The 144179-nt window shown below is 47.8% G+C and overlaps 1 protein-coding gene and 1 pseudogene across 1 annotated transcript; one reads left to right on the top strand and one right to left on the bottom strand.

Moving 5' to 3' along the window:
* The first annotated feature begins 55387 nt into the window (after positions 1–55387).
* On the top strand, positions 55388–126688 carry LOC119404030 (uncharacterized). Its single transcript, XM_037670655.2, has 32 exons — positions 55388–55627; positions 73092–73133; positions 74034–74194; positions 74706–74954; positions 75458–75604; positions 77840–78035; positions 80748–80988; positions 81787–81952; positions 82852–83019; positions 83530–83679; positions 84126–84270; positions 86702–86985; positions 88198–88317; positions 90824–91155; positions 91839–92021; positions 93424–93694; positions 94219–94360; positions 95945–96051; positions 97156–97315; positions 99145–99503; positions 101149–107187; positions 107522–107842; positions 110101–110266; positions 110664–110839; positions 112486–112769; positions 113568–113908; positions 114926–115161; positions 117109–117475; positions 120052–120819; positions 121687–122132; positions 123912–124349; positions 126308–126688. Exons 1-32 carry the CDS (start codon positions 55582–55584, stop codon positions 126401–126403), a joined length of 13347 nt encoding a protein of 4448 aa, XP_037526583.1. The 5' UTR covers positions 55388–55581; the 3' UTR covers positions 126404–126688.
* Positions 126689–134946: 8258 nt separating this feature from the next.
* LOC119404029 (uncharacterized) overlaps positions 134947–144179 on the bottom strand; it is a 43209-nt pseudogene continuing 33976 nt past the window's right edge.

Here is a 144179-nt window from a genome sequence, read left to right as displayed (position 1 = left end):
TTGGGAGCACGGCTCAGCGCCCTCGCGGGCGAGGGCGCGTTCTCGTTCCTTGCGAGCTGGTAGTTCAGCGTTCATTGCAGAAAGAGCGTTTCAATAGTCAACGCGTGCCGTTCGCTCTCTCTCGCCACACGGCGAGCGCTGAGGCGGTAGTGCCCTCTCTTGCGCTCAAGCAAATGGACCGTCCCGACAGCAAACGACGATGCACAATGCATGCCGACGCACCGAGACCCTAATGTGCTTCGCCCCTAAAATTAGGATCCCAGCAGGAAACGGACCCAAGCATTGCGCGTGGCAGTCAGGTATTCTACCATAGAGCCACGCCAGATCTAGAAACTGCTTTGGAAAAACACCCTATGCCGGCGTAACGTCGGCGCAATGTCAATTGTGGATATAGTGCTGGCTATCTAATTTATAACAAAGCAATAAACACTACATATATACTTCACGATATAGGCGTCATGTCAGGTTAACGTGAATTGGGGTTCCAGTGTCGGCTCCACTTTTATAGCAGTCTAATAAACATTACACTTGTATTCCCATGGAGGAAGGAAAGAACTGAGGAGTGTCCTTCGCTCGCCGAGCTGCATTGCCAAAAGTGTGGTGGAAGTGACGTGCTTTCGGCAAGAGCTACTAGCATTCCTTGGTCACGCCGTTGACGCCGTGGTCTCGTGGACGATCGCGTAGTCCGCGCCACCACCCATATGACCGCGTTGTTGACAGAGCCGGCTGGAGCAGCGAATTCGCATTTTTATGCAGTCGTTGCACTTCGCAGATGATGCAACTGTGTTGGAGGCCTACTGTGACCGTTGGTCGTAACGCTTGCGTGTTTACTGCATTTTGCTTGCCGTCGAAAGCGGTTGTTTTCGAAGGCCGCGACAGCTTCTCCAAAAATGATTAGCGCCTCAACTTCGCTGTTCTCCTTCAGCACTGTGATATTGCGCACATCAGCGCTGGAAGGCTAGAATTCCAATACGATAACGACAGCGCCGACAGCTCTTAATGCTAGAGGCGGCGGTGACCCATTCCCGTCTAAGGGTCACAATAAACGATTGAAAAGCAGTGGCCCGGTGTGCTAGCTGACCGAAGCTTCCGGTGTCAAGAATTAAAGACGTGCCTAACGCAATAGTGTTTGAAGGCGATTTGCGAAGCTGTTTGAATTGTTCGCCTCCTGTTTACGGTTGTGCTCGGGAACTTTATCTGCGGCCAAGTTTTCTTTGATGTAGTCGCAGTCGACCGACCCGTGCTGCGGTAGCTTGGCTCGAGTGCCATGTACGACGTTCGTGCGAACGTGTAATGACACACACGATCAAAGGATAATGCGGAGGCGCATCATCTTCCTGCATAGCAAGACTAATTCAGATGTCACCGCTGCATTATGTTGCGTACCCAGAACTTATCGTTTCTGCAGAAAAAAGCGAACTGTCCGTGGCGATTATCCTGCCGAGTTGCACGGTTGCTTTCTTGCATTCTGCTGATTAAACACGAAGTGCAAAGATGGAAATTTCATTGGAGAACCACAATATGGGCCGTAATGAGGCTGCGAGTGGCACGCAGGCACGCTACAAGCGAGCATCGCAGCACGTTTGTTATTGGTCGGCACAGAAGTTTCGCTTTCGAGGCTCGTCTGTCAGCTGGCAGCGGCCCGGCGCGGCCGAGATCGTCAGCTCGACGCTCGCCTCGCTCACTTACCGCGGCGCCAGTTGCGCATGCGCAAGCGAGCCGAAGCGTGACCAACCTTGCGAGGAGGAGCATCTGCCCTCACCACTTCCAGCTTCAAAAAATGTGACGTAACGGCCTCTCCTTAGTATTCCTTCCTCCACTGTGTATTCCTATGATTCAGCAAGCTATATTCAAGCATTGCTCTACCCTGGAGGAATACGCCAACGAAAGTTACGTATGACATTCACATCATGGCACCGAAAACTGCACTTTGTTTCAATAATACTGACGTATCTGCTCTAACGTGAGTGCTGACGTTACGTCATACCGTAATTAAGTTCCCCTTGAAATGCCAGTGTTGTCGACGTGGCTGGTAAGTCCGCAATGTGCACACAACTGCTACATTTACAAAAACCCGTCGATCCACCTAGTAACGCATGGCTTAAAGCTAAAAATGGCTGCGGCTTAGCTCGGCTAGGTCCGGTTACGCAAGCGAATGCTTGCTTGCTTGGTTATGCTTGTTTACCATCCTAGCTGAAGCACAGCTTACCAACCGAACGATATGGCTAGTCAAGAGCCGTTGGCTAGTCGAACGCTCCCTACTGCGTGCACCCACTACCGTCAGTTTCCGAAGCCGTCGCCGGAGTCGACGCGAGAAACCACCAACAGACTCGCGTGCTCCTCTGCTAGCAGATGCGCGCACTCCTTGCGTTTTCACCTCGGACGCTGAGGAAGGGTATCCGCAGAGGTAGACCAGGGTAGACAGACGAGCCGACGAGCGCGTTCGCTGTAGGCTCGTGCACAACTGCAACGCGAAATTTCGCGCGGCTTGTCACGGGGTAATCGTTCTTGCCTTCAAGGCCACGCGGAGATACACAGCGAAACTCGCTCGACTAGGCCAGCAAAGCTCTCGCTTTAATTGCAGCATAGAACTACTCGCTGACTGCTTCGAATGAACCCGATTCCCACAAGGCGTGGGATCTTGCCATGTTTTTTAAACTATGGTTCCAAACTGGCACACCAGCAGCCAACCCCACACCTACCTGTCCCCCTACCTACCTCCTACCTGTCCCCCGCGGCCTTAACACACAGAGGTCATAGCAAAACCCTGTCTGGGATAACGTGTCACCTATCATTTGGCCCTTATTAAAGCTCTACAAATTAAACACTTCAGAAGCTGACGCCTTATGGGTGGATGTGGCTTACACATGCGAAGACGCCGCAGTTTCGCTGCACTCCAAGCCATCACAACTCTCCCCGTTCCTGGTGCAACCATGGACTCTGCAATCCTCGGAAGAAGCAGCGATCACACTTGTCCTTCACTCTCACTAATACGTTCATACGACTAAAGAACTGCATTCCGAAATTTCGCATAATGAAGAGTCCACGAGAGCGGTGTCCACGTTCTCAGCTCGCCCCTCACAAACCCGCCGTGTGGAGCACTGGCAACGATCTCGCCAATGACATCACCTGAGCCCTTTCCGCATCCACTCGTTCTCAGAGCGGACCCAGGTATGTACATCGGGGCGAACGCCCCACCCACACGGTCGGTGCCAGGATCTCTTTACCTGAGGGCACTCACGACAAGTGAGTTCCTTAGCTGTGAGGGGGGGGGGGGGGCAGGGAGGTGGACAACCGATGCGTTATGTTTTGAATATGTTTCCTTTTTGGGGGGGGGGGGGGGCGCCGTCCCTGCCCAACACTGAAATGAATGCGCCCTTCCGCTACTGCAAAAGTCGCGAAACGCCTTTTGATCTCGGAGTCTTTCGTTCTGGCGATACTGGTCCTCCCGGCCCCTACAAAAACGGCAAAGGGCAGCACAGGCAAATAAAAAAAAAGCGGATTGTTACCAAATGTTGTAGATCCATCTACAGATCTGCCCCGTTGCGTCGTCCTTTCGCGCATGCACCCGGAAGCACGCAGCGACTTTTCTGCTCCATACGTCACACCCACGATGCCCTTCCGGTGTCTGGAGCTCCTGCTTACTTGGGAAAAATGGGAGACCCTGCTGCGCGCGACGGACCCGGCCAGGCCGAAGATCGCCGCTGACCGGCCGCTCACATCGTGTAACTCTATGAAAACACAAATGTGTTTCAGGCGGGGTCAGGCGGAGACCCTGGTACCTACGTGGGATTTTGGTCAAATAATGTTTCTTTCCTCGGTAATAGACCACAATGCTCTGCAGCTTCCGCACATATGGGTTCCGAGGCCATGTTCTACGCCAAGCAAATTTCGACATTTGTGATCAAGCCTGCCATCGCGCGACGACCAACGAAGGGCAAACTATCCACGGCTAATGTAGATAGGACTCCTGAGCTACGTTGATAGTAAGTTTAGTTTGCTCGTCCAATCAAGTAAAGTCCGTCTTCGCCATATCTTCCAACCCATCGTGTCTTCATTAGCAAATGAAGTGAATGCGCGCCACTTTGCCTCTTTTCTGAGCTTTCTTATTTCGTAACACGCAACAGAAATAGTTTCGACCTTTCAGGCTGCTGTTTTCAGGAGATGCTACATACATAGGCGGACACCCCAGTAGCAGCGGCGGTGGATTCGCCCGGCTGCATGGTGTGGCGCTCATTGGGACGTGCTCCAGCGCACATTAGAAAAAAACGACACATATAACACGTTTGCTGCCGGTGAATGCATGAGATGATATTCCGTATAATCTTATCCCGACACTCCATGCTTTGTGTAGAAAGAAATATGAGCATGCTAGCCTTGTCATTCGTTCTGTTCGCGAACACTTCGTTGAGAGTGTGGTCCTTGTCTTTGATGCGCGCTTCCGCAAGCTATAATGTACCAACTAACCCACCATTACGTCTCGATCAAGTACATACTAAGGTTCTAACCGAAGTTGCGAGTTTTCCATGCCATACCTTTAAATGTAATATGTGTGACGCGCAAATATTTTTCCTCCCTTTTGGAACCGCCTATAGCTGGTACATGGGAGTCGCGCAAGATTACTATAGGTGGCCTTGCGACCAGCCGGAACTCGACACGAAAAATCTCCGGCCTACGTCGAGTACCGCTTACGAGATGAACCACTGAGGAGACGTGCGGTGTGGCCCGCGTACGCCGCAAGACGGCTACGGATGGCGCAACATGCGGGTTCGGCTGGCTAAATGAACGTGTTGACAGGCGTTACAATTTTTGTCTCGTTTTACGCTGTACGCATGGCATGATTACATCATTACGCATGGCATGGTTAAATCAATTCCTACAATGCGCGGCATCTGCTTCGCATCCATCGTCATTTTTCTCCGCTGCTGCTTTCCACTACGTCATTCATAGACGTCTTTCTCAATCGAGTAATTAAGATACCTGTTTCGGTCACACTGCTGCACCCGGAAAGCCTTCACCTCTTTTTGCGTCCTGGCGTGGTTTTCAATTCCATGTTTACAATGTTAGGCCCCTCTAGGAAAGCAACAAGCGGCCATGATCGGATTCCGAGTCAGCTAATCATAATGTCTGAAGTTTTACGTGTCAAAACCAAGATAGGGATACGAGGCACGCCACAGTGGAGGGCTCCGGAAATTCTGCCTACCTCGGATTCTTTAACGTGAGCCTAAATCGAAGTACACGGGTCTCTGACATATTGCTTCCATCGAAGTGCGATCGCCACGGCCGGGCTTGAACTCTCGACTTTCGGATCAGCAGCCACCACCGTAACCAGTGTACCACCGTGGCTGCTTATTCAGAGTCAGCTCTTCTGGCAGGAAACGAAATACAGGTACCGCGCGTGCTCGTGCGTGCATTGAAGAGGGTGAAATTGAGGGATATCTGTGCAAACAACACGACCGCTTCCTGGTGCGTGCTAAGGTCCGATGTTTTCCAGGAAAGAAGTAGCCTTGGCGAAGCACGTTCGACGCAACAGCCCCATCGCGTGATGATAACATGAGCGAAAATAAACAAATAAAACGTACACTCACACTTAGAATGCGTTTCTTGGCAAGTATGCGCTACTTGAGCAGGCGAGAAATGCGAATCACGTGCAAGTAATCTGTAGGCCCTTTTGACAAGCAATGCTTGCTGATAGACCCCTCCACTTCGTGCTTTTCCGCAGAACCAGGTGGAAAGAAACAATTTTTTCTCCGCATGACATTTTCGTGGGGCATAGTTTACTGCGACGGCATTTTTACCCGATCCCTAGACAATGCGATTGGCTACACGGTAGCTTTTTGATTCGATGCATGGTTATTTACCATGACGTATTGAGCGACAGTACAGTGCCACTGATACACCTTTGTCCTCCGTACCCAAGAAGGCATATTATAGGGGTTGCTGTACGCATGATCATCTAATAGAACAGGACACGTTTTTAAATAACCTTTTTTCCCTTTTATATTTCTAGGCAGTGCACCAGCGTTGCCCTGAACTTGGCCGAACTTCGGCAAACATTGCCAGAAATATTTGCCCTACATTAGATTTGGCGTCCGTCATACCCCCAAACTTGCATTGACGCAATGTTGGTAACCACTTACGTCCCAATGTTGGGAAAACAGCTCTAGCCAACATTGTCCCAATTGTGTGCAGTAGACGTCGTGGAGAGCTTCCGCGGAGCACCACTTGGAGAGTGTAAGGAAACGATGTTCTCGCGACTAGGCTTACTGCCGTCTAGGGGATCGAAAAGCCATTCAAAAGCGAGTGAAAGAATGGCTGTATTATGGCAATCACAGCAAGATTAAGTGAGTAGTCGTTTGATTTGTGAATGTTCATTAGTGAACATAAAGCATATGATGATACATCAAATAAATGAGTACTGTGCTAATTAGTGAAAGTTAATTAGGGAACGTTGGACGTTTATACAAAAGGCATGATACAAAAGCTACACCAGATGGCTGTCACCTTGGAGTCGCCTTAGACGAATGCATAAGGGGCCCTGTGGGCTTTTACTGTGGGTATTACGACGCATTTTCTTTGATTTGTTAGTTTGTTAATACAGATGTGTCTAGTGATGCAGAACTATCAGTAAATTGACTGTCGATAGCATCGATAGCTTTTTGAAACTATCGATAGCGTAAACAAACTACCGATAATACTATTATCGACAAACTATCGATAGTGCAATTGGTAGTACCATCGTTAATATTACTAGCGATATTACTGCCACGCGTGTTTATTGTTTTGTTTTGATGTATTCGGGTTTCACCCACAAAGACTGTTAGCAACGTTTGACGCAGACGGCATCGTAATGTTTGAGAAGCTTCACGATTGTTTGAAATCATTCTGTTAAGATTACGCGCCAGAGCTTACGCGAGCAGCAGCATTAACGCTGGGAGATTCAATGACTGATGCATAAGAGACGACGCGTTCCACCGATGATCAGATTACTCGACGGCCGACTACTGCTCTCGCCGCTGTCACTGCGCAGCGTGTATCGCTTGTATTAAATGCGAAGCATTTCTTAGCGAACTTCTGCGACATTGAGCGTATCTATCTATCTATCTATCTATCTATCTATCTATCTATCTATCTATCTATCTATCTATCTATCTATCTATCTATCTATCTATCTATCTATCTATCTATCTATCTATCTATCTATCTATCTATCTATCTAGCCGCCTGCTTGTTTGAGCTCTCCTGGCCGTTTCGTTAAAGGGATGTATACCAAAATTGGTATGACATAACATGACCGTATTACGAACATAAATGACAGGTCAACACATGAAAATCATGATATGCATGTCATGAACAGAATGATTTACTTGCCACGGCCTTGGGGCTCTTGCGGCCGTTTCGTTAATTTGATATATACCAAAATTGGTAGGCGTGACAATAGTGCATGACGAACACAACTGGCAGGTCCTAATGTGCAAATCATGATAACCATGCCATGTACAGCATGATTTACATTACATGGTCTCGGGGCGCTCATGGCCGTTTAAATGAATGGACACCTACCAAAACTGGTATGATGAGACATTTCTCTATGAAGAACATGCTGACACATCGTAACACGAAAATCGTGACATGCAAGTCATGTAAGACATGATTTACATACCACGCCCATGGTGCCCTCGCGGCCATTTCGCTTCCTTGACATACACCAGAATTGGTATTGAGCGACGGGACTGTATGATGAACGTAAATCAGAGGTGGTAACGTGAAAACCAGTACATGCAAGTCATGTACGACAGGATTTACATGCCACGCTCATGCTGCCCTCGCGGCCATTTCGCTCGCTTGATATACGTCAAAATTGGTATTACGCAACAAGACGGTATGATGAACGTAAATCAGAGGTGGTAACGTGAAAATCATGACATGCAAGTCATGTGCGACATGATTTACATGCCACGCTCACGGTGCCCTCGCGGTCATTTCGCTCGCTTGATATACGTCAAAACTGGTATTGCGTGATGAGACTGTATGATGAACGTTAATCAGAGGTGGTAACGTGAACATCGTGGCATGCAAGTCATGTACGACATGATTTACATGCCGCGCTCATTGTCCGAACGCTGCCGTTTCGCTCGTGTGATATACACCAAAATTGGTATTGCGCGACGAGACTGTACGATGAACGTAAATCAGAGGTGGTAACGTGAAAATTATGACATGTAAGTCATAGATGACATAATTTACATACCACGCTCATGATGCCCTCGCGGCCATTTCGCTCGCTTGATATATGCCAAGATTGGTTTGCGCGATGAGACTGTATGGTGAACGTTAACCAGAGGTGATTACGTGAAAATCGTGGCATGCAAGTCATGTACGACATGACTTACATCCACGCTCATTGTTCGATCGCTGCCGTTTCGCTCGCGTGATATGCATCAAAATTGGTATTGCGAAACGCGACTGCATGATGAACGTGAATGAGAGGTGGAAACTTGAAAATCATGAATGCAAGTCATGTACGACATGATTTACATGCTACGCTCATGGTGCCCTGTGGGCCATTTCGCTCGCTTGATATACACCAAAATTGGTATGTCGCGACGGGACTGTATGGCCAACATAAATGAGAGGTGGTGACATGAATATTTTCCTTTCTTTCTTTCTTTCTTTCTTTCTATCTATCTATCTATCTATCTATCTATCTATCTATCTATCTATCTATCTATCTATCTATCTATCTATCTATCTATCTATCTATCTATCTATCTATCTATCTATCTATCTATCTATCTATCTATCTATCTATCCGCCTACGTCCGGGTGCTCTTATGATCGCCTCCTTAACTTGGTTTAGACCAAAATTCGCATGGGAGGGTAAGATTTTTTTCTTACGGTAGAATAGCGCAAATACCAAGACGAGAGAAGATGGGAGACGAACAAGCGCAAACTATCAACTGATTTTATTCGTAAAGCACACACATATATAAACGAGCAAGGTGGCAGAGGGGTAGTATATCAGATACCGTTATCGTGTGCTAAATGCTATGTCGGCCATACGGGACGATGTGTGAACAACAGACTGTTAGATCATAAAGATTCGTTGAGGGGAACACCTTGTTCTAATCTGTCTCTACATTGCAGGGAGTGCGGCTGCGCACCTTTGCTATCAGAGGCTAAGGTGCTCTCAAGACTAAAAGAGAAGGTTGCGCGAGAAATTGAGGAGGCTTTCTTCATTAACAGATCGGGTGAGGCATGCGTAGCGAGGCCTTCTATCACGTTGCATGCCACAGAGGTAGATTACTTGAACGCCTGCCACTAATCGAGTTTATGGTTTGCTAAGGTGACTCGTGACTATGACCTTGCTCGTTTATATATGTGTGTGCTTTACGAATAAAATCAGTTGATAGTTTGCGTTTGTTCGTCTCCCATCTTCTCTCGTCTTGGTATTTGCGCTATTCTACCGTAAGAATGAACCAACTCGCCCAACAAGTCACCTTACTGAGGGTAAGATGATTCGATGAATATGACTGTCGGGTCATGGCATGAATAACTTGAAAATCCTGTCGCGTACATCGTCAAACCCTTTTCTCCAGACACGTATGGCACACACCCGTTTACCACGGGCCGCGGAGCACGGGTATGCGCAACAGGTGATTGACAGCTTATATCTACTTAGGAACGGCGATAACAGACATTGGTAACTTAAATGTGGGAGCTTTAAGAAAAACCGACATCAGTAGCGTTGACCCGACAAATGGAATGAATGAATAAATAAACTTTATTAAAAGTCCGGGCGAGGCGGGGGGGAAGAGGGGGTTAAACCCTGTCCCGTTCCACTCCCCGAATGGAAAAAATAAAGATTAGGAGCCCAGCACGAATCAAACCCAAGCATTCTACGTGGCAACCAGGTATTCTACAACAGAGGAAGTCCTGGTCTATAAACTGGTTTGTAAAAACAGCCTTTGCAGGCGTAATGTCGGTGCAACGTCAATTGTGGTTGTGGTGCTGGTTATCTAATTTTACAAAAAAGCAGTAACACTACATGTGTACTCCTATGATACAGGCGTTATATCAGATTAACGTCTATGGTTCCAGTGTTGGATCAGCTTTGATAGCTACCTAATAAACATTACATTTGTATTCCTATGATTCAGCGAACTATGTTGAATCATTCCTTAACGAAAGTTACGTATGGTATTAACATGATTGCGCCGTAAAGTTCACTTAGTTTCGATAATACTGACGTGTGTACTCTAACGGCTGGCGTTACGTCGCACAATAAGGTACCCATTAAACGGCAGTGTTGTCGACGTACCTGGTAAGCCCACGATGTGCACACAGCTACTACACTTAGAAAAACACGTCGATCCACCTCGTATCGCTTGGCTCAAAGCCATAAAATACAGCATAGAAGTACTCGCTGACTGCTTCGCATGAAACGGATTCCCACAATGCGTGGGATCCACCGAATTTTTCTTGTCCTTAACTGCATCATCGTGCAGGTAAGAAGACAATACGATTACTGTATCCGTTCTAGTGACCCATTCTTGCTGGTGCTGCCGTGCCCGCGGCTTTGTTGTGCATTTACGAATGTGACGCTGTTTTTAAGAAAGTTTCTTTTACTAGCAGGAGATATTGAAAGCAATCCAGGACCTGATCTAGCACAAATTGCAAAGTAGTTGAAGGAAGTTGCCGCCGATATCAAAGAAATTAAAGAGGGGCGTCTTGCTGATATGGATAGAAAACTAGATGCTCTGTCGCGCCTTGAACCGAAGATAACGTCATGCGTAAACCAAATAGAAGACATGCATCTGATTACCAAAACTCTGGAAAAAAGAATGGATGACTTGGAAATTTACCAGAGTAGAAGGCCAAACCTTATAGTATACGGCTTAGCGGAAACAGAACGTGAGAACAGTGAAAAGTTAGAACAAGCTGTCAATAAAGCCATTATCCAGGACATCCTCGGCTTGCAGCCAGTCGCCATAGAGCGAATTCATCGTCTTGGCAAACCGGCCCAGAACAAAACGGGACCAGTAATTTTAAGGCTTCTCGACTTTAGACAGAAATCAATAATATTGCGGGAGGGACGCAAGCTGAAAAACACGGATCTATCTATTGGGGAAGATTACTGTAAGAGAACACGGGAGATAAGAAGATTGCTGTGGAATAGCGCAAAGGCAAACCGAGAGCAACATGACAAAGTTTCCTTGTCATTAGACAAGCTTTACATAAATGACCAAGTATGCACTTGGGACGAGAGCAAGGGGGAGAGGGTCCCGCTGAGAAAAAACGCAGAAGGAAAACGCCCAAACACGCGAAGCAAAACACAGCTGAGGAACTAACGCTACTAAATGTAAACGCCAGAAGCATTTTAAATAAGACTGAAGCGCTTGAAAATTTGCTTCTTTCACATAATCCTGACATAGTGGCGATAACTGAGACGTGGCTTTCCCCGGCTATCACAGATCACGAAGTAGTGCCCCCAAATTATTGCATCATTCGAAAAGACAGACAGTCACGTGGTGGTGGTGTGGCGCTGTTGATAAAGAAATCCCTTCCATTCGTACCATTACCAGATGTGAGGGACGCTGAGGCGGTGTTCTGCAGAATCATCTGCAACAACGCTGCCATAATTGCAGGCTGCGTTTATCGAAGTCCAGACTCGAACGAAGATTGTATCAGGAACGTACAGGAGTTTCTGCAGAGCCACGCCCCCAGCCTCAGAATTATCATCATGGGAGACTTTAACTTGCCAGACATTAAATGGAACACAAAGGAATATGCATCACATGCTTCCGAAGCACTGATTGATCTGATGCTAAATTTTAATCTAGAACAAGTAGTTAGTCAAACAACGCGCTCGCAAGGCCCTGCAAACAACATACTTGACCTAATACTCCTCAGTGATCACTTCCCAATAAACGCAATGCAAACTAGTATTGTCGAAGGAATATCCGACCACGATATACCGATATGCCACCTACCCTTGTCATTTTCTATTCCAAAAAAATCTTTTGAAAGCAAAATCATTGAGTTTGAGAAATCGAACGACGCTGGCGTTTTGACATACCTGGGACACGAATTCACATCATTTTCAGATATTGCTTCCGATCCATCAGCAGACGTAAATGCCCTCTGGATAAAGTTTAAGAGGATAATACATGAGTGTATTACCAAATTTATACCGCTAAAAACTAGGAAACCAAGAAAATACAGTCCATGGGTAACGCGCGAGGTAATTCATGCCAAAAGAAAAGTTAAAAGGTTACGTAGCTCATTGAAGAAGACAGAAAGTCAATCAGTCCAGAATTCTAAGCTGATCAGCGCCAAGCAAGAGCTGAAACTAAAGCTGAACCAGTCACGTAAACAATACTTCAATAATATCCTACCGGATTTCCTAAAAAATAATCCACAGAGATTTTGGAATCACTTTCGTGCACGTAATACTTGGAGGCTAGAACGATCTCATGATGAAAATGTTGTCCAAGCTGATGCATTCAACCAGTATTTTCAATCTGTATTCACTACAGATAACGGGTTCCTTCCCTTAATTGTTTCAACAGGTTCCAGCATTGGCCCACTTGCGATATCTGACTCGGGAATCTTTAACCTTCTTCTTGGATTAGACGCGAAAAAATCTAGTGGCCCTGACAATATTCCAAACCGATTTCTAAAGCGATACGCAGAATGGTGCAGCAGATACCTTGGCATTATATATCGCATTTCACTTTCAACTGCACGTGTGCCAAACGACTGGAGGCAAGCAAAGGTGATACCAATTCATAAATCAGGCGACACAAACTCTCCTTCAAACTACCGACCCATTTCTCTTACCAGTACATCATGCAAGATCCTAGAGCATATAATTTTAAAACACCTGACAGTATATCTGGAAGAAAATCGCATACTATCACCTAGCCAGCACGGTTTTAGACGCGGGATGTCAACAGTAACGCAATTAACGGAAGTTGTTCACGACCTCGCACGGACGATTGACAATCGCGGCCAAACAGATATTATATTCCTAGACTTCAGCAAAGCGTTTGATCGCGTGTGTCACAACAAGTTAATTGCAAAACTGGAGGCAATAATTGGCGCTGGAAACATTTCAGCTTGGATCGGCGATTTTTTATCCCAGCGTTCGCAATTTGTTTATCTCGATGAAGCGTCATCCGATATTATTCCCATCTCATCTGGTGTACCACAGGGCTCGGTCTTAGGGCCCTTACTGTTTTTAATTTATATTAATGACATCGTCACTAACACTTAATGCAACATAAAACATTTCGCGGATGACTGCATTATCTATAAAGAAATAATGTGTTACGAAGACCACCTCACCCTAAACAGACAACTTAACATGATAAATACCTGGTGTGAACAATGGCAAATGTCTATCAACACTAGCAAATCTGTGTCAGTGACGGTGACAAGAAAGAACCCATCAGAATTTACTTACTCACTTAGTGACACTAAACTAGCTAAAGTTCATCAACACAAATACCTCGGACTGACTCTTACATCCGACCTCAGGTGGAACATACACATTGCCAACATCTCCTCAAAAGCCACCCGTAAGTTGTTCTTTCTTAAAAGGTCCCTGAAGTCTGCTCCCACCCATATCAAACTCCTCAGCTATACAACCTTTGTGCGGCCAGTACTAGAATACGCTAACACTGTTTGGTTCCCTCACAATATCACTAACATAAATCAACTAAAAAAAGTTCAAAGAAAAGCGATACGGTTTATTCGTAACAAATACAAACGTACTGACTCGCCCACTGAACTTCTGGCATCATCCGGTGTAGACACACTGACAGTTAGGGCAAAACAAGCTCGTTTAAAATTTATGCATATCCTTCTGCACAACCGCTTCAACATAAATTCTTCAAATTACATCAACTTCTCTAGGTCCCGGATATCACGTAATAAACACGATAAAACGTTAGATGAATACTTTTGCAACTCCAACACATTTAAATGCTCATTTTTTCTTACTGCAGTTAGGGAGTGGAACCGCCTTGACCCAACAATAGCAAGCATTGAATCACCGTCAACCTTTTGTTACGCGATAGAAAATAAGCTCTAACCATGAAAAAAAATGTTTTATGTTTATGCAATGTGTTCTTTTGTTGTCTGCATGACTTTTTTATGTTGCATTAGATTGTATTAAGTTTCAATGTTGAGTTGTAAATATTAATGTTGTATTAGAGATAACAACATTTCTGTGTATGAAACGCAATTGTATTCTGCAATATGTGTAATATGTTCATGCTCACGTTGTTATTTGTATGCCCACCTGCCTTGGTCTCCAAGTGAGACTGGCAGTATTGAAAATAAATAAAAATAAATAAAACTTCCTGTCTACTTCGTCTCGGTTCTTGAGCTCTTTTTTAAAGATGACTCAGGTGTAGGCCAGTACATACAGACGGAAATTCGAAACTCTTTATTAGTTATCGTCTCTAGTAATTACGATCCTCAGAATGTAAGATATTGGAGACATCACACCAACACATACTTGTATTTATTTACGATTACAATGTGCTATAAGCTACAACGCGACCTTAGGAAAGGTTTTGCTATGTTTACCAAGTTAAAGAATTGTACATGGCTTTGTGAATTCAATAATGTACAAAGCCACGTAGTATTATGGTCTTCTGAGAAGGATTTCGACAAAATATCGATGAAAAGCTAGTGTTTAAACTAAATGAAGTTTAAAGTAAAACGATGTAAAATTGTTCACTCAGTTGTCCCTTAGTTAAGTGATCGACATGAGTATTTATTTCCACGCCGTCGCTCTAACGTCTATCGGGACTCCGTCTTAGGCAGCACCCGCGCCCTTTGTGTTTTCTGTGCGTCCTGTCGCTGCTGCGCTGTGCCTATAGTCATCATTCATTCATTCATTCATTCATTCATTCATTCATTCATTCATTCATTCATTCATTCATTCATTCATTCATTCATTCATTTCCAATGCTGTCAGCCCCTTTGGACTGCTACAGTAGAATGGGCAATATTGAGGAGAAGTATATAAAGATATGTTGCACTGGCTTATAGCTCGGCTATGCCAGGATAACGTATGGTTAGCAAAGGTTCAGCTAATAATTCTTAGCTTTCCTGATTGTCTAGAATTAGCTTGATTAGCATGCTTACTGCTGCTCCAATGACACACACACACACACGGTATACGCATTATGTGGGACATGTATATTTATTTTGCCAGGCAACTACTTCGGGATCCGATGAGTTAAGCTTCCCCGCTCTTCTGCGCCGTTGAGCAGCATTTGCGCTCTCCTTCTCCATAGCTCCACTCCTCACTCCCTGGTAATGAGGCCGCCCACCGACAGGCTCGAGCTTTCGCCTCCCGAGCCCATGGCCCAACCCAGGTCGGAACGGGGAATGAGATAGAGGAAATTGGGTGGTCGACACGCGACCGTATGGTGACGTATCACGAAATTACGCAGTATTATCGATTGGCCAGAGTTCAGTATCCCCCAGGGAACGAATCACTAACCAAACGACAGGAGCTTCTATGGAGGCAACTCCAGACGGGCTCGTTTCCGACGCCAGTTCTCTACTCATGTATTTCTCCTACTATATTTACACCTGAGTGCAAGCTGTGCCGGGCCCCCCGGGCCGACCTTTTTCACATGCTTTGGGGCTGTCCCAGTAAACCTGTGCATCGTGGCCCACAGGGCTTGCAAATTACCACTACGCAGCAGTGGGAGGCCACACTGCTTAGCTCCGACCCTGCCGTGCAGGTCTGGATCACGGGGCGGGCAGAGGCAGCCGCCAAGGAGCAGGGGCTCCTGGCCGACTAACCGTCATCGCCTCCCACAATGGAGGGAACCATTGGTTTTCATTGAAAAAGTTTTGTTCTCTCTCTCTCTCCATGGCTATACCACACTGGCAAACGCCAGTCAGAGGCGCTATCAAGCGGCTCCAGCGCAGTGTGAGATGGCGACTGCACAGCGAAGGCGAATAGCTGCGCCCGGCGCCAATACGTCTGCCAAGGTTACGACGTCACTCCTCTGGAAAGCGCAGACCGGCGGCGGCGGAGTGCGCGAGACTCGCCGCCGCCGGTGCGTGACAACACTGGTCCTCGCCATGCGCAGCACAGCTCTTGAGGATCCACGCGAAACTGGCTCGGCTAGGCCAGTGTAGCTAACGCTACAAAACGTCAAAGTTGCGCCGCAAGGGAGAAGCAATGAATGCGACAGCAGCAATTTCGAATATTAAGCAAATTAAGGCTAGCACCTAATGCCTGTAGCATCCAACGTGGCGTAACTCAAGAAAACACTGGCGCAAGGGAACACGGTCGCTGCAGCAGTGAGCGAAGCGACCCGGCTATTGCTTCAAGGTAAAATAAGCGGTGTGCGAACAGCACGTTTGAGCCGCCTGCCGATCTCCGTCGAGAATGGGCGCCCGTTGGATGAAAGTTTGTGCCGGAGCAGCCCGTTCTCCGAAGTCCCTCCACGAGCCTTCGCGCGACCTGGCGACAGTGATCGGGAAGGTCGTCGGGTAGTCCACAGCGCTCTTGCGTGGTAGTCGGCGTGGTCGTTCACCTCGCTGTGGACGCGGCGCCTTAACGGCGAAACCACGCAATCCCACCTCGCGGTACTGGCAGCGGCGGTAGGTGTGCCCGGCTTCCCCGCAGTGGTAGCAGAGAGGGCGATGATCAGGGGCACGCCGAACATCGGTCTTCCTTGGCGTGTAGTGCTGGTCAAGAGGCGAGTTAGATGGCGTCGACGGTGGCTGGCGACGGAACTGAGGTAGTGCGGCGTCTCGGCGCTGCCGCAGGGTTGCAGTGCGTCGGCGGACAGCAGCAGCGTAGATCATGGCTGCACGCTGAGACCGCGCTGGCTCAGGAACTCCAAGGGACTGCTGAATTTCTTCTCTTACAATTTCCGCCATCGAGTTCACTTGAGGCTGTGGTGAAGGTAACAGCCAGCGCAGCTCCTCCCGCATGATCGCTTGGATGGTCTGCCGTAGGTCGTAGGTTGTGAGCGAGCGCACTTCGGGATAGTTGTAGACAGCACAGAGCGGCTGTTTTCCTTCGTCCACATCGCCAGAGTCTTCACAATCGATGTCGCTTGAGAGACAAATTCTGAGACACTGTTGGATGGGTTCCGCATCAGTCCCGCAAGGAGACCTACTTGACTTCACTTGAAGAAGCGAGCTTTCTTCTCTTCGGCCATGAGAGGGTCTGCGTGGCGGAAAAGCCTCTTCATCTCTTCCTTGATGAGTGCCACGTTTTCATCTGGAAGCTGCACGCGCGTTTGGAGCATAGCTTCGGCCCTCTCCTTGTGGACGACGTTTGCGAAGGTGGCCAAGAACCTGGAGCGGGAAATATCCACACGTTGCCATCGTTCACTCTTGATTCTCGAACCAAGGCCTCACAGCTCCTTCCATTGTGAAATAGGCATAGTGTAACTTGTATTCGCTGCTCCAATTATAGAAAACGGCTACCCGATCGTACACTTCAAGCCACTTTTCCTTGTCATCGAGTGATGATGCGCGGAATCTCCCTGTGTTGCTGGAGCAAGATTGATGTAGGAGGCATAGCGGCTGTCATCGTCGCTGCAGCCGAGGTCGAGTGCTGCCTGGTGTTTTGGGAAGGAGACCATACAGCCAGACCTTGCTGCTTGCGGCTATTTCTACTATTCGGGATGTTTCTGCCCCTTCTTCACGGCTTAGGTTTGGTTCACGGATTTTCGTGGGTGTCCGGATAATGAACGGACCAGCCCCTTCACCAAATGTCACGTGGTCGTGACGGTAAAGGAGGGGCAAGTCGGACTGCAAAAGATGAAACTCTTTATTGGGGGAACTTGTCCCCAAGAAATGAAAAGTCTAATTACAAGCAATGCACGCGGTACCCTGAGAGCGGCGTTCCCAGTTGTAGGCAGTCGGTAATCTGATGGTCGTCGGTACACATCGTCATTTATACATGAGTGATCGAAATTTTCAGCGTTTGTTCGCGTCAGCCGTACAAAAAACTCGGCTACTCGTGTCTCACGCGCATTCTAACCGAAACGGTATAAAGCGAAGTTTCTCAAACACTGCGGCGCGGTAACACTTTTAATAGCGAAGCTGTTTAGCAAATCATTCCTTGTGAGTCGATCGCAGAAAACCATCATCATCTCATTTCGGAGTACATGGGGACCATTACGCATCTTTAACATGACAGAATGAGACTTACCTCGAGGTATACCTCCTACACGGTGTAATCGCGACTTGGGAAATGCATTTCGCTTTGAGTCGGGCGTCGTTGTCGTCAATCGCCTGCTTTTCACCGTAAACGTGATTGACGAGCCTTTCTCCTTTTATCAAGTTCGCTTTTCGGAAGTGCTTGTCCAGCTCCGAGATCTTTCTCAACCCGCACTGCAGGCGGTACATTGTGAGGCGCCGCGAGAGCTCTGCACGTGCACAGAAGCGAGCTGCAACGCGGTGGAGAGAAGGGAAAACGCGCGCTGCTGACACCCCAGTTTCTATTTTTATGCCAGAGATGACGCTACCTGTAAAGAGCATCAGCGCCATTAAGAGATGCTTGGGAAGCCTGCAAAGCTCCCACCGTGGCAGTGGCAGCTTATAGACTGTGACGTTTCATTCGTAGGAGACAGAAAGCACGCCTCTATTGCACATATCAGTATGCACTTGTTAGAACTACAGTATAAGTAATCTTGCCCCGAATTCTATACTGATGCGTCAAAATCTCATTCTGGAGTCTTGTACGAAGTGGTTGGCCGAACATTTTCGGATGCCGGCTTGCTGCATCCTCAAACAAGAGTATTCACGGCGGAGACTCACGCGATATTGTCAGCCGCTAAGAGCATCAAAGGGAAACCGAAGCATTAGAAAATACTATGTAGGGATAATCAGAGCTTGATCTCTGCTGAATTCGAAAACCGATGTGAGAGTTCTCAAAAGTGAACGCAATTTTTTTTTTTTGGGGGGGGGGGGGTAAAAACAGCTGCTGCAGCCGCAGGGCTTCTTGAGATGCTGATCAAACGCAATGACGTTCTCTTCGGTGTGTTGCATAATCTCCAACAGCACCACTATTAAAGCGTGGCCACCGCAATTAGCACTGGCAACGCGCAGCCGGAGATAATCATTTCTAAAGCAGGCGTAACAGCTTGGAAAAACCTCGATGTACGTTACGTCATCATCCAGCCACGATTCCGTCCCAAGCATAGCGCTTGGTTTTATCATGCATACTAGGTTATGGAAATCTTCCACTTCGTTTTGACAAGGAGAAAAGTTACATCTGCTATGGATCTGGGCATGCGTCATGTTGTTTGCACAACTTGGCCGCTACTTTCATCGTATACATATATTTGCCCGTTTAAAAACATCTTACCGCATTACCGATTTACATGAGCACCGTAAGAAGCATTCCTTTTGCCGAATTCTCAAAGAAACTTTCTTTTCCTGCGCACTGGCACTGAGAAATTTCCTTATATACTAATGTTGGAGTACTTTAACTACTAAGCGCTGGCTACAATCGCCTGTTTATCTTTATACGTTGAAAACATTGCAGTAAGCGGCCGAGGTTTATTGTTCTGGTACGGCCCAAGCCTGCGTGCCCGGTCAACCATCACTGGCAATAGTCCCAAACCGGATATGATTTCTTGTACTTCTTCTCAGAGGCAGTGCGCAGTTCACGACTTTCACTGTCAGCGGCACCATAAAATATCACGTTACATCGCCTGCTGCGGTTTTCGAGGTTATCCACTTCAGCGGATAAATCTTTCACCATACTATGCGTATCTTCAGTTTTCTTTCCATATGCTGTCACAGCTTCTTTTAAGTTTGCGAATTGTGCTATTGTGCTTTCCATTGAATCTATTTCCATTGAATCTTCGAATACGCGCTTAAACCGCGGGGCGTAACTGGCACCATGAACACATAAAATCTGAAACTATCATTCGAACAATCACCAACCGGCGTTAGGAGAAGAAAATGCGTGAGTGGCACGGTCATGTTGGTGCCGGCCTTGTTGTCACTTGCTTACGAACACTTTTTGTTAGGGTTTGGTTCTTGTTTTCTTTAATGTCTGGTTTAAGCTGTTTTAGTCAGTTTGTACCGACTGCCAAGTCATGGTCCTTTTTGCCTTTTTGTTTCTTGTCGTTGCGATTTCATGAAATATGCTTTTGGCTGCATCTTGTGCACCCTTATCCAAATTGACAATAATGCCGAGTTATTCGATAGCGTTTGTGCTATTTTTTCTCGTTTGTCATTGCTCGCCTGCCTATACGGGTGCCCCAGCTACCTTAAGACAATAGTTTAAAAATATGCCGACACGCTCAATGACGACGCGACCAAAATGCATGTTGCTGACTGTTGCCTGGAGTACGTCAGACTATTTTTTGTGTTCTAATTATTTGCTTAATCTCTAACTAACTTTTGAAGCGACAAAGCTGGGCAAAAAATTACAGTGAGAAAGTTGAACATCGGTTTGCAATACGTCCGAGTAGACTGCTTGTAACTATCTATCCTTTGAGTATTACTGCTTACTAGAGATGCTCGCGAAATACAAAAAGAAAAATTGGCCGCGTATCTGCGTGCTTCGCTGCAAATGTCGTGTAAAGACGATAGAAGAGGCGCTGTGTGAGATATGGACGCCATCTGGCGTCCATATCTCACATGGTGCCGCTGACAGTGAAAGTCGTGAGCTGGCGTCGGGAAACATGAGAGCTGTGTTGCGTGCTGGTAGTCCCGGCGCAGCAGCAGGCGAAGACCGGCGGTGACCAACACGACCGGCGGGGACGCCAGCCAGCCCGAAAACGCGGTTTGGCGCGAAGCGCTGAAGCAGAGAAACGTCCGCCAAGGTCGTCCGCACTCAACGAGTACTCTCCACACACTCTTTTATTTACACGTCGCCTGGGTAAAACAGGAACGCCAGAGCGGCGCCCACAACCGGCAGCCTGAAGGCCGCCCACAACGCTGCTTTTTCATTTTTTAAATATTTTTTTTTCACCTTCTTGGCCTTCTCAAAGCTAAAGTTTTTCAACACCAACCCATGGCATTCGTACAGTGCAATAGAACCGAAACCGAAACACAACAATGAGCTCGTGCGAAGGGCACGGAGGAAGGCAAATTTCAGCGCAGTCGCATTTTCAGCTTTGTTGAAACAGCGCTCACTAGACGACGACGAAGTAAAAGAAGGCACACGACAGGCAGCGCCTGTCCTGTGCCTTCTTTTACTTCGTCGTCGTCTAGTGAGCGCTGTTTCAACAAAGATGAACGCATACCAACTCGCTCAAGCTTCCATTCTTATGCATTTTCAGCGCAGCTTAAGAAACTAGGGTCCTTAAAATTACGTATGTATGCATTTTCTATTAAAGGAACACGCCACCTAATACTTACCTAGTGATGTTGCACCTCAGATATGCATGATATTTACTTTTTGATCGACAACGTTCACAAGTATGAACAGCCGTACCAGTTCAAGACGGCTGGCCCTTGGGCAAGTTGTTCACCTTTGGCCGAGTGGCTGAATCGAGGGACGTGCCGACAAACAGAAAGACAGACAGAAAGACAGAGAGACCAAAATTTCTGCGTTTAAGTTCCCCAAGAAAGACTGTCGTCTTAAAAAAAAAATTGGCCGCGTATCTGCGTGCTTCGCTGCAAATGTCGTGTAAAGACGATAGAAGAGGCGCTGTGTGAGATATGGACGCCATCTGGCAATACGTCGGGAAACATGAGTGGTGTGTTGCGTGCTGGTAGTCCCGGCGCAGCAGCAGGCGAAGACCGGCGGTGACCAACGCGACCGGCGGGGACGCCAGCCAGCCCGAACACGCGGTTTGGCGCGAAGCGCTGAAGCAGAAGAAACGTCCGCACTCAACGAGTACTCTCCACACACTCTTTTATTTACACGTCGCCTGGGTAAAACAGGAACGCCAGAGCGGCGCCCACAACCGGCAGCCTGAAGGCCGCCCACAACGCTGCTTTTTCATTTTTTAAATATTTTTTTTCACCTTCTTGGCCTTCTCAAAGCTAAAGTTTTTCAACACCAACCCATGGCATTCGTACAGTGCAATAGAACCGAAACCGAAACAAAACAATGAGCTCGTGCGAAGGGCACGGAGGAAGGCAAATTTCAGCGCAGTCGCATTTTCAGCTTTGTTGAAACAGCGCTCACTAGACGACGACGAAGTAAAAGAAGGCACAGGACAGGCAGCGCCTGTCCTGTGCCTTCTTTTACTTCGTCGTCGTCTAGTGAGCGCTGTTTCAACAAAGATGAACGCATACCAACTCGCTCAAGCTTCCATTCTTATGCATTTTCAGCGCAGCTTAAGAAACTAGGGTCCTTAAAATTACGTATGTATGCATTTTCTATTAAAGGAACACGCCACCTAATACTTACCTAGTGATGTTGCACCTCAGATATGCATGATATTTACTTTTTGATCGACAACGTTCACAAGTATGAACAGCCGTACCAGTTCAAGACGGCTGGCCCTTGGGCAAGTGGTTCAACTTTGGCCGAGTGGCTGAATCGAGGGACGTGCCGACAAACAGAAAGACAGAAAGACAGACCAAAATTTCTGCGTTTAAGTTCCCCAAGAAAGACTATCGTCTTTAAAAACGCCAGGCCTGCGCTGAAACCGCAGCACATTCACAGCGAAAGCTGGAAGAGCGGCGTTTCTGGAGCCCGTTGTAAGCTCTCTTGGGGCTACTAATACAAGTACCCACTACGCCATAAATTCAAGCAAGGTACCAACTACGCCATAAATCACAATTTTTGTGAAGTTTGGAAGCACCTAATAGACGTCAGACTCTGCCCAGGCGGCGCTGCGAAAAACACCGCCACCAGCGCCCTCATCGTAGCCCTGGCACTAACTGGGTAGTGCAAAGAGAGCCGCCCGCAAGCGAATGTGCATAGGCCGCAATATAACCCTCCTCTTTCGTTGGTGTCGAGGCGCGGTTTCCTGAAAATCAAGAACCTGGAAAGCTTCTTCCGCCAATCCACGCTTCAGAAACAACGGAAGCTGATCAAAGCGAACCGCGAGTACAATGCAAAATAAGTTTTACTTATTCCCGCGCGCTGCAACTCGCAAGTACAAGCGAGCATCACACGACACCGAGTTCGAGGCAAGCCCTCCGACATCCGTTCTCTAGAGCCTAAATGCATTAAAATCGGGTATATACGTATGCCACAGCGATAAAGTACCTACATACACGAACAATTTACTTAGCTATGCATCTTACGATCAGTGGTACAAAACTCGGTTCATCAGGGGCGAATGGCTCCGGCGATTTTCGCCTTTTCAGTTGCGTTCTCCCTTAATTCATCTCTCGCTTCCTGTGCATTGGAGTGTTTTATTACGCATCCTCAACTGGTCTCTTGATGGTAGTCTTCCGTTTGTATGTACTGCAAATGGGAATACGTGCGTGTCCACTTTCGCGGGGTACAACCAAAGGCAAAACCATGGCCTCCGAGATAGCTACGGAAACCGCGGAGGACACGGGCGAAACAAACCTGGAGGGGGTCACGACCAACATTCTGCGATTTACTTGTATGACGCACGTGGTGTTAGCTAGTTAGAACCAGAACTCTGAGCCTTCAAAACGTACATACGTCCGCGATGCTGTGTTGTGACGAACTCGTCGCGGTGTGCGTATCACGCGTCTCCAGTCTGCCTCTAGCTGCTCACTTCGTGTTACACGACAAGCACCGCGTTCAGAGCCTCTGCTGAGCTCCATAGTCAAGGTTACCACGGTTTTGCATCAGGGCTACGCAAAACAACAGCAGAGCCACACATTCATGCCACCGGCTGTGGAGAACGTGGGTACTTCGCTTACCCAACACGCTTGCAACGGCCCGTATCCAGCGCTCTCGCCTTTCTTCTTCGTACGACAACTATGGAAATCGGTAAAACTGAACGTTGCTATTCCGTCTTTTACGTCCGTGGCAATTCACAACGCAACAGTACGTCTTTAGCGGAGTTTCTTCGTAGCGTGCGGAGCGGCTCTCGTCTGCTGCTGTTTTCGCCGTCGTTCAGGCGAGTGATCCAGCAAGCACTTCACGACGGCTCGGTGGCGCGTCCGACTAGCGGAGAGCAATTCACAGCTCTCGTTCTGAGTGCTAAATGCGCAAACACACGCGATATTAAGCTCAATCGTTGTTTAGCACTCGCTAGTTGCACCTGGTCCCATAGCAAACTGTGTGAGAGAGTCGGTCTATGCACTACTCAATACTTCTCCGACAGGTGGCGCCACCAATCTTGGAAACTCCAGAGTCTGACGTCTATAAGCCATTATTCGTCATTCTGCGGAGAAGCGAGGCACCAGCTACACGTCTGTAAGGCATTATGTGCACTTTTGACGCGACGACTGATGACAATGAAGAATTATGGCTCAGCACATTGTAATGGGTTGGAACCTTTGAACGGCTCACCAGTTATGCAATTTGCATTGGGTGACGCCCGGTCCTTATTTCCCCCTCCCGTCATGCTGTATAACATACGTTGACGTGGGAGCGCGAGGGGGGGAGGGGCGAAGAACTTTACTGAGACCCCGAGGAAATGGATCATGCACTTATGGGCTTCCTTGGCAACCAATACAAGTGCACTTGCGAGGAGCCCACTACGCTATAAATCAATATAATTTTTGAAAAGTAGGGAAGCAGGCACTATGCCATTTTTCGTCATTCCACGAAGAGCCGTGCTGCCTGCTAAACGCATGTAAGGCATTACGCGCTTCGTTGATGCTGTGCCTGATGACGATGAAGCATTATGACGGCGCCCTTTGTAATGGGATGGAAGCATTCAACAAGCTACTCGTTGCTCAATTCGCATTGTGCGACGCCTGGTTACAGAATTCGCGTTGTGCGACGCTTGGTGCTTATTTTACTCTTCTACCACGCTATATACCATACCTTAATGTGGTTCCTTCCCGACATGAAGCCTGTATAGGACCTGTTTGCAAATCAGTTTCAAGCAACGGCATGGCTCAGAGCTTGAATATGGGCTCCCACGCAGAGGACACAGGTTCGAACCTCGTTCCATCCTGGAATTTCTTTCTTATTTCGTTTCTTTTTCTTATTTCGAGCGATAGTGGTTACGGACACAGGCGGCGGCGGCGGACAACTTTGGCGCCAAAAACGGCCTCTGAAATGATCTCATAACAGCTTTCGCTGTAAAAAAAAATACCACGTGTCATGCCCGCTTGCGCGCCTATGCGCGCCGTGATTCTAGTGTTCCCCAACGTTCCGCGCACAAACGATATGCTTCGCTCGCGTTGTTCGTGACAGCGATAAGCAGGCGCAGCAGTTATCGCTTGTGTCGCCGCTAGCAAAACGTGTTCGTCGCACAGCCACCACCATCGTCGCTGCCCTGTTGAGGCAGCACAACCGGGCAATTGCTATTGTCGTTTGCATGCGGAACGTTAGGGAGCACTAGAATCATCGCGCGCACTGGCGCGCAAGCGGGCATGTCGCTGGTATTTTTTTTCTATATCGCGGCCATTTGTAGTAAGCAGAAAAACACCAATACTTCATAGAAATGAGGTTAGAAACTCTCTAATCGGACGTTTTGCAAACCGACCTACAACTTTCTCATTAGAATTTTTTGACCGTCTTCGTTGCTTCAAAAGTTAGCTAATTAAAGTGGCCCAATTAGGCAATTAATCGGAACACAAGAAATAGTGTGACTAACTTCATGCAATAGGCAGCAACATGCATTTGGTCGCGTCGTCATTGAGTGCGTTGCCATATTTCTCAACTCAGGCTAAAGATAGCTGCGGCACCCTGTATATTATCTGCCTTTCCAATAAAGAAACCAGTTGATAGCGCTGTGTTCTGTACGATCTTCCTCCCGTTTCCTGCGCTGCTCTGCCACAATGTCCATGAACCAACTAGCCCACCTAAGAACACTTGTGCCTTAAATACCGCTAGAATTCTCCAAAATCTTGTGTTTGTTACGCTGTACTCTGTCTCGTGTGCCATTTATGCGTCCGAGCTGCACGTCGTGGTATGCTGGATGCCAGGGCACCGCGATAAAAGGGTAATGTGCTGGCTGACCAGCTTGCCACATCTGTTCATGCAGACGCTGCCAACACATCCATGGTATTTCCTGTAATGGACCTCAATCTCCTTCTGAGGAAAACGACCAGTGCTTACTGGCGGCACTTGTGGGACAGGGAAAGTCAAAATAAATGACACGTTATGAAGCTGCACCTTGGTAATTGACCACCGATTTCAAGGTCACGCCGTACAGAAGTCACACTCTGCAGGCTTAGTGTAGGTCACACATACAGTACACACACACAAACACACATCATGTGTCCGGTGGTGATCCTCCCATGCGTGAGAAATGTGGTGGCTCGCTTAGTGCGTCTCACATCTCGATCCAATGCACTGAACTAGACGAAAAAATAAAGCATATCCCCTTAGCATACCTTACGCGCATTCCTCAGTAAGACAGTTCTTTTTAAATATCAGTCATTAGTCGCATTTTTGAGAGATGTACACAGTTTTCATGCTATATTACCAGGTGAGCCGTAGCACGACCTATTTACAGAGGCTGCTGCTGCGGCAGTCGCACTAGAAAGCACTTGCCTCCCGGCTTTTGGGGCTCAAAGGCCTCGAGGAGGCATACATGCTATTTCCCCGTTCTGACATTTTAGTATCACGATCACTCTCTGTTCATTGAACAGCCGTAGATCTCTCCCCACGTCACTGTCATAAATTTAAACTATACATATACACATAATTTACGCTTCCTTACAATGCATGTTTTAGGCCAATTTACAGCCATCCTAAATGATTTGTCATCGTAGACACTACGCTATCAGTTACGGTGATCTTTGGCTATGCTTGGTCCTTGCGCCATTAAAAACCACATATCGTGATCAATTCCTCCCTGCTTTCCCTCGCATCTCAAGGATACTAACGATTTTTTTTTACTGATATTCTTGACCTCCATGTACCTGACAGCTCGATACCTGTCCTATTGAACGTAGTTTCTCTCTAAGCTAACATTCCACACTACCACGGCATCCGGTCGGTAAAAGTCTTGGACGAAGCCTGAGCTTCGCCCAAAAGAGTAGAACGCGATAGCGTAGTCGGGCACCGTGCGCATCGCCTTCTCAATTGCTAGCCTAGCTTCGGTTCTGTGTGGAGACCTCAACTGTGCCGCAAGGAAACGAACTTCTGTGCGCGTAACATTCGCCGTTTCAAGCTATCTTAGAATGCCTACTGCAAGTACAATCGCGAAGTGCCCACTACGTAACAATTCCTCCTTTTGAGAATCGGCGAAGTACCCACTAGGTGTCCGTGATCTGCCACGGACACCTGCGCAGCTGCACACTTTTTTGATGCTGTTGCTGATAATGATGATTAGTTATGTCTGAGCGCTTTGTAATGGGTGGGCAGCTTTAAACCACCCACTCGTTGCCAAATTCACATGTTTTGACGCCTGCCGCGATTCTACGCTTCTGCAACGCCATATTACATGCATTAGGGAGACTCCTCTAACTACTTGACATTCATATAATCTTTCTCTCCGAAGCAGTTTCAAGCAATGGCGTGGCTCTGTCGTAGAACACCTGCTTGCCGCATGATCTTTTTGTTTTATTATCGCTAGACGCTTACTACCAGTATGTAGTCACTAGGGTTTTAGACGATTTTAATCAACTCGGACACGGTCTTGTTTTTAATGCGAAGCATTTAGCGAACTTCTGCGACTTTGAGCTTATCTATCTATCTATCTATCTATCTATCTATCTATCTATCTATCTATCTATCTATCTATCTATCTATCTATCTATCTATCTATCTATCTATCTATCTATCTATCTATCTATCTATCTATCTATCTATCTAGCCGCCTACGACTTTGTGCTCTCCTGGTCGCTTGGTTCATCGAATGTGCACCAAAATTGGTATGGCGTAACATGACTGTATGGCGAACATAAATGACAAGTCACAACGTGAAAATCATGACACGCATGTCATGTACAGCATGATATACATGCTACTCTCATGGTGCGCTGGCGGCCGTTTCGCTAGCTTTATATACATGAAAATTGGTATCTTGTGACGTGACTGTGTAACGAACATAAATAACACGAGTTAACATGAAAATCATGACACGCATGTCACGTACTGCATGACATGTGCCACGCTCATGGGGCGCTGGCGGCCGTTTCGCTAGCTTTATATACACCAAAATTGGTATCTTGCGACGTGACTGTGTAACGAACATAAATAACGCAAGTTAACATGAAAATCATGACACGCTTGTCATGTACAGCATGACTTACGTGCCACGCTCATGGGGCGCTGGCGGCGGTTTCGCTCGCTTGATCTACCCCGAAATTGGTATTGCGCGACGTGACCGTGTGGCGAACATAAAAACACGAGTTAACATGAAAATCATGACACGCATGTCACGTACAGCATGACTTACCTGCCACGCTCATGGGGCGCTGGCGGCCGTTTCGCTAGCTTGATCTACCCCGAAATTGGTATTGCGCGACGTGACTATGTGACGAACATAAATAACACAAGTTAACATGAAAATCATGACACGCATGTCATGTACAGCATGACTTACGTGCCACGATCATGGCGCGCTGGCGGCCGTTTCGCTAGCTTGATCTACCCCGGAATCGGTTTTGCGCGACGTGACCGTGTGAGGAACATAAATAACACGAGTTAACATGAAAGTCATGACACGTATGTCATGTACAGCATGACTTACGTGCCGCGCTCATGGGGCGCTGGCGGCCGTTCTCTAGCTTGATCGACCCCGAAGTTGGTATTGCGCGACGTTACTGTGTGAAGAACGTAAATAATAGGACTTAACATGAAAAACATGACACGCATTTTCCTCAATGACATACAAGACGATGTACGCAGCTCTTTGCTGGCTGCTTCGCATTACTTCGATTTCCACAATGCGTGAAATCTGCCGGCTTTTTTACTTTTGAGCTTCCTCGAGAAGGCATGTTGCAGTGTTTAGAACTTAAACTTCAATTCTGTGTACGACGTGTGTGTTGGTCTTTTCAGCCATGAGCTAAGAAGGATCTTTTGCCTTCTAAGTCAGCGCACTCAAAAATTTCTAACGAGAGGAATTGCGACGTCTGCCATGAATTCAGCTCTCCGAAAATCGTGATCTCTCAAGATGCGAGAAAACTTCACTAATCAGATAAGCCGACTTGTTGTAGCAGGTTTCCCAGGTCGCTTCTGACTGCAGTTCTCTGATTCAGAAAATTGGCCGCGTATCTGCGTGCTTCGCTGCAAATGTCGTCGAAAGACGATAGTCGTCTGCCGGCCACTACATGAGTCCTCCTCCTCTATGTTCAATCGCCGCATCTGGCTCATAGCGTCGCATTTGCAGTGCAGCCCAAAAAACACTAGCATTTTCCACGCAGCCTAAGAAACACTAGGATCTTTAGAGTTACGTATCTAGGTTTTTTTAGTACAGGAACACACTACCTAATACTTATGTATTGATGTTGTGCCTCAGATATGCGTAACATTTGCTTTTTTGATCAACAATGTTCACAAGTATGAACGTCGGTACCAGTTCAAGATGGCTGGGCGTTCCGCAAGTGGTTAAATTTTGGCCGCGTGGCTGAATCGGGTGACATACAGACAAACAGAAAGACAGACAGACAGACAGACAGACCAAAATTTCTGCGCTTAAGTTCCCCAAGAAAGACTATCGCCTTTAAAAAAGAAAAACCACTCAGAGGGCGGCTGCCGTACGTGAAAAGTTGAGGCCAGTGGTGGTCCCTTATCTGCATAGGGTCACCCATCAGCTCAAGAAGGTGGCTGGCAGACATGGTGCCCCTGTGGCGTTGTGTGAGCTGAACAAGCTTTCGAAGCTGTGCTCCCGCATCTGCGGTGTGAGCAGAGGAGGATGCCAGATCCGACACGGTGTTTCCTACGTCCCGTGTGTCAACGAGCGGCTCAGGAGGTTAACAAGAACGCTGACAAAGAGCCCATTTTGTGGCCCATATTAATTCTTGCAGCAATTGTGAAGCGCGATTTGAAGGGACGTTGATCCTAGGCAGAAGCGAGAATGAGCATGCGCCGCTGGCTTTAGAAGCTCCTTTCCCCCGTGCCATCCCTCTCTGTGCAGCTTCTGGAGCGGTTCTCGGGGCGAAAGAACAGAGAGGAAGCTCTTAAACAGCATGACAAATCCATGTAGCTTCTCTGGTGCTTCACGGATTCGAAAAATTTCTGCGGCGATCGATTCTTGAGGCAAGAAACTTCGATACGGAGGTCAATCGCCGATTACTTGGCGAAGTGGTTGAGGACCCCTTTGAAGAACACAAGGCGTGCGGTGCACACGCAGCACAGTCACAGCGCAAGCTGGAGTATATAGCAGCCTTTATGGAGCCCGTTGTAATCTGTCTTAGGGTGCCCACTGCTAGTACAGCACTCACGGATTGAAATAGGGCACTCGGAGCGCGCGGCCACCGGCACATGCAGCGCCGCTCGTGGGTGCTCATAGAACCAAGGTGTTGCATTGTGGTATAGAGCGAGGGAGAGAACATCTGCGGAGCCATGTGCGGAGCAGAATTTCTCCTTCCGGTCGCCGACGAGCCGGCCTGTAGTTCACCACATTGCCCGCGGGGCGCTGCAAAGCTTTCGCGCTTTCGTATGCCGACCGTGGTGGCTCGCCGACGCACACCTCCTATATTGCGGCGCGAGCAGAGGACGGTCTCGTTTCATGCGCTTTGGCGATGCGGCACGCATGAAGTGGAATTAAGACGCAGGATTAAGCTAATAGATTGCGCCTTACAGCGGGCATGTAAGCAGTGCATTCTGCCAACATTCAAGTGCAGGGCCTGCTATCGTCGCGGTTATCAATCAGTGGCAAATCGCGGTGAAGTAAGGAAATGTCTTTGTTCTTCGCGCTTCCTTCGCCCACGTTTGACGCGCCCAGTCTGCGTCGTGTTGCAAGCGGCAGTTGATGAAGCGTCAACGAATGCATGTAATGCGCAATATCATAGCTGAATCTTGTGTCTTACTTGCACAGCATGCGTGCCGCGTCACCAAAGCTCGTGTAACGAAAGCGTCTTTACCTCACGCCGCATTGCAGGAGGTGCGCACCGGCGAGCCACTTCGGTCGGCATACGAAAGCGCGCAAGCGTCCCAGCGCCACGCTGGCAGTGTGCTGAACTGCAGGCCGGCTTGTTGGCGACCGGAAGGAGCAATCCTGCTCTGCAGATGTGCTCTCCCTCGGTCTGTACCACATTGCAACACCTTGGTTTCATGACCACCCACGAGGGGCGCAGCAAGTACCGGCGGCCTAGAGTTACTGCATATACAGTAACTCTAGGCCGCCGGTACTTGCTGTACCGTAGAGTCACTGTATATGCTGTACAGTAGAGTTACTGGTACTTGCTGTACAGTAGAGTTACTGTATATGCTACCTTTAGGTAGCATATACAGTAGCTCTACGGCGGTCACGCGTTCCGAGTGTGCTTTAGCAGATTTGAGGTGATAGAGCATACTTGGTGAAAATTAAGCGCAATCGACGGGACAAAAGAAAGAGAACCCCGGACAAAGCGCTTCGTCCTGTGTGCTGCTTCTTTTGTCCCGTCCATTGCGCTTAATTTTCGCAAAGTATGCTCCGAGTGTGCTGTTTCAATCCGTGAGTACTGTAGAGTTGCGAGGTGCCCACTATGCCATAATTAATTTTGCGCAATAGCGAAGCACACATTACGCGTCTGTAAATACGTGTACCTACGTGGCGGCACACTTTGTTGATGCTTAACCAAGGGTTCGACGGAAGCCCATATGACGAGGAAAGAAAATGGTGAAAACAAAAACCAACACTCGCCACGAACTAAAGTGTTTAGTTCACTTCATGTTCTCTTGCTTCGTGGCGAGTGTTGGTTTTATTTTCACTATGTTGATTCTGTGGCTGAAATATGATAAATAATTATGGCTGAGTGCTTTTTATTGGGTTCGAAGATTGAAAGCACCCATTCATTACGCGATTCACATGACGTGACGCCTGGTACGATTGTAATGTTGTGCCTCGCAATACTGCATCTTATAACGCGATTCCTTTTCCAACATGGCACCTGTGTAGCGTATTTTTCCTCAGGAGTTTAAAGCACTGGAATGGCGGCGTGGTAGATTAATTGACTGCCAAGCCGAATTACTGGGTTCGAGTCTGGCTCGAACTCTGATTTCTGCCTCATTGAGTGCGATAGCTCCAACGTACACCGGTGGCGGCGGCAGCGGCGCTCAACGTTGCCACCTAAATCAGCTGTTGCTGTGAGGTCATAGCAGCTTACGTTATAAATAAGGCTCAGTGGTTTCAAATAAATCCAAAAGAAATCCGAAAAACGCTAGCCAATAAAATTTTGCCAAATCGGATTTGTCCGATAAATTCCGATTTTGACGACCAATATGACCCTGTTCCGTTCTTTATCGAAAGGGCATGTTCTAAGCGGTCACTGATACATCCGCCGGTTTGGCCGGTATAAGCTTTACCTCACGCCAACGGTATCTCGAAAACCGCACCCACCGCACATTTAACAAAGAGCTTGTCGCGTGCGGATCGAGAGACGTTAACGTATGTAGGCTCCCCGGGAGCGCGAGACGATATCAACTGCTATACGGTCCCCTGTCAGCACTGGGGTGCGCCAGGTAACATCGAATATACGATTCCGGAAAGTATGCTTAAGTCTATTACAAGCTTGAAGGTTGTAATACGCACAAACGTAGGTGTTTTGTATTTGAAGTATTTGTGCGTGTGTGTATATGTGTTCGTGCGTTCAAACCTTCCAGAAAACTAACACACGCTTCGTCTGTCCTGATGTTTTCATGTTCAGATTTCATTTCAGCTGTAGCGAAGCTGTCGTGCGCCGTCGCCGAGTGCCCGTTAATAAACGTCTTGACAATTTGGTGGAGAGTGCTGTGCCCTTTAAACAACTACGGTCCGCATTCGATGCCCTTGGAGCTTCGATCCCGTACCGTGCCTGCTACCATGACTCAAGACGCCGCCCAGCAAACGCCTCCTCTTGCACCGACGCCATGTCCAGGTGTCCTCCGCATCCGGGACCCTCCTGTCTTCACCGGCGCGGATGGCACTGACGTCGAGGACTGGCTCACCATTTACGAGCGTGTGAGCGTCCCCAATAAATAGGACGAGGCAGGCAAACTGAACAACCTCATTTTCTACCTCGCGGGTGTGGCAAGTCTATGGTACAACAACCACGCATCCGATTTCGCTACGTGGTCCGCTTTCAAGACCTCCATCATCGACGTGTTTGGCCGCCCTGCCGTCCGCAAGCTGCAAGCCGAACAGCGTTTACGTGAACGAGCCCAGCAGTCCGGCGAGTCTTTCACGAGCTACATTGAAGACGTGCTCGACTTGTGCAAGAAAGCCAACGCGACCATGTCTGAAGCCGACAAGATCTGGAACGTCATGAAAGGCATCGACGATGATGCCTTCACTATGCTACTCGCCAAAAACCCTCGCACTGTGGCAGAGGTTATCACACTGTGCCAAACCTACGAGGAGCTGCGCCGGTAGCGGCTGATGACGCGTCGACCTCCATCACGCGACGCCGATCTCGCTGGCTTGTCGGCCGTGTCGGACCACTCCGTCTTGCTCGCCGAGATCAAGTCATTCGTGCGCGAGGAAATTGCCCACCAGTTCTCCCTACTGGCCTTCTCTCACCCGCAGGATGTTGTACAGCCGTCGACCACACTGCTGCCTCCCCTACGCCGGGCTATATTGAGCAGGAAATCGCGGAGGTCATGCCGGAATATCACCAGCCCCCTCCGGCGTCTGCGCCGCTCAGTTACGCGCAAGTTGTAGACAGGCCACCCCCAGCGCTCCCTGTGGTGCCCCCGCTAACATACGCCGGTGCCGTCGCCAGGCCTCAGGCCTTCCAAGCGAGTGTGCCGGCTGCGTACGCCGACATCATCCATACGCCCTGCCTGCAGCCCACCATGCAGTCGTCATATCAGCAGCCGCTCCGTCCCTCGCGTCCTGCGACGTGGATGGGACTTAGCCCGGCAAACCGATGGCGCACTTCCGACAACCGCCCAATCTGCTTTGCGTGCGGTTGCGCCGGTCACGTCGCCCACTATTGCAACCGCGTGCAGCCGCCTCGAGTCGGATCAGCCGTCACCAACCAGTCCAGCGGCCCGTATTACGACACGCCGCCGCCTATGTCACCGACGTCGCGCCCAGGTCCATCTACCCGTCGTTCACCGTCCCCACGACACCGCTCACTGTCACCGATGCGGCCTCGTCCGGTTGCACGAGACCAGGAAAACTAGTCGTCGCAGTCCAAGAGGCAAGGGCTGCGACGCTATCGAACAGCCAAAGCCCTCAGCAAAGCCCATCAAACGTAGTAGACGTGTTTGTAGATGGTGTGCGCACATCGGCCCTTGTAGACACTGGAGCTGCCGTTTCCGTTATGGACGCTAAATTTAGCCGAGTACTAAAAAAGGGACGACACCCCTTTCCGGGCTCTCCCTCCGTACAGCCAGCGCCCACAGTATTCACCCGACAGCGGTGTGCACAGCCCGTGTCATAATTCAGGACGCTCTGTACGCTGTCGAATTCATCATCATTTCTTCATGCTCTCACGACGTCATCCTGGGATGGGATTTTCTCGCCCGTCACGCCGCCGTAAGTCGTTGCGCAACAGCCAAAAAAATTACACCATTTCCCGCTAAAGGGGACCAGGAGGTGATGCGAAGCCGGAGCACTTGCACGATCGCGTTCCGTTGGCGTTCTTTGGGCATGCTACCGACCATAGAGTTTCCTACAATACTTACTAGAGGGAACTCTAGCGCTAGTGTCTATGGGAGCTGCAACGCATGACGCTTCAGCCAGCATGGGAATGATGGGTAGTACACAAATTTGTCTAAACTTCGTACTTTCGGCTCCGTTTGGCTCTGCGTCGGCTGCATCCGCTTTGTCGCAAAACAAATTTCAGTAAAAGTCAGCAGTTTCACTTCGCCACTTTATCTTCTTTAGTCTCACCGATTCAAATCTGGTCACGAAGTTCACAACGATCTATTCTTTTATCCGAAAGAAAACCAAAACATAGCAATAAACAAAGCCACAAGTACATTAGAAGCCGTAAGCACGAAGACTAGGCAAATTTGTGTACTACCCATCATTCCCATGGTAGCTGAACGATCGCAGCGCCAGAGTCCCCTCTAGTTAATTTTAGGAAACTCTATGCTACCGACCTCGCGTCGTGGAACGCGAAGAGGAACGCTATGCGCGTCTTGTCTTCCCTCTAGCCTGGCCGTTAATTCTGACAGGGCGAGCGGGGAACTCAGTCGGCAGGCGTGCGAGCGGGGGGCAGCGTAGGAGAGGAGAGAGAGGGGGAGGGGACGCGCATGCGCTGGTGCTCATCGCGGCGTTGCGTAGGAGAGAATTTCGGCATGTCTAGCCCGCGTTTCAGAGGAAGAGTGGAAAGAGGGAGGGGAGAGGGAAAGTGGAGAGGGGGAGGGGTGAGGAAAAGTGGAGAGGGGAAAGGGGTATGGGAGAGGGGAAGTGGAGGGGGTAGGGGAGTGGGTGAGTGGTGAGGGTATGCGCAAGCGCAGTAAGGGTGGTCACGCCGCACACCACCACCACCACCACCACCACCACCGGATTGAACTCCGCCATAAGATACTTCGCATCTAAAATAGAGCTCTCACCATTCTCAGATTTGACGCCGGTAGACAGTCCGCCGGCTGCGACCAAGGTACTCGTCAAAGACAACACCACAGTTCCTGCACACTTGTCAACGGCTGTGTCAGTCTGTTGCACCAGTCTCGCCGACACCGTTGCACTCCTTTCTCCATCTGACCGCGTCTTCACTAGAAAAGGCTTGTTGGTGCCACTTGCGACCGTGCAAGTCATTCAGGGCGACACCGATATTTTTGTTACGAACCCATCCCCGTACATTGTTAGGTTGGTGCGAGGGGAATGTCTCGGCAGAGCGGAAGCCCTCGAAGGCGCACAAGTTATGGACGCACCAGGTGACACGCACTGCGCCAGCTCCCGTTCGCTCAGTGCTGTTTCCACATCTGATTCGTCACCCGTTGATGTATTTGGTTCGTCGATTGCTGAACACCTTACGTCGGTCGAGCGTTCCCAGCTTCTATGCCTGTTGGAAGAATTTCGTTCTTCGTTCGATGTCGCGCAAACTTCTCTCGGCCGCACGTCTGCTGTCACGCATCGCATCTACACTGGCGCCCAACCACCACTGCGGCAACGTCCATATCGCGTGCCGCCAACAGAGCGTCTGTAATTACCGAGCAAGTCGAAGACATGCTTCGCCGCGATGTAATTCGACCCTCAAACAGCCCGTGGGCGTCTCCTGTCGTTCTCGTTGCGAAGAAGGACGGCTCTGTGCGGTTCTGTGTGGACTACCGACGACTCAATCACATCACCCGTAAGGACGTTTATCCCCTACCGTGAATAGACGATGCCATTGACAGCCTGCAAGGAGCAGGCTGTCAATGGCATCGCTCGATTTGCGCTCAGGGTACTGGCAAATCCCCATGGCTGATGACGGTCGACCGAAGACAGCGTTTCTCACACCCGACGGCTAGTGCGAATTCAACGTCATGCCGTTTGGGCTGTGCAATGCGCCCGCGACCTTTGAGCGCATGATGGATACCGTTCTGCGCAACTTGAAATGGCATACGTGCCTGTGCTATCTCGACGACGTCGTCGTTTTCGCCCCGGACTTCTCAACACACCTTCAACGCCTGCGGCAGGTTTTGACGCGCTTGAGCGACGCCGGGCTACAGGGCTACTCATGTGAAACACAACTCTTTGAGTTTACCACAGACCTTCACCTTAACCTTGATTCCCGTTTTCAAACTGATGTTATTTATCTTGACTTCTCAAAGGCGTTCGATCGGGTCGCCCATCGTCGTCTAACTTCAAAACTTGCTTGCCTCAACCTTGATACCCATGTACTATCCTGGATTGAGTGCTTTCTCACGAACCGCTCACAACACACTGTCATCGATAACATTCAGTCATCAAGTAGCTCTGTCTTGTCAGGTGTACCACAAGGTTCAGTGCTCGGACCTCTCCTGTTCCTGATCTTTATAAATGACATCTCTGCCAACATTTCTTCATCCATTCGACTATTCGCTGATGACTGCGTCCTCTATCGGCGCATATCCTCCACCAATGACCAGCTTATCCTCCAGGAAGACTTAAATAAAATTGTAAATTGGTGTTCTGTCTGGCTTATGTCCCTCAACGTTTCCAAATGCAAGTACATGTGTGTTACCCGCAAGCACACAACCTTAAATTACCAGTACTCTCTCAAATCTTCGACGCTCACCCAAGTCGACTGTTACCGTTACCTCAGAGTTACAATCACGGATCAACTCACATGGACTGCGCATATAAATAACCTTATAAAAGACTGCTCCAAATCGCTTGGCCTCCTCAAGCGATCACTCTTTCTATCCCCAATCCCTGTCCGCAAACTCGCTTACGAAACGTTCATTCGGACAAAACTTGAGTATGCCTCGGCGATTTGGAACCCTCACCAGACTTGTCTTATTGACTCACTCGAAGCAGTACAGAATCGTGCGGTACGTTTTATAGCTTCAAACTATGATTGGCACACTAGTATCACTTCCATCAAATCTTCCCTCAGCATACCTAGTCTATCTCTTCGCCGTAAGATTTCACAACTTTCCCTTTTCCACAAACTGTATTATAAATTCCCTCACCTCAGAGACACCATTTTTCTTCCGCCCAACCGCACTTCACACCGTCTGTTTAATAAACTCAGTGTTCAACGCTTACATGGTACCACTAAAGCTTTCAACAAATCCTTCCTACCAACTGCTATTGAGCTATGGAACGCATTGCCCGAACAAATAGTAAATGAGCAAGACCCCAATAAATTTAGGCACATACTTTCATGTTTTCTCAACTCTTAATCTGCCACCATCACAGTGTTATTTCATGTACTATTCTTTTTGTAAAGGCATTTGTACCACTTGTTCTGCCTATTGCACTGTATTTGCTTCGATTTTGAGGTTGTAATCATGTATTCTGTATTTTGCAAACATATTTTTATTTTTTATTTTCTAGCATTGCATAATAATGATCATGCTGTTATTGATGCGCTTGTCCCCCCTTATGTAATAATGACCATGCTGTTATTGATGCTTTTGTCCCCCCCTTATGTAATACCCTGAAAAGGGCCTTTAAGGGTAAATAAATGATGATGATGATGATGATGAATCTCAAGAAGTGCCGATTTGCAGCACGGCGCCTGACGATACTAGGATACGTCGTGTCCAACGACGGCATCCTCCCCGATCCAGCCAAGCTTCGGGCCGTGACATAGTTCCCCAAATCTACGTCCGTCAAAGAACTGTGCAGTTTTTTAGGACTATGCTCCTCCGTTCGGCGCTTCATCCGAAACTGCGCGACTATGACATTACCGCTGATGAAGTTCCTTGGAAGTAACGGGCCCCTCAACTCGTGGTCGTCAGAATGCGACGACGCTTTCGCAATGCTCCGTCGTTTGCTGACGTCTCCTCCCATTCTACGCCACTACGACCCTACGGCTCCTACAGAGGTACGCACGGACGCCAGCGGCGTTGGCCTCGGTGCTGTCCTTGCGCAGCGCAAGCATGGGTTCCCGGAATATGTCGTCGCATATGCAATTCGTACGCTTACTAAAGCCGAGACCAACTACACCGTCACGGAGAAAAAATGCCTGGCAATCATTTGGGCCCTTACGAAGTTCCGACCTTATTTGTATGGTCGCCCATTTGATGTCGTCACCGACCATCATGCACTGTGCTGGTTGTCGGCATTGAAGGATCCCTCAGGCCGTCTCGCCCGTTGGGCACTTCGCCTGCAAGACTACGACATCCGCGTGATGTACCGCAACGGACGTCGGCATGCTGACGCCGACGCCCTGTCGCGCCCTGCCTTGCCTGACGACAATGACCATACGAGTAGCTCAGCGTCTCACTTTGTCGTTTCTTCCATCGACATTCACACCATCGCTACCGAGCAGCGCAAGGATCAATGCATTGCCTCACTGATAGACTTGCTGACTGATACATCGGCCACACCATTCACTCGCTCGTTGCGTCGTCAAGCCCCCCATTTCGCCGTTCGCGATGACCTGCTCCACCGACGCAATTACAACGACGACGGCCGCCAGTGGCTACTCGTAATACCCTGCAGTCTGCGTTCTGACATATGCGAGTCGTTCCACTCTGATCCGCAGTGTGCACACTCTGGGGTATCGAAAACCTACCACCGCATTCACCAAGGGTACTTTTGGCGAGGGATGTACCGCTACGTGCAGAAGTTCGTTCGCTCCTGCATCGATTGTCAGCGCCGCAAAACTTCAACGCACCTGTCGCCGGCAGGTCTGCAACCTCTACCTTGCCCTGACTGACCGTTTGGGCGCGTTGGCATCGATTTGTATGGGCCACTTCCCCTGACGTCCGCTGGTAACCGCTGGGCCATCGTCGCTGTAGAACACCTCACGCGATACGCTGAAACTGCCGCCCTCCCTGCGGCTACAGCGAGCGATGTGGCCTCCTTCCTGCTCCACCGATTCATGCTGCGTCACGGTCCACCCCAGGAGCTGCTCAGTGATCGAGGCCGTGTCTTCTTGTCGGAAGTCGTCGAAGCCATGCTCAAAGAGTGCAACGTTGTTCACCGCAAAACTACTGCTTACCACCCGCAGACGAATGGCCTCACCGAACGCTTCAACCGCACGCTCGGCGACATGCTCTCGATGTACGTCGTCACCGACCACACGAATTGGGATGTCATTCTGGCCTTCGTCACGTACGCCTACAATACCGCTCCTCAGAGCACTACTGGTTTCTCACCATTTTTCTTATTGTATGGCAGGCACCCGTCGCACACCATCGACACAATCCTTCCCTACAAGCCGGATCGATCTGAATGTGCGCCTATTTCTGCCACAGCCAGACTTGCTGAGGAGTGTCATGAGCTCTCCAAGGCCTTTACTACGCATAACCATGAGCGACAGAAGAGCATCCGCGGTGAGACCACCAGTTCTGTGCCCACGTTCCTTCCTGGAGCGCTCGTGTGGCTCTCGGTCCCTACCACTGCACCTGGCCTCTCTTCCAAACTACTGCCCGAATACGAAGGCCCCTACCGTGTCGTCGAACGCACGTCCCCGATCAACTACCTGATCGAACCCATCGACCCATCTTCGGACATGCGGCGTCGAGGGCGCGACATTTTCAACGTGGCGCGCCTGAAGCCCTACCATGACCCGCTCATAGTGACAAGCTGCTAGGTCGCTAGGCGGCTCCCTCTTCGTAGTCGGGGTAATTGTAGCGAAGCGTTCCTACTCAGTCATGGGTCGTCCTATCGAGCGCCTTCTAGTGGGTCATCCTCTTCTCTGAGAGCACGCCCCTCGTGCAGAGAGTCGGCCCCGCTTTGACTGTCGCTGTCGTGCGCCCTCGCCGAGTGGCCGTTAATAAACGTCTTGACACAGCTAATATATTGGAGTATTGAGAATAATGTAAAATTAAGCTCCGAGTTTCGGAGAATCGGGAATTTACGAAAATTAAACTCCGATAAACGCCAAATTTTCGCCAGAAAATGAATCCAAAAAACACCCTCCGAATTTCAAGCAAAAGAAACTCCGGAAACAAGGAGAAGTAGTTATAAAATATTCTTTTCAGTAACCGTATAACATCTTTCGACGCATCTACAACTGGGGAGAATTTGAGAATTCATCCTTTTGAAAGGGGTACCCTTCTTGCGTTTATCAGGCCCGTATCACATTCCGCTAACGCGTGTCCAGTTTCGAGCGGTTGCACGACGGAGATTTTACGCCGCGTGCGCGGACTCGAAGTGACACGAGCAGATAAAAGACCCGTAACGAAAAACACGCAACTTGCACGGAGACTCAGAAAGAACACAGGACAGAGCGCTGACTGGCAACGAAATTTTTTTGGGGAAAGAACGCTCTTATATACACATCACATGAATGCACGTCACCGTGCACAAACCATCGCTATTATCTAAAAAACAGTATGAATCAACGAAATACAACAAGAATGAACCATTGCATACAACAGGAATGCACTTGTGAAACAGCTGAATAGAAAGAAAATCACACGTTTGTGTTACAAAAAAAATTATAAAAAAGGCACAGGTCTTACTTATTCTGGGAATCGATGTCATGCGAAGCAGTAGGCAAGTAATGGCTTATACCAAAATTTTTGTTGCTTTCATTCAAGCGATGTGAGTTGGACAGACGTTTTTTGTGCATTTTGACTAGTTATGAGTCTATCCTGGGCAGGCCCGTGGCGAGGATTTTTTTTTTTTTTTGGTGGTGGCTTGGGGAGCACTTGCTGAAGACCTTGCCATTTGAAGAAAGTACTTATATGAGGAAGCAACTATTTGGCGGGAAGGGCCTCCTAAGGCTGAAGCTTATAGCGCACGAAAAAATACGGACAAAGAAAGACGCGACACATACAGGCGCTAACTAGCAACAGTGTTTATTTCGAAAGAAGGGAACCACATATGTAGGAAACATCGCTTTTGCACCATCATCATTACAAGCACTTTACAAATACTACTATCTTTACGTAGATAGGCTAACTCCATACAGTAGAGGGTGCTGGACGGTTTCGAAATACACTTATCTTCCAGCCTATCAATCCACACAGCCTCGATAATTTCGCGTGTTAGATGACCTTTGCTGGTACTTACAATTGAACACTCCTGAAAAATGGGCATGCACGTGGTATGAACATCACAAGCACTGGCACCTGAATTACTGCAGTGCCTGCTGTGGGCATCGAGGCACCCACACCTGTTTTCCTTCACGTTGTAGTGGTGTTCCTTTAAAGGCTCGTTAACGCACCGTGCCCTTTGACAAATATAATTTTTGCTACATCTCAATGGAAGCTTGTACACTACTTCATCAGAACATTCTATAAACCTATTTTTATGCTTCTTTTTGCACCCCTCCTTCTCCAATGCGGCTGGTCTGGTTAGTCTGCACAAACACCGCAATTCTGCGGGAGCCGAAAACACTACTTTTAGGTTCGCACGTTGTCCTATCTTCTTTAGTCGGTGTGATAACCCGTGGTTATACAGAATGACCGTAACTTTCCTCGTGTCAACCAGAACCTGGCTGGCGGGAGTCTTTCATTACGAGTTAAACTTGAGGAGGGCTTCAGCAACGCTGACAAGCACATGCATTGGGTAACCCGCGGACCGAAGACGACCAATTGGTTCATTTAAACTTTCGCTCATGCGCTCAGGTCATGACTTGAGTAGGTCTCTGAGCAAGCATGTTTTCGCTATTCCCCTCTTCACCAACTTGGAGTGTGCCGACTGATACGGAAGCAGTGGCTTGTTGGCGCGAGGGTCGTACTTCCAGTGTATGTGTTCGTCATGGAATAAAAGCCTGGTGTCCAGAAAGCGAATACTACCGCCAGTCGGCAACTCGTGCGTTACGACTAGAGGGGATAAGCCCTCGCGTACGAAAGAAAGAGCGTTAGTGGCTAAAGATTCAAAACAGTCAGCGCTACAGTGAGGAAAAATTTTAAAAATCATCAACATATCCAAACATTCTCTTAATCTTAAAACCTGGGAGCCGACCGCACATGTTTTTGTCAAGTTCCGCTAATAATAAATCGCCGAGAATGAGTGCAATACAGGAGCCGATGCAAATTCCCGGCTTCTGTATGTAAGGCTGCCCTTGATCCCATAGAATAAAAGTACACCGTAGATAAGGAGTTCTAAAAATTCCCCGTTTTTCATCCTGGTAGCGTTCATTAGGGCGACATTTCCAAACCGGTCAATACAAGACTGAATGCAAGAGAGCAGACTAGTGTATGACAGGGAATGGAAGAGTTCTGCAACGTCTATAGAAAAAACATTGAGGTGCTCATGCGATGACGATCTAAGATAGTCCAAAACAGCATCAGAGTTTTCAACAAGGAATATATCCTCAACTGGTAACATGTTGAGCATTTTTTGGAGAAACAAAGCAATACCCCTTTGCCAGGTGCCCTTTTCCGACACAATGGCACGGAAAGGTGCGTCTACCTTATGGGTTTTTTACGTTAACGAACACGTCAAGGCAATCACATTTACTACCACTTGTACCCTTAAGAACACTATCTAATCGTAACCGTTTAGAGAGCTTCTTAGCTTTTGCTTTTTCGTCTGAAATCGACAAATCTCCAATGTGGCATACCTGCCTCATTGGAGAAGCAGGGGTGCAAAAAGGTGCATAAAAATAGGTTTATCTAATATACTGATGACGTAGTGTACAAGCTTTCATTGACATGTGGCAAGAATTATGTGGGTCAAAGGGGACGGCGCGCTAACGAGCGTTTAAAGGAACACCACTAAAACGTGAAGGGAAAAAACGCCAGGCCTGCGCTGAAACCGCAGCACAGTCACAGCGAAAGCAGGAAGAGCGGCGTTTCTAGATCCCATTGTAAGCTCTCTTGGGGCTACAATACAAGTACACTAGAAAGGTACCCACTACGCCATAAATCACAGTTTTTGTGAAGTTGGGAAGCACCTACTAAGCCATTATTCGTCATTCTGCGGAGAAGCGAGGCACCAGCTACACGTCTGTAAGGCATTATGTGCACTTTGTTGACGCGACGACTGACGACGATGAAGAATTATGGCTCAGACCTTTGTAATGGGTTGGAAGTTTTAAACGGCCCAGCAGTTATGTAATTTGCATTGGGTGACGCCCGGTCGCTATTTCCCTCTCCCGTCATGCTGTATAACATACGTTGACGTGGGAGAGAGACGGGGGTGAGGGGGAGGCGAAGAACTTTACTGAGACCCCGAGGAAATGGATCATGCGCTTATGGGCTTCCTTGGCAACCATTACAAGTGCACTTGCGAGGAACCCACTACGCTACAAATCATTCTAATTTTACTGAGACCCCGAGGAAATGGATCATGCGCTTATGGGCTTCCTTGGCAACCAATACAAGTGCACTTGCGAGGAACCCACTACGCTCTAAATCATTGTAATTTTACTGAGACCCCGAGTAAATGGATCATGCGCTTATGGTCTTCCTTGGCAAACAATACAAGTGCACTTGCGAGGAACCCACTAGGCTATAAATAATTGTAATTTTAGAGAAGTAGGGCAGCAGGCACTGTGTCATTTTTCGTCATTCTACGGAGAGCCGTGGTACCTGCTAAACGCATGTAAGGCATTATGCGCACTTTGTTGATGCTGTGCCTGATGACGGCGAAGAACTATGGCAGATCCCTTTGTAATGGGTTGGAAGCATTCAACAACCTACTCGTTGCGCAACTCGCATTGTTCTGGTTACAGAATTCGCGTTGTCTGACGCTTGGTGCTTATTTTACTCTTCTACCACGCTATATTGCATATGCTAATGTGGTTCCTTCCCGACATGAAGCCTGTATAGGACCTTTTTGCAAAGCAGTTTCAAGCACCGGCATGGCTCATAGGTTGAACACTGGGCTCCCACGCAGAGGACCCAGGTTCGAACCTCGTTCCATCCTGGAATTTTTTTCTTATTTCGTTTTTTTTCTTATTTCGAGCGATACTGGTTACGGACACCGGCGGCGGCGGCGGACAACTACGGCGCCAAAAACGGCCGGTGAAATGATCTCATAACAGCTTTCGCTGTAAAAGGGAATGGGTTCCTCGATGCCCACTGCAGGCACAGTAGTAAGTCAGGTGACAGTGCAAGTGACGAGGTTCATAACACGTGCATGCGCATTTTTCAGGAGTGTTCAATTGTCAGTACCAGCACAGGTCAGCTAACCCGCAAAATTATCGAGGCTGAGTTGATTTATAGGCTGGAAGACAGGTGTACTTTTAAACTGTCGATCCTGTAAGGAGTTAGCCTATATATGTAAAGATAGTGGAACTCGCAAAGTGCGTGTAATGATGATGGTGGGAAAGCGGTGTTGCCTATATATGTGGTTCCCTGTTTTCGAAATAAACATCATAAGAAGCGGTTTTTGCCGTATTCCTCCGCATTGAGCAATGGTTGAGCATAGCGTGGCGAGTCGTAGGAGCTAATATGTAATGTTTATTATTCTTACAAATGGCGATAGCGAGCACTGCGACCACAGCTAACGTTGCCAGAATGTGAAGCCATTATAGGGTCTTTTTCGTAAGCAGTTTCAAGCACTGGCGTAGCTCTGTGGATGAATACCTGACTGCTACGCAGAATGCCTACGCAGATTGCGGCTCTAACCATGATTTTCAAACGGTTCCGCTCACCGAGAACGTTGCCGAAGCCAGTCCCGCATTTTCTGCAACACAAGCTCCATAACGCGATCGCGTGAAGATTTTTGAAAGTCTGTTATCGCCGTTCCTGGGTTGATGCAAACTGTGAATCACCTGTGGCTCATACCCGCATTCCATGGGCCGTGCTATACGGGTATGTGCCACACGTGACTGATGGAAATGAACTTACTTCATATGTACTCATGGGATAGTTGGTGAGCCATGATATTTGATGAAGCAGCGCACAAAAGGACAAATTCACGCACACATAAAATGACCCAAACACAAGCGCTCTGTTTGTGTCATTTTATGCGTGCGTGTCTTTCTATGCCAGACCAGAGCGCACACGTTTGAACTTGAGATGGATAGCACATCTACGTTCCACGTTCCCCGGCATTCCTATTCTCGTAAGTGGAGATTTCAATGCTTCACATACAGATTGGGGATACAAGTACAACTCCCGAACAGGATGCCAAGTAAAAAACATAATGACTGATGCCACATTTACACTGTTGAACCATCAGGCTGTGTCTACCTGTTCTGTACGCACAGTATCTAGAACGCACGCTCCAGATCTCACGTGGTGGTTGGGTCCTGGGACGCCGCATTGGCGGGTGGAGCCGGATACATGGGGCAGTGATCATATGCCAATCATAATTGGTTTACAAAGAAGATGCATAAAAAAAATTCGACGACGAGTAGCAATCACGCATTGGGATAAATTTCGGGAATCATCGATTGATAAAGTACCCACAGAGCCATCGGAAATTCTTCCCGCTTTACAAGAACTGCTCCGCAGTAACACAATCATGACCACCGTTGACGAAGGACAACCTCAACCAGACCTCACTCTTTTGCAACTTTGAGCAAAGCGACGTCAGGCAGAAGTGTATGCGTCGAGGAATCCAGATGTACCAGGTAGCCGTGCTCGTGCTAACCATATAGCAGCAAAGGCGCGTCGGCACGAAAAGCAGCTTTCGCGACGACGGTGGCATGAGTGGTGTGAGAAACTTGGATCTGGCATGGGAAACAGAGCACTTTGGCGTACGTTCCGGTCGATGGAACGTGGTCCCAAGCAACCTGTCCCTGCAGCAAGCGTTAGGTTAGCGATGCAAAGTACGCCACAAGAATTTGCAGAACAGGCTGCTAGAGCATTTTTCCCGAAGTATGACAGCGCACCATCTATAAACTGCTCCGAAATCGACGAGTCTGACCATAGTGCCACATCGGATATATCCAGTCCTTTCAGCATGGCCCAACTAATAGTGGCGATTGAAACTTCGCACAAAGGAACAACACCTGGTCCAGACGGTATTCCTTACGAAGTTTTCAAGAATATGGAAGGCTCTTGGCGCACTTCTGCAGGCTACTAATAAAGTATGGGAGACTGGGGACGTCCCATCTGATTGGAAACATTCAGTTGTTGTCCCGATTCCAAAACCAGGAAAGTCTCCAAATAACCTGCAAGCTTTACGCCCAATTTCACTGACTGCGACCGTCTGCAAGCTCGTTGAAAAGATGCTGGCCACACGTATTTCCTGGTGGCTTGAACAAGAGAATAAATACCATCCGTCTCAAATTGGATTCCGTTCTCATTTGGGAACTGAAGATGGGCTTTCTATCTTGTCGGACGACATTTTACAGGTTTCACCACACAGCCACGCAGTACGCACGGTTGTAGCAACCGACATAACGAAAGCTTATGACAATATAGACCATGAAGTCATTATTTCCAACCTCATCGAGCTGGGAATTCCGCCGCGGGTCGTAAGATTTATTTACTCTTTTCTTCACAACCGAACATTTGCTATAAGAGTAGATGGAAAGCCAGAAGGTTGCTTCACGTCCAACAGTGGTGTCCCACAAGGTTCCGTTTTGGCTCCTCTTCTGTTCAACGTTGCACTAATACCTCTAGCTTGGCAACTACGGATTCCAGACGTGAAGTTTCTAATATATGCTGATGATGTGACTTTGTGGTCTGTGCATAAAGACGTCTCAAGACAAGCTCAACAGCTTCAGCAAGCCCTTGATGTACTTGAGAACTACACTCGGAACGCAGGGTTAGACATTTCCGCCCAAAAATCAAGCTATGTTGTAGTGGCTAACAAGGCAGGACGCAGAAAGATCACGCAGTGCCCCTTTTCATTTACACTTGGTACAGTAACAATTCCTGAGGCTTCGGAGGTCCGCATACTGGGTCTTGACATTCACCGGTCCGGCAGTGGTGCGCACTGGCTCCGCAAAGTCAGGCAGAGTTCCACAAAAACGCTTCATCTGATTCGCCGCATTGCATCAAAAGTAGCTGGAGCTCGTACTGATGTAGCTCGACGGCTCGTGCGCACAGTTCTACATCCAAGAATTGTATATCAGGCGCAATTTCAACGTTTAACTTTGGCACAGCTGGCACAATTGGAGACCATTAACCGTGATGCCATGCGCACAATAACAGCGTTACACCGCATCACCCCGATACCAACTTTACAGGAGCACGCCCAGCTTAACACAACAGCAGGGCTAATTTCGCAAAAGGAAAAAGCGCGTGAAAAGAAAAAGCAACTTGTTCCGGTTGTTGCTGCGTTGCATGCCCACTTTCAACGCGGGTCTCCCATTGACCACCAGTCCGATACAATGCCTCCCTGGGAATTCACCACCATCACATCTAATAAGACAACCAAGTTACGGCGCAGCGCTACATCAGGTATTATTGACGAACGATCTGTCATCGAAGCACCATGCGCTAACGCCTGCAAAGTCTATACAGATGCTGCCATCCTACAAGACGGCGGAAGGACATCATTACTAAGTACCACGTATAATTTCATCAGTGGTCACCAGCGTTATCTATCTACGGAAGCCTGTCCTCTTGTAATGGAACTTCAAGCCATTCATGACGCAGTGCGGGATGTCACCTCTAAACTGTCTACAATTAGGCAACTTGACGTATTCACCGATTCTTTAGCGGCTGTCCAGGAACTCAAGAAAGTTCACAAGGTGATGGAAATCTGTGAGGTGATACATAATATGAACCGTAATACAGCCATGCTGCGAACCCTCACAATATTGCTGCTGGCCAACAGGCACACTGCCCTCCTAATACAGACCTCCCATCTATTCCCCTTCCACCTCAACCCCTAAATACACTCCGTGCCCGTAAAAATGTTCTCCGGCAGGATACACGCGCTCTCATCCCACCGTGTGTCTGCTCTCTCCCCCTTCACTTTACTAGGGCGGAGGAAGTCGTGCTTAGGAGGCTTCGGGCAGGGGTGGCCCTTACACCAGCTGCTGGTGGTGGTGGTATCTTTATTGCTCCCAGAACAAACAAAAAAATAATAAAGAGGGGACCAGTACGAAGACTGGTTGCGCTATTTCAGAGGAGGTCGGCTGTTCTCTCAACATGGAACTGGTCGCATTTACCAGTTGGTGATACATGCCCGTACTGTTCTGTTCCGGTGATGCAAGCAGATGCATACCACCTTATATGGACATGCCAAGGATTACAGTCGGAACGCTCCCGTCATCTCCTGCTAGCTGGTCTTCGCTACAGTGACACAAACAGTTATGACCGATGGATACATGACAACACATTCCACAAAACACTTCAGTTCATACACAACACCGGCCTAACGGCGCACATTTAACACAAATATACCCAACAAATATTATGCCTTAAGGGCAAGTCTATAGCGTAAATAAAACAAAAAGTATTTGCCCTTTTGTGCGCTGCTTCATCAAATATGAAGGAAAGGATTTCATGACGTACGCGATAAGCATCTAACACCATTGATGTAATGAGCTGTTCATCGTGTTCGTCATACACTGATTCCCTCCCATGCAAATTTTGGTATGTATCACGTTAAAGAGAAGACCACGAGAGCGTCCAGACGTAGGCGGCTAGATAGATAGATAGATAGATAGATAGATAGATAGATAGATAGATAGATAGATAGATAGATAGATAGATAGATAGATAGATAGATAGATAGATAGATAGATAGATAGATAGATAGATAGAAACGGCCAAAGTGTTTGCAGTTCGCCAAGAAATGCTTCGCATTTAAAAAATTAGCGCATCTTTCACAAAGTCGCGCAGGGCTGGGTCACAGGCTTGCGCACTGGTGCACTGGAAGCAGAAGAGGAAGATGATGACGAAGATAACGAAGACAGCGCGTGCTGGTTCAAGAAGATTATAGTTTTTCTGCGCCACACGACAAACTATACTTGCTATACTGTACTATACATAGCTACAGTTTATCTTTTTTTATTTTTTTGTAACTTCTTTGTTATGTATGGGGCTTCATGTCTCTTTCTTTCTCTGTCTTTTTCTCTTCCCTTTCTTTCCCTTTTCCTCTTTTCCTTTCTTTCTCTGTCTTTGTTTCTCTAGCTATCCCTCTCTGTGTAGTCGGTTCCTCGCATTCTATCTTGTTATCTTTTCTTCCATTTCTTATCTTTATCTCTATCTCTCTGTAGTCGGTCTCTCTATGTTTTTATCTGTTCTAACTCTTTCTCTCTGTGTCTATTTCTTCCTCTCTCTTTCTTCCCTTTATTTCTCTCTTTTTTCTATTTCTTTCTACGTCTTTGTTTCCCTATTTCTCTCTGTGTAGTCGGTCTTTCGCCTTCTAGCTGTCTATCTCTCTGTACTCGTTCTCCCATCCTCATTTCCCTTCTTTCTCTCTCTTTCTCTATCTTTATTTCTCTCTGTCTCTCTCTTTCTCTCTCTCTGTACTCGTTCTCTTGCCCATCAAGTTATTGCATGCCTTGCCAGACAGATCCGCACATATCTTCTGGTAGCGAAGCCGAAGAGGAAGACGACGAAAAAAATCACAGCATATCCACGGAGTGAATGATGATGAGTGGGCGAAGCTGCGGAGGTTCATCGGTAAACCGTGAATCTTCCGTGAATTCTGCCCAGTACATCATCACCGACGTGATATCGGGCGCGTTTATACTAAAGGTTCGATGAGTTATGACGACTTGCAGCTCACTTTAATTTTACATGTACGCTGTGAATTTTCATTGTTTAGAAAACCATTGCTTTAGAAAACATCTGGCGTCTTTCGTTAAGCAGCTGGCGTCTTTTCCTTTTGCTTTAGAAACATCTGGCGTTTTTCCGTTTTGCTTTTACAAAACATCTGGCGTCTTTCGTTGGTTTATTTCATCAATCAACGGCGTTTTGAACAAAATTTTTATTGTTTAATCACGCACAGGAGAAATCTCACCAGGCACTACCTTGGAGGTAAAGAATGGCTGCTAATGGGAATGAGAGACAGAAGAAGTCGGCTTTTAGCTACCGCTGCGAATTTTTTATTGTTCAACAACGCACAGGAAAAATCTCCCACCGGCACCACCTTGGAGGTCAAAGCGTAAGACTGGTTACGGACTACGACTACGACTACGAGGGACGAACGGGTGCCGCCTTAAGGAGCTTCGCCCCTAAAAGAGGACGAAGATTTTGGTACCACGTGCGCGCTACGCGCGCTCTTTAGACGGTTTTACGCATGTTGTCACCTCTTAATCGATGCGCTTGCTTTCGAGAAGCTCTTGAGCGGCGCCGCACCGAGTACGGTCTATTTTTAAACCATATGCACGCTATGCTCGCTCTGTAGACGGTTTACGCACAGCTGTCTTGCACCTGCGCTTCGACTGTAGACAACGGCGGACGGACGGACATTGTGAGGTCTTAAGGTGCTTCGCCCCTAAAATCAAATTCAAAATCTGACAGCAGTACAGACGCCTGGCTGGCGCACCGATCTCCTCCCTTCTTAATGCGAGAGGCTTGAATCATTTTCGGTGTTATTCGTTCCTCATGCTTGTCAATGATGAATGTATCACAAAGCTGTGGCTGGCACGTGCACTCCTTGCAGTGCACCACTAAGTGCGAGTACGGTGCCCCTTTTAGCGAACTCTGATGTTCGCGCGGGCGCGTGTTTAGTCTGGCTGATGTATCCCTCTTACGAATGCCATACACGACATCTGTTTTGCACTGAACGAATCCTCTGCCATGTTTTATGTCCCAGCCATCTTTTTCTTCTGTGCTTTTCTTTACGGCCAACCTTTGCACTGCCGGGATAATCTTTGCCAATTTGTTTCGGGCTGAAAACACAACCCGCACCTCATATCTTGACGCAACTTTTTTTAATCGATGTGAAACGTTATGCAGGCAAGGGGCAACCGCTATCCGGTTGGACCCGCCCTCAACATTAATGCGTGCTTTTCTTTATATTCAGCGGTTCCACACGTGCATTCCTGTTGTATGCAGTCGTTCATTCTTGCTGTATTTCGTTGACTCATAGGTCTGTGGTGACGTGCATTCATGTGATGCGTATATAAGAACGTTCTTTCCCAAATAGAGATGTTCACTTGCTGGTAAGCGCTCCGTCCTGTGTTCTTTCTGAGTCTCCGTGCCAGTTGCGTGCTTTTCATTATGAACCTATGCCAACATGCGCAATTGGCAGTTATCCTAGATTGAAGACCAGCACATTTCTCAAGAAGCAGCTTCGCCGATGCAAAAGCTAGCATCTTCAATAAAAAAATCCCAGGGTCAATAAGCATTCTCCTAGGACGACTCGGAAGCGAAAGCCATCTTCTTTTTCTGCTCCGCCACCCACCGAAAGCTTTGCGCACCTAACGTGGTTCTGCACTGCCTCCAGGATCGGAGGCGTCGCAAGCTCTCTGCACCTCACCTGATTTTGCACTGCCTCAGTGATCGGCCCACCTTTGCGACGATGTCATGTGACAACGTCATTCACGTCATAGTGACTTCATGATGACGTCATAAATTTTGACGATCTCTTACGTCATGATGACGTCATATGGTGCCGTCTTCACGTGATGATGATTTTTTGCGTCATTCGGGTTGGCGTCGACACGGGACGCCGGTCAATTTTCGCGTTTGCTGAGGCATCTAAGGCTTTCGCCTTAAAAAGCAGTTATGGGAAACTTGAGAAAAGGGCGATGGCGTAAATGGCGGGCGAGATGCACCTGCACGGAATTTCTCTAACACGCCCTCTCTAAATAAAAAATACCGGGAATGTGCAAGGCGTTTATAACAAAATCAACTGAGAGAAAGAAACGAAGGGAACATGCAGGCACGTTTGCCAAGAACTTGCTCTGAAGGCATGATATGGAGAGAATGGGAATTGATAAATTCATAAGAGAAGAGTGAGTGAGTAAGTGAAACAACTTTAATCGGTCCACAATAGACGCGAGTAAACTCAAGGTCAGCTGGCTAGGCCCACTCGGGGACCATCAGGTTAAACCTGACGGCCCTCGCGCGGGCCCTCTGGACGGCCAGGATTCGAGAGGTCTGGTCCTGGGCCTTAATGAGCCTCTTCATTTCTGCTTGGGTGAAAGGGGGACCGGCAGAGGCGCAGCCCCACAGGACATGCTCGAAGTCCGCATAACCACCACACAGGGGGCAGTCCGTGCTTGGGAACCGTTCAGGCTACATTGTGTGCAGTGCCGCAGGGCTCGGGTAAGTGCTTGTTTGTAGCAGTCTGAGTGTAACAGCTTGGGCCCTGCATAGCGAGGAGTGCGGTAGAGGCAACACTCTTCTTGAGAGATAGTGGTGCTTGCATATCTCGCTGTACGAGCAGAGAGGCTAGGGTCGCCCAGGAGATGACGCGTTACCCGGTACACGCTCAGTCAAACCTCGTGCAGCCGAGTGCGCCTCCTCGTTGGGATTGAGGGAGGCACCCTCAATGGTTCCACGTTGCGCAGGAAACCAGACCAATTAGTGATTTTTGAGGTCTTTGACTTTGCGAATGATCTGTAGGACCTGGGGAGCCGCCACGCCCATCCGAAAAGCCTTGATAGCGGCCTTGGAGTCTGAATAAATTGTGTCATGCACACCGTCTGTCAACGCAAGAGCAATGGCAACCTGCTCTGCAACGCTGGAACTAGAAGTGCGGATGGTAGCGCAGCTGATCATTTTGCAATCACAGTCGACGACCACTGAGGAGAAGTCTTCTTCTTGAGTGTACGAAGCAGCATCTACAAAGCAGGCTCGATACTTCTCCAAGTGGGCACTGGGGAGCAAAGATTTACCCCTAGCTCGTCTACGTGCTTCGTTGTAGATTGGATGCATATTGCGCGGCATCCGGGGTATGGAAATCTTGGATCTTACGTCGTTGGGCAGCTTCACAGCGTCAGGACCGACAACCGCGGGGTTGCGTCCCAGCATGCCGAGTATGGCTCTAAGAGAGCGAAAATTTTTAAAGACTACGAAAGCTCACTGTAATGACACAGAACACGCGCTAACAGTTCACCAGCTTTCTTAACGTCCAGTCATCCTTAGGCGGCGCAATGGAACTTTCATGGTTCTTTGCATGTACGAACGTGCACGCCATTGTCCCAGGATCTTTCCCACTCAAAATGGCCGTCCATCTTGTAGGCGATATTCAGCTACTACAGCACATCTTCGATGAATAGGCAGTGGCACAGAATGTGTCTACTTGTCTCGTCAAAGCCGCAGAGGTTGCATTCCGAACCGCTGGTCTGAAATGACAAAAAAAGATCATTGTTTTTATGAGCAGTCTTAGTTTGTGCCTGATCCTTTTGCCCGCTTTCGAACCAACAAAGAAAAAAAGAGCACCGTGTCGATATTTTGTCGCACCTAATCCTTTTAATGTCTTCCACAGCGCCGTTTTCCCCACAAAAAATAAATAAAAATGCAGGACTAACTCTTCTCTGTTTTTATCAAGGAGATAACGGAGCAGCATAAAAGCTTTCATGCACATCACATTCACCGTGGGAATATGCGTAAACCAGCAAGTCGTAACAGCTCAAAGCAATAAGTAATCACGAGCAGTACTACGCCTTGGAAACAGCAGTGATCAGCACATGCAGAATGACGACATGCACACTGGGTGGTGTTCGCGTTTTTCGTCCTCTGTGCCGTGTGTGCCACCTTTTCTTTCTGATTCAAGGCCAATTAGTCCTCCAATTTGCTACACGTATTTTCCTTTTCGTTTTGCGAACAGTACGTTCCCGTTAAGGCAGCAGATAGAACGTTACAAAATGGTATCGTCGACTACAACGCCTGAACCTACAGGATCCATAAAAAAAGCACATTCCTTTCAATCGCAACTTTTGCCCGCACTGTGCTGTAAGTAGGGTATGGTTAGTGAATGCCTGCACGGTGGCACCTGAAATTTCTTTGTTCCTCGTGAGCAAGCTGAGTGACCGAATCTCTGCTGAGCCGCATGGTGCAGACCGACGACGATACGCGAAGCGGCTGCGAGGTCAGCAAAAAAAGGTCTAGCGTTTCATTTCTTTCTTTGCCGCCTGTGTCTGTTGCGCTTTGCGCTGCACGTAGCATTTCGCGAAGTAAGGTCGTCAATGTACTGTTCTCACAGAACGCTTCCTTCGTCAACTACGCGTTCATTGCAAGGACTTTCGAAGAGCGCTGCCCGCAGCTGTCAATAGTCAGAAGATAAAGGGAGGCCAAACCACCGTGCCCGATTCGCGGAGCGTGTGCAACGGCAATGCAAGACAACCATGCCCAAACCAACATAACCAAGGGAAGGACCCCGGCAATTACGAAAGCGCAGCGAAGAAGGTCTTGCAAATGGAGAGCTTCGCCATCGACCAAGCGAAGAAGCACAGTGGCGGACTCAGGCGCTGCCCGTGCATGCTAGCGGCCGAAGCTGCGGCGACGCGCGCACGATAAGCCGCAAAACACTCGAGCAGCCGCCACTCCACAAAGATCGGCTGATACGCGACTCCTATGCCAAGCGCCCGGTGACAGAAATCCAAGGGACCCTCTGGGCGTTCTTCTGTCTCGAAGGAGAGAACGGCGAACGACAGATCGCAAAAGTATCACACAATGAAACCGATTTAACTGTTTCCTAGGAGGCCCGTGTGCTTCGAGCAACTGTCTGGTCCCTCTCTCGCACTTCCACGTCTTCCTTCGCCCGAATGAAACATTCCTCCTTTCCCAAGTGTCCATAAGCCTTTATCTAAAATTTCTTCCATCAAAGCCATCCTTTCGGCCTTGTCGATTCTCTTCTAGAACCCTCCACGGCTCAACTCGCATCCGCGTGAGCCTCCTATCACCTCCAAGACCCTCCTCGATCCCTCAGCCTCCTCGGTGGAGAGAGGGCGAAGGCGGCATATAAGGTCCCGTTTTGGCGCCAGCGCAGACCATACGCGAACTGTTGTGGCATCGCCACCGTCGCGTCTCACCAACAATCTCTCATTCTCCTCGCGTAACCATCATTGGCTCAGCAAGAAGAGAACCACCGCCAGCTTTGGGTGTCATCAGGGGGGACTCATTCTTGTGGTGTTCGGAACTGACGGATGTGACCACCAGTGCTGGAGGCAACACCGTCGACATTCACCATGAAGCCCGTCATCGTGCTGCTCTGCGCAGCCGCTGCGCTAGCAGGTAGGATGTCCTCGGTGAAGGCCATCGCCCTAGCATGTGGGAAGCATCTAAAGACTGCCAAATCTAGAATGTTGATATTATTAGCAGCAGCTGAGTGTAACGTCTCATTAGCAGAACAGGTGCTTTCCATTAAACTTGAAGATCCTCTTTTACAGGACCGATCCGAAAACTAGCATCGACGATGCTGTCTGGTTATGTACTCTGCCCGCCTTCTAACGTGTCTGACTAAAAAAAGAAATTGTTAACTTTTAGTGACTTTTTTAATTAGCTTGCATATGGGTATTTGCATCACAGAAAATAGTGAGGAATTAGGCTGGAAAGAAATTAGTTTTCGTGAAATATAGCAGCATGCCCATTCTCAGAACATACTGCACTTTCGGCAATATGTGCAGAAATCCAAAAAAACTGTGTTGATCCAAAAGACTTCACCACTCATTTGTCGATGATGCGATAGACGTTAAGTTCGTGTGAAACTAAATGCCTCGTTTTCACTAATCTATCGCAGGTACACTCTGAAAGCATATCCGTGGTTTGGTTTTTAGTTTTGTCCTGCTTCCTATATTCAGCACGGACACTAGATTATTTAGACCAGCTAACTAGAGCAAACACCCCACAGTGAGGTGTAATTACGTACTCGCAGAGGAAGTGAAACTTATATGCCAGGTGTTCCCTCTGTACGCCTGAAATAACCCAGAAATGCCTGACATTTCGCCTTAGGCATAAAGTCACTTGTGCGTAGCTCATCGCTCTATTAGAAATATTTTGTGTGCTAATGATGCCCCTATCCTTGTATAAATTTTCTTTAGCTGAGAGCTTACTATTCAGTACTATTCTAGCAAGTTCTATTAACGTCAGCGTGTTGTTTATAAAAAGAAAACACAAACTAAAACACAGATATATTGTTCTCAACACTAAAAAATAATATGATATCTGGCTATAAAACACGGTTTTAATAAACGGCGTCGTTTCACTTCAGTCTATACAGTCCAAAGGCGAACCGTTAGCATGACGTAAACTTGGCATATTTCACTCGCTGTTCAGAGAACACCCTACGCTACATGGATGGCAATGTCTAAGTATTGTTAGCAGCACAAGAGAGCTGCAATGGCTGTAATTAAACAAGATTATCGCGGTTTCACAAAACCTGAACATCCGTTACTTAATTAAAGCTGTCATGCACTGCCGTTTCTAGAGTTCCAGCTACAGTTTGCGGCCTTGATCCAGTGTTATGGTGAATAACCCGACAGTTTTCCTCAGTACGAGCTGTTCCTCAGACCTGCGTAAGCGAGAGTCATATAAAGGAATTCTGATAATAAGTACTTTAGAAACAGCTTCTGTATAGGTTCTGTGAAAATATACTCGTTTGGCTGAGTATTTAACAACAGTGGCCAACGACGTTTCTTCATTGGAAACACTGAACCTGCAGAACAGCAACTCTCACTACATCCTCTGGGCTACTTCCATGAGCGATGCATTACAGGCGTCTCGTGTAAGCCGTACTTGTGGATACTGTATACTGGTGGGACGACCATGGCGAGCACGAATTCGCTTTTAATCTAGCGTCACCTTAAGCCCAGTGCACATATCACGACGTTCGAGTAAGGGGCGTACTGCACGTGTTGCGGCATTACCATAGCAAAGAACGTTTCATAGCATGTGTTGTTATAGCATGTGTTGTCATGTGTTGCACGCGTAGCATGTGTTGTCATAGCATGTGTTGAACAAGAAGAGGAAGTAACAAAGCACGACAAAAAAATGCAAGTCGAAAACACCCATTACGCTGTTCAATATACTCGATAAAAAGTAAAATACAAGCACTGAGCAGGCCACATTCAATGGCTGCGCACTTTGGACACTAGTTAGTAGAAGTATGCGAGTGTCATTGCAAACAGTGGAGACGGCATCCAAGTTCACGCATTTGCCATCGCCAGAAATTGGCGCTTATTTTGTTTGTTTCTCTAACATGGCACAAAATGATCTGTAACACGCTTACCATTGAACGGCATCATGCATGACGACGCCTTCACGAGGCGATTGGTCAGGAGAACAGAGTGAAGAGCTTCCTATTTGTAGCAGGATAAGGGCTTACGTCGACCTTTGGAGCACCATGTCACGTTCCAAGGCCAGTCCGTTTCAACGCACGTCATCTTAAAGCCTCTATCTCAAATACTCGATAATGAATACAATTTGTTCTTAACTTTACATAAGCAGTTTTATTCATGCGTGTTGACCACAGACCGAGAAATGAAGTTAATTGACGTGAATGGTCCTCGGCGCCGTTCATGGTCAACGTCTTACAACGCTATGCACTCGATTTCAATCGAAGTCGCCGTTTCCAGGGCTAATACTGCGTGGGTTCGCGTTACGCCCTCATTCAGTGGCGTCTGTTTAGAACGAATAATTGTCTAATAAATAAATTACCTACTGTACAGGACACATATTTGGGTTATTCATGAACAACGGACCACAAACTAGGAGACACTGACGAGTCGATTAGCAACCATGGGCACGTTTGAGCGGTGTTGCGGGTGTTGTGCGACCTACTCGCAACTGCAGAATATTCTTCGTGTGCTGGCAACACTGTTCAAATAAACAAAGATTTGCCACGATATCCAGGGTCACAGCGGCACTTAGCGCTGTACTAACTTTTCTGCATTGCAGCAGGGTCTGCATTGCGTTGTCGAATCGCGATGTTTCGTAAAAGGCGAAAGGGTGTTCGCTAGCGATCACCCTTTTTAAAATCTCGAAGGAATTAGTGAGCAAGCGGCGTAAATAGTTGCTACGTATTAGAAGAACAGATACTTGGGCAAGTTTGTAAGGTTCGATGACGGTACTCTGAAGCGCAAAAGAACAAAACACACACACACAAAAAAAAGAAGGACCAGACAGGACGAGCGCCCTCTGTGCGTAGCCTCTTCGGGCAGTTGCATCAGATTCTTTTTTACATGACAGTGTTTGATGCCGGAGTCTACCAAAACCTCAGTGACATCAGTTCTTTCAAGGAAAACGACGTCAGTAAAATCGAATGCGAACAGGTCAGAACAGAAAATCAGAACATTTGTGGCGTTGCTCTCCACCTACAAATCTAACCCACAAGTTTCCGATACGCGAAGACAGGTGCCGAGCTCTCTAACCGCTGCGCCATGAACGCATAGTGGCAGGCCATAGAAACTTTCTTAGGGCCTACTTCCTCTGTATGGCTGCACAAGCACAAGCGCAGAAAAGGAGCAGGGAAGGGTGGGGTGGGGACAACCGTTTTACCTAGTCATCTGAGGGCGGCGCCATGTCAACCACTACATTTCCTATCCCGCCATTCTTTAAAATACAGGGTAATGACCACGCAGGTTTTTTGGCGATTTTGGCGGCCTGTTGCATTCCAGGAACTTTTTACTTGCCACATTTACCCCCGGGAAAACTGGAGACCAAAGGCAGTCCACTTCGAGAAGCACGTCCTCGCTTCATTTGTCGTGTTGCATTCATTACGAAGCTGTTTTCTTTGGAGCTCGGCTATCAGGAAAAAGAGAGGCGGAGGGGGGGAGGGGGCTGAGGGGCGGCTGTGGTGAAACTGGCTCCACCTAATGGACAACCCTGCGCACGCCTATGGCTCTTGCTAGGGTGGTGGCGCCATCTAAGAGCTGTGAAGCCAAGTACCGCATATCATGACACGAGGGCCGACAATGAGCGCTTCAGTAATCTCAGCGCAGAAGAGGCTCTAACGCGTGGAGTATTTCTGCTTTAGTGACCGCACCATCTCCACACGTGGCTTTTCCATTGCGCTGGACTAGCCCATGGCGCCATTGTGGCGACCCGTAACCTACAGAGTGCAGCTTCAACAAGTATAGGCAGTGCTTACATGCCGCCAACTGCTTCGTTTGCGACGGAACCAAATAAAAATAATAGTCCTTCCTCTATGGGGAAAATGGGGGTTAGGCGAAGCTTCGCGCGTGCATGCCTGACCTACTATTTTTCTTTCTTTCTATCGCATTGCGCAACGCTCACTCTTAACATTCTCCTCCCTTCATGCCGCGAATCGGACCTTCACCCACGTGCTTTGCAGCGCGATAGTTCTGTTGCGATAGGCAACGACGATCATGTGTGAAACAATGAAATGCAACAGTGAAAAGCAACAAGGAAATGTGGCAGCGTGAAAGGAACAGTGACTCCGATAAAGGATCACACTTCCGTATCAGAAACGGCTGATCGCCGAGTAAGCCCACAGTGGAGAGAGCGTCAGTCAGCGGAAACAGCGCATGTGACCGGCGCACATTCGAGGGCCTATTTGTGTTACACCCGCATTTCCGTACACTCGCCGGCGCCGGATTTTTCGCGAGTTATCATTCAAATCTATAACTCATAGAAGCTTCGTTTAAAGTGCTGCGGGCATTTATTAATGTATTAATCTAACTGTTGGGGTGTAACGTCCCCAAACCACGATTTGATTATGAGAGACGCCGTAGTGGAGGGCTCCGGAAATTTTTACCTTCTGTTTTTCTTTAACGTGCACCTAATTCTAAGTACACCGGCCTCAAGTATATTCGCCTCCATCGAAAACGCCGCCGCCAAGGCCGGGATTCGATCCCGCTTCCTGATGGGCGTTTATGATGATGATGATTTCCTTTATGCATGGCTCACACCCACTCTTGGGGATTGGCCAAGAAACGATTAATTTTAGGTAGAAGTGGCCACATATGATATCTATGACTAATGAATTATAGAGTAGTTAGAAAAAATGCATAATGCTAATTTAAAATTCGGAGTTAAAACCGCCCTGATTCAATTAAGAATTTTTGTACAGCGGAACAGACATCCCGATGACAATGACCTAATGAGGAGGCTCCCAAGGATAGAATATTAGATGTAATGAAATCCAATCTAATTCGATTAAACGCTGCTTTGAGAATGTTTTTCCTTAGTAAATTGAAACGGTTACATGATAAGAAATTATTCTTCGTTCTTCATACATATTCATCATCATGTCGTGTTCTTCTTCGTCATCGGTTGTGGGGACTCGGGTGGACTGTGGACTGTGTCTTGGCGTGTGGTCGCTTCGCCGTGTCTCCGGGGACTAATAAAGGTAGCATTAACTGTTGCGTCGCAAAAGGCGACGACTGCGACGCGTGAATCTTGAGAGAATAGGGAGATTTAGTGCAGTGTATGCAAACATAACGGTCGTCGCATACGTCCACTATTTCCATCACTTAACGGGGGCACGCAAGAGGATAGCGTACGACGCATGCACAGTGGCGACAAACGCTAACGCGAAGCTTTGCGTTCGCTATTCTAAAACCCCCTAATGAACGCTTTGGTCCAGTGAGAGGCACTCCAGCGAAACCAGAAGGTCATCACACGTTCACGGCGCACATCACGATATCTGCCTTTAGCACTAGTAAAGCTGAGCATGGCGCAATTCAACTTGCTACCAAAGACGACGAAGCTGAACCGAGATGTTTTTACCTTTGCCGAACTCGCCAGTTGGATCCATGCCGCGTGCCCAGCAAGACCAGCGTCGACGCGTAAACCACGGATCTTTCGCTGCAGCGGAGCAGGGTGTTATGTGAATTACATTAGCAACCGCAAAGAGGTTGTAACGACGCGACCGTCGCGTTAAGCGTGCCTCGTAGAAGAAGGGGAAGAAGCAGCGTGGCGCGCAGGGTCTATAGAACGCTCGACCTGGAGCAACGACGGCACGGCATAGTTGGCCGCCGTTACGTCGCCCTTCCCTACAGGGTTAATTATGGTCCTGATCCTAAGTCGTGGGGAAGGCAATATGCCACAGGAATGGGCGCATCCACGTTAAACGGTGCAATGGCGGCTAAAAATTTAGACCGCGTGTTTCTACTAACAAGACATGCTCAAATTTTGCAGCTATAAAAAATGCTCAAACTGCTTAGTTACGGGAAAAAATATTTGCACACATGCACAAGTATCTTTCCGTTGAACCGGCATAATTGCACAAAAACGGGTGTTTATGTGAGCGTGTTCAATGTCAGCCTCGTTCGCTCAGAAATTCAGTAACTAGAAACGCATACCAACCGTTGCGGATAGAAAAGAACAAATATCATTTTGAAAATAAGGACAACTTCCTAATAACTACAACTTGCTGTAGAGTCTAAACAACAGTTGCATTTGCAAGATGTCCAATCCTTGCCTCGCTTTTTAATGAATACGTCCGCACCTACGCTAAATAGACGCTAGACGTACTCCTCTTGTCAACGCCTGGCGGGCCGGCAGCAGTCCGCCGCTGCGACAAAAGAACGTCGGGTCGCGCTTTGGGAAAGTGGCGCCTATGAGACGGAGTTTTGTGTAGAACTCCCGGTATGGTTGGAATAAAAACGTGACACCTTACGTTACTGAAAAATGTTAACGTAAGTACGCTACTCGTTAGGCTTCCGAAATAACAATGAGCACGTCACTGAGTTGCCGACAAGAGTAACGCGTCTTTATGACATCTTCGTGACAATATTTTATGACGAACATAAATGACAGGTTGCAACATGAAAATCGAACATGCATGCCATGAACGGCATGATTTACATGCCACGCTCTTGGTGCTCTCGCGGCAGTTTCGTTGAAAGGATACGTATGAAAATCGGTGTCGTGCGACGTGAGTGTATGGCGAGCATACATGAGAGGTCGTAATGTGCAAATAATGACATGCATGTCATGTACGGCATGATTCATATGACACGGCCTTGGGGCGCTCGCGGCCGTTTCATGAAGTGGATATATACCGAAATTGGTATGGCGTGACGAGAACGTATGAAGAACAGAAATAGCAGCTCGTAACATGAAACTCATGAAATGCATGACACGTACGGCATGATTTGGATGCCACGCTGACGGTGCGCTTGCGGCCGTTTCGCTCGCTTGATTTATACCAAAATTCGTACGGCGCGACATCATTGAGTGATGAACATAAATGACAGGTCGTTACATGAAAACCATGAAATGCATGTCCTGCACGCCATGATTTACACGCCACGAATATGTCGCGCTCGCGGCCGTTTGGCTAACTTGATTTATATCAAGATTGGCAAGGCGTGACAGGAGCCTATGACGAATATAAATAGCAGGTCGTATCTTGACAATTGTGAAATGCATCTCATGTTGGGCATGATTTACGTGCCACGCTCACGGTGAGCTTGCACTCGTTTGGCTAGTTTGTTATATATCCAAAGTGGCATGGCATGACAGGAGTGTGTGATGAACATTAATGACTGGTGGCAACATTAAATAATGAATTGCATCTCATGTACGGCATGATTTATATGCCCCGCTCATAGTGCGGTCACGGCTGTTTCCCTAGCTTGACCTATACGAAAATCGGTATGGCGTGATATGACTGTATAACGAGCATAAATTACAGGTAGTAACGTGAAAATCATAAAATGCATATTATGTACGGCATGATATACATGGCACAGTGTTGGGGCGCTCGCGGCCGCTTCAATAAATTGATATGTACCAAAATTGGGATGGCATGCCATGAATGCGTGACGAACATAAATGACAGGTGGTAACATGAAAATCATGATATGCATATCATGTACGGCATGATTTTTATAAAAGTCCTGGCGCGCTTGCGGGCGTTTCATTCACTGCATATATACCAAAACTGGTATGGTGTGACACGAGTGCGTCTCGAACATAAATGACAGGTCATTTTTTCTATATACCAGAATATACGTTACATCAGCATGGTATATAGTAGATTGTACATGCATGCATGCATGGCAAACATGTGACAGGGACCGATATGTCATGACATGGATGTCTTGATTTGCCTCAATGCCAAACAATGCGGTGTATGTAGCCCCTCACTGTATGGCTGCTTCGTATTACATCGATTCCCACTGTGCGAGGGATCTGCTGGATTAAAGGGCATATTCCGTTGAATGCGATGTCAGGAGACATCAGGCTGACTTTTATGTAACCATTAGGCGATTGTATGGTTGCTTAGTGATGCCATTTTCGTAACTCGAAATTGCTAAGGCTATTTGCCGGTAGCAGAGAAACTTTATCGGCGTGACTTGACCTATTAGCCTACATGTTCCATTTGTCCGTTACTGATTAGAAGCGATAATTTAACAACGAATTTAGTTAATTTGTTTGCTCACACACACCGATGACACGAAGTGGAAGCTGATCGCAAATGGTCGAAAGGAGTCAGTCATTCGCTGCTGTATTCTTCTGTCGCCCAACACGGTAAGGTAAGGTAGACGCAAGGCTTGTTTATTAATTGCCTGTAAAGGGAGAGTACGTCTGCTTATTTTACTAAGGCACGCTGCCGGGCTAGCTGGCTGGGAATCATAATTCAAATGGCGTAGCCCACCACGACAGGGACAGAGAAGAAGAAGGACGCACACACACTTATTAGTTACTCAGGACGCGATGTGTCTGTGCGTCCTTCTCTGTCCCTGTCGTGGTGCGCTACACCATATGAATTATGCTCATTTTAGTTGGCGAAGCGAGCCGTCGTGGAAGGCACCAATAGCGAGTCACCTATCGTGGCGACAGCCGGTGTAAGCATCAGCTGCTGCGAGTCGTTTGTCGGCCGCCAGTGGCAAGCGTTCGCACGCGACCTCCGCGAATCGCCAGTGAGAATGAACTCTTATATTGGACACCCGCTGGTAAATTCCGATTTGTTTCTCCGATGATCCGTCTCGCTGGGATTACCCATTACAGTGTGGCAATTATAGCACACCTAAAAGCCGTTCACGGTGTCGCATGCAATCAGTAGGACGGAGAAAGTTACTCAGTGACGCCCAGCCATTGGTCACCGTCCTCCGGGCGTTGACCTTCCCAGGCGCTTTCTCCCTGGAGCTGCTGCGCAGCCTTGTTATCAGCAGCTGTTTGTGACGGCATCGTGTTTCAAAACAGTCGCGAAGCCTTTGAGCCTGACTTTGAAGCCATCGTCTCATTTTCACTCGGCCGCACTCACATTTCGCTGACGCAGAGAAGCGGAAAGCAGCCACAAGTTTTGATCTTATCTGTCCTTCAGATTTGCGTAGCACCTCGGCTGCTGCCGATTAACCACTCCTATTAGGAAAATTCCACTAAGGCTCTCCAAGGCGTTTCAAAAATTTCTCATTCTAGCAAGAACAGGAAACGCTCAACGAGAATGCTGAAAAGTATAAAATAGATGCAGGTCGGTGCAAATTTTCCATTACGCGTGCGAAGATTCAAACGAATGTGGCACCTTCTTTGTGCGTTGTGATTGGGCCTCCGGTGGCGGCGCTCATTGCCATGGAGCATCCCGTATAAGCTCAGACAGATGAACTGTCGTAAGACGACTCGAAGACTTCAATTCCTCGGAGTGATGCCTGAAAGCAAACGTAAACGCCAGGAGGAACGAGACATCATTCACGTGCTTTGTTTTAAAGGTGGTTTACATGGACGTCACATGTCTGCATGAGTCGGCGCAGTGTCAATGCCTGAGGGGGGCGCGGGGGGGGGGCAGCATCCCCCCTCCCCAATATAACTTCCGCCTGCCCTCCCTTTGCCCCCAAGAGCAAACATTTTCAAAACACAGCGCCTAAGTTTCCAGCCTCCTTGCCCCTCTGAAGGAACTCATTTGTGCCCCCCCCCCCTCCCCAGTAAACAAAGTCTGGCGCCGCCCCTGGAGTCCGGTGTGGACAGCCCATCGCTGGGCTGTCCTCAACAGCTTCTACTTGAGATTGTGATGAGCTCTAGAAACAAACAAAGCGCGAGTGCCGCTGCACGCTTTTCATTGGCTCAGCTTGTGGTCACGTGGATAGGTCCTCAAGTCACGTGGAGTAGTGGCAGCGAAAAGCGTGCGTCACCTAATCTCCCCATCTGATCACCTACTCGCACGGCCGCCCGTGCAACCACATCCGCGCCAGCGTTTCGCGTATCGGTGCTGCGCTTGCGCAAGGCTCTTATCTATCGCTCTTGCGCGTGCGACAGCGCTTCTTGCTCTTGAGCACAGAATCCGTACATGCATGGTCTTCGTTTGACTCGCAAACGACACTTGATTGCATAAGATTCCAAATCTATTCTACAAGCACGAAAGCTTGCTGTTGTAATCGAGGCGGCCGCGTGAAAGTCTCGGTGCGCCGAGCAGCGATAACAGAACTGCTCGCTGGTGTCCAATGTGCTTACTGCGCAACCAAGTTGAAAGACGACACTTCTCGATGCGGAGACATGAGGCTTGGTCAGGTTGTCCACAAGACAGCTCTTCCCGCGTCCCTCTCCTTATCATTGCAATGCAGTTACGTGAAAATAAGCATTGTTGTCACTGTCATGTGGGCGCTGAGATGATCATTGTCTGTTGGCTGCATCAGGATGTGTTTAACGGAGAAACGAGCTCCTTTAACAGAGACTCCTTTCCTTTCGTTAAGTTGGTGGCTCTTCTTTTAAGGTCCTCGATTACAAAATAAAAGTGAGATAACTTCTTGATACTAGCCACGTAACACAAACTAATGTAAGGACGCCTAATCTTTAATAAAAATGTCCATGTGAGCTCTCTAGAACCGCTATGACGACGTCCTTTTCTCAAAATAATGATTACCTCGTAAAACCCTTTAACTGGTGAGTACCTGGAGAGTAACACCAAGAGTGCATATACTTTATCTTGTCCTGCTTTTCACACTTACCTTGCATAGGGATGAAAACTTATGGGGCGCAGTGAAAACCACTTTCACACCAACCCGTCAACATGTCTTCTCCAGACGATGGGAAACATCACGGAAGTACGGTATCAGAGCTGTGCTGCGACACCTGGCACTCTATCTCTATGGGCACTCTGTGCGGCTCAAGCCCCATGGCGGCTCGCGGTAAAGAGCCTGCCACCGGTACGGTCTGGGTATCCTGCCTGTTGAAGCCGGTAAACCAAAGCCTGAAAGATTTCTACCAAGTGACGGCATTCCTGAGGCACCTATTTGCCATACCCCTCTCTGCACGCTTCGAGTGGTTCGAAGAAACGGTTTACTAGCGCGAGGCTTACACTTCCAACACGTGCGTGAACTAGAGGAAATTAGCCGCAAGCCCAGAAACTGAAAGTTCCTTCGTCCGCTATCTCATTCGTCAGAGTGAGGAAACTCAGGCATAACGTCAAGGCCTCCAGCACGTATGCAGCATTATTTGAAACGTGAGAAGTAACTCCTGGCATGATCACCCACGCGCTCTATCCGAACTTACGAGATATCTATCATGTTGTGCCAGCAATAGGTATCTCTTACGTATATCTTTCATAGATTCCGGGAAAGCATGTGATTCAGTCGAAACATCTGCAGTTATGCAGGCATTACGGTATCAAGACATATTATGTAGGGTGCTTTTTAGACGATAAGACAAAACAACGTTAACGTATTCCAAAGTAGATATGACAAAAGTTTCCTACGCTAATATCTTTGTGCTTCGGGGTGGTAGTCTTAGGCGCCTGTTAAAAAAAAACGCATTGTGGGAATGTGAAGCAGTCAGCGAAGCAGCATCGTATGCCCAATTTTTGGCTTCGAGCGAAGCGTTACGAGGTGGATCGACGTCTTAGTGTAAATTTAATAGTTGTACGAATATCGTGGGCTTGCAAGGCATGTCGACTGCATTGGCGCGTAAACGGTAGCTCATGGTCCGACGTAATGCCGACACTGACGTTGAAACAGAGATGGCAATTTCATCGCAACGAAGTGCACACTACGGTGATGTGCTACGCATGATGTACGTATCATACGTAGAGGTCGTCGGAGCATTTGAGCAACACTTGATTACGGCTTGTGCGGTCAGTGCTTATTACACTGTTATAAAAGCGGATAGCCAGCACTGAAAGCACAACTGGCACTGTCCCGATATGTATGGGGTCTCTATCCTAAGCAGTTTGAACGTGGCTCTGTGAAAGTATAGTTGACTGTCATGCAGAATGCCTAGGTTCGATTCCGGCTCGAGCCGTGATCTTTATTCTTCGCTTGCATCAAGACTTTCTGTTAATTGACAACGCTGGCACCATATGTTCGGCGACACGAGCTCCCTAACCTTTCACGTAAAGATTTTCAGTCTGTTCTTGATGTCCCTGGCTTGATATAGACTGTGAACCACTGTGGCACATAACCGTATACCAAGGACAGTGTTATGCGGGTATGTGCCACATGTGACTAGTAGAAATGGTTTCATGACAGGCAGTCGCGTTATCCGTGTCATGACCCGTGAATCGTGTCCATCATGCACTCTTGTCCTCCTGTGGCAAATTTGGTGTATACCAAGTTAAGGAGACGACCACGAGAGCGTACAGACATAGATAGATAGATAGATAGATAGATAGATAGATAGATAGATAGATAGATAGATAGATAGATAGATAGATAGATAGATAGATAGATAGATAGATAGATAGATAGATAGATAGATAGATAGATAGATAGATAGATAGATAGATAGATAGATAGATAGATAGATAGATAGATAGATAGATAGATAGATAGATAGATAGATAGATAGATAGTACTTCTTCCTTTCCAAGATGTTTGGTTATGTGTTTTAATATAACCTGCTCCAAAAGTTTAGAGACTGTGCATGTTAGTGAGATTGGTCCATAGTAAGAGGGGTCGGTTTTAATTCCTGGTTTATGAATTGATGTTAGTTTAGCTGTTTTCCAGTCTTTAGGGCGACTTCCTGAGGACCGTGATTTAATGAATATTATTAACAAGTACTTCATCATCCACCCAGCTTATCTGCGAAGGAATGCATTTGATATACCATCAAGTCTCGATGGTTTCTTTGAGTATAAATTCAGCAGGAGGTACGCCTGCTTTCGTTATTGAAAGCGGCTTAGAGGGGCCTGTTTGTGACATTGTGACGCCATCCTCCGTGCGTGAAGACTGATCATAAGTAGTCGTTAAGCAAGTTAACAGTGCTTCAGTTACATTCGTTTATGCTTCCATCGTCGTTGCGATTTTTTGGACTGATGTAGTTCCAGTCTTCCGGAACTTCGTTGTGGCTGATTTCAAAACGTTTTTCGATGCAATAGTAAAGTAAAACTGTTTAGCTTTCTTAATTTTTGATTTCATGCATTGTATTACAGCGCTGAGATTGTGATGCGTGAAATTTAATGCGTTAGTTTTTCAGCAGTTTTCTAATCCCCTAGACGTTTGTCGTGTATAACTTCATGCGTTATCTATTAATTACGCTTACCAAGTTTCTTCTTTCTAAATGGTGCGTAATTATTTATACACTGAGATATAATTGCTCTTAACGCGAGCCACAATGCATTGATGTCCGTGCTGCTGTTATGAGAATGTTTCCACAGACTATTCATGCTGATCAATTAGGTAGTCAAGCATACTAGTGTCGTTAGCTTTAAAGTAGTCAGGGTAAGCGACTATTTACTGACGAGCAACAGTGTCATGAAGGGTGTGAAATGCGATATTGTGATTAGAAATACCATCTAGTAAACATAACGTGGTCTCTTCGCTTATGAAGTGAAGGTTCAGGAATGTTAAATCCAATATGGAACAGCTGGGTACACGTGAAGGTTCAGTTACTACTTGTGTAAGGTTGAGCGATAACATAAAGTCAAGTAACACATCCGCACAGGGTGAACGACGCTGCGTTGTCTGCCAGTTCACTTCGGGAGCGTTAAATCTCCTGCGATTATTAACCTGGATGACGATGCATGTTGCTCCGTGTACTCATGCAACCTGTGCGTGGTGTCGAGGTCGGACGAGGGGCAGCGAGATACGCAGCCTACGACTACAGCGCGCGATTCATAACTCAGCCAACAAAAGATAGCCTCAACGCCCGCAACATCATGTAACACTAAAAACGGAATACCTTTTTAAACTAGAATGGCCGCACCTCCGCCTCGTGCCGACCGGTCTTTCCGGTTGACAACATATACTTGAGAGCGGCTATCTAATGATCTTTAATATCTGCCGTTATCCAAGTTTCCGTTGGTGTTATAAAATCTGGTTCAAACGTAAGAAGCCGGGCTTATGAGTATTTTTTTTTTCAAAATATTACGGGCATTTCTGTTCAAAGAGGAGAAGTGGCATATCAAGTGGGACATGTAGGATAAAATGACCAGAGGGATATCTCCCTGTATCAGACGTGCGTCGGATATAGCAAGAGTAACAGTTTGGGCGAGTTAGTGTCTTATCACGGTCTGGGTGTTATCTTTTTTTTTTGTTTTTCCCCCTTGTTTGACAGTCACGTGTGTCACATGGTTCGCTGAATGTCATCGGAATACGGTAAAAATAAAAACAGTCGGAAGTTAGCGCTCATGCTGTCGTCTTTTCCTCCCTTCTGCCCCTACCTCTTTTTTTGTTACTAGGTTTGAGTTGCGCTAATTTCACAGAATGTGACGGATATAGCGATGTTTATGATCTACCGATAAACGCTATTACTGCGGAGTAGAATCGCCCCTACTAAGACGAGAGCGTTGTCTCCAAGCTGGACGGCGCTCAGACTGTGCACGCGCCAGCAAACACTCCAAAAGTATCAGCACGTGGCCGATTGTCGGCGGAAAGTGTTCACTGACGAGAAGGACCGGGCGACCCCGAAGCAACGATAATCTCTGGTGCTAAAGGTCACCCAGGACGGCAGTCAACAGCAAACAACAAAAGATGCCCACGGGCGAAAGTACGTGGTAAACAGTCGCTTATCGATGACGCCAGTTAGCGCTGTGCTGGGGCGAAATCTTGAGGGCGTCTTGTCCACTCGGTCAAGCTGCAAGCTTTAAGGTTCGGATGAACTTTGAAAGATACATTTTCCAGTTCGTAAACGAAGGTGTTGTGTTACAGCGGAGAACGAACGACAGGACACGTAGCAGGATGGGGCTTTCGGCTCGTCGGTAACCAATGATGCGAGAGTCGTCAAAACACGGGCTCCGGTCGTTTGTACACTCTCGCTCGCGTTGGCCTCTTCTTCGCGCTTTACCCTTAAAGGGACCCGCACACAAATTTTACCCGCTGATTCTTACATTGCAACGCGTTAATCTTATCGTGCTAAGATGAATGCAAAAAGAAGTTTGGAGATAGACGTACGCAAACAAAAGTTACTGAACTTACAAATTTAAATAAAAGCAGACGACAGAAAAAAAAACAAAAGAGAGCGCATGACCCTTCGTGTAAACCTGGTTCCCATCAAAGTGCGGCTTGCATTTTGCCGTACCGGAACCTTGCATCACATTGTGGCCTTCCTTCCGCCAGCGGCCGCCTAACTTTTTCGCGGCTTCGGTGCCGCACAAGTAGGCGGACGACTCTATGTTGACAAATGAGAGTTCAGAACCGGTCATACTCCGACCGGACCGACCTTGAACGCGAGCGCCTACGAAAACGCAACGCGCTATGCGTCGTTCGGCACGGGGATACGCCGCCAGAAGTTCCAGAATCGCCACCGAGACCGACGCCACACCGACGACTGTCATGCAGAAAGAGCGCCGTCTGAGGAAGATCTCGTAGATGGCGACGAGGCAAATTTTAAGTCGATCATCCGCACTGGCAGAAGTCCCTCGTTTTCGCTACTGTTTGCGCATGCCGGTTACCGCGCACCTATATCGAACAATGAGGGACGTGCACACGCTCATGTCGACTTAACAAAATAACGCTGGCAGGTGAAAACTATAACGACACCAGCAGTTGACGATACAAGGAAACTCGATGGTTTGCCATAGATGACTGAATGGTTTTGCCCTGATGAAGAAATGCAAACTACGGTGCAGTGATGAGGGCTCCGCTTTGCGTAGACCGTTCGAGAGCGCCACCTGTGTCAGTAGCGCAAAAATTGAAATTGTGATCGATAAATTGAAGTCGTTTTCGCAGCTCTAAAAGTATTAAACACATGACAAATTTTAGGTTCCTCCCACTGAGTGCCTCGCAAGTGAGCCCAATATATTCTTTATTTCCAACCAATCAAAACGCCCAGCATATGCCTCAATACCAGCAGGAGAAATTTTGGTGTACCGCGCTGCAGTCTGCGCGGAAACCCACATATTGGGCAAATTAATAAGCCCTCGCTCTCGCCACTTTCACTGGTGCCACAGCAGTCACCCATAGCACGCAAACGGCCAATAAAAACAACATTTGTAATCTGAGGTGCAGGGACCCCTTAAAGCAGTACTGACACAAATTTTAAATATTTTCGAATTGTTGCTCTAAGTAAAGGCACTGGTGTCGAGGATCCCGAAAAATGTATCGTGGTGCCTTGGAGCGCATTGAGTATACTTTTAATACCGCTATGGTAAAGAAAAAGACACCTTCGGTTTCAATATCGAGGGGGCGGTTTCGCAGTGACGTGTAAACACAGTATGACGTCACGCTGAGTCAGCGACTCGCGTAGTACTAGCAGCAGTTCTGTCATATATGCCTTCTGTCGCACGTGGTGCACGTAAACAACGACGAGTAAATTGTCATACAGCGACGCCGACAGCGATTTCTGCGATTTAGGCTGCATACAGAGCGCAGAGTTCGCAAACCCACTGAACTGTGCTGACTCGTCGTGATATGTCCATTGCCAAGGGCTTGGCTTGGGCGACGAAAACATTAAACTCAGAGTGATATATTTTGATACGTGTGGTTGGTAGCGGTGTGTGTAGTGTGTTAAGAGTGCATATCAAGGAAATGATGCATGTTCCTTTTGAGATGTCTCAAAATCGTGGCAGTGCTCCTTTGAGCATGAGAGACAGGCCGGACGCTGCTATACCCGAGGCTCTAACCCAGTGGTTACGATGCTCGGCTCTTACCTGAAAGACGCAGCTGTGATTCTGGCATTGGCGGTTGCACTTTGATGAAGGCTAGATGTTCGACGCCCGTGTAATGTGCCACGTAAAGACACGTTAATTAAACCCTGGTTGTCAAAATTATCCGGAGCCTTCCACTACGGCGTTTCTCATAGCCCGAGTCCCTTTGGGACGTGAAACCCCGTACGCCAACTAACCAGAACATTGGTTTTCAAAGGTACTGTGGGTTCGGAAAAGACTAGGCATCGTGTTAAATGCGCATGCGTGCACGAGAGCCTGTAAAAACAGCAGTGTGGATGACAGGGCTGGTGTGTGAGTGTGTGTGTGTGAGGGGGGGGGGGGGGGGGGGGGCTACAAGGAATATTGCTTGTATTTCGTCTTTGTAGCTCTTACGTTGAAAGACAACTTTTACTAATACGAATGTACACCCCTCGATGCTCAGTGAGCTTTAATAGGTCTTACAGAACTCTTGCTAGGCTCCTTATGAGTCTAAACGACGTGCCAAGTTCGCTTAGCAATACACGTTATTTCCATCTGTATTGCGTCATATCTGCATACGAAATAGGTGGGTCCTGTGTACTCGTTGCACTGAATGCGCAAACCGACAAATGCGATATTGTTTTTTCTAGTGGAAAAACTTTTTTTTTTTTTGCATATAGCAGTTTTAGGCACACCACTTTCAGTGGGACCTCATTTTCCTTACAAATGTGATGTTCTGTACGCTGTGCTGTATATGAATGCATCTTGAGTAAACCCGTGGTTTCATTTTATTTTCAGGTCCTGTAGAGCGCAGCAAAACCTGCTCAAGGCATTGCACTGGTAAGAATTATGTGCTTGGCTTCACAACGTTTGTGCGCGAAGGTCATTAATACGAATTCTCTGAAGCACTGTGCTACAATATTTAGCGTATTCGAAAGCATTATCTCTATTTACTAACAAAACTAAGTCCATGACATGATATGAAATGAGTGCAACAATGTCTCCGGGTTTTGTTGCAGATTTTGATAATTTGAAGATTACCACAATAAGGACTCTCATATTCCTTGTTTTTGAACCCTTGTCTGTGATAGTGCAAACAAAATTAGTCTTACCACTAAAGAAATTTGGCTATGATAACGATACTGCATAATGCGTAATTTGAATGTTTAATTGCCTGTATACGAGGCAAACAATTTGAGAGAAACACGCGGGCACACATGTCTGTCTCGGCCATGACATTCCGCTTCGCGCACATCATTTCGCGGCGGGGGCAGACTTGTAGCGTTTGCACCGCTCATTATTCAGAAATAACAGGCTGAGAAGCGGAGAACGCTGTGATGGCGGACAATGTGTTGTGCGGCAGAGTGCATCGATTCATCTCAGAGAGCTCACCGCAGAAATACCTTCGCTCGTGTAGCGCTCTGTTTCCAGCGAACGGTGTCAGTGGGCACGCTGAGCGAACACATTACCGGTGAAGTCATCGGCGAGCGCACTGCTTTGGCGCTCATGCAGTGATGTGCTTCCGCTGATGTGCTTCCCGATGCTTCCGCTTCTCTCTCCCTCTCGTTCGTCCTCCATTGTGATATTTCGCCTGAACGCGAAACGCACGAACGAGCGCTTAAGATCCGCGCTCTCAAAGAGTCTGTTTATGAAAGAAAAGAGAGACGACATGCGCAGTGTTATAATGCAGTGCATATATACGACTATCGTAACGCTGCTGGCATTTCCTCAACACCGCAGACGGCCGCAAATTTTCCTACCAACCGGGCACGACCTACGTTTACGACTATGCGTCTACGACCGAGACAGCAGTGCAAGGCACCACTTCTCAGAAGGTGGCCGTTCACATAAATGGCCAGGTCGAAATCGAACCACTTGGATCGTGCGACTTCTTGCTACAGGTGAGCAACATTATCACACACATTTGCCAGTAGAAGCAGAATTGGGCCTATTTTTTCTAAGAGGAGCCAGAGATGTCAATATAAGGTTATTACGAAAGCTGCGGAAAAGCTTTCTCATTTATGCTTCGATCTCGTCTTGTATGCATAAAGGAAGACCTCTCAATAGAATTCTTCGTAAGAGAAAATTCTACTCACTCCAGGGCGTATTTCAGAAAGCATCGCAAGACAAGCGTAAATAATACTTCCGAGTGCAAATCAATGCCAATTTCAGCAGTTACGCTAGTCCGCACGCATTCACTGTTGTGTCAATTAGCTGGAGCTAAGCAGCTGCAAGCAACGACGATATCGCATCTCATTACCAAAAGGGCAATACCAGCAACCCAGTATTGCCGTCAACAGTATCGCATTTAGATTAGCTGCGTTCGTGGTTGGCTTGTTATCGATGTTCCAGCGCGAACAGTGGATATGCGTTTCTCGTATTAATCTTTCAAGACTCTTTCACGGTACGCAGGTGCGGGGCACCACCCTGGAGGAAGAAGACCCCGCGCGGCCTGGACAGCGGAGACCGTCGCCGAACTTGGCAGAACTGAGGGATGTCCTGGAGCGCTACCCACTGCGCTTCTCGTACCAGGACGGGCGCGTGGACAACCTCTGTCCCGCGCAGGGCGAGACACCGCGGGCTCTGAACATCAAGAAGGCCATCCTGTCACTGCTCCAGAACAGCATGAAGGAGCTGGAAGTCAGCGAAGACGTGACCGAGGTGCGTGCTTGTGTGTGAAGCTGCAACGGCTCAGCAGTTAACCAGTGTAGGCCCAGTTGAAGACACTGCGCTGGGGAGAGAACAAAACTGGCGTTCATAGAGCGCATGCGCATACCCACAGAAAAGTTTATTTTCTGTCAAACAATCTTATGGGCTATTATAGGACAATGCAGAAATACAAATATCAGTGGAGGCTTGAAGTTATTCGCAATGTCGCTGTAGCCAATGTGCCATCACTTGACATGGTAAGATCGAAGTCTCCTTGCAGGTGCAACAGTTCCGTTTACATTTATTGCTCGGCCATTGCTTATCATTAATATGATCTAGCTCAAGTAGCCTATTGCCTCTGTTATTGTTCCTTGACGTGTAAAGGCTCTCTATGACACCTGTTCTCGAATCGCTGTGCAAACGGGTATGTGAGAGGGTTGCCACTTCATTTCTATATTAACTTCGTGCCATATTTCTCGCTCTCATTGTCCTAATAAAACCCTTCTTTCATCTAGCTGGACATCGCTGGCAGGTGTCCCACGATCTACGAGACGCTACCCAAAGGCTGGTCCTCGATGAGCGTTCGCCGTATCAAGGACTTGTCTCAGTGCAAAGACCGCGAGAGCGCCATCACTGCGCTGCAGGCATCGTCATTGGAACACGTAAGGACTTCTCACGAAAACTCGGAGGCAGGAACCAGTCTTGGCACGTCAACTCATTAGTAGTTGCCACTGTAACCTTAGCTCGATCAATATTGCGTATGAACAAAGCTTATCTTCGCTAAATTAAGGTGCAACATTAACCACATCAAGCGAGAAACGCGAACTATATAAACGTCGTCCCTATATCTACTCGTAAGAAGGTATACGGCAGGATATAACTAACGCAGCTAATCGGCCACTCACAATATAACACGTATGTTCAGACAATGTGATTGATGCTTCTGATCTGCTTTATTTTACTACTTCGTGTGCATCTGTAGTTTTCACTTGCGGTCGCCTTCTTGAAAGCAAGCATACGCGCGCATTGTGGTCACCCTTGCTAACTGTGACGCTGCGGTGATTGGACTGCGTTGACAAGAAGGTTATTAATGTGATAGAGCTCAGCCATTCTTATCAAAACGCTCGCGGCAGTATTACTACACTGTACTCGATCATAGTATTACTAGCCTGGGCAAAGTATTTCTCGTGTCACACTCACACGGTCCGGCGTACGAAACTTCAAGATAAGAACGCCACGCCGCGATTCTGGACGTGTTTTTTTTCTTTCATTTTGCTGTCGGACACTGTTATTATTTCAATCATAATAACACGTAAATTTTTTTCACGGGTGCAAACTTGGCAACTCCTACGTTCTTTGATAGAATTGTGCCACGGGTTAGTGCTGCTACAACCGCTTTTTGAATGGACCTATCTCCGCCGCCTTCTATATTAAATTCCCTCCCTTGGAATGGAGACACGATAGCAACGATGCAGTTCGAACGTGAAACGTGTTGGCAGCGGCTACGTGTGTTGCTTTGGTCACGAGGAGTCCGCTGTGAATGCCGATTGGTTAACAGTTCGTCTTGCTCAATTTGACTGAAGCAGGCAAAGAATTGACTCATTTATTTTTTCATTCGAAAGTACTTTCTGAGTGGACGTTTCAGTCGACAAATGAAGATAAAAGGCAAGAGGGAAGCAACTTGCTTTATGAATATATGGCACCCCTAGAGATCTTACGGTCTTGGCTTGCGTGCCAACAGTCACTGCGGCAGTGACTGTTGGCACGCAAACCAAGACCGTAAGACCTCTAGGGGTGCCATATATTCATAAGGTTACCCACAGCCTCAAGAAGGTTGCGGCAGGCACGTATGGTGTACCACTCGCCTGCTGGGTAAGCGGTGGGACGGTGCGAGACCGCAAGGCTTTGTCGAGGAAAACGGTGCCCTGTATACCGGATGTCACACACCAGTGGTGTACGAGATCCCCCTGACGGGCGGCAAGTCTTCTGTCGGACAGACTGGACGCTGTGCTAATATCTAAACTAGGGAACATGAGCAAAATATAAACAAAGATAATGAACTTGCGCACTGCAAAGTCTACAAGAGCAAATCACGATTTCATAATGTTAAGATTCTGGGTAGAAGTAATCAACAAAGGGCTCGTGAATCATTTGAAGCCTTTTATGTTCAGAAGTTGGATGATGCGTGTATTAGCGAACCATCATTACAGATTAGATTCCTTGAGCGTTGGTTGCCCCGTTAGGTGCGTTGTTGTTGTAGGCGCATACGTCTTGTTCGGTATATATATTCCCTATATACTGACAGAAATAAATTCAATTAGAAGTGCCGCCCGTGTCGTCGTCCTCGTCTTCTTCTGTCTGCGTCCTTGCGGCGGCAAATATGCTTTCAAACATACGCCAACTAGGCCACGAACAAATTCTCCTCAAGACATCTGATCAGTATTGATATTAGAAAGTAACCTAGCTGGCCTTGTAAGCTACCCTCAAACTAAGGTAGTTCCTCGATTGGGCTCATCTCAAGTATAACCAGCTTATCGCTTCTCTTTGTTGGTTAGAAATACCAACGTGAGGCCCACACATAACACAGTCTAGAGGCTACTTTATGGCAGACTCATGTGTTATTTATACTCAGTCATAGCGCAGTGCTTATACTTTGCTTGACGGTATATCGATGCCTTTTGTAGATCAGGGTCCGAATTCACAAAACCTCTTTCGTAAGTGCGTCTTCCCATTGGTTAGACAGGTTCGCTAATGATACGTCCCACATTATGATTGGCTGAAGTATCTCCTTGGCAAAAATTTTCAGCCTGAGATGTTTTTGTGAATACGGCAACACGGGCGTAGCATATCGCTGTTGCAGAACCGGTAGCCGACTTGCCTGCTGCGTTTTACCGCAGAACCTGAGATCTGCGCCTGTGGTCAAGGGCCGCCAGGAGTGCAAGCAGGTCTTCCAGAACGGCCTCGTCGACAGCGTTGAGTGCAAGGAGTCGCACGTGGTGCGCCCGTTCTCCAAGAGCGAGAACGGCGCTCGCACTGACGTCACGCAGAGGCTCAACCTACGCAGCCAGCGGAGGGCACAAGGACGACGCTCAGGTGAGCCTGTGTTCTAATACATGTCGAGCCCTGTTGGTTGCACGTACTGAAGTTGAATGAGCCATCTCATTAAAATAATTCAATTTCAGTAGCTAACGAAATTCAGCGCTAATGCAAACTATCAAGACAGTGCCCGATGCCAAAGCTGTGCAGTATGGTGGTACGTTGCGATATTATCTTTTTAGCATCTGTATTTCTGCATCGAGATACGGTTGATGATGTATTTGGATCTCAGTAGTGAAATACTTGTACGACGTATCGATTATATCGCGATAATGTGCAGGACACGGGAATCTCGCTAGTTATTTTGTCGGAAATGATTTGACGTATTTCCAAAAGTTAAAGGAATACTCTTTTGTGTTAAGCCAGGCAAAGGCGTCGCTCGGCAACACAGGGAGGGCGGCGAAGGGGCACGCACAGAATGGCCCAGGTGGCACAGCACCCGACGTCACTAACGACAGAATCGCGGAGGCAGTATTTTCGGCCTCTGGAGACGAAAGCCGCCGTGTCTCCAGGCCGGTGCAGCACCCATAATATTTTTTTCGGGCGGCCAGCAACTTGTCCATAGCTCTCCCCTGTATATCTGTAATCCGGAATTCCATTCTGAGTATCTCGGCCCAATCCTGCCCGACAGGAGTGTTTCCGCATCACTGAAACGTTAATATGCACGCGTATTTTATGATCATGCTTATAACATTTTTGTATACAAGCGTATGTATATTCATATACGTAACATTATTATTCTGGGCAGATTCGCATGAACCGGTTGTCCTTTTTCACTAGCCCAGGTGTCGTGTCTCTCTGTTCAGCAAGATGGTGAGTTGGGCTAGTTGGTAGACGTTCGTCTGCCAAACAGCCCAAGTAGCGAGGCTTCAAGTGAACACCTCAACCGTGCCGCGAGGAAAAGAACGTCTGTGCGCGTGGCATTAGCCTTTTCAAGCTCTCCTAGAGCGCGTGCCTACAGCAAGTGCAGTTGTGAAGCGCCCACTACGCCGTAATTCATCATATTAGAGTCTTTTAGCAAGTTACGGAAATACGGTACGCAAATACGGTAAGGCAGTACGGTACGGCTCCTCCTTTCCCGGTCGTTGAGCGGCCAAAGCACAGCCAGCGGGAAAGGAGGAACGCTACCGTACTGCCTTACCGTATTTGCGTACCGTATTTCCATGCCGTGCGCCGCTCATCGACGGGGCCTTCGCCGCTTCGCCGATGTTGTGCACTGTGCCTCTAGCTGTGTTTCGCGGACCCGTCCCTGAACTCCCGTGACCGTTTCCACATCTTTCCTGTCCTCTTTTCTCTTCGTTGGATGGATGTGCCCCTATCACTTTTCTCTCTATTTTCCTACTATTCTTTTATTCCCTCCTTACCCCCTCCCCTACAAGGCACTGCGCCGTGTCGCCTATAGGCAGACAGAAATTAGGTGCCTTTTTCCTTTCCTGAATAACCACTGAAGAAGAAGAACTTGCTAAAAGACTCTATTGTGATTCAGCGAAGTACCCGCTACGCGTCCGTAAAGAATACGCGCCGATGCACAAAATTGTTGATGCTTTTTCTGATGATTATTGTTCAATTACGCATGAGCGCTTTGTAATTGGTTGACCTTAAACTAACCACTCGTTGAGCAATTCTCTTGGTGGGACGCCTGGCGCAATACTACCCTTCTACGAAGCAATATTACATATGTTAACGACACTCCTCGCACTATAATGACGCTTGTATGGGGTTTTTTCGCCGAAGCAGTTTAAAACACCGGTTGGCTCTGCGGAAAAACACCTAACCGTCACGCAGAAGGCCTAAGTTCGGTTCCCCTCGAATGTAATATGTTTATGTACTTGTGTCTGTATCGATTCACGGACAACGCCGATTTTTCGCTCATAACCAACGACACCGAAGCGGACACCGACACCGAAATTTCTGCGACACGGGCTATTTGACGCTATCGCGTTAGAATTACAGTAGAATAGCTTTTGCGTGCAAGGTATCCTATCCTAGAAAGAAAATATGCCTGGTCATTTACTTTTAATGCGACGAGTGCTAACATGTGGGCTACGTATAGTATCCTGCCACGAAGGTTTGAAAGATATATGGTGAGAGCTTGCGCGCAGCACGTCAAGAACGGGCTAGGCCTACCTGAGGTCCGGTCAGGAGTTATGTTGGGATTAACAAGTGTCACTGGTCAGAGGGAGGAGCTAAGGTCCACGCACCGATTGACGCAACAAAAAACGTCGCCGACGATTACGACACTCGCTAATGAGAAAATTGAGCGCAGCAGGATTCCGGCGTTGCGCCTCTTTTCGGACCGTTCCTTTAACAACAACAAAACGCTTCCACCTCAGTCGCTGTAGAGAAAGAAAGCGTGAAAACCGATCTCTCGTATATCTCATCTCACCGTGCGACGAGATACAAAGTGGCACGCTCAAGTATCAACACCTTCGTAACTTAAACAACGCCTGAATCTGATTTTTCAAACTTGTGCTAGCCTTTAGGCTCAAATTTTCGTATTAGGGGGTATCTTAATCGTCGGCGACTAGTTCATCTCTGCCTGATTGATATGAGAAGCTATCTTACGTGTGCTTCTTTTTTTACTGCTTTAATAAACATTTCATTCAAGAACTTCCGCATGTATGAAATAATTTGCCATTCCCATGCGACTTTTTATCTGCAAGTTTGCCTTTCTACGGGCTCTACACCATTTGGCGTGTTTTCATGCAGCGTACGCTTCGGAAACCGAAACTGACCTTTTGTTCGACCATGACTACGACGTCGAAGAGTCTTCTAGTTCGCTGCAGCGTGCCGAGAATGCACTGCGAGCCATCGCCGACTCAGCAGCAGACGCTGTCCAGTCTTCCACTCCGGGACTGTTCACTGAACTTGTGTTCAGCCTGCGCAAACTCAGCACTGCTGACTTGGAAGCCCTGTTTCGCAGAGCAGAAAGCATGTCCCCCAAAGCCAAGTAAGCTCTCGCGCAGCATTACACGTTCATTACATACGATGAAAGTGCAAATTATTGAGCCGAATCTACAATACGAACCAATAACATCAAACATCCTTGAACAGGAAACGTCACGTGAGGCAACGTTTCGACAAGAGGACTTGTCTTCGTCTAGGCTCGAACGAAGACGAGTTCTGATGTCGAGACGTTGGCTCTCGTGACATCCGTTCTCACGCTAAGACAATCGCCTTCATTCGAAGACTAGTGTCGAGAAATTCTCACTTGAAGAATTTTTCTTTAAGCCTGCATGTCCACCCGAACTTCTGTGTTATTCCGACAGCTACATAATCATTCATGTTTGTCTCACGATAACTCCGTCCGTACGTCAACGGAAATGAGTTAATGAATAAAACGTCCTGTTGGGCGAGTTGGTGATCTATCACAGGTGATATTTTTAGCGCGAAAGTGGAAAAGAAAGAAATATGCACTGTGTTCCTTTCTGCTCTTCTCTTCTCTTCTCTTCTATTCTATTCTTCATATTTCTTTCTTTTCCCCTTTTGCGTTAAAAATGTCGTCTGTGATGAGTAAATCGGTTCATAATGTTCTCGCGATAAAAATACCCTAGCGCATTAACATCTGCGAGCAGTATAATGCAGATATGCCATTACAACATTGCGATGAGAGAATAGCGATGATGCGCATAAGATTCGCTACTATGGCGTGTAATTGTGTGTGTATGTGAGCGCGCGAGGTGCAGTACAAATCAAACCCGTATTTCGAGCAGCGTGCGAAGTTTCTGGGGGAACACCTGTTTTCTAGGAAATTTTTCGCGGACTCCCTGCCATCTGCCGGAAGTCCTGCCGCCATCCGCATGATGACCAACGCCATGATCTCGGGACAGGTCGCCGGAATCGACGCCGACGTTTGGCTCACATCTCTGGCGTTCGTGTCCAAGCCTACGTCGGAAATGATCGAGCACGCACTGGTGAGTGTGCTCTACTCGACAGTCGCGCTCTTGACTACTGGAACGAAAAACTTGAAGCCATTCTACTGCGCGAAAATGGGTGACCAGCGCAGCTGACAGACGCAAAGTCTTCTTTGAGAGTTTTATCCTAGTCTGCAGCCTTCCCGGGAATGCTGTTTTCGGGCGGCACCGGCGTTTTATCTGTAACTTTTGTCAGCAGCCCCTTAAAAGGCGCATGGTGAAATGCATGTATGACATGAAATTTTCGCAAAGCGATAATTTTTCTAATGCCTACAAATATACTAGGCGGTTACATTGCCGACGACTTTTATTCTACGAGCACCAACGAAACCTTCATAGAAATTGTTCTCTCACGTCCGAGTTAAATGTCTGGAAGCCAATGGTCTTGTCATTTCCCGAAGTAAGCAAAACCAAGCTATCGCTCGACAAAGTTGGCTTAACTGCGTTCAATCACTTTATATTTCTTACGCGTCTGACTATAATTACGGCTTATTGTCTCCTCACATTTTTTTTCTCTTCAAGCGGGTGAGCCCGGCGTCTCTTTTAGTAGAAAATTACTAGGCCGCCAGCATATGGCTATTTGTAGTGCTATTATATGTTTATACATAAATACTAATAAAAATGACATATTGCTAGTAAAATGACACATAATGTTATTGCTTCAGGACAGAAAATAACTAAACATTATTCGTTTCAAAGTGGAACACACTTAAGCCAGACCAGTTTTTGTTTATTGAGAAGTATGTTGGAGGAATTGTAATCGAATGTGACTGACGTAACGCCTAAAATGCTAGAGGAACAGAAATGCACATCAATATTACGCATTATCCTAAGTATGAGTGTAATAAGTCAGCTGCGGATGAATGGCCTGATCTTGCTCCTCATTCGCAACCACGCAGCCTCTGCTGAAGATGGAGCGATCGCAAGCCTACCTCGGAGTGTCGACAATGGCGTACACCTATTGCCGCAACAACGCCAACTGCGGCTCAGACCGGTCCATCAAGGAGCTCGTCCGCGCTTTGTACCTGACCCTCGGCGAGAACTGCTACGCTCGCGACGACCACACGGTGAGCTACACGACAAGACGCGATTTACACAACGAGGTTACACGAGGCACTTGGTTTGGCCAGGATCAGGAGAGATCACGTGAACCATGACAGGACGAGTGAGATGCACAACGTCGTGTGCACTTCCATTTCAGTGCAATAGCGTGGCTTTAGACTCTGCTGCAGCACGACTCCATCAGAACATCGACATTTCAATACGGAACCCACTTTCCCAAGCCAGTTATGCCTTGTTCCTGGCCTCAATTTAGTGGGCTGTCCTCGAAAACATAGCGCCTAATGCTTCGATGCTGACCCTTATACACGTCGCCTCAAAATTTTCGTGAACAGTTTTGTGAAAAGCTGAGTAGTAGGTTTTACTATAACGGTAAATATATTGAAAACATCAAGTTAACAGCATAAGTAGCGTGTTGTGTGACTATGGCTAAGGTCCCTGCTCTCGTTCGCAGAAAGTCTGCAAAGAGATAGGAAACAAAGAATGAAATAGTTCATGATTGCTCGGTCCTTGTGCAGACGCTGATGGTGCTGAAGGCTCTGGGTAATCTGGGTCAGTCCGAGGGTGCAGAGGAGATTCTCTACCGCTGTTTCCAGAACCCGCAGCTCGACATTGAGATTCGACTGGCCGCCGTGCAGGCGTTCCGCCGCTTCGACTGCGACATACCGGTAAGCGCCAGTGCTGTTTCGTCAACCGACACGCGAAAACTAAGTGTTAAGGCGTTAAGCAGCTCGAAAAAACAAGACGGCGCACACAGGAAGGAATGGCAAGAACAAGCGCTGTAATAAAGCTCTCAGTGAATTTGGTAAAGTTTGTATTTACTTTACGGTGTATTTTACTGGTTACTCGTTTTACTTTTTACTCTTGAGGGTGAAAAATTATAGATCGTAAATAATATGCGGGACTAGCCGCAAAACTAAACACTTCCCGCACGTTGTCTCTACAAACCATGCGGCAACCTGACCAATTGTTTAGTTTCAGTTTTCTCTCCGTTTCACTGCGAAAAAAGTAATTGCGTAAGAAGTTCCACGATGTGAAACTTGATGACGCATGCTCGACGTCACCACTGCTCGTTTCGTGCTGTACGACTCTGAAATGAGTGCACCTCGTGCAGCGCAACCAAATGCTGAGCATCTACCAGAACGTGCACGAGAACGTCGAGCTGAGGATTGCCAGCTACTTGGCCGCCATTCGCTGCCCGAGTAGCCCCGTCATCGACGCCGTCAAGGAGACCCTCCGCACGGAATCCATCAAGCAAGGTGCGATCATATGTGTCACTTCGTTGTCTTAAGCGGGGATGTCTCATTCAAGAATTGCCCGCGGTGGAGGTGCGATCATGTAGCTTGCTTTTCGCGGCACTAAATTGCAAACGAATGCTTTGCACTCGGGTACACCGATGCTTAGGTGAAAATGGCAGACTGTATTGCTTGCGCAAACCTACAATAGGAGACTAGCATAGTTCCGACCTTTATTGTGCACAAATTGTTGTGGTGACAAGCTCACCGGAATCTGACATTTCACGACTGACCCCCGTTGTTCGGCATTCTGTACACACTCCTCAAAACCAAGATGAGCCGATAATCGTCCTTGCGGTCCACCTACAAGTGCGGATGCTTATTGCCATTGTTTTTATTTCGCACGCATTATCATATCTTCAGATTTGGGACACACACTCCAAGATTAGCAAAAGCGCCATTACACGAACTTGTAATGGCCTCTATACTTATTTTCACACTGACTTGCGGGCGTTGGTCATTACCCTCTCTTTGTTCAGTGCGTTTCAGCCGGCATGTTCGTTTTCTAGGATATTAAATAGCTGCTGAGATTAATTTTTCGACCACGTGCGAACAACGCTGAGCATCTACTACCAGCTAATTCAGTCGACTGTGTTACCGAATAGTTTCGTCTCGTATGATAAGCTTCGCGGCGCTCGCAAAGAAAAAGTTAAATTTTCCCGATAGATACCTTTGCCCTAGTTGGTTCATAACTGCAGTAAAAAAGCGTCAAAGAACACAAGAAACCAGACGGAAAGAAATTTCACGTACTACACAGGGCGCACTAACAAATGAACGTTTATTCAGTGGATGCGCAGAATAAGTACAGTCAGAACTGAATAAACAGAACATAGGAAGATACAAGAGATATGAGACATGGCCAAACCCACTACGCGTGCAAAACGGGTCCTAAAAGAGATGAGACATCTTTCTCTGAGAGCACAACAACCGGCGTGCTGACACAGGGCTCACCCAGCTTTTATTTATTTATTTATTTATTTATTTATTTATTTATTTATTTATTTATATTTATTTATTTATTCCTAAGACGTCACCAATCTTCCTTCTTTACCCATCTGTTGATTTGGACATGATTCTGGGGCTTTGAAATAGAGGTGCGCATCCGCAGTCCCTGTAATTAATACCTAGATGCCCTGACACTACTTGTTGTGTTGTACTTATGCTCTCTCAATCTGCCACTTAGGCATCTTCAATCTTGGCCTATATGTGGCGCGCCGCAAGCCAAAGAAAGTGCGTAGACCTCGTTTTAAGCCCGCTGTACAAAACCTGTCGCGATGCTTCTCAGTGCGCACCGATTTCTTATCTCCTTCATTAAGCGCCCTGCACATTTGTGTAGACCGGTACTTACCTACGGAGCAGAAACCTGGGGGCTTACAAAAAGGGCTCAACTTAAACTGAGGAGCAATGATAGGTGTAACCTTAAGGGACAAGAAGAGAGCAGAGTGGGTCGGGTAACAAACGGGTGTTAAAAATATCTCAGTCGAAATCAAGAAAAAATGGGCGTGGGCAGGGCGTGTAGCGCGTAGGCAAGATAACCACTGGTCATTACGAGTAACAGAGTGGATTACAAGAGAAGGCAAACGCGCGAGGGGGACACGGAAAATTAGGTGTGCAGACGGGATTTACAAGTTTGCGGGTACAACGTGGCAGCAGAGAGCACAGGACCGGGTTGATAGGCGGAACATGGGAGAGGCCTTTGCCCTGCAGTGGGCGCAGTCAGGCTGATGATGATGATGATGATATTTGTGCAATCTTGTCGGGTGCGGTAAAAACCACTTTTACTCCCGCTCTTTCCGAAACATATTTTCAAGTTATGCAACACGAAATGTATGTATGGAATAGCGGACGCATTCTTCGTGCATCCTTGTGCTTCAGCACGGTTAGCGTTAGCGCCTTGCTTCTTCAGCTTGAATAACATTTCTGCGACAGCAGACAGAATTCCCTGCGAGTACCCCGCGTCAGTTAGGTGACTAACCTGGTCGTCGAAACTACTTCGCAGCCGGTGAACACATGATTTGTTCATGGCATTGTCAAAAGATGATCAAACGATACCGCGTTTTATGAGCTTGGAATTCGAAAAATGAAACATTAAAACCAGTGTTCTTTTGTTTTATTTTTGCTCTAGGCGGGATATGTAATCAGACCGCGTAGCACAAATCCAGGGTCTGGTTCAGTATAACAGAAAGAGCTTCGTGCAGTTGTCCCTCAAGTGTATGGCTACCTTTCATTTTTGTTCTCACCGCGCTCCTGACAACTTCACGCATGCATATTTTCCTAAGCAAGTTAATGCACGTAATAATATCGCACCACGTATATAGCTTGCGGCTGTCTCAGCGGGGCTCCCTTTTAGTCCCGCGTGCAGTGTGGTTCATAGGTGCCACGCCTTCCCTCGCAGTCGGATCGTTCGTCTACTCCCACATTCGCAACCTGGCCCGCGAACCGACTGCCTACCAGGCTGAGTACCGGGTCATTGCCAATGACCTCTCGCTGAGGAAGCGCTTCCAGCTGGACTTCCGCAAGTTCTCGCGCAACGTCCACTACCGAATGTTCTTTGACCCGCTGGACACGGGCTTCGAGCTGGACGGCGACGTGGTCTACACGCCGGACTCCTACTACCCGCGGAGTGCCCGCGTCTCCACTTCGTTCGACATCTTCGGCAAGAAAGTTGATCTCTTCGAAGTAAGTATTCGATATGTCATCAATGGCAATCAGCTGCTCTACCTATAATTCCGGGTCAGCCGGAATGCCATAAAAGTAAACCTAAAACACCACGCAGTCGAAAATATATGTAATTAGCAGGATGTCTGCTATAAAGGCAATCAAAGAATCGGCTTAATAGATAGGGCAGTTTCTCTTGTTGCACGTGCCCATAGGTTGCGCTGAGACGACGCCTTGCGCGGTAACTTAGCTTCGGGTTCGACTGACCGGCACGTTGATAACCTGCCGGTCCTTGCGTGCCGGTCGAGTTAAGCTCGAGAGACAAGTCAGAATTTTTATAACAAGTACCCGTGACCTCACTGTGGCACTTCGAGAAAAGAAACCATATTATGCACAGGGGAAAGAGCTGGCAAAGTTCAGCCCTCGAGCGGGACATTTGTTTTATGCACCCGTTCGTGCGTCGTCGGCGTAACCGAGCGAACGATTGCGAGGAAGGGAGCAAGAAAGCGGACACTTAATGACAGAGATAGCGGAGGGGCAGAGATGGCGAAATTACTCCTAAAAAGTCATTAGTTTACGTTACTTATTACAATTACGATTTTATCAAAATGCATTTAAATTACAAATTACAGCGGGCCAAACGCAATGACAATACACATAGTACAACTTTTCAAAAGTAGTGAAATTACTTTGAAATTACTTCAACAAAACATCATCAACCATGCACAATTCATGTATACTTTATTTATATAATGAACCCTCAGAGATGTTTGTCCAGCTTCCCACGCTTGAGGCTGGCACTCAGGTGAACTCGTCTACTCTACTTTTCTTTATTGCTCAATTTTTTCATGCCAATAGTCAGAAGCAATTCGGAAAGTAATGAGTCATTTTCTTGAAATTACTCGCTTCAAGGAACTCATTACATTAGAAAATTACCAGCCCACAACAGTAATTCATGAGATCGCTCATTACAGCGAAAAGTAATTTAATTACTGCCAAGTGCGCGAGTACTCTCTCTGCGCCGCCGTTCGCCGACGATTGTGTGGGTGTGCAGGCAGCGCGTCCGCCGATCGCAGTCAATGTTTACTTAAATAAGCCGCTCGTTGATGTGATCCACCCTAGGCCTAGGCTTGTACCGTACGTGAACGCATAAGGCGATAGCGATCATAAAGGAAAAGTCACTGGCTTTGTTCGATGACAGGAAACATTATGTGAACGTGACGTCTCCTTCAGGCTGGAGCCCGTGCCGTGCACCTGGAAAAGCTCATCGAGCAGTGGATGCCGAGCGACAAGAGCGAGGCTCGTGGAAAGAGGACCATCACTGACAACAATATCGACGACCTAGACCGAAGGGTTAGTACAACCAATTGCACGTAAGCCGCATATCCACACAAGTGGGTCTATGCACTGTCCGTTTGAGTATCGGCTACAGCGTGAGCAGTAGTGGGTCGTCGTCTCTCGCCAGCCCAGAACAACATATTACGCGTGCACAACTTTGAGCAATGCTTAAGATCCTCCTTGGAGCATTTGAAATAAATGCGGCGCAGTGGCATCTCTAATGCTTGCAATTTCATTTTCATATCCACATGCGCGTAAGATTCACATCCTTCCAACGCTGACAATTTTGAGATATCTGACTTCGCAGTTACACGCAGATGACCAAGTACCCTTGCGTTCATTGGCATAGCCAATAGGGCGGGAGGATGTGGGGGTTCAACCGCCCATCTCCACTCCGAAATTTTTCAATTTTGCATATGTGTATACACACGTACACACATAGGCGTGCGCATGGTTCCCCATCAGGGGTGGCGAAGGTTCATCGCAGCGCCCCCTCTCCCTACCAAGTCAATGTATGGGGCACACTTTGCGCCCCCTCCCCCATCTTAGGTGTCTAGGGGGGGCGCCCCCTGCCTCCCCCCCCCCCCCCCTGTGCGCACGCCTATGCGTACACATACAAACGCACGCGCGAACATACGTAAAGTGTGGTTGAAGCCCCCTCCCCCAATCCCCTTCAAAAAAAAAAAAAAAAGTTCTGGCTACGCCTTCGCCTGTTTTGTGCTGCGTACTTCTGCCTAGCGTACGCATGCTGGCCACGTAAATTAGCCAGAAGCACGTAACATCACACCGTGGTTTAACGTGACCGACTCGACAAAGAATCTCACTTCATGCAAAGCTTTCGTGAAGCCGCAGGGCAAACCCTTAATGCTTGTCCGCTTGATACATTGGCTACCATTACTAGGCCAGAAACCGACCAAAGAAGCATACGAAACCCCGAGACCCAGCCACTCCTCCAGGCTCCATGCGCCGTGATGAAAGACGGGTAGGGCGACGCGCTTTTACCGCACCCTTAGGCCCTTTGTGCGCCATCTCGTGATTGAGTATACAAGCCTCTGTGACGCCGAAGCAGCCCAGATATGAGCAAAACACCAACTGCAAATGGTATCTATAAAGAGGTCGTCGAATGTAAGCTGGAGGACGTATGCGCTATGGCCGAGCGGTCTAACGCCTCGTGCCGCGGAGCCAAGGGTCGCTGATTATATGCCACGAGCTTGAGAAATATCTTCTTCCAGACTATTTTTGTATGTGTATGCATATACACGCATACAAGAAAAATCATGGCGACGGCGACAGGGAAAACCCGCCGAGATTGTATATATACTTGCTATCGAAGTAAAAATAAAAGACGGTTTCGCTCCACCGAGAAACGCACTATCATGCGAGAGCATATCCGCGATAGGTGTAAGGCAAGCAGTTGTTTAACCGGTCAGTTTTCGGGCCACCCAAGCTTTTAGGGTGAGCCAGGTCAATTTTTCGCGTGATTTTGGACATTGGACGATGGAGACAATTGTGGAATTAGAAAATTTTATTTTGGGAATGGACCACCCATATATCGGAAGTTGGCCGATTCCATTTTGGCCGCGGGCTAATGCAGTGGCAAGAACATTCTAAGTGTATTTTGCGCATGGCTCTAGCCAATTTGCTCCCGAGTCCAACTAAACTTATCAACGGTCAAATATGATCATGGTCACTTCAAGCTTGAATTTCGGAGAATGGAGTGTTGGTACACCATTTGGCGAAAAAGCGCGCACAAAAATCAGTCAACAAAAAAGAGGAGGCGACGACAGGAGCGCTTGTGCCGTCGCCTCTTCTTTTGTGTTCCCCGTTCTTTGTGCGCGCTTTTTCTGCAAAAGTCGAATTTCGACTGGGGCCATGACACGTCCTAGACGGGCGCAATGTACCGTTACGTACATTGTCATTCATATCCTGCAGGGCCATTGCGAATTTGAGCATTGCTTGTTGAACTGCCATGCCTATCCAATCCCCCACCGAGTCCCCCTGAAGCCTCGTTTTATTTCATGACGTCCGAGAAATTTTGATGGGCGGGCTGGACGTCCAAGTTAAAGGAAAGCCAACCACAACGGCGCCTCTCAAAGCGAAAACTTGTGCATGCAATCGGAAAACACAAGTCAATTCTTACGAAACACTGCATCCACCGTCTATACAACTAATATATTAATACAAAAGTTAGGTATAAGCCAGTCCCACGCACGGGCGATTCTCTCTCAATAATGTGCACAGCATCGTCAAGCAGTATTTCTACTTCTAACGATGCAAAAGATGTAGGTGGCTAGAATAACGCCCTAGTGCAGACATGAAATTTACAAAGCTTTAACAGAAAAACACAAAGGTTGGATTTTTCGCAGGAGGAAATGCGAACTAATAGTGATGTCCGATATGGTATTAGCGAAAGCGGCCAAGCGGCGGCTACAAAAGTTGGGAACTAAATGCTTTGCGATTTCTGACCGTTTTTTGAAGATCGCCATAGTAACGGTCGTGTCTGCCGATCCCTTCTTTGTAGTTCGCCATCAAGTCCAAGTACAGCGGCAAGCCAAAGGCCTCCGCGTACGTCAAATTCTTCGGCAACGAGATAGCTTCACTGCAGTTGGCCGCAGCCGGCACAGCGAGCCCCTATTCCGACCTCATGCTTTGGCTCTCACGCCTGTCCGATCCCAAAGGCGTCGATCTGAGCAAGAGCGTCCTCTTTGCTGATTCTACTCTCACGGTTCCTGCCAGCAGTGGTCTTCCGCTTCGGGTCTCGGTGAACGGCTCAGCTACCGTCGCGCTCAAGGTTGGCGGAAACTCGCAGTTCCGCAAGGGATCCATCGACATCACCGGACTCATAAAGCCCAGGTAAGCCCACACAGACCCCCACGCATGTCGGATTGATAGGTATCGCATCTTGCCCGGGCATGCGCAGATACGTTTTTGCGCCTACCTCCTTTTCCACCGCTGTGCGCCTATTCAGCGGTTAGTCGGCGTTTCTGGTGTCTCTTGTGTCGGTGTTTCCATGCCCAGTCTTTTAACGTTGATACCTGCCAACTAGCTCATCTCTCTGTTATTATAACTGCGCACATGAAGCTTACTCTCTATAATTAGCGAATAGCATGCGGCGCAAAGACAGATCCGCCGGAAGATATGAGACGCGAAGAGCACCAAACTGGCCGCTACTTTTACGTCACCAAGTATGCTGGCAATTTCTTCTTGGGTGTCTTTCGTGAACTTGCCTTCCCACCAGCTCTTCCGTGAGCCATCCATTAACTAGTACAACATAGTAAAGTGCATATTTAAAAAAAAATCATATTCTTCAGAGTGTTACAAGTTGTGTTTTTGCCCACTTTAATTTCTCTTGCACTTATTATAGTTACTACACTACCGTTGAAGAATACAAATAATGTCCCCTATATGTCTTCCTTGGCGTCACTGTAGACTGGTTTCGACATGTTGTGTCTAACAACAACAACAGCAAAAAAAATCAGCCCTTGATCGATTCCCTATCGGGCTGCTGTAAGGGTCGTTCTCTTCTGAACCCGCAGCGGTGCCGTTCAGCTGGCCATGCTCATGAGCGTGGATGCGCACAAGTCCACCTCTGGAGTTCGTATGGTAGCCACCATGTCCTCCTCCTGGTCTGTGGATGGCTCCCTGCAGATGCAGCAGGGCCAGGCCATCAAGGCCAGGCTCAACATGCCGGAGAAGAAGATGGAGCTTATTGACGTCAAGTGAGTCAATCAATCAATCAATATTAGTGACGTCAAAAAGGTTTGTGACAGCGAAAGCTGCGCACCACAGCCCTGGAATCAGCGTTAAAATACGAAATTTGGAATAAACTCAAGCAATAATAAAAAATAAAGCTTGGAGGACACATGAGCATCGCCTTCAAGAGTAGCACGCGATAGCGTAATCGGTCCCCGTTCGCATCGCCTTCTCAATCGCTCGCCTGGTTTCGATTCTCGGTGGACACCTTAACGCTGCCGTGCCGCAAGCAAAGAAACGTCTGTGCACGTAACATTGGCCGTTTTAAACTATCCAAGAATGCCTACTTCAAGTGCAGTTGCGAAGTGCCCACTACGCTTCCGTAAGGCAACACGTGCACCTGCGCAGCCGCACACGTTGTTGATGATAATGATGAATAATTATGCCTGTGCGCTTTGTAATTGGTGGGCCTCTAAACCGACCACTCATTGCGCAATTCGCATGCTTCGATGCCTCGTGCGATTCTACGCTTCCGCCACGCGATGTTAGATGCGTTAATGAGTCTCCTCCCACGACATAATTGCAAAAAGGAAGGACTGCGCAAAAAACAACCCTCGCGCGGCAGGGTGTGAGGCCAATAAGACTGATCAGCAGAGACTAATCAATAAGGCTGATTGCACTACATGACATTCGTATAATTTTTTTTTGAAACAGTTTCAACACTGCTCTAATACCCTTTTAGAACACAGTGTTTGAAACTTCTTTTCCTTGTAACGCTTGTAGTACGCTTGTAGAGGCGGCCTTGAGCGTTTTGTTCGCTATGTATATAAAGTAGGCAAATTTGTAATAAATACGATGAAGGAAAGACAAAGCTGGCGTCGCTCTGCGGTAGAACACTTAACTGCATCACAGAAGTCTTGGGTTCGATTCCCACTCGAACCGAAGATATTTATTTCTTTGCGTCTATCTCAAATTTTCGCTCACGGACAACGCTGATTTTTCGCTGACCACCAACGACGCCGGCGCTGACACCGGAATTTTTGCGAAACGAGCTCTTGAACGCTATCTCGTTAAGATCATTTTCAATCGGAAAGTTCGCCGTGCGACGTGAAACGTCGCACGGTGAACTACTGTACGGGCTGTACATGCATATTTCATTTTTAACGAAGCCCAGCTGTGATGTACGGCGTCTGATATCCACTGTATATGCAGGATTCCCTGGTGCTGCAATTTTAAAGTGCGTAATAATTTGGTACACAGAAGTGTATAATCATGAAGTGTTTGTATAATGTACTACCCGTATTTATCATGCCGAGCGCAAACGGTAATAAGAGCCCCTGTCGTGCCACAAAGCCTTTAGCTCCTCTTTCTGTATAAGAAAGGACTTAACTTGAAGTGAATAGCGCTGAGCGGTCGTCGTCCCCGCAGGAGCAAGATATTCCTGGTGAACGGCGCCTCGGAGCTGGAGCACCGCAACGAGCCGCAGAAGAAGCTGGAAACGGAGGCGTGCACGGGAGCCGTCCTGGAGCGCACGTTGGGCGTCAGGCTGTGTGGTCGCGCCGAATTCCCGGTGTCGAGCCAGACGTACCGTTCCCCCATGTACCCGTTCAGCGGCAACGCCGAGCTCAGCCTGAATCTCATCAAGGCTGACCCGACCCTGACGGCTTACGAATTCGAGTCTAGCTGGACGAACACCAAGGTGAGCGAATCACACTCCAGTCTAGCATTTGATGCTGCAACGTACCCCACTCGTCTGGAAAAAAAAATTCTGCATAAGTGTAGTATTGAGTAACATGCAAAAAACAAAAATGGAGAGGTGAGCGAGATAGAATGCGTTATGTCGGTACGTGGCGAAAACGTTCGTTGCAAGGAATCTCTGCCCAAGAGCTGCGTTTAGGACGGAAAGTTGGGCTAGTGACTTGGATAAACTTGGAAAGAGACATTTAACTTCCAGCGCAGGAAGAAATGTGTAAAGATAGCGCGTGGAAAAAGGACCGGACAGGTAGAACGCCTACGGCATGCAATTGACAGTTCAAGGCATCAAGTCCGTAGCAGTCTCTGCTTTGGCTATACGCACTTAAAGCCGATTACATACTGCTGCGACTCACTAAGCGAGTTGACAGCTTTGTCGAACGCTCATCTCTTTTCACGAAGAGGCCAGTACAGGTTTTGGCGCCTCTTACAGCGGTGCGGCATCCTTATAGTGTGAATCATTTCAAACAGGACCTGGTGGGTGCAGTGCTCAGCATCAACACTCCGGGAACAAAGACGGATCGCGAGATCACGGCATCGTTGCAACACAACCTGCGGGATGGAAGTGTCGCGCTCAAGATGAAGGCGCCGTCAAAGAAACTCGCTATTGAAGGTGAGACGAGGAAGTCGGTCCGCTTCTGTGACTTAGCGCACAATATTCATTCGCTGCTTTATTCACAGCGGTACGCGCAATTGCCTTTTTTTGTCGGTGATTCCTTCAACTTCCTTCAGAATCGTAGTGTTATGCCTGCCTGCATAATAATGCACTTTCAGTTTTGAAATTGGTACATTGATACTAACCACTCAAAACAGGGCCTTAGCCAGGAGTGGGGAGTAGGGTCTCGGTGTCAGAACCTCTTTTCCCACGACATTTTCTGAGCGCTGCATGCGCCCTCCTCTTCTTTCGGCCTTTTTCGTGCATAGTATTTACGCACCGCATCAATATATGAAAATGACTAAGATATTGAAAATGGGGCCAGCTTAGCTTGCCTCGGCTTTCCCTTGAAGGGAAGGGCTCTGAGGTTTTTTCTTAATTCGCACGCCAGCTATTGCGCGCATATTATTGCGACAGCAGTTACATGGACACTCCCGGCGGGCTTTCGCCATAGCCGCCATGTTCCGTACAAAGTCCAAATGGATAACATCGCCCCGCGCGTCGTGCGTTCTACGTGCGAGTAAAAGCGCGCGAGTGCTGCCGGCGAAAGTGGCTGAAGCAGAGGTAAAACGAGCCGGCCATCTCCGTCGTGCGAAGGACGCACGCGATAACATGGTCCCACGAGTGAGGGCTGCCGTCGATGGCTCCTCAAGCAGAAAGGAAACGTAGGATAAGAGCCACCGATAGTCCTCGATGTCGCGGAACCAGGATATTTCTGTTGACATTTGGTCGCTTCGTAGGACACAGCGTAGTTGCACATCAAAATAAAAACGTCACGCTGCACTTTTGCAGATGCTTTTGGTGTCGCTCCTCCTTGTTTTTTTTTTTTTTCAGTATGGAAAGTACCTTACAGATTTTTTTTTCTTGATAGCCTACTTGAGACGTGGTGGATTTACTCTTTCGATTCTTATCCTTGCTGTCGATGCGGCGCGATTTGGTATAACCGATTCTCATTCTCGGAATGGAACTCAAGTCCTCAACCTATTCATCTCCGCTGCAGTCAAATTTTAAGTGCACTGCTTTGGACCCCGTCGCAATGTCATTGGTGAAACGTAAAACTTACTCGTGGCGGCTATGTTTTGACATGGGGAATGTCAAAAGGTTTTTACATTCCCCATGTCAAAAGGTTTTCATGGGGAATGTTCGTTGGTTATTCTGACTCACTTCATTTCATACAAGTCAATGATTTCACGCACTTTTCATTCAAAACTATTTTAGTCCGCGTTCCAAAACCGATAACTGAGGAATTTTACTACAAATGTTTCGAACACCAATGTGACGTAACTGTGGTCCATGTTACCGTCAAGTTCAGCACAGTTTTGGTTTCTGAATCTGGCCCATACCGAAAATGCCCCTTTGTTTGTCATTCCTTTTGAAATGAACCTCATTAAATCACGCAATGGTGCTAGATGTCGCTCTAGTGATGACCGTTAAATAATTCATGTATAAATATCAGCCTCACAATTAGATTTCTTCAAGTCTTCGTCAGAAATCTTGCGTGGCGCGATTGTAATACATTTGGGTATTTCCCGGGTTTTTCAGGACGATACAATTTCGACGAGAAACTGAAGAAGTTGAACCTGCAAGCCCAGGCTGACGATGAGGCTTTCTTTCAACTCATCACTGAGCTGAAGGCAGATGCTTCCTCGGTGAGTGCTTCTTCCAATAGTCTTGCGGCTGCAGAAAATTTCAGCGTACCCCGTGTTTTCTATTGTTCCTGAATTTGAAGTAATGAAATTTTTGGCAACAGAAGCCGCATACTGGAAGGTAGGAGTAACTACACGCAAAGTCACGTGAAATAACGGAAACGATCACACAGCCGTCGGTCATCTGAATGGCCGCATAATGGCGGAAACACAGGGAGACGGAATACTTACAGGCAATGTGGGCCTGGAGGATCAGAAAGGAAGACCGCGCCCTGTGTGTAGTGTTGCGCTTCCTACGAAGATGGATCTTTATCCAGAACGGTAAAAAGCGTGCTGTCGTACATTTCAAGAGTTGTAACCAAGCTGGCGCGCTGCTTAATTGCCGAAGCAAGAAACTTAGCGACGACGCAGTGCGAGAAGCACTCGGCGGGCACTGAAGTTCGTCTCCAAACTTGCCATGGTTGACGCTTTTGTGCATTGATAACAATGCAAGACAGTCGAGCCCATTTCTTCTGGCTGCGTTCCAATGTGGTGCTCATATCGGCTGCCGGAGCGAGCCAACGCATGGCTACGTCACGGCGTCTCCTGTGACAACAGAATCCAAATTGAGAGCGCCTTCGCGAAGACAGCGACCCCTGAGAGCGCCCGTCCTGTCTATGTGTTTCTTCGTATCTCAGTGCGGTCGTGATTTTGGCGCGAAATTAGCTATTGAACCCTGACAGAAGTCATTTCTGATGCTGCATATGTCATCAATGAAGGCCAATGCAAAGTTGTGTGAATTTTATCCTTGCATGGTGATGATACATGCCGCTCTTTGTTCTCCCTGTATTTATCCGAATATTAGCCGATTTCTACTCTCCTGCAGGCGGAATATTCCGCTAACCTTACCGCGATCACCCGAAAGATTCCATATATTTGACGACCCACTCAAGGCTCTTCCTTGCTTGGCGGATTTTCAATGTCACTGATTTATTGATTTATTTATTTAAAACTCATGAACTTAAACACTTTTTGTCATTGTTGTCAACAGCGCCACATGAACAATGCAGTGTCACAGTTTATCTGACGCACACGTGTGAGGCGCTGAATGGTTTGCTTTCTTCGCAGGGTCAGGACGGAATGAACAAGTACACGCACGTGACCGACGTCACTTACCGTGGCGAAAAGATCGTGCTCATCAACGGCCAGTGGGCCGCCATCCAGGGACGCAAGTACAGCGGCAGCGTGAGCCTCGAAAAACTCACCCAGCAGCCGGTCGAAATGAAAAGTACGCTCCTCGTCTTGCGTTTTAACTTCACAACGCAACTGCCATAATTTCGGTGTACGCCGAGAGTGGTAACCTAGAGCACTAGTTTAAGTGCGGCAATGTTAATGCCGCGACGCCTAGAGTAGCGTTTTCGACGGAACCGAAGTGTCGCTTGCCGATAGCTATGGGCGAAACTTCCGACACGCGTAAGGCCTTCCTGGGCGACTCACAGGCCGCGTGAGCAAACTCTTCGACGATGTACTTGGAATGTAGATCGTGCGCATGAGGCGAGGCAGAAGGTCGTCATTCCAGATGGACGAGCAATGAACAAATGGGCAGTAGGATGGGTCGTAAAATGCACGGCCTTGACGTGGTTGGCGCGATGGTAAAACGTCTGGTGTGAAATTTCATGTATATGTTCCCTCAGGTAAACGCAAGCAAACAGAGAACAAAAACAACAACATATCAGGTAAACTAATTAGTTAGCTTTAGTTAAAATGTTCCGGAAACGCTGACGATCGGTGATGTCTGCGATGAGAGCAGGAAGGCTGTTCCAATCCTCGCGGAGATCTGCGAATGAACTTGCGGCATACAACAAAAACAAATTACTATGCTAATCAATGTATAACTTCAATACCATTTATTTATTTATTTATTTATTTATTTATTTATTTATTTATTTATTTATTTATTTGTTTATTTATTTATTTATTTATACAGGCATTGCGTAAGGGGGGTAATGCAACAAAGTGTTTACAACGTGTACAGCATTTTGAGAAACCATTCCATAGGTTTCTGGCTCTAAGGCCCTCTCCGCAGGCGAAAATAAAGGTGACCAACTCGTTTAGTTCTCATTTGTGTCAACTGCTGCATGATCGTTGAAGGACTGCTTGCAGAACGAGCCAGTTATAATAGTCACGTTCGGTTGTTTCAAGGAATCCTCTGCAAAATAGGTTACGAATTATTGCCATTGAACGCAACATATAGCTCCTTTTCAGTGGGCCTCACTGTGATACCCAATAAAATACAGCGCTTTTTTTTATAATTGTTCAGAACACCAGGTATCCCTTCAAACATAGCTTACAATCGCCGGAAATTTACAAGTAATATGTTAAGCAACTGACAGCACTGTTTTCTGATATTAACCTTGGAACTCGATACCTGTTAAAACCTACCATAGACTAACATAATTTAAACTCCTGTTGAAGAAACATTTATCCCAACTGCTAAATTAAACTTCCACCCGCCGCGGTGGTTTAGCGGTTACAGTGCTCGACTTCTGACCCGAAGGTCGCGGGATCGAATCCCGGCCGCGGCGGCCGAATTCCGAAGGAGGCAAGATTGCTTGAGGCCCGTGTACTTAGGTTTAGGTGCGCATTAAAGAACCATAGGTGGTCGAAATTTCCGGGGCCCTCCACTATGGCGTCCCTCATAATCATATCCCGATTTTGGGGCGGAAAACCTCAACAATTATTATTATTAAATTGGGCTTTCAATATCTAGCGCTTTTTTTTCGTTGTTTTCTTTTATTTTTCAGTACTAGACGATGTTCTGCTAATTAGTTCGTGCTTCAAACGTCATACATTTCATGCAATGGCTCCGGTGTTGAATGGGGTCGCATTTTGTTACAAACGAAATGCAGCTGCCATGGCCGGGAATCGAACCCGCGCCCTCGAGCTTAGTAGCGCGACAACCGTCTAAGCCTCCACGGAGCTGTTCCAATACCGCACCGAACAGCTGTTTTCTTTATTGCGCGCTGCCTGATCACGCTCGCCTCATCAAATATGTGGCAATTATAATTCCGAAGAAAGCGAGCCTCACAGGTTGCGATGTCACTGATCGTGTCGCAGTGGACCTGGACCTGACGGACAAGCGTCGAGTGCGCTACGAAGGCTCCATCCGCTCGTTCTTCGTCAACGGCGCCGTCAACGGCTACACTCAGACGGGAGACAACTGGTCGACCAAGGCTGACGGAGAGTTCAGCATGATGGGCGGTCGCGTGGAGAAGGTCGGCTTGACGGCCAAGTTCCGCGACCTGTCGTCGGGCTCGCTGGCCAAGTACAGCGGTGCGGCCTCCTTCCAGAACACCTTCCACCCGGCGCTCAACACGGAGCTCCTGTGGGACTGCCAGAAGACTGACGGGCAGCTCGAGAACTCGCTTCAGATCCTGCGCGGCGAGGGCGGAAAGAAGAGCGGCAACACCATCAAGGTATGTGCTCAAATCGCAAACGACAAGCCTAGTGGCAAACCTTGGATTAATTCGTTCAACGTGGGTTTCACTGACGTTTGTTTAAGCACACGAGCGTCTTTGGATATGGCTCCCATGAGATCGTAGCCTATACATATGGCTAAGAATCAAATACATGACCGAGCGCTTGGCACTAAAGTGCTCAATAATAAATAGTTCTATGAGTTTAGCTTGTGACTATTGCGAAGCAGATAAAAATCCGGCAGATCACACGCATTGTGGGAATTAATTTCATGCGAAGCAGTCGGGGAGTAGCCGCCTATGCAGGATTCGCTTTGAGTGAAGCGTTACGAAGTTGTCTGACGTCTACACGTAAATTGAGTAGTTGCCTGTATATCGTGCGCTTGCCAGGCACGCCGAGTACACCGGCGTGTAAAGGGTGGCTCATGCCCCGACGTAGCGTCGGCACTGACGTCAGAGCAGACACGTCAGTTTTATCGCCACGAAGTGCACGCTACGGGGCGATGATGGGCATATCGTAAGTAGCGGTCGAAGGCACATATTCGCGCTACGCTTGGCTATAGCTTGAGGAGTCATGGATATATAATGTTTGTTACATTGATACAAAGGCGGATAGCGACACTGCGACCCCAATTGGCGTTGTGCTGATCTTCTAATGACCATTCTAATCTTCGAACTGTTCCTCATCTAACCTATAAACAGTGAGCATTGCCAGATGCCTCAAAATGCAAGTTGAAGAATTCGTGAGCATGGGGTGTCGCTGAATTTGTCGTTTCGAGAAGCGGGCTTGTCTTCTTCAAGGCCGCAACTGCTTTCCCTAGAGCTGTGTGTATATCCTTCATACCCTCTCCTCCAACCCACACAAAGGCGGAGGCTAGGGCAAGCGCGAAAACGCGGGTGGGGAAAGATTAAACCCTAACAATTATTATAAGAACTATTATTATTGACAATATTGCATAATTATGTTCCACTCTACTAATATTGCAACCTTTATTTTGTTACTTTTTGTTTCATGCCTTATTAGACGTGAGGGTTCACCTAGTTGGTGCGAATTATTGATGTGCGACACACCTGCGTGAAAAAAGAGAAAGCACAAGCCTAACAAACAGGCCGGACAAGGCACTACGTTAATTTCACTTGTCCTTCGTCTTTTTTCGTGGCAATAAGGCAAATAATTTTTTTGTGTGTTACACCTTACTCAATGCCCTTCAATAGGCCTGTAAGTTATTGTGAATAATAGTTACAAAAAATTTGCTCAGTTAATGCTCGTAGAGCAGAAGTTAGCACGCAGCGTAAGGAAGCCAAACCTGTATTAAGGATAATGCATTATTGCCTTTTAGAGACACCTATCCGCCATGGTGGTCAAGTGTTAATGTTTCTCGACTCATGACCCGAAAGCTGCGAGATCGAATGCTGGCCGTGGCGCCCGCATATCGATGGAGGCGAAATGCTTTAGTACACGTTAAAAAAACACCAGATAGACGAAATTTCCGGAGCCCTCCGCTACGGCGTCCCTCGTAATCTTATCGCGGTTTTGGGACGTAAGACCGCAACAATTATCATTTATTAGACACACGTGAGAACAGAAATCGTAGCAGCCTGATTGACGTTGTGTTTTGCTTCTTTTCTACGTATCTCTTTCCAGCTCCAGCAGATTGCGCGCTACACCGGAACCCTGGCAAACAACAACGCAGGTCTTTCGCTAAAGCTTACGTACCCGCAGAAGCGCATTGACTGGCAACTGGAGATGAAGCATGAAAACAAGCCAAGTAGCCTCCTTAATCGCATGCAAATAACGTACGCTCCCTCAAGGCAGATCAGCACCGTCATTGACATTTCGAATTCCCCTGATACCAAGGCTGACCTCCAACTCAGCTACCCGGGTCGTGAAATGAGGATGGGTGCCAACTACCACCGCAGCAATTCCGATGAGCATCGTGGTGACGCCTTTGTGCAATGGAACCGAGATAAGAAGATCGAGGCATCGGGAACCTTCAAGCCTGGCTATGAGAGACGCCAGTACAACCCCAGCTTTGAGGCCGAAATACGAATTCCAAACAAGCGTCCGGTCACCGTCAGCGGATCACTAACGATGTCCAGGGGACGCTACAACGTCAAAGCTGCGTCGCAGTGCAGTCGTGGGAAGTACGAATTGGACGGTACCTATCGCTTCCCCAGTGCATACAGTCACAACGTTGAGCTTAGTGTGAACACGCCTCAGGACCGTTACTCGGCAACCGGACGCCTCAATGCCGCCTCGGAAAAAATTACCGCTGATTTCAATATGAAGCTCGGGCACTATCGTGAGGTAGTGGCCAACGCTGAACTGGCAGCATCAAGAATGAGTAAGTCATTCAACGTCGAATGCAAATGGGATGCCACCCGCGACGCGTCGAGGCGCGCCAGCGTCAAAGCCGAGGTAACCCGGGTTCCGGGTGGTTACAACGCTAACTTCGCTGTCAAGTGCCCAAAACAAGACATCCGGGGAAGCGTCGCCACAACGATCGAAGGAACGGCAGACTCTAGTGCGGCGCTTCGTGTGAACAGTCGCGGAGAACTAGAATGGATGCCCCGGAAGAAGATCACTTACGCTACCAGCCTGGACTGGAACCCAGACTACAGGCGACGAGCTCTTAAAGCTGACGCTCAGATTACTACACCGTTCTACGCCATCGATAAAATTGGTTTCCTCCTGACGCACAATGACGACGGCCGAGAGTGGAACTCGGAAGCCAAGATGACGCTGCCAAGAAACCGCATTATCGCCCTTTCCACAGACGGTCTCTTCCAGTCAGATCGCGTCCGTAGAAACGCGCAAATGACAGTGAAACTTCAGACGCCTTACAATAGCAAGTACAGCTTGGAAGCTGCACATGGAGCGACCTACTATGACACCAACAACAAGATTTCTCTGCGCTGGGCCGAAGACAAGGTTCTTTCCGCTGAAGTTAGTGGCGCCTACGGACGTGGATTCCTGAAGGCGAAGGCTGAGGCCTTGACTCCCGTAGCAGGGTATGAGAAGCTGACCGCTTCGCTCGAGCATATACACACGCCAGAAAGCATCAAGTGCCAGGCCGTCGCACAGTGGAGCAGCTACAAGAGAATTACTCTTGACATCGATGGGCAGGTGAACAGGAATGGCGAAAAAGGTACCTTTGATGGCAAGCTGCGCATAGCCACGCCGTTCAAGGGTGCGGAGCAATTGTCGTCGCAACTCAGCTTCAGCAATGACGCACGCAAGACCATTGCCGACTTCGAGGCTACCAGCAACAGAGACAAGATTGCCGGTGGATTCATGATGTCTCTGATGAAGTCACGCTATGACGAAGCCCGTGAAATCAAAATACATCTTACAAGTCCAGTGTATGGATACGAAAACCTTGAAGCAAGCGGATCGTACTCAGCCAACCAAGAAAAGTTTAACATAGTCTTCGCGGCACGACTCCCGTACAGTAAGAAAGTGTCCGTGCGAAGCGAAGGGAGAATTGCATCCATCCGCGACTTCGCATCCCTTCTCCACATCCAGCTTCCGGTGCACAACTACGAGCGAATTAACATTGAGCTTTCCCACGCTGCCACAAATCGTAATATTAAGTCCACCGGTCACATGGCCATTGGACCTAAGAAGTTCACCTTGGAAGCGAACGGCGATTACGCATTTGGTCGAGGAAGCCACGAGATTACGGGTCAAATGCTGATCACAACGCCAATTAGAGACTACCAGCAGATAACGATTGACTTGAAGCAGACGAGGTCGGGTCTCAACTACGACACAAGCTTCCAATGTACATCGAGCAGCTCATCACTTACCATGAGTCACCACTTGATGATTCGAGACATTAGTAACTTTGAGCAGAGCCTTGAGGTGTCCACGCCGTTCAGTTTCCTGCCAATGCTAAACATCAGGAACAAGCACCGTATCCAAAGAAGTACAGCTTACCACAGCAGCGAAATGGAATGGCAAAACCGTAAGAGGTTGTCACTAACTATCGACGCTTCTGCCTCACAGTCTAACTACGCCAATGAAGCGGTGGCAAAAATTGAACTCTCTTCGCCATGGCGTACCCTTGGAAGTGCTAGCGTTAATGCGAAGTACAGTTCTAACAGCCAAGAAATCGCACCTAAGCTAAACGTGGAATGGAACCGAAACAACCACATTTCAGTTGAGGGTACATTCAGAACACGTGGCTACCTTACCGCCGAAGGAAACCTTGCACTCTCTAGCACCATCAGGTCGCTCCAAGCTATAGCGCTCAGCACAAAATATGACATCGCCAACGAGCAGAAGTCTGGTGAACTTTCCGTAAAATGGGGTGCACGTCCCGAAAACATCATCTCTCTCACAGCCACGGGTTCGCGCAGGCCACGCAGTGCAGACATCGATCTTTCTCTTACGAGTCCCATTCGCGGTTATGAGCGCATTCAGTTGACAGGAAACATGGCGGCTAACAAGCGTGTAATAAACGGGATGTGGTCACTAGCATCACAGCGGAAAAAGTACGAACTAGCCGTTGAACTCAAGAACACGCCCTTCGGCTCCGCCATTCAAATAACAATGAGCGCACCTCTCCGTGGTCTCGAAAGACAAAAGCTTTATGGTGAATATAACCTTCACTCCAACAAAATCACTTCCAAGTTGAGCGCAGAATGGCAAGGAAAGTCAATTAACGCCGAGTCGGAAGTGTCACGAACTGAACGGGAAACAAAGGCAAGTGTAATCGTCAAAACCCCCTTCCAGGCCGTAAGGAACATTCATGTGAGCCTTAGTGGAAGCTCTCTGCCCAACCTCAAGACTATTTCTGGTACAGTTCAAGTAGACAACAAGAAGTTTGAACTTAATGGTCTGCTGGATGCCCCAAGTCGTTCGGTAAAGCTCGAGTTCCGAAGCCCTATTGAAAGAATGGAATTTCTTGAGTTTAACAGCAACCTGCAACAAGACAGCCGAAATATGAATGGAAATATATCATTCCGTTGGTCTCCAAATCGCATCATCGCACTAAAAACAGAATGGGTGGCGCCATTGTCATACAATGTCGTTCTGACGACTCCTTTCGAAGGATACCGTCAGTTAAGCCTAAACACTTTCGTTGATCTTACGCAAGAGAACAAGAGAGCAAATATTGTGCTGGAAAAAGGGAACCAAAAGATATCTTTGACAGGATCCGCTATTTACAATGAGCGCGAGGCTCAGATTACCATTGACTTGACAACACCTATGAAGCCGTTAGAATTTTTGAAAATATCCGGGGACCTCAAGTTGAATGACATCAGGGACCTAAAGGGGGCCCTCACGCTCCAGTCCCCCGTCAGCGTTTTCGGAGACGTAAACATGCTTGCTGAATACCAAAAACTGGATCAGTTGGAGCGATTGCTGCTGTCTGCCAGCGCGGCCGATTCGAAGTACGAGATTAGTGCAAGCAGGTCATTTAACGGCGATGCTACGACAGAGGCTAGTCTTCAGACTGAGTACTCCCCTATCAGAAGGAAGAGCTCTATTCTAAACATAAACATCAAGACTGAGAGTTTGAAGGTTATTACCGGGAGCTTCCTGCTTTCGCACAATGGACGTGATCACTCCTTTGCTTTGAGCTTGAAAAATCATGGTCCATATGAAGGTTCTATTGAAATTAACTGTCCCAACTTACCCGGAAACAAGGCATCTCTCAGTTATGTAATAAACGCTCCCACTAAATACTACGCAGATTTTAGGGTATCTGGCCAGTATGCGCTCAAGACACACGTCATCGAGGGCAGCTTCGAGAACAAGCTCTCTGACATAGAAACGCAGCTCAGGCTGACTAGCCCCAGCATTCGGCAAGGACCTGTGGCAGCACGTCTTCTCCTATCTCCACAAAGCCGCGACAGCGTCAAGGGTGTGCTCAGCCTGGGATTCGAACGCGACATGAACACCGTGAGCGCCGAAGTTAACTGGGACCACCGCATGGCAAAGGGTAAACTCGACATTGAATCCAGCTACCTGCGGGGTCGTACACTGAAGGCTGAAGGCGTTATCACAACTAGCAGGCAGGGAGCTGAACTCTCCGTCACTCTTGAGAACGCCCGGAACACCCACTTGCTCACTGGAAGCTGGAAGCGGGTTCCTGGAAGCGCCGATGCACAGCTCCGAATCGAGACGCCATTGCTCAGCACCAAGACTTTGACTGGAAGTTTTAACTACAGGAATGACTTCAGGAGTGGCCGTGTCGAGAGCTCGCTCATCTTCTCAACACAGCGCCAAAACTTCAACACTTTCGTGGCTATCTCGGCAAGGGACCTCAGCGCAATAGAAGGCAACGTGAAAATCGAAACTCCTTTTGAGGTATTGCGCTTTGCCGACGTGAACGCCAGGTATAGCAATGTACAAAACAGAGCTGTTGACTGGTCCCTTGGCGTTAAGTCGTCGGCATCTTGGCTACGAAACATCGATATATCAGGAAAAGTAAGAAGACAGGAAGGATCTGTAGAAGCCACTCTCCAAGGACGTCTACCCACCAAAATGTTCTCAAACTTCGAGTCAACTTTTGTATGCACACACAACGGAGACTTCACCACTACGTCACCTCGCCTAAGCATACTTCTCCCTGGCATCACTTACACAAGCGAAGCTAAAATTCAGCTCTACCCTGGCAACTACTACTTAAGCGCGAGCCACGAGTGGGGACCCCATCGCAAAGTTCAGGCTACTCTCACTGCGAAAAAGTCAAACGGAGCTTTCAATGTTCAGGCAGCACTATCCACACCTTTCCAGAACATGGAGAGCATTGAGGCAGGCATGGCGTGTGGTAGGGACGGCGAAAAACGAACATTCAAGGCGACATACAAAGGACCGAGAAACGAGCTGTACGAACTACAGCACGCCCACAGCTACCGCGGATCATTCAACTTCTTCTTCGACAACAGCCTTGTAACTCCTCACGACGGCCTCCGTTCCGCACACTTGAAGGTATTGCAGCAGAGCAGTCGTTCCCGCCTGGTAACTGACATTCAGTGCAACCTCGAAGCCTTCAAGACCGCCTTGAACGTCGACCACGACCAACGAAACCTGAAAGGCAGCATCATGGCTACATCTAGTGCACCGCAGCTTCGTATCATCCAGGCAACGTACGAGTTTAGCTTGTACAAAGTTGATGGCGCAGTTAACTATAATGACGAGCAGGTTCTCAAAATTGCCGGCACTGCCGAGTATGTAAAGAGTCTTCGTGCTCACAGGTGCGAACTTGCTCTTAATGTGCCAGCCCTGCAACTTGCAGTCGAAGGAGGCTACAAGCCCATCAACTCCGGCCGAGAATTCAGCGCTAAGTTCAACTCTGCCCGTCGCAGCATTCAACTGCAGACCCTCTGGCAGAACCACCCCTACAGTCTCGTCCACCAGATGTCGCTAAAATGGGGCCAAGGCCGCGGCGAAGAGTTCTCCTACGATGTCAGAAGTACCCGGAATACGCGGAGAGACCTCATCAATACAGATGTGTCCTGTAAAGTGAACTTCCCTCTAAGGTCTTTTGAAGTACGTGCCAGCAAGAGCCAGAGAAAGAACTTGAACAACTTATCCTGTGAGCTCTTCTGGGACGCCGCCCGCGACCAAAGTAAGCACGTGACTTTGACGATGGAACACCAGAACCTCAGCAGTAGGTCTGCATGGGCGCACAAGATGTCTGCCTCTGTCAAGCACCCAAGGCTTAACAAGGTAAAACTCTCTTTTTTCGACCAGCCACGCACAGTATTTGTGCTACCTGTATCTGTCCTTTCTGCTTCTTTGGAGCTTGCAGAGGTAATAAGTCCCGAAAACGTACGCCGTGTCCGTTTGTTTACAAAGTTGTAAAAAACTGTATTGTTAATTATTACTTGAATAGCAACGGCGGCTCTTACAAAAACCTTCTGCCTATATGCAGATGATGCTGTTATGTGCTTTGTTAATTAATATTTTGTGTCTCAGTACCCTTTCCTTTTTCTGTATAGTCTGGGAGGCATATGTTTCTAAGTCTAAAGGAGCGCCCACTGGTCTCGTGCTGTGAACGCAGGACATCACGATGCGCCTCGAAGGTTCCCTGAGCGGCGAAGAAGTGCACGGAAAGACCGAGCTCGAGTACTCGCCCGATGCACGGCACAACGTGATGCTCGAGGGCCGCATCAGGAAGCACGGCCGATCTCACCTGAGCGCCGAGCTTATCGCTCGCCAGCCCGTGTCCCTGATGGACATCAGCACCGCGGCTGAGCTGAAGAATGGCCGAGACGAGGCATCGGCGCAGGTCACCATCAATTACATGAACCGCAACCGCCAGATGAGAGTCCAGGAGCTGAAGGCATCGATATTCAAGCTTCGCCAAGCCATCGACGTACTTGTAAGTGGCGCCAAGCGTGCACGTGTGAAATTGTTTTCCGCGGAAATTAATTACCTTCCACGTCAGATGCCACGCTACCACGGCGTGAAAACGAGTCCGAATATCTTCTAAAAGTAAAAGGCCCGTGTGTATTTGTTACAATGCCTCCTCGAACAAAGAACATTTTTCGTTAGAATGGCCATGATGTAGGGCACGAATTATATGAAAGTCTTTTTTTGTTGTTGTTGCTAAATGAGGCAAATCTACTAAATCGAATCTGAGAAAAAAACAAGAAATTTGTTACCCTAAGTAAAGGTAGTTCTATCCAAGCTGTTACGTTTTACGTGGCAGCAAGAGTAATCTTGGAACGACAAAAAAAAATTATATTTAAATATTTGACCAATATCAGGATGTAAAAAATGCCAATTGACTGATATCGAATTGAATGGTGGTGCTGAGGTTTCAGCACAAAAATCATTACGGTGTTTGTAATCAGGCACACTGGTATTGTTCATTAGTTCTAACTATGCATGCATAGCCGCTCGTCACGGTAGCATAAGCAGCCATCTTCACATGATCCGCGGGATCTTCTTGTTGAGCACGACGGAAGGCAGCGATGAATGGAATCTAGCCAGCTCCACTCCGTGAAAGCCGTCGAAACTGAGCAAAGCTGATGCCCCCTTCAGTCGGGATTGCATTTCTCTGTTTTGCAAGTTTTTTCTAAGCATTTCTGTGTTGTATCATCGTTCATTATTTCTTACTCTATGTTAAGCTAGAGAGATAATGTACCCAGAGCGAACAGCCGTGCGGCTCCGTCTCGTGTGTTTGGAAAACATGCAAATAATTCAAAGTACTATATACTATGCTAGGGAATAGCGCCCCGCCACGGTGGTCCAGTGGTTATGGCGCTCGACTGCTGACCCGAAGGTCGTGGGATCGAATCCCGGCGGCGGCGGCTGCATTTTGGATTGAGGCGATAATGTTTGAAGCCTATGTACTAAGATTTAGGTTCACGTTAAAGAACCCCAGGTGGTCGAAATTTCCGGGGCCCTCCACTAAGGCGTCCCTCATAATCATATCGTGGTTTTGGGACGTTAAACCCCAGATATTATTATTAATATACTAGGGTATAGCGGTAAGCTTTTGCAGTACAGAGCTTTCCCGTTCTGCATTGCGCGCGACAGCCGTATTACTGCAAAGGTCTTATCGCTCACCGTTTCTGTTATGCGCACTTCGCGCTAACTTCCGGCTCGTTCCTGCCCGCAACAGCACTGTGAAAGGAGGTTGAAAGGTGGAAGCAAAAAAGAAAAAAAGGAGAGACTAGAGCCAGTTTCACGCTTGTCTAATCTGAAGAAACAGTGGAGCTTGGCCTTCCTGCACTGGCGTCGAGCAGGCCCGTAGCCAGGAAAGGGGGGGGGGTCTAGGGGCCCGGGCCCCCCGCGAAATTCTGGTGACGTAGGTGTTTTAGCAAAAATAAATAATAAAAATAGGTGTTTTTCTTAAAATGTCAAGGTTTTCAGCAAGTGCCCCCCCCCCCCCCCACACCTCCCGAAAAAAATTCCTGGCTGCGGGGCCTGGCGTCGAGTCTCCGCTTTCTTTTTCCGAAGCTCGGGGTTTCGCAGCTCCTCGCTGGCATACCACTTCTGCTTCGACACCGCGCACAGAGGGATTATGAGCTCTGGGCCGGCGCTGACATTCACGAGCGAGCGAGCGCTAGTGTTGGAGTCGTTCTGCGGCGGGTGTTTTGCGGGGCGGGCGTAGGCTGAGCGGCACCAGCGAGCGAGAGCACACCTCCTGTCGGAGTGTAATCCATGGCGGGAAAGACCGCATGAGGTGCACGCTCTATTTTAGATAGTTCTTTTCCCTCTCCCCCTTCTCTTTCACCACCTGGTGCCAGTGGCGTCGCGAGGGAGTGGCCACAATGCCCCCCCCCCTCCCCCTCCCCCGTTTTTTTTTTTCGCCGTGGCACAGAGCCTAAGATGACGCTCGACGGCATCTGCCTGCCCGGCCCCCAGATCAGATCAAGGAGGTGCGAACCCCCCTCCCCCCCACCCCCGCGAAAGAAATTTTTGCCTACGCCCCCGCCTACACTTGTTACAGCGCTAAAACAAGTTTGAAAATGGAATGTCAAGTATCCCTCTCTTCACAGTACTCTTTTTCGTTCGTTGCCTCTCAACTACCCAAGAGAACGTGTAATACTTATACAATAAACATTTATTCTCGTGGCCATTCCTTGGTGGCTATTCGTTAGTTTTTACAGAGAGCTTGCTCTTTTGCAGCTCCGAAGCGGACAGGACCGCAACCAGCTCAAGGGTGAAATGTACGACCGAGGCCAGGAATTCGGAATGACCCTGCAGCACCAGCTGAACGAGCTTCCTCCAACCAAGACACACGTGCGTGTTAACAAGAGGCACAGCAACATGGAGCTCGTGTTCATGGCATCTGGTGAGATTACAGTTTACGCGCAGCACCACTGAGAGCCCGACTTACTGTCACTATTAAGCGACTCCTTTAAACACACAGAATACGGCGAAGGAAACAGCGGGGAAAGCGCCCACTAACAAAGAAATGTCTAACTAGCGGCTGGAACAATGGTGGCAAGGCTTGATAGCAACTGCATTTCCAAATGTTCTCTCCGCCATTCTTTCCGACCGCTATTTCTCCACCCCCGCTAACAAACATGACATCTCGTTAACACGCTCCCCTTTATCTCTGTTTGCCATGTTTCGTAGGTTCTGACATTACCGTGCTTTTTAAAACGATGCAATAGAAGAGAACCATAACACAAAGCTCTCAGCGTGGATAAGTTTACGAAGTTCTGATTTGATGTCGTGTTCTACAGATGCATCGACGGCCAAGATGTCTGCTACGGCGTCGATGGACAAACGCGAGATTAGGCTGTCGCATACAACACTCGGACGCAGCGTGTCGGACATTCTCATCAAGTTGGGCCTCAAAGAGAAGCGTTTCTTGTCCTCCGAGATCAGCTGGAGGCCTGAACTCGCCAGAGAGGCTTCGGTGGGTGCTTGTTTGTTGTCTGCCTCGTTTTGTATATAGACGATGCCTAGTCTTAGGCTGTGAGACTCCTTTAAACACACAGAATAGGGCGAATCAAAGGTGTCCGCTACACTTCCTAACGTTCTTTGCATTGGAAACTAAGCCTTAGGCCTGAGCCAGTTCGCAGGGCTTAGTTCGCAGGGCTTAGTTAAACTGGTAGATGAAGGCCCTATGTGCGACGTGAGCATGACAAACAGCGCTGCTGGATACCTTTAGCTTACCCTCTCTTTTTTCGTGTTAGCACTGCACTAGAGGAAACCTCTGTAAGAAGGCAGATGTCGTTTCCTTATTTGCAAATATAGGTGCAGCTGAGTCAGCCATACTTAGCTGTCGGCTTAGTTTTTGCATCTTCCAAAGTTATATCGCTATACTTGCGAATAGCACCACTTTTCTTTGCAGTGCTTCTATTAATATTATTTACTTATTATAATAATCGGCCTATTTATTTTTTATTTTATTTACATGTCTGTTTTTTAATGCACCTTAGTCATGTTGAAGAATAAAGTGCCATTACGGGAGTTGGAACTATTCAGTCACCGATAACAGAAGTGACAGCCGGGCCATATTGAAATATTTGCGCAGGCACACGGGGACACAGAAGAGACACACACACGGGCGCAATGTGTGTGCGCCCGTGTCTTTTGTCTCTTCTGTTCCCCGTGTGCCTCCGCAAATATTTCAAGATGAATATGTTCCAACTAGGCCCAGTCGCAGCCGGGCTTCAGCCAGGCCAGTTGCTTCAGCCGGGCCAGTTGGTCCTGCTTGATTTGACTTGTACAGCGCAAGTTACAACGTGTACGACAGAAGAGCACAGGCGGCGACTTTCACCTGAACATTCTTAAGAGAAACCTATGTGTGTCATCAAACAAAGAAGTGCGTTCATTCCTTGTGCAACAAATGTGGTCGACCCTGTCGTGTGGCATCGGACAGACTGGAAGGCGTGGTAATGTAGCAATACAAGAGCAGCCTAGAAAATTCGGAAATAATGACCAGCACAAAATGATGATCGACGTGCTGTGTCTCTTTCCTTTCTACGTCCTCGTCAAGTCGCGCTCATTCCCTCTATCATGGATTCTAAACTAGCCCGGCAACGTGTTTTAACCGATTTTTAAACCAAGCAGTCAATCGCATAAAGCGTCAGTGGGAGTCAATGTTTATATTAGACAAGGTAGGCACGGTTATATTAGACAGACACAACCACACCTTGGCAAAATGAATTATTCTATACCGCTATCACGTGACCAGAAACAGTACCAAGTGTATCGGTCAGCCGTATATCTCTTTACGCGATAGGAAGAATAAATTGCTCAAGAACAGACGTAAGCAGTAAACAGATTCGGCTGCCTTTTGTGTTCTCTCTTTTTAATTATCAAATCGGTTTCCCTGGCTCTTGCGAATACATCTTTGCGTTTATGTCGGATGCAATTAATGTTCAGTGGAGAGTCAGCGTGTGTGCTTTTCTGTTATCCGTGCTGGGCCGGTAACATGATATAACAGCGCCACAAGCTTGTCTTCCTGTTCGTCTGTGCCACCTTTTCTTCATGCCGTAAATGTAGAGGAGGGCCATTCATAGCAGTGCCATGACTCTTCACCCGCACTATGCGCAGAACTACGCCTTGGACCAGTACGGCAGCATGCGCAATCAGCTGTACGACATCTGGCAGAGCTTCAGCGCGGAAACGCAGCAGGAGCTGCGTGCCAAGCGCCTTATCATGAGCCAGTCCCTCAGCGCCGAGGTGGCACCGCTTCTGCAGGACATCACTAGAGACTGGCACGCTCTGCAGTTCGAGGTCAGGAGAGCCGTTGAGACGCTCAAAGAGCTCTACCACTTGGACCAGTTCTACTTGAAGACCTTTGTGAACACCTGCTCTGGAGCCGTTTCTGCGGCCGGGTACGCATACTTTTATGTTTATCACCACTACAGGGACACTGTGCGAAAGTTCGGACGGTTGTGGCTTGGGATTGTTGGTGCTCCATACTGGTGTGGTGTGGCGGAAAACGGAACAAAAGTTTTGCGCTCACACCACTGCTCAGTTGTGGCAAAACGTAACTTGCATAGGACGCGCAGGATCCCATCGCCGTAAAGTTATGTAAATGTAGTAAATGTTCCACACAGTGTGGCGTATAAAATGTGCGCTGGGACAAAACAAGGAAAAGAAGCAAAGAAGTCGTTCATGTTGGCCACTCTTCACAACGTGAAATTCGGGCTGTTCTTGTGTCGCAGTGGTGAATGAAACATTCAAAGTATTCAGCGGTCTCTCTGGCATTACGCTGATCGTGACGCCACCATATGCCTGCTAGCTGGCTCACAGACTGTCTGTTAGGCGAAATTGCGTTCATTTTAAATCGCGTCGTTAGTGCAGTCATCGTCAGTACGAGTACTCTTGAATGCACGCACATTTCTCCTAACGATCGTTTTTGTTGTCTGAACACAAGAGAGAGAGGACAAAACCTTTTTAATGAAAACCAATGGTTTCCTCGATTGTGGGAGGCGACGACGGTTAGTCGGCCAGGAGCCCCTGCTCCTTGGCGGCTGCCTCTGCCCGTCCCGTGATCCAGACCTACACGGCAAGATTCGTATATACCGCACTACTTTTATTGATCACTTGCTACAGTGATTGTTTCCCTTCACCCTTTTCGCTTGGACATGGCCGCAGGGCAATAGTCTCCCGCTACTTCTTCCTCACAGGCAAATGATCGCCGATGCCAATCGCCTTTCCGTTGCCGTGGGCGACTACGTGATGCGCTACGCTTCCACCTGGATCACGTGCGCGTGCGAGAAGATCGCCGACGTCATGGAGCGCTTCGCCGAGTCGAGCCGCCGGACGCTCATCTTCGCTGAGCGCCTGCTGATCGTGTTCATGAACCGCGCCGCCCTCGCCCTTTCCGACGCCACTGAATACCTCGTGCACAAGCTGGAGCAGCTGACGAACGCCGCTGCCGAGTACGTGGTCAACTTCTGCGAGCGCTACGGCCCCTCAACGGCCGGTGCCCGTGAGCTCATGGACAAGGTCATGGAAGCCATCTCTTGTAAGTGCTATGCTGACGTGGCCGTCATATTTCACAGCGGTGTTGTTAATGAATGAATGAGAAGCTTATCCCTCTTTGAAGTAAATGAAGCAAGGGCAGAAAGGTGGAGATAGGAACTGCGTAATTTAGGCCTCCTCTACCTTCTCAGACCACTCCATATCGGCTCCGGAAAGCAGGGCCCCGAAGTGGGCTAACAGCGGTTCTGAAATATTTCTCGCGCGGCAGCTGTGAAGGTTCTCGTACGGCGGCATTGTCGTTGTCTGATAGCAATCACAGAAGAGCCAGCAGCGAGCGCTGCGTCGGTGCTCCAACGCTGTCGTACGTGACCAGTGCATTGGCGCCTATCAACCCGATCCAACAACCTGCTTGTTGTTGGGTCGGGTGAATAGAGGTTGGTGCCGGTGTACATAGCGGACGGTATAATAGTGGTGACCTGGTGTAGTAAAGCATTTGAAAAAGCTAGGGTGTGAAGGTATACATGTGCCAATCGAAAAACAGACGTCATCCGATAAGTGGGAGTAGGACACCCTCCTACATATTCGCTCTTTATTTGATTACTATTGTGTGAATAGTATTGTATAGTTGGAGGCATGATTTGGGCAGAATCGCATGTATCTGCAATAGTTTACTAGAGTGCGTATTTGAGCCGGTTGGTACATGTCTATCAGGCCCGAAGCCAGGAATTTTTTTCGGGGGGAGGGGGGGGACCACTTGCTGAAATCCTCGACTAGTTGAGGAAAACACCTATTTTCATTATTTATTTTTGGTAAGAACACCTACCCTCCCCCCCCCCCCCCCCCCCCGGCTACGGTCCTGATGTCTATATAAAAGCGAGAAACAGCGCCAACAACAGGCCAGTATATTGTTGTTCGCGCTTATTCTCGTTGTCTATGTGCAAATGTTTGTGTACCGCTCAGCGTCTTTCCAGAGTGGGACCTGCAAAAAGTTGCTGATTGCATCCAGGACGTACGAATATTTATTATGATGGCTTATGTGATCGTCGCTGCTCTATTTCAGTGTACACAAACCCCTTCGCTCAGCGAATAATGAAGAACGCCTTTGTGGAAGGAATGTGGCGCTACATTGAGCGCACAATGGCCACGCTGAACGCGTTTGAAGTCGAATCTGTGACCAGGGGCTACCGTTACGCCTACGACACCGTGAGCAACGCTGTGGGCGACGTGTACGAAAACGTTGTCTACCACCCGCACGTCCAGTACGTCAGCGAAGTCACCAACAATGCCATCCGGAAGGTGAGCTCTCGGCATATGTATCCTAGAAAAATTACCAGCGAATACGCACGCTGCCATTGTTCAACTTATATGGCGATGATGTAGATGTTTAATTTTAATTATTTGCATGGCGTCAAATGGTCTTGCTCGGTTTACTTATTGCACTTTGTGTTCGTAAGAAAACGCGGGTTATTGACTATATAAGTGTCATCATACAGGCTGCGTGTGGCAGCTAAACGAAGCGAACACAATGCATTGCAGCTCTTCGCATTTTTCAATTATCAAAAAAAAAATCAAGGACTCGTAATAATTCAAAAATAAAAGTGTGTTAATATGTAACGTTGTTTGAGTCTTCGATAACTAAAGCTAGACAATTTATTATTTGTAAACACATTGTCAACGTTGAGTCAAGAAATATCTTATCAAGATTAGTACATCCAACTGCAAGTTGAACAAATATAATTTTAATATTAAGCCTTTGTTGAGTACTTTATCAAACGCTCTCGCGAAGTCGAGGAATATGAAATTGGCTTTCACGTTAACGTCAAGGTCGGGATTAAGGTGATGAACAGAGACGGAAGGCTGGGTTTTGCAAGGGCGATCCCTAGGAAACCCGTGTTGAGGGTGCACGTGTGAGAAGTTATAGGAGTCGAGGAAATTCATAATGTAAAAGTAAATCAGTAAGCCACCTGTGATTCGCTGCTCACACTCCGTTGCTAAGTAACTCAGGAGAAGAAATGCAAGGCACGATTAGTACATTGCACAGCCAAAGCGGAACGGTGAGTCTAAAAATTAATATAAAGAAAGCTAAGGTAATGTTCTACGGTCTCGGAAGAGAGCAGTGACTTGCGATAGGTAGCGGGGTGCTAAAAGTAGTGACGGAACACGCTTAATTGAGCGAAGTAGTGAGCGCAGATCCGAACCATGATACTAAATTAGGTAAAAGAATAATTGGGTGGATTGGGTTGCATGGGCAGGTATGAGGAGATTATTATCAGTATCCCTCAAGAGAAAAGTATATAACAGCTGCATCTTACCGGTACTTACTTAGGAGAGAGAAACCTGTAGGCTTACGAAAAGGGTTCAACTTAAATTGAGGACGACGCAGCGAGCCATGGAAGGGAAAATGATCGGCGTAACGTTGGGGGACAAGAGAGCAGTGTGGATAAAGAAACAAGCGCGTTTTAATGCCCTATTAATTGCAATGAAGAAGAAATGGACATCGGCAACGCCACTGCTGGCATTAAGAGACTGGATTCCTAGGAAAGGCAAGCGCATCATGGGAAGGCAAGAATTGGTGTTTGTGGGGGATCACGTGGCCGCAGCAAGCACAGGACCAGTTTTATCATCGTCACCATAAAACCTCGACCTCCGCGCTATTGCCCGTCTGCGCTGCGATGGGCGGTACCCTTCCGCTGCAATGTAAGCAGAGCGGCTGTAGTCCAATTTTTAGCAACGTTTTTGCCGCGGGAAAGGCGAATACGCAGAAGGAATGAGAATTGATTGACGTGTATCATATTTCCAAACATGGCCCCGAAAAATGCGTAAGTGCTCTTTCGGTGTTCCTTGAGAATAACGAGATGCGGTTTATTGAGCGGTGGTGATGTGCACAGGAATAGTGAGGACATTGTTTTTTTCTTGTTTGTTCATTTTTTTGTGATAATGTATGCTTTGCGTGTGTGATTTGCGGACTTCGTAAAGCTAGTTGTTTTGTTTTCTTTTTTTTTAGTTAGCGCTGCTGTGAACGGTTCGTGTAAAAGGTTAGGGTGAAATGAAAGACCTTCCAGTACGACTACAGAACTGCACATGATACATATAATGGTTTTTGATGCATTGTAGGCAGAAGTAAAACAGAACCGTGTTAGTAGCGACCACAGTTTCAGTGTCCTTGATCTTTGAATTGTTGTGCAACAGCAATATCGGCTAAGAATTTGTTCTAAGCTCTTTCCACACGGAAATTCGTCGCAGATCCGTGAAGTAAGTGACCGCCTGTGCCTGCATGACATGGCGGCCGCTGTGATTGACATGGGGGCCAAGCAAATCCAGGACAGCATCGTCGAAGGCTTCACGGACGCCATTCGCGAGTACTCGAACCTGCGTTCGGGGCTGCGATACGAGTTCGCACCGAAGCGCGGCCTCATTCTCGCCGAGATACGGCTGCCTGCTCAGAAGGAGAGCCTGACTCAGGCCTTCGACGTCACTAGCTACCCCGAGTTCGACCGCCTGGTGGCTGCCAAGGACCGCCTCTACGACATGGGAACCAACTCATTCTGGGACGCCTACTACCAGTACAGCCAGGCCGCCGACCCACAGGCGTGGGTGCCACCTTTCAAAGGTGAGTGCGCACTGCGTTGGGTAGTAGGCCAACGATGCGGAACATTGTAGTGTGCTATGTAACGTACCGATACCCTCTGTTCACCCCCTTCTAAAGCTCAGAATATCAGTTGACGTAGTTACGCGACAACTGAAGCGTTTTATTTTCTAAAAGAGCCAAGTCCCCCTTAAGCGAAACTGAGAAAAAAAATTTAAGGCAGCTTGGCACTAGTAGTGCCAAGCCTGAAGGAAATGCGAAGCTGGTTGGCCTTCTTTGTTCCCTTCTTTTTCTGTCTTCTCTCTCTTTCTATGTCTTATTTGTCTCTCTCTCTCTCTTTCTTTCTCTCTCTCTCTCTCAATTTCTCGCCCCACTTTCTTTCTTTCTCTTCCTCTCTATATCGTTCTCTCTCTTTCTTTGATTCCCTGTCTGTCTTTATGTCTCTTTCTACTTTTCCCTTTCGCTGTACTTCTCTCTCTCTTTCTACGCTATGATTTACACTTCCCCTCCTCCTTTCACTCCTCACCCTCACATCTCTCCTTCTCACCCTCACTTTCCTTTCCCACCTCCTTGCTATACTAAACTATGCAAGACTATGTTTTGCTCTGCTAGCGTGCCTGGATAGCCGAGTGTTACGATGCTCGTTTTCGGATCGTGGGTACGCGGGTTCGAATCCCGCCTCGTCAAGAAATCTTTTCGCCAAGAGTTTTTCCTCTTTCTTTCTACATCTTTCTCTCTCTTTCTGCACTCCTCCCGCCCATCGAAGTTATTGTACCCCACGCCGGAGATATCGGCGCACGTGTTCTGGGAGCGAAGCAGAAGAGGGCGAAGAGAGCGCGTGCCGGCCGGTTCATGATGACGATAATTTTCTATCTACAACACACGGCAAACCTTGACCATAACAACTCTGCTGTAACATCCTTCAGCTTTTCCCCTTCTTCTTAGCTGGTTTTATGCCACGCCGTTTGAGATAGTTTCTAGGAAAATACTGGCACCCAATAGAGAATCACGGAGATCACAGTCGTAGTGTCGTCTTCCTAACTCCGTCCCTGTTTAAATGTGTGAGTGAAGAAACTTTATTTCCCTTTTTAAGAAAAGGGAGGAGCCGGAGGGGAGAGAGGGAGGCCTGTGATCCAGTCGCAGTAAGCGTCCGTCACCACTTCGTGTGGCATAACGTCAGACTACAAGTCGTGGTAGGCCTCCGCTACCTCCTCAGCCCACCTCAGGACTCGGTCCTCGAGGGTGGGATCGTAGCTGCGCAGGGCAGTCTCCCACAGCTCCTCACTACTAATTAATGGTTTGAGAGTACGGGCGGGAGATTTGATGGGACACTGCCACATGATATGCGAGAGATCTGCTATCTGGACAGGGCAGAAGCGACACTTGGGTGACGGGTATGTGGCAGAGAAATATAAGTGCATAGTTCGCGGTGTAAGAAATGTGCGAGTTTGTAGTTGCAGCCACAATATTTCTCTCTGGCGCGTGCTAGGCAGAGAAAGAGGTGGATATGTTAAGCGTTGGTATCTGTAATGTGTGAAAACTTCGTGAAATGTGATCAGCGTGTCTTTATTTTGTGAGGAGTTATTGGGCCCTAGAGGTTGGCGCACATTTGCCGCCACTCGGTCTGTGAATCCTCGAGCAGCTGCATGAGCCATTTCGTTTCCTCGGAGTCCTTGATGTGCTGGAGTCCAGACTAAAGCGATGTTGTTTTGTGGTGGGCGAGCGACGAGTAAGGATTGTGCGGTGTTGTGCTATTTCACTTACACAATATGTTCATTTCCGTGGTGTTCAAATATGCCGTCGTGGAGCAAAGAAAGGCACCGTAGCGCTGAACTCGAAAAGAATGACTAAGAAACACAGAAGATTAGGAAAATTTGCGTCATAGTCTTTCTATCGTGTCCTTCGAAAAATATCATCTCGCTTAAGAAGAAACTCTTGTGAAGCGAGAGCACGATAGAAAAGCAACTATAAATTGGATAGGTCATGTTGGTTTTTTGATCACGAGGTGTGGACGCAGCAATAGTTTAATGGACCTGGCTCAGTTTGATTAACCAGGCGCAGAATGTGGCTCATTTTTTACTCGAAACTGTTTCTTCGGGTCCGTTGTTACAATGACAAATGGACCCATTTTGATTACAAGGGTTTTTTAAAATAAAAGGTGCTTGGGCCTGCTTTACGTTCCCCTGATATTCAGCCCAATTTCTGTTTATGAATCTGGTCTTTTTAGAAAAAAAACATATCTCCTTAATGTGTCTGATGTGACTGCATCTTCATGAAATTTGCTTGGAATTTGATGCTGCACTAGACCGGCAATGAGCCGACTATACCAAACCCACATTACGGTATAACCGAAACTAATGCTTAAGAAGGGAAAACAGCGCTGAATTTTAGACAAACACGAAGGAAGGCAGACGACGACAGGCGCTGACTTACAGCAGTTGTAAGTCTTCCTTCGTGTTTGTCTCAAATTCAGCGCTCTTCTTCCTTCTTTGCACAATGAACCAACTTGCCCAAGCCTTAACCCTAGTAGTGCTTAACACTTACTAAACAGGTCTTCTTTGTTGCTTCCACACTGATTGCCCTGTTGTTTTTGCTTGTAGCCCGCGCCTTGGTGGCTGGATCTCAGCATTACCGCACCTTTGACGGCTTCCACTTCGAGTTTGCTGGCGAGTGCAGTTACCTGCTTGCCAAGGACTTCCTCAATGACAACTTTGCGGTGGTTATCAACTACGCTCGCGACGGACAGCGCGTCACTAAGAAGTCCATCACCGTGATCGCCGACGGCAGCCGTTTCGACATCAGCACCGACTACAAGGTCACCAAGGCAGGCAGTAAGATCGAGCTGCCAGTCCAGGTGGGAGGCACCACCATCTATCGCGCGGGTCACGTGATCGCCGTCGAAAACGACAACGGCCTGAAGATCAGCTGCAACTTGGCGTACGACCAGTGCGTGACGGAGGTCACCGGAGACTACTTCGGCAAAACTGGCGGTCTTCTGGGAACATACGACTACGAGGACAAGCTGGACCTCATGACGCCCGACAGGAAGATTGTTGACGACACCACGGCGTTCGCCCGCGAATGGGAAGTAGGCCAGGGACGCTGTCGGAACCAGAGGAACCTCGCTCAGCCAGCGGTTACCCACCCAACAGCGACGGCACTCTGCTCCAAGTACTTCGAGAAAGAAGAGTCCCCACTCCGCAGCTGCTTCAAAATGGTCGACCCGAAGCCATACATGAACATGTGCCTGCACGACATGAGCTCTGCCGCCTACAGCGACATGGAGAATAAGGTCTGCGTCAGCGCCGCCGCCTACAGGGAAGAATGCCGCGAGTTCGGAATTTCCCTGGACATGCCCCGGACATGTGGTAAGCCCTTTCGCCGATATTCGTTCAGAAGATTTTGACTCAACAGCAGTTCAGTGCGCATTACAGTATGCAAAAATCACTGAGGATGCACGTTCATGGCGATGTAACAGCAGAATCGTTATGCTTACTCATTTAGGTTAACATACCCAAGTCAACAAATATTGAAATTGAAGAAAGCATACGAGGCATAATGCCGGTACGTCCCAGGTTCTAGTGGAGCTCAGCCAGGCACGACATCGTGCTGTGTTGGTACCGCGCCCACCATAGACGCCACGTGCCAGTGTGTGGCTCATCTAAAATGGATCGGAGCCTGGGGCGAATCCCTGCAGCTCAGCTTATACTTGACGGATTCGAAAGTTCATGCAGCAAGGGATTCTGAACAAATTTAAGTCATTCGATAATTACTTGAAAACGCGCTATGGGTCCCCTTTAATGTTTCCAACTTTCTGTAGTATTAGAATTCGCACTTTCAAACACTGTTTTAACTGATGTCGTAGCGCGCACTACTTTTTGTTACATCCACGTAATTTGTTTTTTCAGAGACGCGAGTTCTCTGTGATGAAGTGTCGTTCTACTATTTTACTTTCTTTTTTTCTCCTGTGCTTCTTTGAATTCTGTTTCGTGTGTTCCTATAGACTATGGTGCTACATATTCCAGCGAACAAACACGCGGACGGAATACAGGACTCCGTGTACTGCCTTGTGTATTGGAGATGTAGCATAATGCGATTCACAACCAACTATAGCTCTGTTGCCCAGGCTGAGTTCTTATGGCGCTCTCTTTTGAAATTCTATATTTAAGGCGCGTTTAAATAAAGATAACGACCACAGTTTCAACTTACGCTGCTGCATCGTCTGATAACTGCAGTGCGTTGCGCGAAGCCCGACGGTGCGGAGATGCTGGCTGGCGACATCGCGACAGTGACGGACCAGGATTCGCCTGCTTCCACTGCCGACGTCGTATTCGTGGTGGAGCGCAAGATGTGCAACAAGAATGTGATTCCCAACCTGATACGCCTGGCCCAGGCCATCGAGGAGCGGTACGCAGCGCGTGGCTTCGTCGACACTCGGTACGCCGTGGTGGGATTCGGCGGCGACGGCTTCTACTCGAAACCGCACGTCGTGACGGCCGACGGCCAGATATTCAGCAGCATTCGCGCCCTGGTGTCTGCTTTCGGAAGCCTGACGATCGGCGACGGTGAGAGTGATCCACTCGCCGCCGTCGCTTATGCTGGCCAGCTGCCGGTCAGGATGGCCTCGGCGCAGACCATGATCCTGGTCAAGTGCACCACCTGCAAGCCGGACGATGACAGCGTGAGTGGGTTTTTATAGGGAAGAAAGTTCACTGATCACATTTCTTTTATCCAACTTTCTTAAAATTTCTGAAAACAATATTTGGCCCGCAGAAACAAGAGAAAGGCAGACTCGCCAAGTGAATAAACGCAAAACAGAATTTCGTGACGTTTCGGCGCCCAATCTGAGTGCCTTGTTCACAATGAAGGACATACATGGCGGACATACAAGCCCCGAAAAACGTAATGCGCTTGCGTACAGCTCAAGAAGGGGACCCCGTGTATTAGAAGTAGATTGCACGTAAAATGATTCAAGCAGCAGGCGGGATTACATTTTTGTTTTCTCTTTTTCTATGACGGAAGCCGATTGCCAGTCAATACTGCGTCCAGTTTTTTCTTGATGCTCTGTCTGCCAGGGCGTTGGAAATTGTGTGTCCTTCGGTTATGTTGTGGCCGTGTTGCAGCCTTGTTTCAATTGCTCTCCGTCTCGCCTATATAGTAGCACGCTTTGAAGTCCTGGCGCGGAAATTTGTAGACAACGCCAGGGTGTTTTTCCTTTTCGAGGCGGTCTTTGACTCACACGGCCTGTTCTTTTAGTTTGCTTGACGGGATTGGGCATACATGTACTTCGTAATCTCTGTAAATCCATGAAAAGTGTGCCAAGGACAACAAGCAAGCCCGCTTGCTTGTTGTCCTTGCTCCTCTGGCGGGGGGGGGGGGGGGGTCAGCTGCACGCCTTTCTTCAGTCTTTACGAACTGGCCGGGGTCGCCATCGCTGACCAAGTCCAGTGTAACTCTTCAACTTAAGAGTAGAACGTGCGTCGGTGGTAGACCACAATCGGAATTCGCGGGTAAACTGTTTCTATCCGCATTCCAATTCTGTTCTACTGCCAACGCACGTGGACTTAGGTCTGCGGCAGGGGCGGATCCAGGGGCCAACTTTGGGGGGGGGGGGGGCGGTTCCTTCATCTGACCGGGGGGGGGGGATTGGTAGGGTATGGATGAGGAGACAGACAGGCATTGCAGGCGGGGGGGGGGTGACACAGGCTTTGGGGGGGGGGGGGCGATCGCCCCTACCGCCCCCCCTCTGGATCCGCCACTGGTCTGCGGGCGTCGGCATTTTACATACTGAGTTTGATGCTGCTGCCGTTACACGAAGGCAGCTGTGGGCATAGGAAATTTCGCCCGTTCTAATTATGGGATTTTTTACGATCAGTCTTCCTACAGTTGGCGTATGTTTTGTAAGCTATGTTATTTACAATTATTCATTCATACGCAGGATACCTACAGCCTCGTCGTTAGATGTTTCATCTACCTAGTTTATCAAACACCAAAAAAGCGTTATACTCTTCTCCTAGGACACACCTCGCCTAGTCTGTGTTGATGTCAAGCCGCAAACGTTCAGTTGTTTAGATGTCTCTGTTGCGGCTCTCGCGACGGTACAGCTGCTCGGCTTCCTGCTATCAAATCATGTTGATCCTCGTACGAATTTCTATTTTTTAACTTTTCTTGCATGGTTACGTTAGTTTCAATGTAAACTTGTTGGTTTGGTGTAGTGAGTTGTTCTAAAAATTATATCAGGAAACCCGGGACGCAAGAAGACACTAAACGCTCACAGCACTGCGTTTGCATCCCTGTGTCCTTTGTGTTCCTATTCCAGCTCGCAATAGCAGACAGTACCCAAGTATACCATGCGCAGTCTGCACGCGAGATAGTGTCAACGAGTGCCGCAGTGTGACTCAGTGCCCGTTGTGTCAGTTCTATGATGTCCACCATTAGAACGTGCCGCTTCTTCTCGCAGTCCTTGTACGCCGACATCTACCGCATGCTGATCGACCGCGGAGTCCACCTGCACATCCTAGACGACGACGACTTCAATGTGCGCACTGCCTCGAAGCCATCTAAGAGCAAGCGAATCTTCGGCGTCGACCACCGGCTCGCTTTTACGGTCAAGGACGTCAAGGACATGCAGGGTGACGCCGAGCTGCACTCCCAGATCCGGCTGCCCAAGGACTTCTGCGTGCCGCTCGCCCTGGAGAGCAATGGCACGCTGTTCAGCTCCATGAAGATGTTCGACAAGCGCAACATCAACAAGAAGTTCCTGGATGTGATGTCCCGCCGCGTGGCCGTGTCCAGTGCGCCCGACTGCCAGATCTGCGAATGCGTCAGCCTCGACGATGGCGTCGGCCAGTCGCTCTGCTCCCGCTGCGTGTCGCCCACACTGGGACCCGTGCGGTCGGTGCGTACCTTTGTAGCATAGAATTTACTTTATGCCTCACGGAGCATGAGAAAATATTCTGTTTTTAATCATACCAGAAATTTTCACCTTTCCATTTGAATATTCATAAGAGCGCAACAAACAAGCCGCATTAACACTTTCATTCACGAAGAAAGCAGGGGCAGGCTTTTGAGGCTTTGGATTGAACCTACAAGTCAAGCCCGACTATATCAAACACGAGTAAATTGAATTATCATTTAGCATTGAACTATTTTCGAGCACGACAGCGCTTTTACGGCTACATCAAACATTTACGGCTACATCAAACGAAAATCGTCGGAACACTTGGTATATCCAACATCGGGCAGTGCAAAGCACCCCAAGAAGTTGGCTTTCCTTCACAAGAGGTTGGCTTTTCGTCAAGGCAGGGGACTTTCCCGCATGCATTTGGGAGAGTTAGCGGTGTGATTAGGACGACACAGCACGGATCTCGTAGAAACTACCGCTTGCCATCGCGTGCTTGATGGCTCCTCGTCGCGCCCGTCGTGTTTTGTGGCCGCTCGCTTCTCTGCTCCCTGTGTTAACGCAATGGCAACCGTAAAACGGGAGAACCTTCTCCGCAAGGCTGGCGACAATAAACGCAGTCGAACGTACAGAAGTATCACGTCCCAAGAAGCACGCTGAGTAGAAAACGTACAATGCGCGGGGGGATCTATCAATTTGGACTTCATACCGGAAGGGCACGACGGCGACGGCACAAACCCGTCGAGACTGTCCATATAATTGCTATCGCAATAATATCGAAAAATAAGGCCCACATTATGGCAAAGGCAGATTAGAGGCTTTGCTCGCCCGGCAGCCACGCACGGCTGCGTATGCTGAGGCGCGCTTTACATCAATGCCGTGTGTTCTCGCGTATAAGACCAGCACCCTCAACTACAAACCGGAGGAAAATAAAACTAAAAAAAAAAAAAGACCTGGTATTGCCGTGAATCTGCCTTCCTTGCATTATTGTAAAGCGGTGCCGCGAAGCCGACCTGCGCACTGAAATTCGCATCGAAATTGCGGCAAATTCTTTAAAAGCTTTGTATCGAACTAATTTTCATTTTTTCTGCGAGTTTAATATATTCGAGCTCGACTGTAATAACAATCTCCAACCGAGCACGCAGTGTCACTGGAGCCAAGGAAATTTGTGTTTGGCCCTGACGAAAACAGGTCACCTTTTCTAAACAATGGCTACACATTACTCCTTCGAGGATTTCGCTTCGCTAGAAGCCTCCGACTTCTCCGGAACTTCTGTCTAGCTGAAATTATCGGAGCAATGAAATTAGAGTTAAATGTTAACAGACGGAGCGTAAACATCCGGTCCTTTCCGAAAACAAAAAACAAAAAGAAACGTGCAGTCACCAACAATATGTCAGGAAACAATGAAGAGCTTTTTTTCAAAGCAAAGATTACTCGTGATGTATTGATCTGAATCAAACAAGTCAATGCGTAAGTAATAGCTTTGTAGGGGAAAACCTACTGTGATTGTACTCCTTTATATGGTGCTTGAGCGCTAAGCCACGAACACCTGTTCGAATTCCATATTGCATATTCTCTGTCATAATGCTTCAACATCTACGTTTGCAATATGGCCATGCTCGCCGTTAGATAACTTTCTGGTACCATATATTAGCGGAAAGCTATAGCTCCGCTGTCATGCTCTATGCCGATTGTGTTCGTTGCGGAGCAGTGCGTCCTAGATAGGGAATGCCGTAATGGAATGCCTCTAAAGGAAACATACTGACAACTTTCGCCTTTACAATGGCAGCAATAGAAGTGGTCTCGTCAAAGAACTAGCTCCAGCGTTGGTTCTTCTTCTCCCAATGATATTTAAACAGACTTTTCTTACGTGCATAACATTCTGAGCAGGCAAGTGTCAATGATTCGCACCTTAAACGCTTTTTTTCTTCTTCTTTTTTACCCTTTGCTTGCAGCCCGACTTCTCGCCCTCGATGTACGAGGAAACGGTGGAGCGGAAAACCTACAAGAGGCCAAAGACCAAGAAGCTTCGGCCACAGAACCTGAAATGAATGCATTTTTTTAAATAACTAATTAAATGAAGCGCTACGCCGAGAGAGAGAGACAAAGGGACGTCACGATTGTGGTGACCAAAGCCTGGAGAAATTGTAGCTCATAGAGGCTGGATTCATCGCGTTTTAGTTTTTAACATTATTCTACGTTGCACATGCCGCTCAAGGCTCTTTTACAATAATGAATTCAGCCTTTTTCTCTTCTCGATCTCTACCAGCGCTTCACATTTATTGCCACCAGCCCCACCGCGAGATGTTCAATGCAATAAAGATGTGAAAAAAGAATGCTTTACAACGACGCAACTGTACATCTTCTGCATAGCCATGTACCCATATAATGAACGCCCCACGCCAGCTAGAAACTTTAGTGTATATTGAGTATTGAGAAGGTGCTTAATGAGGATAGTGGTGACACTGTTGCGATCGGCGTTCATCTATTTCTCGTCCAGTATATAGTTGCAGGCTGCATCACTTCGAGAAAACACATCAGTTTCGTGACAATGATTAGATTCACAGGCATCGCCGAAGATTTTGCGTCTGCTCGTAGGTTATTATGCTGTCATTGTGGGACGGCGCTCCCACAATCAAGGTGCAAAGCAGAGTCGCAAGAACTGGCACGTGGTGTCATGGCCCCCGTGTGAAGCAGTTTTCCAGTGCTGTAGCAAAGAGCAAGATTCCAGAACAAATACTAAACGTGTGTACGTAGTGTGTAGGCGTGCCCTTTCCAAGAAGAACATGCAATAAAGAGTTCTATTTATGACACAACGACTTATCGCCTCACTTTGAAAGCAAGTCATCTTTCATTTAGCACCATGGCATAACCCATCTGCAGTCAGCTGCGGCACTCACTGTTTGACTGCCCGTGGTACACCTAGATGAATTCCATAGGTTTATTTCTGAGATTTGACGGCAAGGTAAGGTGGGAAAACCAATTATTTAACTTTAGATTAGTTTTATGACTGGGAGTTATATATACTGCATCTGAATTCAAGAATACATAGTAAATTTCATCTCCATCACTATAGACGTCAGACTCTGGAGTTTCCAAGATGTGTGGCGCCACCTGTCGGAGAAGTATTGAGTAGTGCATAGACCAACGTTACTAGAACAAACTCAGTTTCAAAGCTCCGTATCTCCGCCAGCGGAGGAGGGTGGTCCGAACGGCGGTCGCGAGAACTAGCGGCGCTGCAGTTCCGTCTTGCGTTAGTCTTGCGCCACTATCGGCGCGTCGTCTGCTGCCACGGCATAACGCTGCGGTGCGCCGCGCAGTTGCTCGCGGCAACTGCGCCGACTGCGCGGCAACTTTCTTATTGTACAAGTTAGGTGGATACTTAGGTGGATATGCATAAGGTCGTCTGTATGCATTGGCCCGCGTGCGTTGTTCATTGATTGGCTAAGAATCGATGTTCGGTCTATATTGCCACGCCCACTTCTTGTTTTATTTTGATGTATTCGGGTTTGACCAGCAAGGACGGTTATCAACGCTCGGCGCTGTCCGCGAAGCAGTGTTCGAGAAGCTTCGCGATTGTAATAAATTGTTTTGGTAAGATTGCGCGCTGCACGCGAATGTCCCAGCTTTGTCGAGAGATTGCTGGAAAGTTCGATAGCGCCTGTATAAAAGCCGACGCGCTTGACTGCTTGTCAGTTGATCGACGGTCGACGCTCTGTTCGCCGCTATCAGTTTGTTCTAGTAACGTTGTGCATAGACCGACTTTCTCGCACAGTTTGCTATGGGACCAGGTGCAACTAGCGAGTGCGAAACAACGATTGAGCTTAATATCGCGTGTGTTAGCGCATTTAGCACTCAGAACGAGAACTGTGAATTGCTCTCCGCTAGTCGGACGCGCCACCGAGCCGTCGTGAAGTGCTTGCTGGATCACTCGCCTGAACGACGGCGAAAACAGCAGCAGACGAGAGCCCTCCGCACGCTACGAAGAAACTCCGCAAAAGACGCACTGTTGCGTTGTGAATTGCCACGGACGTAAAAGACTGAATAACAACGTTCAGTTTTACCGATTTCCATAGTTGTCGTACGAAGAAGAAAGGCGAGAGCGCTGGATACGGGCCGTTGCGAGCGTGTTGGGTAAGCGAAGTACCCACGTTCTCCACAGCCGGTGGCATGAATGTGTGGCTCTGCTGCTGTTTTGCGTAGCCCTGATGCAAAACCGTGATAACCTTGACTATGAAGCTCAGCAGAGGCTCTGACCACGGTGCTTGTCGTGTAACACGAAGTGAGAGGCAGACTGGAGACGCGTGATACGCACACCGCGACGAGTTGGTCGTCACAACACAGCATCCAGGGGCGTAGCCAAGGGGGGGGGGTTGAGGGGGTTCAAACCCCCCCCGAAATTTTTCAGTTTTGCTTGCCTATATATACACGCACACATACAAACGCACGCACGAACATACATAAAGTATGGTTGAACCCCCCCCCCCCCCCCCGAAAAAAATTTCTGGCTACGCCCCTGACAGCATCGCGGACGTATGTACGTTTTGAAGGCTCAGAGTTCTGGTTCTAACTAGCTAACACCACGTGCGTCATACAAGTAAATCGCAGAATGTTGGTCGTGACCTCCTTCAGGTTTGTTTCGCCTGTGTCCTCCGCGGTTGCCGTAGCTATCTCGGAGGCCACGGTTTTGCCTTTGGTCCGCGAAAGTGGACACGCACGTATCCCCATTTGCAGTACATACAAACGGAAGACGACCATCAAGAGACCATTTGAGGATGCGTAATAAAACACTCCAATGCACAGGAAGCGAGAGATGAATTAAGGGAGAATACAACTGAAAAGGCGAAACTCGCCGGAGCCATTCGCCCCTGATGAACCGAGTTTTCTACCACTGATCGTAAGATGCATAGCTAAGCAAATTTATCGTGTATGTAAGTACTTTATCGCTGTGGCATACGTATATACCCGATTTTAACGCATTTAGGCTCTAGAGAGCGGATGTCGGAGGGCTTGCCTCGAACTCGGTGTCATGTGATGCTCGCTTGTACTTGCGAGTTGCAGCGCGCGGGAATAACTAAAACTTATTTTGCATTGTACTCGCGGTTCGCTTTGATCAGCTTCCTTTGTTTCTGAAGCGTGGATTGGCGGAAGAAGCTTTCCAGGTCCTTGATTTTCAGGAAACCGCGCCTCGACACCAACGAAAGAGCAGGGGCGGATCCAGGCGCTTGCTTTGGGGGGGGCGGTTGGTTGTTGGGGGGGGGGGGAGGGGGGAGGGGGGCGTTGCCCAACTTTAAAACTTCACGTTAGTAACCAAATGCTCATTATTTTTGTTCTCAGTTGCATTGCTCAGTGCCATTTCATTATCTAAAATTTCGCATATTTCCGCTAAACATTGGGGAACACGTATCAGTGTTGTTGGTAAGAGGAGGGTGAAAGAGGGAAGGGCAGGCCACCTGCTCGATAAATGAGTATTCCCACAACGGCGAGCTCTAGTATTCCTTGAACGTAGTTTCGGAGTAAGCCTCCCTTTGTTACCCCGCCCCCTCCTCCCCATTGCCTTTTTTTCTGGCCGGTCGTGTTGCCAGAAAATGCCCTTTCTATCTCCGCAGCCTAAGGACGGTCAAACGGAGCTTTCGGAGTCGCGCTCGATTATACCCCGCGCACGTGCTCTCGGAGGCTTGCTCGGTACTTCGGCGAATATAATTCACAGCACCACTGCCTGCCTTCCTTCTTTTTTTTTTTTTTTTTGGACCAGCCGCTGAAGGTTGACTAAAAGGTAACTTGTTCTGCACGCTTTGTGGGACCACGGCCGGGCTAGACTGCACGTGCGCGCTCAAGCGCGCACGTGCAGTCTAGCCCGGCCGTGGTGGGACGAAAGATGCCAGTTTGAATGACACAGAACAGACTCCTGTCTCTGAGAAAAAGATGGGAGAATTTGAAGACCCCTCGCTTTGCTGAAGAGCTGATGGCCCTGGGAGTGGGGAGGAAACTTTAGCTCGCTTCCATAAAGGCAGCAGTTGCTTTAGCAAAATAATAAACAAGTGTAACGGGCTAGTTGGTATAGATCCATCTTCGTAAGAAGCGCAAAACCACTCACACGGACAGCTTTCTAGTGTCTTTCTTTCTAGCTGTCCGTGTGAGTGGTTTTGCGCTTCTTACGAAGATGGATTTGGCAAAATAGTTGAGGCTTGTGCTCGTCGGTGCCTATTTGAAAGATGCAGGACGCAGAAGAAATCTTTTCTAGAAAGCCTGTTTCGCTCTTAACAAAAGCGCTGGGCTGTGTGAAGGGTGCTTCCCTAGTCTCGGATTGGGATGGACACAGCGACCACCTGAAAAAATTCTACGTTCTGAAAAATGGCCTTCGGTGAGGTGAAAAGCGGGGGGGGGGGGGGGGGGAGGGGGGGGGGTTGGGTTGGCTTATAGCTTTTGGTGGGGGCGATCGCCCAATCGCCCCCCCCCCCCCCCCCTGGATCCGCCACTGCGAAAGAGGAGGGTTATATTGCGGCCTATGCACATTCGCTTGCGGGCGGCTCTCTTTGCACTACCCAGTTAGTGCCAGGGCTACGATGAGGGTGCTGGTGGCGGTGTTTTTCGCATCGCCGCCTGGGCAGAGTCTGACGTCTATGCAACTGCCGCAGCCAGGATTGATTCCGCTAGACGGAGCTTGGGAAAGCTACCTTATGGCGATGAGCGAAGCGAGTAAGCCCGCATCAGCATATCTTAACCAGAATAATCTCACTGCATTGCATCGGAGATTAATCCTGCTTCGTAGAAAGAAAGGATGGGCCTCGACCTAATACCTACATCATTTGCACTGTCTCGTTTCTGCACTGCGATAACGCTTCGTTTCCAGGCGCATATTTGAAGTGGACTGAATTGAAGTTATTTATTTATTTGCAACTGAATTGCGAAGACGACCGGGCAATAAAAGCTTCAAGTAGCAGCTTGAGGTGAACCTCGTCACCTCATACACAGGGCACCTTCACAGAGGGCAAATAAAACAGACAAACGCATTATAGTACGCACAAGCAGTTATGGTTCAAAAAGCAAACAATATTAATATTAATGCGACCGGACGAGGCCGCATCGGCGACAGTGATCGGCGTCGTGGGGACGGTGAACGGCGGGTAGATGAAGCTGGGCGTGACGTCGGCGACATAGGCGGCGGCGGGTCGTAATACGGGCGGCTGGACTGGTTGGTGACGGTTGATCCGACTGGAGGCGGCTGCACGCGGTTGCAATAGCGGGCGACGTGACCGGCCCAACCGCACGCAAAGCAGATGGGGCGGTTGTCGGCAGTGCGCCATCGGCTTGCCGGGCTAAGTCCCATCCACGTCGCAGGACGCGAGGGACGGGGCGGCTGCTAATATGACGACTGCATGGTGGGCTGCAGTCAGGGCGTATGGATGATGTCGGCGTACGCAGCCGGCACACTCGCTTCGAAGGCCTGAGGCCTGGCGACGGCCCCGGCGTAAGTTAGCGGGGGCACCACAGGGAGCGCTGGGGGCGGCCTGGCTGCAACTTGCGCGTAACTGAGAGGCGCAGGCGCTGGAGGGGGCTGGTGGTATTCCGGCATAACCTCCGCGATTTCCTGCTCGATTGCCCGGCGTAGGGGAGGCAGCAGTGTGGTCGACGGCTGCTCAGCATGCTGTGGGTGAGCGAAGGCCAGTAGAGAAAACTGGCGGGCAATTTCCTCGCGCACGAAGGACTTGATCTCGGCGAGTAAGACGGAGTGGTCCGACGTGGCCGACAAGCCAGCGAGATCGGCGTCGCGTGATGGAGGTCGACGCGTCATCAGCCGCTGCCGGCGCAGCTCCTCGTAGCTTTGGCACAGTGTGATGACCTCTGCCACAGTGCGAGGGTTTTTGGCAAGCAGCATGGTGAAGGCATCGTCGTCGATGCCTTTCATAACGTTCCGGATCTTGTCGGACTCAGACATTGTCGCATTGGCCTTCTTGCACAAGTCGAGCACGTCTTCAATGTAGCTCGTGAAAGACTCGCCGGCCTGCTGGGCTCGTTCACGTAAACGCTGTTCGGCTTGCAGCTTGCGAACGGCAGGGCGGCCAAAGCACGTCGATGACTGGCAGTCTTGAAAGCCGACCACGTAGCGAAATCGGATGCGTGGTTGTTGTACCATAGGCCTGGCCACACCCGCGAGGTAGAAAACGAGGTTGCTCAGTTTGCCTGCCTCGTCCCATTTAATGGGGACGCTCACACGCTCGTAGATCGCGAGCCAGTCCTCGACGTCGGTGCCATCCGCGCCGGTGAAGACAGGAGGGTCGCGGATGCTGGGGACACCTGGACATGGCGTCGGTGCAAGAGGAGGCGTTTGCTGGGCGGCGTCTTGAGTCATGGTAGCAGGCACGGTACGGGATCGAAGCTCCAAGGGCATCGAATGCGGACCGTAGTTGTTTAAAGGGCACAGCACTCTCCACCAAATTGTCAAGACGTTTATTAGCGGGCACTCGGCGACGGCGACAGTCAAAAGCGGGGCCGACTCTCTGCACGAGGAGCGTGCTCTCAGAGAAGAGGCGACCCACTAGAAGGCGCTCGAGAGGACGACCCATTACCGACTACGAACGCTTCGCTACAAGAGAAACATGTTGAACAAGAATAACAGAGAGCTTAGCTAGTTGGTAGATATTCATGTAAAAAATACAGGATGTGCTAACACGGTCACAAAAGGGAAGTCAAGGCACCGCAAATGTAGGACAGACGGGTCGCTGTGTTAACCAGAGATTAATGTACCATAAATGATCGCTAACCGGAGGCACGCCATCTAATCTATCTTTACATTGTCGAGAGCACGTGCATGCAAAAATTCGATGAATGCGCGATTTTGTACCGGCACAAGAATGAAGAAACGCATTTAATGTTTGAGGCCTGGCATATCGATAGTAGCAGTAGCACATGCGTACGCCAACCATCGATTAAACTGCATAAAGAAGAAATCAAGTGTCTAAATAGTTATCTCCATAGGCGTGCGCAGGGTTCCCCATCAGGGGGGGACGAAGGTTCATCGCAGCGCCCCCCCCCCCCCACCCTACTAAGTCAACGTATGGGGCAGATTTCGCCCCCCCCCCCTCTTAGGTGACTAGAAGGGTCAATGTACGGGGCAGATTTTGCGCCCCCCCCCTCTTAGGTGATTAGGGGAAGGGCGCCCCCCCCCCCCCCCCCCCTTGTGCGCACGCCTATGGTTATCTCTCACCTAGACCATCACGCGTGCCGAATTGATAGGTTCGCCTAGTGCATGGGCCTGCGCAGATAAGTTTTCGTGCCTTCTTTCTTTTCCGCCGTTGTGCGCCTTTTCAGTTGATAGTCGGCGCTTGTGGAGCCTTGACTTCTCTCTCGTGTCCGTGTTAGCACGCCCCTCTCTTTAAAGGGACGCTAAAGGCAAATGTTAAGTCGACGTTGATTGTTGAAATAGCATTCCAGAAACCTCGTAGGTGCTTGTTTCGTGCCAAGGAAATGCTTATTTAGAATGAAGATCACGTTTTAGCGGCGATCCTCACAGCGTTAGCGAACTTTAAATCGCGCGCTGAAAAGGCCTCCTGACGTAGCATTTGCCTTGCCCAACGTTGCCCGCCTTTAATGCCCGGCAGACGACGCTGTGGTTTCTGCTCTGAAGGGCGCATTACACAACATCACAAGGACACGGCATTTTGTCGAACTTTCCGTTAGAGTGACTGATGAGCGTGCAAGGCACACGCAGCAGTTCGCGATAACGAAACTACAACTGAGACGCGACCGCGCGCAGCCCTGAGAAAACGGAACTTTAAAAACCCGCGCCGTTCTCCACTGTAACGTCAAGTTCTTTTTCCAATGAATCAATCACAAACCCACAAGCAGCATTTTATTACATCTTGCGATGTTCGGAAAGTTCTTTTTTATCATAAGTAGCTTGAATACTTGGGATAATTTGTACTCGGGACTCTTGACGTAATAGGGATCGTTCCAAAACGTCCCACTAGAGCACTGCTATTGATAATATTGACGTTTTAGACGTTCTCACGCATTGACCTATCACTCTGACAAATTTTTATTGTCCATTTAACATATGAACTTCCAAGTTCCTTGGTTTCATTATCTGCTGGTTTTCATTAAGGTTGTGTCAAACAAAAAGAAACGAGCCCTCAAAATTCCCTTCCTTCACCGATGCAAAATTATGGTAATTCATTCCTTTGTGATTGAATAAAAAACAACGTAGAATTATTGGGGTTATCACAAACCACATGGACATTCAAACTTGTCTCACATCCTGTGGGCCATAGGCTCTTATTGTTGTAGAGTTGAACCAGTCTATTGTATTAGCACGTGTGCACACAATTTATCGATAACAGAGGCGATGACAAGACTCCTGCCTTTATCATAGCACCCATCCCATTTGGCACTCTGTGCTGCTGCAGTATGTACTGACTGCTTTCATTAAACAATGTTGTTCACTCTTCTATTGCTGGCCCACTTAGACAGCCTAAATGCCAATCCTAAAAGGCCTCGGGAATCACGTAACAATTGTGAACCAATGGTGTTGATGCTTTGTGTAAGGGAAGTTGATTTAATGCAGAAAACAGCTGAAGTGACACAGAAAGGAAGCTCCACTGCAGATTATTCTTTATTACAGAGCTAGATTCTTGAACAACCAAAAATACAAGCCGTTACTTGAGTACAGGGTAACAAGCTCTGCTACAACACTTCGTTCCGTATATTCACAGGTGCACACCACAGCAACGGCTCCGCTGGAGCAGGCACCAAATGCTCAATCAACACTTGAAGGCAGGCGATTAACATGGATAACAAAGAAATTTCTTTTGAAATGTGTGAGCGCACGGAAAGAAAGGACTAGATAAAAACTACCAGAAATAAGCCCATCTTAAAAGATGGGTTTAAAGCTGGCTGAGTCAATCATTCTATAAAATCACACAGAACAGCACCACACAATCACATCAACTGAAAGTAGGCCTGATTTGGCAAGCCTGGCCAAAAAAAGAAAGACAAGCTCAAAAATAGCATTTCAAGACACCACACTCTGGCACTGCTACCGAGCACTTCAATAACCTGGCAAGGAAAAGCAGTTTCCCCTTTCGACACCTTGTATCAGCTGACAAGTTTCTTTTTCTCACCTGGCACAAAATAAAATGCTCATCACTTCATGCAGCACCAATATACGAACAACAAAAAACCACGTAAAACAAGTACAGCTCTTACAGAACCAGCCTAAGTGATGTCCAGTGGCCATCCACTGTTTTTTATTAGTGCAGATTTCCTAACCTTATCACACCATCCAGTTGTGAATAAAAATTACTACAGGGCACTGTTGCTCTCCACCTACTACGAGAGATCGTTGCACTACTGGCAGCTTCAGACGTCCTCTTGGCCACATCTGTAATGTCTAACCATCAGCGAGCATCGGGTGGTTATTGGTCTGTTCTTTAGAGGGAGAAATGGCAAAGTGCATTTCCCTTTTAATGTAAATATTCTCCTTCTAATTGTGTTTCTGCAAAGCAGTACCACTGGAAGTTTGGTGTATGACCTACGACACTGCATCAACTACTTTTGGCTCTGTTCCTCTGGCCTTGAAGGCTTGAACAACTGAAAGGAGTGTTCGGGCAAGGAAGCTTCAAAAACAATGAACTACTGGCCGAATGTATGACGTCTGCAATTGTGAGAGTTAAAATTACTGTGCAAGTCAACTGCGGTGCAGAATGATGGGAAAACAAAACTTACAAAGGGGCTTCAGTTCTTGCAGTACAAAATGTCACCAAGGGTGAACACATTCGACAGACGTATCTTGTTGACTTGAAAGAAGACAGCCCAGTATGATATCAACTCAATGCTTATATTTAGAGTCATACTGACTCCATCTTCAAGCAGCAGTGTCCTTTTTATAGTCTTTACTTTTGCCTTCCTCCAGATGGGCAGCACCATGAAAGCTTACAGTAAACAATGGAGGGAGTTGACTGGTTCAAACTCATCTCTGTATTTTGTATTTGCCGGGGTTCCAAAAAGGGGCATTTAACTAGCTGTCCTTCATCCTCCAAGTTGGTGGTCATGTGTCTTCGAATGTTCCATTGTCCATTTGAAATTGCGGAGGTCATTTGCATGCTGTCAGAGGCACTCTGGAAGGCCCATCTCTAGCTTCTGTAAGCCACACATAACACGGACGAAGAACACAGGACAAGTGTCCGCTGTTACTGTCTTTCGCGCTTACAGAAGCTATGGATCAGTACCAACTAGCCCGATCTCAGTGCTTGCTAAGGCCCATCTCACTGACATAGAAAAACTCAAAATCAGAGAAGGTGATCGCACACAATCTGCCATGCCTCATCTACAGAGCAGAATGCTCCAAGGCGCACAACCACCTACATTCAATAGTGATCTTAGATGAAAGAAACCTGGCTAAATGCCTCCTTTTGACGTCCTGGCATATACAGGTTACAAAGACGACTGAAACATGTTGGTGGGTTAGAGATCACAATAGATTGTGTAAGCGTGCGTGAATGATCACACGGAAGGAAACGCTGCATCTCTGTTACTTTCTAGGTCTTTGTACAGTCATGCTCACACATTCTATCCCAGATACAAAATTGAATATGAACCAGTCAATGGGCCTTTGTACTGTACGCAGAAGGTGATCGGAGGGGAGATGACAGAAAAGACCATAAAAGCGACACTGCTGGAACGGCACACTTGAAGGAAAAGTTGGTCTGACTCAGAATCATTGAGCGTATTGGTTCCGCTGCAGAGCATATTGAGCTGTTCTCTTTGAGGAATGTCTCCTACCTTTTGTGGTACCAGAAAAGGGTGACACCGTGTCTTGCATTAGTGCCTCGTGCAAACAGCTGCATATGTGGTGCCATAAGGAGTCTTCTTAAGTGTGGTGGTATAAAATACATCACGAGAGCAGTATCCTCAAGAGGCATAATAAACCTGAAGGAAACAATATTTTACCAGTGCCTGCTTTCCTTTAATTGGAACAGGGCAGGAATTGAGGAGAAGATCAAGGCTTGAAGATATGAAAAAATCTTGAACGACGGGTGTCGCTAGAGCTAACGTTTCAACCAAGGGACCAGTCTTCTTCGAGGCAGGAACCTGTCGAAACATTGGCTCTAGTCACAGCCCTTGTTCAAAGATTTTTCATTCCTTTAATTAGGTTAGGTGAATTGATGAGTATACTAGAGGCACGACGGCTGCTGGATGGAAACGCACACAGACTGCCGCATCTGTGGAAGAGGGCATGACGGCTGCAGTTGCAGAGGTGGCCACAGAGCAAGGACAGAGGGAAATTGGTGCCGACAACACCATGACGGCAGCTACTGCAGCAAATTGCTTAGTGGTTGTCACATGACTTCTTCCATACATACTGTCTATTTTTTTTTATAACAGTGATCCCACTTAGTTGCTCCTATCGGCTTTTTCACTCCTATCTATTGTAGTCATGACATATCATGCATTAAGTCTAGTCCGCTCGCGCAATCTATTTCATTATCCACTTAAGTTCTTGACTATGTGCAGAGCAGGACCAACTCTTTGCTTTGTTGTTGAAAGGATAAACCACAATGCGAGTAGCAACATTTTGTGCAATGAGTGTGAGCAAAAGTGGCTGTTATTTTTATAAGCATGTCAAGCATTGCTTGTACTTTTAACAAAGTTATCTCGATTCTTGTGACGCTGCTTCAGCACCTTTGAACTTTCCCAGCTGAAAATGCTTGACAAGTATTTATTTGAAACATGTGACAATGCACGTTCACATAGTTCATGAACGCAAAATATAATGACAAACTTACTTTTAAATTTTGCATGATATACAATACAAGATAATAGCGGGTTTGATAGGATAGTGGCACATGCCTTGCAGCTTTGTTGAAGGGGCTGCGGAAAAATATACTTAATTAGAAATGGCTTGCAAAATTCTTGACTGTTCTCAACAGGACATGACAACAAGTTGCCATATATATAAGGCTGATTATTGGAGTGAATAGTAGTGAAATCTCCAAAAATGAAGCTGACAATAAGATAATAATAATATATCTGGAGTTTAACGCCCCAAAATCACGATATGATCATGAGGGATGCCGTAATGGAGGGCTGCGGAAATTTGGACCACCTGGGGTTCTTTAACGTGCACCTAAACCTAAGTACAAGCTGACAATAAGAGGCCACAATTCAAATTTCTTTAGCTAAAATAAAGTGAAACAATCAAATGGCATTGATCTCAAGCTCAATGCAAGCTATATATTCACACCTGACATTCGCTTACCCAGTTTCTTCACGATGGGTCAAGCGATAACCACATTTTCATGTTCACACATGTAGTACCATGCAAATCCGTGACGCTTGCAGAACAGTAGGACAACAGAGCAGACATGCTTTTGTAAACAATATATATAATAGAAAAAGAAACAGTAATAGATGAGAGAACCACGACGACGAAGACTGCCAGAAGACAAGCGCGGAGTCTCTCACCGAAACAGCGACGAAGATTTGCCACTGCCTGTAGTACATCGGTTTACACCAAGAGACCAAAACAGGTGGTCTTATGGTTGGTACAGACAGGAAGTAACATTCGAATGCTCCAGGTAAGCCCCGAAGCATTCAAAGGAACATTGTGAAATACTTTTGAGGAAATTGCTCTGACCTTTGTTCTCTTGATTGGACTGGCAATGGCGATGCGACGGTTGAACGGATTTGAAAGCTGGTCCAAAAACCACTGTCAAGAAAAGTTTTGAGGCTGTGAGGAGAGTTAACGGGCTTCGTGTAAAGGTGTTAAGAGATGAAAAAAAATCATGGCAAGGAAGAAGCCCAGACTTTCTACGAAATAAATTGACTTGAATTGGTGTCTTTTGTCGTGATTTGATGCTGAATATTGAAATTCAACGTGGAACTAAAATTACAGCCAGGCAAATGTCTAAGTGGCTCAAATACACTTTTGTGAGATGGTTGCACACATGCTAAGCATTAATTTGTGGCTGTAGTATGCGATACTTTATCATATGGGTACTATAAGCATGTTTGGAGGAAGGAAAATGTTTTATCTTATTTGATGTTAAATGAAAAGGGGCAGCCGCAATTTTCAAATTCGTTTTTCCGAACGAAATAATAAATCTGAAGGGACAAACTAACAGCCAAATAAAGAATTTTGATGCATTAGCCAAGGTCTAACACCTCCAGATCAGCAAAATATGCCCATAATTACTTCTTTCATGAGAAGCGAATGGTGCATGAAGTGGCAAATAGCTGCAAGTAAGAGCCGTAGTTAATCGATATGTACGCTAGGTGGATTTGAAAAGATTTTCCACGTCACCAGGAAGACGATCCCACTCACGACACCCTTCGGTGGCGTTGCAGTGGTGGCCCGTGTAACTGGTCCCATCAAGCCGGTTTCATACCGTGCGCGTTTCCATCCAGTGGCCGTGCTACAGTAGACAACACTGGGCCTGAAAAAAGCCTCTGCAGCAGTGATGGCATTGATCGGAAGTGCTCTGTGGCAGCAAGCGGCAGTGCTTGACATGTCGAGTGCATGTATCCCACAACATTCTGAAATAGGTCCATGTGAAAATCCCATTAGGTTGGAACACAACAGAACGAAACATCAGGACAAACATTGACTGCAGAAAATATAAGCTAACCATTTCGCACAGAAAGCTTGAACGTGATAAAATTAAAAATCACTGTAAAGTTAGCTCACGTACATTGAAAAATGTCAGCTGGGTGATAATACTATTGCTTTCTTTGACAGTGCCCAACATTGTGGATATGCACTGGCTCCACATGGTCAGATTCTCTTTTTGAATCGCTAGTGTCACAGCCTGGCAAAACTACTGTTCAGCCAGCCCTGTTGACATTATACTAAATTTACTTCTGTAGTCGGTGTTTGTCTATATACCATGTCAAGACCCCATTTTCGGATTTATGCAAGAAAGACTACCAGTGTGAAGAGTATATTTAAAAAATAATAACAAATTAGTATGTGGGCTATGAGCATTCAAATTATTCCTTGTTACACATCTGAAGACATGTATGTTGAGGCTGAATCCAAGACAGGCCTTATTTGTATGACTTACAGAAGAGTTCACTTCAGGCCATAAATAAGCATCTATGGCATTTCAGGGAATAACAAGTAAAACTACTTTAAAAATAAATACAGATGTCCCAAATTTAAGAAAAAGATCACTTAGAAAAACTTAAAGGAATATTACAAAGCAATCAACAATGCTTAACAAAAGCAGGACACTTGAATGGTTTGCCATAAATAGGACAGCTTAAGTTTTTAGTAATACTGCGACTGCTTATTCTCTTGCATGGTGCCAGCACCGATGCTTGGAGTCAATAACCAAACCACAATATTTCTTGAAACAGTAACTAGCAACAAACAAAGTACAATCCTGAAGTGTCCGGACTACAGCACAAACCAGCAAAGAGATATCGAATGCAAAGAAACTCTCGGCATGCTGGTGTTCACTCAGAAACAGACGATCATAACATGAACAGCAGCTTGCCAAGTAGTGCAGGTTTTGCAAAGCTGAACCATGTACATACATCATAGTTTCAATATTGTCCGCGTGCAAACTGAGAGCTGAAACATTACAGAAAAGAACTCCTTGTTCAGCAAGCTTTTGCTAAGCACACACAATGAAAGCTCAATACAATAAACAAATTACTGGGTACAACAAAGCAAAATCTGAAATGTTTCTCACTGTTATCAAACCAGCTTACAGAAACAGTGGATGACAACTTCTTGTATAACATGTGAATACATGTGACTTGCTTCATTGATTCCATGCTGGCTTTCCTCTTGGATAAGGTTTGGCTTGCACTTCTCTGACTGGTGGGGCACAATTCAGGCCACACATCATCTGTCCACTTGTAGAGCAAGACAACCACACTTGTCTCCGCACACACTAATTACATCACAGCCCAACAAGGTTGCCCCATTAGGAAATTATTCTGGCTTCAGCACTTGACATGCTGCCTATTACAGACAACCAAAGGTGGCAGCTTTGTCTAAAAATCAAAAATCAATTTCAGAAGTATCAGTAAGGCATCGAATATTTCCTGGCAGGAAGACGGAAAAAAATATTTTGCCATCTCATTAGTCACCAATGAATGGCGCATCATGGCCGGAGCAGTAGAGCTTGCTTTGAAAACTGTGAACATGCAATGTTATGGATGTGCATGTTTGTAATACACTGCATGCAACTAATTCTTTGTGTATTTTCAACCAATTCGGACAAAGGAAGACAAACGGGCAGGGACTGAACCTAAGTACAGCTCAGAACGTTTATGGATAGCACGTTCCCTGCAAAGGGTTAAAAAAAAATGCAAAAAAAATGTTCCTTCATTCTTTTTTCTTTTGTTTGACGCAACATGTCTTGCTTCAAATACCCTAGCAGCCCCAATTAGCAGCTGTACTTTGTTCTAAGCGTGCAGCATAATGCTAGAACAAACCCTGCACAGACATGACAAACTTTGACCTGGTATATTTGTGTACAATGCAATGTTTGGCTAGACTGCCACCTTGGACAAATGGGAAGCCTCTGTTCCCCACTACGGAGTGCCTCGTATCATGGTATTAGCATGTAAAACCACAGAATGAAATGCAATTCAATTCGGTGCTGCTCTTAAACAGGTCTAAATGGTATGCAAACGCATTGTGTGTGACATGTCCTGCTGCCTCCAATGCATGCAAAACTACCACATTTTCGAACATCAACTCAACACGTGCATCTCAAGAAACCCACACAATTAGCCATGCCACATGTGATTAAATAAATGCAAGCATAAAGGGCTTGCAAAGCTCTGCGCACAAGAGCCAACAAAGCTATCCAAACCAAAAGGATGAGAGACTAGGTGGGTTGGTCAAGGTCCATTTTTAAGGGGGTATGGTAGGTAGGGTAGATCGACTAAAAAAGCGATTTTTTATTTTACTACTAAAAAATATTACACACTCTCAGGAAAGGAACAAAACTGTGCATTGGCAAACGCGTAGGAGTGTTCCAAGCCATTTAAAAATGGCGTGAAAGACTGCGTATCCGTCATGAGCGCAGAACCCTTTTCCATCATTGTTTCTGCATGTATGTATTTCTTTATAATAACTATGGCTAGATCAGTTATTCACTTCCTAGCATTTTCATATGTTTTGGTCGCAACATTTTCCACCAAAATCCTTTTGAAGCATAATCACTGCTGTATGATGCAAGCACATTCCGTGCGTGTTTTTAAACATAAAGGCGTGTTGTTACCATCAATCTTTCGCATAATTTTTAGACTTGATGTACCTTTTCTGGAAAACTATCCGACCGAGTGCACTGACATTTTCTCAGATTATACCTAATTTCCTTCCAAATAGTATGAACCTAAAACACTAAAAAACAGTTTAAGTTATCTTTAAGAAAAAAAAAGGTTATCATATTTTCCGGTGTACAAGCCGCACCTTTGAATAAGATGCACCCCCTACTTTTACGACTTTTGCGGGAAAAAATTATATATAACACACACCTTTGTATAAGACTCATCTGTTTTTAACTCTGTCAACATGATAAAACACAACGATGCATGCAGAGTACATTCATTGCAAAATACGTAGTCAGCAGTATAAAACTTGTATATAAAGCTGTCTTAAGGCACAGAAAACCACTATTTATTCCACTGTATTCGAAGTAACATCCTCCGGCGCACTGTCAAAAGTTCTATCGCCTCGGTTGGCAGCATCGCTGGGTTGCCGTTGTTGGCCTCCGAGTAACTTTTAAGCGCCATTGTAAGCAACTTGAAGCACGTAGTTGGCGTTGCCTCTACTATGGTGGCGACCATACCTCTACAAGACTCTATTAGAATGGGAGAGTGGGTCCACTGGAGTGGGCGGCAAGCGGCACGCGTGAAGCAAAAAGCGTTGAAAATTTGTGGTGGCACTGCAGTCGCCTTCACCTGAAACTCCGTCCACTCTGGCGGTTGGGTCGGCAACGCCCTTGCTGACTGTGAGAGCGCTGAGCTGTCGTCTGCTCGACGCGGCATCGTCTGCGTGACGCACCACCGCTTGTGCGTTGTTTTTACCATTCGTTTGCTAGCTTCTTTCTTTCAACCTTGTTGGTGCAAAAAAAGAATCAAACAAAATGAAGGTAGCATGGTTGTTATTAGCTACAAGCAGGGTATTTAGCGCAATAAATGTAGTGCCTCCCTTTAGTTGAATTATTCGCTAGGCATGGTGTGATGTCATCCACGGCTTTACACAAACACTGCTGCAACGCTGCGGGATATGCATGAGACGCGACTGCTGCCGTCGCTGCTGCAACCATGGCAAGATCAGACGTAACTATGGTAACCTTCAGGTGAAGGCGACGGTGGCGCCGCCTGGATTTTCAGAAAAAAAGCGCCTCAGCGCGGAGCCCTGCGTAGACCCGTTCCCCCATTCTAGTACACTCTAGCGACGTTTCATGCGGAAACTGATGATGATACTGAAGTGGTGCTTTCGCTTTTGTAACTGATACTGTGGGTGCTACTATAATGTTACAAAGAACCGTTGTGGTGCCCTTTTTTTAGTTATTGCCTCTGTTCTGTGGGTTTAATGCTTCGTTTAAGAACCAACAATTCTAACAGTAGAAGAGGGCACGTCCGCAATCTCCATGATTGCTGCACTGCTTGAACAGCAACTAACTGACATCTAAGGCCAAAGCTGCTTCATTGTTATAACAAGATTAGATACAATTTTACTAATCCTCTCGCGCTCAGTTTATCGTACTCATGAATTAAATACGGATGTATTGCTCTCGCAGAATCGCATTACTTTTTGCGTGTATAAGACACACTGTTGTACAAGACACACCAGTGAAAATA

The sequence above is a fragment of the Rhipicephalus sanguineus genome, chromosome 9, assembly GCF_013339695.2.
Source record: "Rhipicephalus sanguineus isolate Rsan-2018 chromosome 9, BIME_Rsan_1.4, whole genome shotgun sequence".
Taxonomy (NCBI): domain Eukaryota; kingdom Metazoa; phylum Arthropoda; class Arachnida; order Ixodida; family Ixodidae; genus Rhipicephalus; species Rhipicephalus sanguineus.
The sequence above is the reverse complement of the archived record's forward strand: the minus strand, read 5'-3'. Positions and strand labels throughout refer to the sequence as shown.

Coding starts and splice junctions, on each gene's coding strand:
- LOC119404030 (XM_037670655.2), top strand. CDS start 55,582: ATGAAGCCCGTCATCGTGCTGCTCTGCGCAGCCGCTGCGCTAGCAG. Junction 55,628..73,091: donor CGCAGCCGCTGCGCTAGCAG/GTAGGATGTCCT, acceptor TTTTATTTTCAG/GTCCTGTAGAGCGCAGCAAA. Junction 80,989..81,786: donor AGCATGTCCCCCAAAGCCAA/GTAAGCTCTCGC, acceptor CCTGTTTTCTAG/GAAATTTTTCGCGGACTCCC.